The following is a 144179-nucleotide window of genomic DNA, read 5'->3' on the forward strand; positions in this document are numbered from 1 at the left end:
TTTTTATTAACTCAAAATGGAATGGAATGATGGATGGATGGATGGGAGTCAAATTTTTAGGTTTAGGTTTAGTAGAGAATGAGCTTTGCTGCTAACTTTGCAGGCCATAACTTTACATTACTTGTCTTCATCTTTAAACTTCTTCAGTCCATTATTTTAGTTTGTTTCACCTTTTTAGCTACTGCTAGATTCTTTATTCTTAAAAGTGGTTTGTTTGGTACATTTAAGGGTGTTCGTTTTGTTCCTTCATAAATTTGTTTAAACGACCAACTGTTGCCTGTTGGTAAAGTTTATTCAATGTGTTGTATTGCAACTTCTGTATTCTAATGAACCTTGATGCCAATTTACTGAAACCTATTGGAGGAGATGACTTTTGAACTTCAACTATGTTATTGATCAGGTGCTTTGGGACCAGAATGAGTTATAATAAATGAATATAACAATTGAACTGAAGCACTAGCATATGCTTCTTCATGGTTATCTAATTTTTAAATCGATTTTCATTTGTTGTTTTTATCCGTTGTTAACCTTTATAATATACACACACATCAACTGCAGCTACAAGGCTAGTCTGTGTTTACAGGCGAGATCGGCAAAGAATAGGTATTCATACAATATGCTATGAGAATACCCTATTCTTTAGGGGTTATACAAGAGAATACAACATTAAATTGATGCTAGGAGTATACATTAATTTGTGAAGTTCAATTTCAATTTTTAGAAAACGTCAATTATAAAATCATTTTTTTAATACTTAGTTTTATTTAAAATCATCTAAAAAAACTAACACTGTTGTTAAGGGATGATCTAACTTGTGTCCTTAGTGCATGAGATATGAAACATTTATCGAGTAAAAACTAACCATGAATAATATGAATTGTAATAAATATGTATCTATAAATGGAAATTGAAGAGTTTATTAATTGAATTCGTATATCAACTTTGGAAATTGATGTATCTATAAATATGAATTGTAATAAATATGTATCTATAAATGAAAATTGATGTTTATTGGAGTGGTTCTCTCGGGGTCTTTTTTCCACTCGAACGGAGTTTTGATCTTATACGTTGGGCTTGTATGTCTCTTTGAAGTTGATACGAGATTTTCGAGTACGAGAGGTTGCTTTGGTTTGCAGGTCTCGGGTTAGGTGCTGCTGGAGTGCCCGGCGTTCATGTTTATTGTGCGGCTTCCGATTGGTGACGATTGTGGTGTTAAATACGTGACCAGTTTTATATATGTATTAGATGTTGGTTAGGTGGTGTGTACGTTTGTATTTTCAATTTCTTTTTCAACGCGCTCGCTCTCTTTCAATCATTGTACTCGTCCTGTGTGTAGGACGATAAGAGCGAGCCCTTACAATTTCAATTATTGTCGTTTGTATGTTTCACATGATCTTTTTGATCTTTATATATATATATATTAATATTTTCGAAAAAAAAAAAAAAAAATCAACTTTGGAAACTTTGAGTGTATTAACTAAAGCTTATCTTATGCTTTATGGGCATAAGTTAGCCAATCACAACAAAACAGTTTCTGTTGTATTCTGGACGTATATAAAGTACCCATATTAAGAATTTGGCAGGGGTTTCCGTGTTTTTAGCAACAATAATCGTTGAAATGTTGAATCCACAAACATCATCATCAGTAAATTGGTGGGGGCTCGGTTATCCCTTTTCTAGCAAGCTTCATTCGATATCCACCCACTCCACTCTTTGGGTCCCACTTTTGTTCTTTTAACCTTTTCCCAGAAAAGAATTTTACTCATTATTTTTTCATATTTTCATTTGGTTATTTATTCATATGTTAGAAACATTTCTCTATCAAGTAGCATTTGCTTCCATAAGCAATGGCGTTATACGAACATGGGCTTTCTAAAATTATAATGATAATGATAAGTATAAAAAAAGGATACTCCATAGTCCATACACTACTACGAGTACAATTTAATTACATACCACAAAATATGTTTAAAAAGAATGTATGGTTTTTTGGAAAGGTAATTATTTGGAATTACTAATGGAGTAATGGGGAATGACAATTGACACACCTACCCGATCATTTTTCACGTACACATTTGCTTTCGGGCAAAAACCTGAACCGCATTACAGAGATATTATAGAGATACGATCCTTAAACCATTCCGAGTGGCAGACAGAGCCAATCGAAATCCTAGAATACGGGTCAGTAAATCCTTCCGGGGTCACTCCATAAATCGGTTAAATACCCTGAAATATTTTAGGGGAGGGGTCTCGAACTTGAGACCTTCAACACCCATCTAACACACAAGGTGTTGGATATACCACCATGCCACAAGAACGGGTACTTTAAGAGAATGTATTGTACAATACCATAAATCACAATTGGTGTTGTATGATATGATGCGAAAATAGCTGTGTACAGATCACCCTAGTTACAAAAATATATAAATAGTTTAGGTATTAATTTTTTTGATGGACTTTATATGATAATATAAAGAGAAAATAATCGTAGTATCTTTTTTTTCTTTTTCAGAATAAATTATACTCCGTAATATTTTGTCTTTAAATTTGTCATATCCACACGTTAGATGAAAGTGTGTAGCCTAATGCATCTGCGTGTCCCTAATTTGCATTTTCCGATCATGACCGGGAAATTTTTGATCGTGACCTAAATTTCTTAGTCATGAGAATATGCAAGACCTAAAGGGTTTCACGTAAATTGCTTCCCGAGTTGTAGACTAAATTCACAAAACTTAAAAAAAAAAAAAAAAAAATGTACAAAATGTTAAACACTTCAAAAAAGGACAAATCTATTAATTTTAATTTCTTTTGATAAACAAAAAGTGTTTTAATAGTAATCGTGTTTTAAAAGACTCCGTAAATATTTTGCGCTACTCGTCTTAGTTAAAAAAAAAAATATTAAAGGAGTAATATTTATGTGGTAAGAAGTTATTTTACTTAAATAAACTCCAAAAACATACATACTGTTATAATTCAGTAGGCTTATAACTACCTTTAATGGTTATAAGAACAAAGAGAGAAAAAGAGAGAAGAAGGAGAGAAGAAATATTGATATTGATATTTCAAGAGAAATGGTGCACCTTAAATGGTTACCATACATGTCTATTTATAGTATAAAATATTACTATGCAAGAAATATAATAATAATAAAATTAACATCCAATCTAGATATTTTATAACACAATCTAGATATTTTATAACACTCCCCCTTGGATGACAATTTTATTAGAGAATAACTAGTACTGCCTCGTTAAAAACCTTGCTAAAGAAAACTCATTGGGATAAAACTTTAGCTAAGGGAAAAAGAGTGCAGCATAAAGTTGACTCCCCCTCAAGTAGGCAACGCCTGAGTTGTTACATCTTCTGAACATGCCTCATGCCAATATTATGAACGTGTGTTCTGAAAATAGCAGTTAGCAGTGCTTTGGTATAAAGATCAGCAGAGTTGTTGATTGAACGTATCTCATTTTAATCTGGTTGTCTTTTACGATATCTTGAGTATATGAGAAAAATCTGAGGTTTTCATCTGAAACTGTATCATCTAAATCTTTTATGTACAAGTTTGGCCCTCGTGATTTGTCTACAGTCTCCTTCATGGTTTGTTCAAACCGTTGTTTCAGTTCCTATTCCCTTTCAGTCTTTTTCTGAGCCTTACCAATATACCATTCTTTTCCATCAAACTTATGACCGTTAAGACCGTTTATAGCTTTAGCGCCTCGTCAGCATTTATGTTTTGTTCTGTCATTTTTGATACTCTTCTTTCATTTGTATTATGTAAGCTGTATTATCTGCATAAATAGTTGTTACGCTTTTATAGCGTTCTAGTCCACAAGAATCAATAATGATTTGTATCATTGATCTTAACTAAAATCATTCCCGAGTAGCTTCATGTAATGCAATCACTTCGGCATGATTTGATGATGTTGCAACAAGTGTTTGTTTTGAGAACGTCATGATATTGCGGTGCCTCCATTTAGGAATACATATCCAGTTTGAGATTTAGCTTTATGTCGATCGGATAAATAATCTGCATCTGTATAACCAAACAAATCTTGTTTCGAGTTGTTAGAATAAAATAATTATAAATCAGTAGTTCCCCGAAGGTATCAAACTATTTGTTTGATCTCATTCCAATGTCTTTTGATAGGGGCTGAGCTGAACCTTGTCAAAAAATTAACTGCAAAAGAAATGTCAGATCTTGTATAATCTATAAGATACATAAGAACCTCAATTGCACTAAAATATAGAACTTCCGATCTGTTAAAATTTTCATGATCTTCGCAGGGATGAAATAGATCAGTGTCAATATTGAGTGATCTAACAACAATGAGTTTGTCTTTAAAAAAAATGTTTTAAAATCTTTTCGGTATAAGTTGTTTGATGTACAAGTAAACCATTAGGCATATGCTCAATTTGCAATCCAAGGTAATACTTGGTTTTTTCAAGATCTTTCATTTCAAAATAATTCTTTAGAAGTTGAATGATTTCATAGATCTCTTTATTTGTTCATATGATGTTAAGAACATTGACATAAACAACTACGATCTCATATCCGAACATTGTTTTTATAAAACATACGTGCAAAATAAGTTTATATTTATACCCTTTTTTTTATCAAGTAGTCATTTAATCGGTTATACCACATACGTCCCGTTTGTATAAACCCACTTAGAAATCTTTGTGATTTAATGGAATATATTCCCTTGGGTTTTACATTAGATGCTTATGATACCTTAACCCTTTAGGTATATTCATATATATCACTATTAAGTGATCCATACAGATAAGTAGTAACAACATTCATGAGATGCATTTAAATAACTACCAGGTTGATTAAGTATCTAATAAGTAATTGTATCCATTACAGGAGGATAATTTTTCCTCCTAATTCATTTCTGGTCTTTGTGGGAAATATTGAGTTACAAGTCTAGTTTTGCCTTGTAACTTCATTTGCACATTTCTTTTCGGATAAAAATTCATTTGTATCCCATACGTTTCACATCTTTAAAAGTGATAACGATTGATCCGAAAACTTTTCTTTTATCGAGCGATTCTAATCCAGCTCTTATTGCTCCTTTCCATTTAGCTCAATCATGTCCATTTTGTATATTCAATGACAGATTTTAGTTCCAGATCATCATCTTTATTCATGATGTCATTGTAACATTATATGAAAATATCTCATAGAGATTTTAGTTTCATTTCGGTTCCATAATATTGCATAATTTATCGCAATTTTAGTATTTACATTTATCAATATCCTCTGCAGAAGGAATATTGATTTGTGGTTCTTCTTGAACACTTTCTCTTACCTCATTATCAGCTGATTTTCTTTTTCGAGGATTTTTATCTTCGGAACCAATTGATCTTCCACGTTTGATTCGCGGCAAAGACTCAACAGTGACATTATTGCCAGCTTTTGAAATTTCAGTTCGAGCTGGAGCATTTATCGCTGGTATATAAGATTTAGTCACTTTTTTATATCTGTAAATGCATAAAGTAATTAATTTGCAAGTTCTTGCATATGCATTATTTTTGAACTTTCGTTTCACATTCTTTTGTGCGAGTTCAATATACCTTAATTGATGTTCACATCATGAAGCATCATTTTATTTTTTATTTTTATTTCTCCCCCTAATCTAGGGAACAATGTTTTATTAAAATGACAATCAGCAAAACGTGCTGTAAAAACATCACCCATCATGGGTTCAATATATCTTATGATTGAAGATGTTTTATATCCAAAATATATTATCATCTTTCTTTGAAGAACCATTTTATTGTGTTGTGGTGATACAATTGGAACATACACTGCACAACCAATGTTTTAAGGTAGAAAAAATTTGGCTCTTGGCCAAAATCAAGTATTAAGTGAAAATATTTACGACTTCCACATGGTATAATGCGAATTAATGTCGCAGCATGTAAATTTACATGTCCACATATAAATATTGAGAGATTTGTACTCATTATCAATTGTCTAGTTATTAGCTGTAAGCGTTTATCTATTGATTCAGCTAAACCAATTTTGTGTATGCACATGAGCAACTGGATGTTCAACAACAATCCCTGTAGATATATAATGATCATTAAATGCTTGAGATGTTAACTCACCAGCATTATCAAGTCTCATCCTTTTAATGGTGTAATCAGAATAATGTGTTCTCAATTTAATAATTTGTGCAAGAAACTTTGCAAATGCCATATTACGGCTTGATAACATACAAATATGAGACCATCCGCTAGATGCGTCTATTAGAACCATGAAATATCAAAATGGTTCACATGATGGATGAATTGGTTCATATATCTTACCTTGAATTCTTTCAAGAAATATTTGTGATTCTTTTTCACAATATACTTTTCATTAATCACCATATGTGCTTTCCATTAATCACCATATGTGTTTTTTTTTTTTTTTTATAAATCACCATATGTGTTTTTTTTTATCATATATCCTTTTCACCATATACGCTTTTAATCATATGCGCTGTGTTTTTCACCATATGCGCTTTTAATCATATGCGATTTTCATCATATGCGTTGTGCTTTTCATCATATTCGCTTTTTATCATATGCGCTTATCATATGCGATGCGCTTTTTATCATATGCGCTTTTTTATGTGAATAGTAAATTAATTAATTTCGTTTTACTATTCATATGAATTAATTTAGATTTACTATTTTGTTAATTGAGTAATATATATATATACATCATATACTTGTGACTCCGAAGGCTCAAATGAATTTGACCATATAGTTATACGTTGTACCTTGCACATTAATTTTCAGTAGAAGCTTTAGATGCATATTATTTTCAGTAGAAGCTTTAGATGCACCTTTTTTTTTAATCACCAAATACCACAAACACTTTGTTTGCGTTTGTTCATAGTCATCAATGAAACCCATTTTCTTTAATTTTATTTTATACAATAAAATTAACGCATCATTATTCTTTTCAAAAACAATAATCTATTGTTATTGTTCAATTGTGCCATGTTTAACAACAAAAGTCAACAACCTCTGTCTTGTTTGTTGTGGCAACCAAAAACAACCTTTGCTTTTGTTACCGAGAATCCAAGACCAAAAAACAATTAATTTTTAATTAATTTTTTATCAAAACCATAAATGATTTTATTGATCTACGTTGATATGGCCATAAAGAATTGACGGCTGACCTACTTTTGTAAGTGTATTTCGGCTATCATCCCGAAAACGCACAACGACCTTTTTTTTTTTTTATGAACTATTTGTTTCATATCTAGCTTAGGCAATTATTGTGAACATTTGGTCCCTATAAGAGCATTTATTTTTTAGACTTTTAGTTGATTTGTACTTGTCACAATTAGGGATAGCACCCGCGGGTCGTGGATGCGGATCCATTGGATCCATCACCCGTACCCGCGGATTTTTTTTAAGAGACATCCAATTGAACCCTTGTTCGTTGAAACAATTTGACTATATTTTTACTCCCCATTATTAAACGGGCCATTTTGATGCACACTCTTAAAAAAATAATTTGTTTTTTTAAGTTTTATTATTCAACCTCCTTTTTTCAACGGTCACGTTTTTAACAAAACATTTGACAAGTTTGGAAAAAAGTTTTTTATTGATTATCATCAAAAGTTTTCTATTGTCACTCTACTGGATGGAATTATGGCATACAACCAAAATTGCAACCCAACACTACATAAGAACAAAAAAAGTTATTTTTAATTAACATATGTATATGTGTTAAACTCGGAATAATAATAACTTATTTTAGAAAATTAACAAAAGACATGTTGAAACATTTTTGTCACATTTAGCTCATCAAGTCTAATACTTATCATTGATAGATTTTATCACGTCTAGGAGATGTTTACTTTTTTCTTGTATTAAGTCCTACTTTCATTTACCTTTGTTTGGAAAAAAGTTTTTTTTTTTTACTTTGCTTTCCCCCTTTCTGTAAAACTCATTTAAACACTTTCTTTGTTTTTTTTTTTAAAAAAAACTTCCTTTTTTTTACGTTACCCGTAAATTATAAATATATAAAAAAAACTTTTTGTTTAAATTTTTTTTCTAGTTTTTAAAAGGCCACTTGACCAATTTTTTAATTCTTTCACAACACCTGATATCGTGATCGTGACCTTTCACCAAAGCAAGAGATATTCTTGATAAACTAAACACGGACTCGTGTTTGAAATTGTCGGCCACAAAAAAATTCATTTGATAAAAGTATATATTTTTTTTTAGTTATAGAAGGAGACCACTTCATTTTCAATACTTCATTTTTGACAAAAAACTATTCCATTTTACCATCCCCTTTTTTTTCTTACTTTAACTTTTAAGATATACTTTTAATAAAAATACAAACTACTTTTTCTTATTTTAACCTTTAAGATTTACTTTTAATAAAAATACAAACTACTTTTTGTATTTTAACTTTTAAGATTTACTTTTAATAAAAGTACAAACTACTTTTTCTTATTTTAACTTTTAAGATTTACTTTTAATAAAAATACAAACTATTTTTTTTATTTTAACTTTTAAAATTATAAATTTAAGAATAAACATTAGTATGCATGAAATAAATAATGATTAATTGCATAAGTAATCATAAATGTTAGATAACATATAAAGACCCCGTCGTATTCGTATTGATCGGAATTAATCTCGACCCATGGTACCGTGTTGTCAAATGACGTGTTGCGTACATAAAGTACCGTGTTGTCAAATGACGTGTTGCGTACAATCATGAGGTCTTATTAACATAAATATAAATGTTAGTGAAGTTAATAAGAGTTAGATTACAGAAAATATAATTCAGGTGGTATAACCGACCATATATAACTTAAATAACATAAATATAAATGTTAGTGAAGTTAGTAAAAGTTAGATTATAAAAATATAATTCAGGTGGTATAACCGACCATATATAACTTAAATAACATAAATATAAATGTTAGTAGTCCAAAATTTGATATATTCGAGTCTGAAAATTATTAATAATTTCATACCTTGATTAGTGATTCGTGATCGTTTGAGATATCTTTTAATTACACTAAGCTTTTCGTGCTGATAACGTGTTATAATTCAGTAGGCTTATAACTACCTTTAATGGTTATAAGAACAAAGAGAGAAAAAGAGAGAAGAAGGAGAGAAGAAATATTGATATTGATATTTCAAGAGAAATGGTGCACCTTAAATGGTTACCATACATGTCTATTTATAGTATAAAATATTACTATACAAGAAATATAATAATAATAAAATTAACATCCAATCTAGATATTTTATAACACAATCTAGATATTTTATAACACATACCCATATAATAAAGTCAGGGTACTTTTAAAAATCTCACACATTATTTATATTTTTTGTTTAAATTATAATTTGAAATGAATATAATGTGACTAAGCTAGGACTTCCCCGACAAATAATTCAACTCAAAAGAATAGTTTTGTGTATGGTGGTCGTCATTTTCACGCACAACACTTGATTTCCTCCCATTCATATCTTTCTTTCATCATTCCATTTTTCACATATTTCATAAATCTTTCCTTATAATTTTTCAAATCCATAGAAATCAATCAATCATAATCTTTCTCTTGATGTTTTTCCACTTCCAAAATCATGTTAAAAACATGTTTGGTTGATCAAATTTCATTAAAATCGAGCAAACCGCTTATATATTTCTTAATCTGTCAGAGTCAACTTTATTGATCATACAAACGATTTACTATTCTTCAAAGGCGAAAAAATGCAAAGAGATAATCAACTCATGTTCACCACCACAACGATGAATTTAAACCCTGAACAACAACCACAACCACAACAACAACACGAGCATCTGAAATGTCCTAGATGCGAATCAAACAACACAAAATTTTGCTACTACAATAACTACAATCTGTCACAACCGCGCCATTTTTGTAAAAATTGTAGACGATATTGGACGAAAGGTGGCACTCTACGAAACATTCCAATAGGTGGAAGTACTAGAAAGAAAAACACCAAACGTTCTTCAGCAAACAAAACAACAAGTAATGAAACTTTATCATTAAATGTTCCGCATGAAGTGCACGTGCAAAAACATGAAACTAGTCATGTGATACAAAGTTATGCTACTAATGATGAGATGGGGTTGATGCCGGGTGGACAGTTTGCGATGTTGTTGATGGATGGTTTGAATCCGAATTACGTTGGTGGAACGAAGGAGGATGGGTTGATCCAAAACACTTGTAATAATAATAATAATGATGATCAATTTGGAATGAGTGGTTTTTTGGGTATGGTTCATCAAAGTAGTGATCATGAGAGTCATGTAAGTGAGGGTGATCGTAACGGATGGCCAGATCTTTCAATTGACCCGCCAGGTTCGAGTTTTCATTAGGATAAATTATTTAATAAGTTTCGTGCAACATTTATTGATAACAGGAAACAGAGATCGATCAGTTGATACATATGTATTATTTGGTAATGACTGAAATGTACGTTCTCCTAGCTGGGTTTATTATTTTTTTTTTTTTTTTCGGGTTTAAACTAACTTTTGGTATGAATATACGGAGATTTGCTGTTTTTGTTGGTGATCAATATGTAGTGTAACTGTTTTTGTTGTTTTGGTACGTGATGTTAATTAATTAGTTAACTTCTGTTGTTTTTTAAGAAAGAAAAGTGACTTGTATACTACTCATGTTACTAAAACGTACGTACACTTTATAAAATGTGCTCACTTATTACCATCCGTGCGCCAGGGTGCCCCGCAAATGCTCAGTTGACCTAGTCAATTGGCAATTCACTCCTAAATGGCGAAGGTTCGAATCTCGGTTCGGCCACCAGTTGTATTAGGCGCTGAGACAGGGGTTGGTTCCGACCACACTTGACCAGGGCTGTGCTGACCCGCGTACAGTTGGCATCCAAAGGGTGCATGGGGTTAAAGGTTCCCCACATGATAAACTTTTTCACTCCTAAAATGTGCACACTTATTTCTCTAAACGAATCAAACGAACGTATATGTGTTCGTGTTCATTAATTAATTAAGGTTTTATTGAACTAATGAATGAGAGAAACACATTTTCTTATACTCCGTATATGTTTATTCATTAAAACATATTCGGAGTATTAAATTACGAACGCCGACGAACATGTAACTAATGCATTATCACAAGATTAACATAGGGAGTCAATATCACTAATATGAATATCATTAATCATTGTTAATATATATGTGTCGATACGAAGTTATGAACAGTGTTTCTTTTTAACAACGTATTTTATCAAGTGTCTAAAAGAACGGGAAAAAATGGAAGTCGGGAACAAAAGTTTTTAAAATTATGACATCGTCTTCTAAACATCCGCAAGAAAAAACTTATTAAAGGCATACGTGAATATATAGAACATACCAAGATATATTCATTTTGTTTACAAAATCTAAAAGGCAAATGTCGACCGGATTATGTTGTCGACAAAATCGGTTGTAGATATCAATCTTTTTAGCTCGTGGATGATGAATATATATACATTAAAGATGACAGGTATGTCGATACATCCATTTCCAAAACATATTGAAAGCGAGTCCTTTTTTTAGTTCTTGTAAAGTATACTCTAATATATAAAAATATTTCAAGCATTTTATTGATAAAGTATAATATTTCCCAATAAATTATAAATGGATGAAAAATTGAAAAAATAGACTGCCACATCAACTCGTCTTTTTTGTCTTTCACGAAAATATAACATATGAAAGACTAATATAAACATGTTTATAGCGTTGTTAAAAAACGTGTATTTAGATAGTAGTTAATAAAGGTATACCAATTTCAAAAACTTGATTGCATACCATTGATGGGTCAAACGAGGTAAACCCCGTTTTGATTCATATTAGACCTTGATTGTACATTAAAAGTTTAAAACTCTGCATCGAGTGTTTAGGACAACTATGTGTGGGTGGGTAAAAACCAGATTGCGACAAACAATGTTTTTGTTGTTGTTTCTGAATAAACAAAGTAGCAATTGTTTCTAAGTGGCTGTTGATGAAGAATGAGGAGATGAGTCTTTTTCAGCTAGATAGTGCTCAAGCATGTCATCTTCATCATCTGCAACCAAACATTAATCATAATGATGAATTTATGTTTGGTTGCAGATGATGAAGATGACATGCTTGAGCACTATCTAGCTGAAAAAGACTCATCTGCTCATTCGTCATCAACAGCCACTTAGAGATAATTGCTACTTTAGATGGTAGTTAATAAAAGTGTATTTAGATAGTAGTTAATAAAAGTGTATGAATTTCGAAAACGAGGTAAACCCCGTTTTGATTCATATTAGACCAAGGTAAAAGCACCACAATAACTACCTTGGTTATGCATTAAAAGTATGCATCGAGTGTTTAGGACAACTATTTGTGGGTGGGTAAAAAGTTAAAAAACAGCACCCAGATTGCGACAAACAATGTTTTGTTGTTGTTGTTTCTGAATGACAAAGTAGCAATTGTCTCTAGATGGCTGTTGATGACGAATGAGCAGATGAGTCTTTTTCAGCTAGATAGTGCTCAAGCATGTCATCTTCATCATCTGCAACCAAACATAAATCATAAATGATGAATTTAGGGTATGCATGTTTCTTTAGCTAAAGAAAGTGGAGAGCACAAAAAAGCATGATAATCACACCTTCAAAGTCTTCATCATCATCAAAATCAAAGTCCTCATCATCTTCCTCTTCTTCTTCATCCATTGCCACTGCACCTTTCTGCAAAGTACACCACATTAAACAAAAGAAACATTGTACTGTAACAAAATTTGTTTCATTAACACACAAAACTGCCTTATGATATCCCTACATTTATTAAAGTTAAAAGGTAACCGTTTCAACCCATATATATTGGTGAATAGATCAGCTTAGGGTTTTTTTTTTTTTTTTTTTTTTTTTTATGACATGTCGGATTGAAAAAGTTAGGTAAAATGAAAATAGGTTGAAAACTGCCGAAGTAACGACTATAATCACCCTTGCAAACATTAGCCAAACTATAATGTTTATACTGACAAACTTCATTCTTAACGCAGTCAACATGTATTCCTAGATACGGTACCACGATGATAGACAACTTTTATATCAACAATGAAATAGAGATGGAAAACTTACCACGGTTTCAAACCACTGTCTCCCGTTAAGTTTCTTTTCTTTATTGGTTGAGAGCGCTGAATCCGGTATCAACCTGGAAATAGAGGGAAAACAATTAGCCATCAAAGCCTAACCTAACATAATACTATAAGAATATAACCACTGCCTTCTGTAACATGTAGAGGTAGCAAACGCGGATATGCTGGTTAGGCAATAGGTTAACGAGTATATTTGTGTGGAACGAATTAAGTTGAACTATAACCATCAGTCATTTACAACTTTGAAATATTTCCATTAAGGCTGTTTGTTCTAATTATTTACCCATTTGGCACCTTATCAAAACAACTTCAATGCAAATCAACCGATTTATAAGTTAATATGACTCGAAATTGCCACCTCTAACCACATGAAACACTGCAGTGCAGTTACCAGATTATACTGCATGTCCAAGATATAAAGCATCTGGAAACGTTGTTAAGTGTTTGTTCATACATTTAATCAAACTGCGGTAGATGTCAGAGAGAAAAGATCACGAAGATTGGAACTTATAATATAATGATGATAAAATCTTCTATATTCTTAAAATAAAAACTTACTTGGCTCTTTCAAGTGCCAGTTCTGCTTCGAATCTGTCTCTCCATGCCAAAAATGTATCAATTGTGACAGGTTCTCCATGAGGCACAATTACCTATCACACGAGGTCCACCAAATCAACACATCAACTCTACTTATTTATCATTTATCAAAATATAAAAGTGACACAAACTCTTAATGGCAGTGAACAAGCATCTTTTGCTACTCTAGTGAAAAGTGAATATGTATTATGTGAAATAGAAACCCATGTGGCAGTGTTAAAAGTTCTCGTAGGGGGTTAGGGAGATGCACACATTGCATAATAATAAAGAAAATACATTTCCTTTCTAAAAATGGCAATTAACTCGTAACCAATCATTAAAGCTAAGTACACATTATACATACAATGTCTCAAGTGAAACTTATACCAAAACAAAACCATATCGGTTGATGTGTTCATCCCATACCACTAGGGCTGATGGCCCTTTGGCAGTTACTATTATTCAAAACAAGGAACAAAATGCATAGATAACAAATCAAATTGCTAGCCAAATATTGTCTTCATATAGACTGTGGACTTTTTCTTAAAAAATAAATTTAATTCATGAATGATAAAAGAAATACATACTTCATCCTTTTTCAAGGTATCCTCCAGACCATCATCATCGACAACATCTTGAGCAAATAATTCAGAAAGCCAATCCTTAGCTGAGCTAACTAGAGTGTATATCATTGCCATTCCAAGATTCTCCGATGCCTGTAAATATCTCAATCACTTGTATGAGGTGCGTAGCAACACATGATTCTACAGTAGATATTGTGTATGGCAACTATTTAATGTAAATGCAATAATTGTTACTTTAACTTCAAGTACTCTTGAGACATTGTAAAAACTGGTACAGTAATATCTTATTAAATTCGTTTGAGCAACAGTAAGGTACAGAAACTTCGAACCGCGCCAATATACTAAGGGGCTATATTGATTTGCGTTCATAAACTAATCCTATGAGTTCGCATTGATCAATAATTTGTGTTTGGGAAAACGAATTATGCGTCTAATTATCTAGTTCATATTATACCCCTTGAACCTAATTCGATTTACTTGCTCTCTAATCTCACAAAATTCTGGTCCTTTCTGATATATAGTATCCTATTTCATTCCTATTGAATCCATAAACAAATTATAACTTTGCAATTACAAAGTTCAAACAACAGAATAACATCTAAATATTATATTCTACAACACGTTTTAATACAGCTAACTCTTATCTTATTTATTCAACCTCAGTTAATTATATTTTAGACGCGCATCTAAACATTCCCTAAGAAGAGGTGTGGTTAATCGAATGTATTAATTGTTCAACTCATAGAAGAGGCTGCAATGTGGATCAGTGGCCGATCTAGGTTACAAGAACACCATGTAAAATCATAATGCAAAGCAAATGTTGATTATGTGGGAACAGGATAATCTGAAATTAACGATACAGTAATAAAAAATATCTTTTACCTCTTGTTCTAGTTTTTCTTTCAATACTTTGAGGTCTGAGGTGTGAATTCCTCTTATACTGCAGCAGACCAAAAGAATGGATTACACGAGAAATACATTATACATTATACATACTTTCATTATTCCATAAAAAAAATGAATATGTTCTAAAATTCCAACCAAATAAAGCATATATACTATACTGTGATAACTTAGCATTTAAAGTTGGTCATTTTATATCCGACAAATGATGAAAATAGTTTAAACTACAAGAGACTTCAGAAGACAACGAGACGCTCAGCAAGCATCATAAATTGAAGTGACAATAGATAATGAGTTGTTTCTGGACTCGGTAAATATATAAAAACTGGATATAAAAAAGATGTTGCAATAGATAATATAGTCAACCACCTTTTCACATTCAGAAGTGGTATTTCATCTGGATATTTTTCTGTATGTGAGAAGATTAATCCCAGCTGAACTGCAACAAGATTTAGCAATATTCGTTATTTTTATATAATTTAAACAATCTCAAACAATAATCTGATAAAAAGATGCCTGATACGCACCCGGAGTAGTAGAAGATTCATCAGTCTCATCATCCTGCAATGAACAAGGTAAAAGAATCAGTGCTAGTACGGGTAACAACTACAGAGTATTAAAATACATAAGTGGTGTTGATGGTTTTATATACACATGACATTGATTGATAACATAATATTGGGAGGTGGCAATTTATATGATTATATAATAAGTAGCTAAAATATAATAAAGGCTAAACGGGTCAAAAAACACTAAACATGTATTCAAATGTTCGCAGCGTGCTAAATCCTTATACAAGGAAAGAGAGTTTATATTCTCGTTGACTAATATAGCTCTGTAATTAAGTTGTGATAAACTGTAAGACCCAAGTTCGATTGTTATATAATTGTGAATATAATAAAAAGCTGCCAGAATCAGTTCCAGCAGAGGGCCGCGGCGCGACCATTAGGTCCGCGGCGCGACCATAGTCAGACGTTGATTCCTTTGCTTTATTTAAATTGAAAAAGGGCATTTTGGTACTTTCACTTATTATTTTTTTTTTTTGATTTTTTTTTTTTTTGAAAAGCAAGATAATTTTATTGATAAGGAAATGATACAAAGAGAATTACAACATGAGTAACACTAATTTGAGCGAAACTCGAGGACCTATACTAGATATAAAGTAAGAGACTAACAAGATGTAGAATACCCTGATTTCGGAGCAGTATTATCGAACTTAACATCAATCACCATTACCCTCATCATCTACTAATACATAAAAAGGATTGTTTGTTTCAATTCTATCTTTGGAATATGTCTTATTATTACCTTCACCATCAATGCTCTTCCCTTTATCTCTTTTCCTTAAAACATTATGATTTCGATTTTTCTGGGACTCCACATTCCAATCTGTTTCCTCCACAGCAATATTGTCTTTAATACCATAATTATTCTTAACTGCATTTTGCTTGATACCTATTGCTTCTGTTGACTGCCATTGACTTTTATTATTATCAAAATTCAACTTATGAAATACCCTTCCTTTCTTACCAACAACTTTAGAGCCGTCCTCAACGCACTTGTTATTTAAATCAACTGTTTCACCATCATTGTTGATTTTCAAAGCGTCTTTTAACACTTGTGCAGATACTTCATCTTCTGTTTTAGGCCTAATTTTACAAGTATTAAAAGAGTGCCCAAACACTTTGCAATGAGTGCATAAAGGCGGTTTCCATTGATAAGTCACCTCAAGTTTACCCACTTTGGCTGGAAAAGAACCAATCACAGGATAGGAAAATTCGACAAAGCTAGGAAGGTCACCAGCTGCATTGACTTCAGTCAAAACTCTAGCAAAACCTAGTCTTCCACTTTTACTCAAACATCTCTCTGAAGTAACTTTGTCCATCAACATAGGCCTACCAATACCACTAACAAGTTTACCTATACTTCTGCCACTCCATAGTTCAATGGGTATATTGTGAATGCAAATCCAAATTGGAACTTTTTCAGGTTCAATTTTTTCAAGCCAAACCCCAGGTTCCCACTGATTCACGAAAAAAGGAACATTATTAACTAACCATGGACCACTCTCAAGAACCTCCTTCATACCCTTTTCATTTTTAAAATTGCATAAATAAAATCCTGCAGCTGTTTTGGCGATTTCTTTAAGGTCATATCTCCGCCACATTCTCCTTAGATGGGCATTAACAACCCTATAATCCATAGAAGTTCCAATAAAATACCCATATAATTGAAGAGAAAATGCACTACCGCCCTTCTTAACCTCCTCAGCGGAGAAAACTACTCTCTTTTGACCATTAGACATTAAAACAGGAGGAATGAACTCCATTTTTAATTCTTCTTCATCTTTGTTTTGTTTTAAGAAGTCAGCAAAAGTGATGTTTGGATTTACCCATGCTCTTGGGGTTTTAGTATTTGTATTGCCTTGCCCATCACTAGTCTCAACCCCTTCCATTGTTGTAGATTTAATCCCAGAAACAACATTATCTTTATCACCGCTATTATTATCCTGCGTATTCATTAATGTTACATTGCCACCCAATGTAAATTGGGAGAAATCATCAGGAACAACAATTGACTCTCTAATACCATCATTCTTAATAACTTAACAGCATTCTCAGCAGCAGCCACTAGGTTTACATCAACCTCATTATAACTACCATCTTTTGAACTCTTAAAGAATACAACAGGACTAGCAGAAACAGTCGGTTTAGCAACAGCAATTGTTTCACCAACAGATTTAGCAATAATATCATCGTTACTAACTACAATATCATCAATAGAATGATCAGTTACAGCAGAATTCTTACCATACCCACCTTTCTTCCTGTTACCCTTGCGTTTTTTAATTACTTCAGGGAGTATTTTTTCATTAGCAGGAATAGAAGAATCACCAGCATAAGGAACAAATTGAGCACTCTTCTTTTCTTTAGACGGACCATCCCCAACATCAATCAGCTGGTTCACTTTACCCTTCCTCTTTCTAGAACTATAGGTTTTCAGAATCATCCCCTCTGAATCACGATTATCCTTCCCAGGTTGATCAATTGGCACATCTCCCTCGTTCTTATTTGCCTGATCAACTTCATCTACTTTCACTTATTGAACGACTGTAAGGCCTCTAGATCAGTTTGGAGTGTCATTTACTCCTCTCACACCAACCTTATCTCTTCCAATTTAAGCTTAGAGAGAGAAAGAGATTTCTAGTGTGAGAAAGCTCAAATCAAAAAGGAAGAAGTTCGATTCGGGTTTAAGCACGAGTATTAAAGTTGTCCATCTAGTCAATAGCTACGTTTTGATTGTGGTGGTAAGTCCTAATCTTGATTTCCTTATTTTAATTGATTAAGGGTTAGGGTTTTGGGTTAGTGATGAACACAAAACCCATTGTTGGTGATTTTGGGGGTTTTTGGGTAAGATTGAGTCATGAGGACTCAAGAATGACTAACCTAGGGCTTCAAAGTGATAATTGGTATTTATGGGTCTTAAATGGTTAGTTAATCACTAGCACACTTTGATATTTAGTAAGTGGGTGTTATTTGGGTATGTTGATGACCCAAATGGGTGTGTTAACCTTGAAATTGGTCAAATGAGTTTTGATGACCTAAGTTGTTAAATATGTATGAAAACACACTAACCTTGCGTTAATAAGTGTATTAAGACCATATTTGGCTAGTGCTAAGGTTTTGGCGAAGTTGACCTAATATTGGGGTTGAGAGTGCAAATGGGTCGAAATTGCACTATGGGTCAAAATGACACTAGAATGGTGAGTGAGTTGGTTGACCAACTTGATTGTGTGATTGATTATATGCATAATGTAATAGGTACGTTACATTGAAGGTTGCAAGCTCGATTATCTTTCACAAAAGACTTTAAGGTGAGTGGAATAATTATATGCGTATGTATATAATGTATTTATTTGTTGTAGCGTGAAATGTGAAGTGTCGATGTGCTAAGACACCACGTTTCACGTGATGAGTGAAGTGTTGACGTGTTAAGACACCACTCGGGGTGAAGTATCGACGTGTTAAGATGCCACCCAAGTAAGATGGAGAGTGAAGTGTCGACGTGTTAAGACACCACTCGGAGTGAAGTATCGACGTGTTAAGATGCCACTCCAAGAACTATCACGGGTGAAGTGTCGATGTGTTAAGACGTCACCCGGGGTGAAGCATCGACGTGTTAAGATGCCACCTGTGGGATTAGTGTACGACGTGCTAAGTACTCTAATGGTTGTTATGAACACCGATGGGAAATTTGAGTACATCCCTTGTACGATTGGTTAACCATGGTTATGTGTTGTAGTGTAGCATATTGTATTGTTTCGATTATATGCTATTGATTATGCTAGTTGCGGTATTGGAGGTTATTAGCTTTGTACTTGAGATGATATGCTAATTATATTGCTAGCGTATATGCGGTATATGAGTAAGTGTTTGCAAGTAGGTATATTATATATGTGTGTATAATTATTGCATTCACTAAGCGTTTTGCTTACCCTCTCGTTGTTTACCTTTTTATAGGCTCCGGCGTGGACAAGGGAAAGGGTATTCGTGTGGACTAGCGATCTCCCTACGTGATTATGCTAGAGTTTAGCTTTTGGAGTTCGACCTAGGTTTGGGTAGTTTAACCCCAAACACCATGCTCGGGTTTATGTTTGGTAATTAAACTTGTCGGTCGAAACTCGTATTCTTGATTTGTAAATGGGCGAATGATGCCCGGGGAGTCGAGTCCTCGTTTTTGGAGTTATCAAAACATGTAAACTTTATTCACTTAAGCGGCGGAAAGTCTTGTGTTGACGTTTTTCGTTTACCGCGAGATTTGGGTGTTGTGTAAATTTTATACAAGTCAGAATCAGGTCGAGGCCTGTGTCGCGCCGGGACCCCTTTGGGGCGCGCCGCGAGTTATAGCGCTTTTGGTGACAACATCTTGATGGTCCCTGACCTCCAGTTCTAGTTGTGGGCCGCGCCGCGGCCAGACTCACCGCGCCGCGGTAATTGCCTGGTAGGCTGGGCCAGTCTTCTTTTAAAAAAAAAAAAATTTGTGATGTTTAACGGGTTGGGTCGTTACATAAACTTAATGCAGAAATGATTTACAAGTCCTAGACAAGAACCATATAGTGTAGTTAAGTAGGCTCCCATCTGACCTGGTAGAACAAAGAAATTACCCGTTATGACCCAAACTCATTTTAACTCGTTAACCAACTAGATGCTTTGTCACCTTTAATAATATCTACATACACACACAAAATCATGTAGAATTCTGCGATTGAGCAAAGCTATCATCTCCTTAAAAACCATCATTCCCAAGATAGTTTAGTTACACCTCAACATTACTTTCATATTAAACCAATAACTGTGCCACTAAGGTTACTCCTCAACCAAAGTAGCTGTTCGCATAGACAGTCTACAAGTAATTTGTTCCATGATATAAATTTGCCAGATGTTTCGTCCTCCTTTACTTAGAAATATGTTGTACTAACAACAAAGCTGGTAATCGAGCAAGTCATAGAGATGCCAAAAATGTCTTGAAAGTAGTAATTACTTAATACTACAAGGGTTGTAAAAGTCTAGAGACAGAGTCAGCGACTAGTTTAGCGTGTGTTAGTTGATATAAAAACCGCTATGATTTGATATAAGACTATAGATTCTTGCAACTTAATGGTGTACTTCTAACGTCTAAAGTGTGTTATTAACTAAGAAGTAGAATTTAAGTAAAAGTTAAAGAATTAACGAGGAATAAGAAGAAAATTAAGTAATCAACACCTACAAACTGGCTACCTGAGGAGATAGAGTGATTTGGAAACATCGATTCGAAGTATTCAATCCGCTTTCACTAGGATGAATTTCTGGAAAATACATCAGAACATTCAATGCAAAAACTGAAGACCATAAATCTAAGAACAGAGCAATGCATATCAATCAATCGCTAATAACTGTCTAAACCTTGAAACTCGTCCATGAGAATGGCTTCTAAAGCTTCAATCTCCATTTCCTGTTCCTGCACATGGTCTGTCATGAACATTTCAGTTAACAGAAAATTAAATCAATTCCCAATTTTATTACAAATTTGAAGTTTATTCAAACCACCACTGAATTTCAACTACACTAGTACACACCGAACATACACACACATACATAATTACATAATGCAACTAATGAATCAACTGATAATTAAAATCGTAATAGGAATCACATAAAAAATTACCAGCCAATTCCGATAAATCAGCTCTATTTTACTATAATTACCATCGTATTATATACATATATATACATATACACCAATTAAGAACAAAAACAGTAAACCCTAACATCTTATTTATGAAGCAATTAATAAACACAATTGATGAATCCATTACCTGTCATTTTGTGCGATTGTACTTTATCCTTCAAGATTTGTACTGTGTATCTTCCACTTTCGTTGCGGCGAATCTCTCCGTCGATCGTACTTTAAAAAACCTAACTAGTAGGATAAAAATGATGAAGCAGTACACTAAAACTTTATTCCTGTGTTTCGCCCCTCATTGTAGTTATATTGCGACCGCGTCCTAATCACCGTCAATGACATCAACCCAAAACTTTCACGTACGGAGTAATATTTATCCTCAAACTTTTGAGATTTTTATACAGAAGACCCTCTTATTTTGTTATGGAAAAAAAAAAAAAAAAAAAAGTAAGTAAAAGGTAAAAAGTTTTTAGGGAGTAATCCGATCTCATAGTATGTACGTAACATCAGGGTTACTCTCTGGTTGTTTTAAACTCTTCTCTGTCCATCACGACCCCGTAGTATAATGTACGCAATCTACCAAGGTTTATCTCTGATTGTCTCCAACTCTTCTCTAGCCATCACAAAATATTCGTCCTATGCATGATTCGAATCTGATAGTCATCACAAAATATTCGTCTAGGCATGATTCGAACCCGACTTGAATTAACTCGAGGCCCAACCACTAGGCTATCTTGTGATAGTTCTTATTTTGCTATACTTTTGTCGAAATACTATGAAATGAATTACAAGACTATTTGTTCAAGCCTAAACTAGAGATGCAATAATAGAATTAGTATATTAAAAAAAAAAAGTTAATGCAGTAAAGCAAGAGAAAGTAAATCAACAACAGGCCATAGAACTTAATGAATTGAAATGTGCAAACAACTTATTCAATCGGCTAAAATAATATATTACTGACTCATTCATAAAATAACACTAGTCTCCATTTAGTCACCTCTTTATCTTTCAACCTTTTTTTAACTTACGATGATTCAGATGGTGCATGTGGTATAAAACTTTGCTTTTCTAACATATTCACCTTGTGTGTGTAATAGCTTAAGGCAATGTTTGTAGTTTTTTGAGTTAACTACGTAAAAAAGTGTAGCAACGAAAGTGTTTCGTGTTGATATTTATATCTTTATTACTTTTTCTGTTTCTCCTTGCACCGGGTCTAGATTTTCATTTTCTATATCTTCGTTAAACTGAAATCCAATTAATGCATAAATTCATTATGTAGATATAGTTTTTTCCTGAATTTTTTCTTATATAGTTGTAGTAATAGATTAGAGTGAGTATTGCACACAGGGACGGAGCTTTGTTAAGACCAAAAGGGGCCTGGGCCACCCCACCAATTTTTGGAGTTACTAGCGGTTCATAATTTTATGACATTCAATATTGTAATGTTTTCAGATTTTCATAGTGACTCGACAATAATTGGACTTTAAAATTTAAAAAATCAACCACTCTTTCCACTACATGTATATCAGTTATTTACTCCGTATTATATTAGTCCGTAATTTCAAACCTCCTTAGCTCCGTCTATCCTAAACAAAAAATGTGTAGTATATTTCTTTTGTAGATTTATGTTTTATAAACTCGTATACTAATTACGTACTATATTCAATTTTGTGTTTCATATTTAGTAACTTGGATTTATGAATATCATTCAATTCATCTTTAATAAAGTAACTTGTTCATGTAGTTCAATCACAAGTTATATATGTATGAAATTTTGATATATGAAAATGTAACTATAATCTAGTACTAAGTTTAACTAATTAAAATTTCGAATGATAGAAATGTAACACAAAATTTAACTAACAATACCATTTATTTTAGTGTAACATATTTAATAATTAACCCACTCTTTGTATCACATGTTTTGTTATATCATTTTTTATGAATTATAAAGGCACATTTGTATGTTATGTTTTATTCATCAAGAGAATAATTCAACACTTTGATGAGTTTGACCCCCTCAATTTTAATATCCAAGCGCCGTCCCTGATTCCACACCACTAAATTATATGTATAGAGGAACTAATAATGATAGTAGTTTGTTTTGGTATCAAGATATTCTACCGGTTTGGTTGAATTGTTTTTTAAATGTCCTAAAATTTTGAGAATTTTGTTACTTGTTTACGTGGTGGTGTATCATGTATGGTAATCACTTTATCACATGTTAATTATAATATATATATATATATATATATATATATATATATATATATATATATATATATATATATATATATATATATATATATATATAATTGCAAGATTTGTAGTCGTAAAAAGCTTTATATATAAGGCTTGTATGAGTGATCACCGAGTTGTCTAATGAAGCACATACCACCAGGTTCAATTTCTGACTATATCAAATCGTTCAGAAAGGGAGCGTGATTAGAGGGTGCGCATAATGCGCAATTTCACCCGTTAGCAGATCTCGCGCTCAAGGGGTTTGATTACCCGATGTTTACTCTCTATGGAAGAGTCAATGTGCTCGTTCATAAGGGGTTTTCTTGCTAATCTAAAAAGCTCCATATAATATGTTGCAACTTTTTATAATGAAAACTCGGCGTAATAAATAAATATGTTTATCTATTTATTGTTATTATATAAAGTTACTCCACACTTATACTGCTATTTGTATCGAAATAAACTTTAATGAAAAAATAGGCCTCATATGTTAGTATTTGTTGTGATATCATAAAAGTTATGATTATATGGCCGACAATTTATTCTACATATTTATCAATCCACCAAGTAAAAGACAAATATGAAATCTTGTGAGTAGATTTTATACAGTAAAGTTTAGTATTATAAATACCAATTGAAATGTAAGGATATGATGCGCCGATACTTTCATAATAGAAATTATTTTCTACTTCTCTTCTTTATTCTTTGTTCATATTTATTAGTAAGAAGCCTTGTTGCTAAGAATAGACTACTAAATGTGGTTATAAACTATTAGATTTATAACACGTTATCAGCACGAAGTGCTCCGTATAATCAAGGTTTATCTAAGCAAGAACAAGTCAAGAATCAAGGTAAGAAGTTCTTTAACGATATCTTCTATTATTTATTAGTAAGGTAAATATTATTACCATCATAAGTAAAATTATATTTTTGAAATCTAACTTTTATTAACTTCACTAATATTTATATTTATGTTATTTAAGTTATATATGGTCGGTTATACCGCCTGAATTATATTTCTGTAATCTAACTCTTATTAACTTCACTAACATTTATATTTATGTTATCTAACATTTATGATTACTTATGCAATTAATCATTATTTATTTCATGCATACTAATGTTTATTCTTAAAATTTATTATGTATGCATAATATGTTTATTCTCTTAATCTTCGTATTTATACTCAACGTATTTATACTAAATATATTTATAGTAATCATATTTGTACTAATAAAATTCTTTCATTAAAATTATTATTAATACAACGAGTACGTAACAGTCGTTAACGTCAACTAACGACGTTACAACGGTCATATATACATAACGGTTGTTAACGTCAACTGACGACGTTACAACAACTATATTTTTCAAATATAAAATAAACATCTCCGTTTTCACATTTTCACAAATCAATCTTCATTTGCTTAGATTACCACTCTCAAAAAGTTTTTTTGTAAAGATGATTCACACAAAGATGATTTTTTCTATTGTATTGGTCATACTAACTATCATCATTATTGCTAATATACCACCGAGTGAACCTATATTAGAATCAAGTGGGAACAACTACTTAACACGGGTTATGAATGTAGAAAAACATCTCGAATCAATTGGTATTTTAGAAACCCTGAATGAAAATAACAATTGTTCCGAACAAGAGAAAGCAATAGCAAGTATTTTTCTTAGCAAACATATTGACGAGTCCTTAGAATCTACATATTATATGATCGAAGATCCAAGTGTATTATGGACAATACTCAAAGATAGATACGATATTAATTATCAAGAAATAACGGTGATCCATGAAAGAATAAAATTGAAGATGTTAGTACACGCTCTTATAAGAATTCCGGAGATTCTTATTAATGATCTGGTAACGTGGATCATCAGTCTAGTATTTCTTGAATACATGAACATCTTGTTAATCTCTATAAATAAATCCCAAAAGAAAAGAAAACGAGAGTGAATCTATTAAAAAATCTTGATTAAATAAACCCTGGGCTACCTTGAGACTTGAATGGTTTGAATTTTCTAAGATGTCTAGCTTGTTATGTATCACTCATAAATAAATGGTTTTAGACCATAACGCATATGTTTATTAAGTGTTATCTTTTATGTACTTCAGATTGTAACTTGTTTGCAGGTAATATAATTTGATTATCTTGCTGAAATATAACTCATTATTTGATTATCTTATTTGAAGTTTTAGTATGAATCCTGCTGAAATACAACATCAATTAAATGGTAAAGACCTATGTATTGCATATAGTAGTAACATGCACACTATGATCAAATCTAAGAAATATTTCATTGATTTAAATCAAATGAAGGAATTATAAATACTATATCAGGTCTTGCAAACTTGATATAAGGAACGAAAAAGGTAAAAATTCATATTACCAAATGGTACGAATTTTCTGATAAACAATGCGTCGTTTTCTCCCAAATCAAAGAGAAATTTATTAAGTTTCTCTGATATATATCATAATGAATATGATTATCAGTCAATGATAACCGGAAATGAGAAATACCTATGTAGCACTGAAAAGCGCATATGATGAAAAGCGCAACGCATATGATTAAAAGCGCATATGATAAAAAGCGCATATGATGAAAAGCGCAACGCATATGATTAAAAGCGCATATGATAAAAAGAGCATATGATGAAAAGCGCATATGATGAAAAGCGCATCTCATATGATTAAAAGTGCAGCGCATATGATAAAAGGCGCATATGATGAAAGGCGCATATGATGAAAAGTGCGTATGATGAAAAGCGCAACGCATATGATTAAAAGCGCATATAGTGAAAAGGATATATGATGAAAAGCGCATATGGTGATTAATGAAAAAGCACATATGGTGATTAATGAAAAGCACATATGGTGATTAATGAAAAGAATATTGAGAAAGAATCACCAATGTTTCTTGAAAGAATTCAAGGTGATATGTATGGACCAATTCATCCACCATGTGGACCATTTAGATATTTCATGGTCCTAATAGACGCATCTAGTAGATGGTCTCATGTTTGTCTATTATCAAGTCGAAACATGGCATTTGCAAAAATTTATTGCTCAAATTATTAAATTGAGAGCACATTTCCCTGATTATACTATTAAAAGGGTGAGACTAGATAATGCTGGTGAGTTTACATATCAAGCATTTAATGATTTTTTCATGTCTATTGGGATTGTTGTTGAACATCCTGTTGCTCATGTGCATACACAAAATGATTTAGCCGAATCATTAATTAAACGATTGTAGTTAATAGTTAGACTATTGATAATGAGAACAAAACTCACAGTATCTGTATGGGGTCATGCAATTTTACATGCTGCATCATTAATTCGCATTAGACCAAGTGCAAGTCATACATATTGTGATGACCCGGAAATTTCTGACCAAATTTAAACTTAATCTTTAACGTTTCCGGCACGATAAGCAAAGTCTGTAAAACTGAATCTCAATAGTTTTGAACTATTTTCATATGTTCAATTAACCATCGATTGTTCTCGACGATTCACGAACTATTATGTGTAAACAGTTATGTGTATCATAACTTGAAAGCGTAACAAAGTATTAAGTATATGATACTGTGCATTAACCTTATTGGTTTATATATCTATTTGAATATATATGATAAGTTGGAATATTAAAGGCCGAAGGTCCTCTCGGAAGCAATCTCTTTATCCGTCGAATAGAGAGATGGATGACTTTCTCTACTTTTGAGAGTATTTCTGGGTGGAGAAATGACTTGTCTTTATTCTCGGATAGGGGAAGGATTGTCTACATCTCACCTCCCCCATACACCACTCATGTGGTATTGGGTTTTATTGTTGTTGTTGTTGTTGTATTAATTGTATGAATAACCTGCGACGTGTGTTTAACACATGTTTATGAATATTGAAAATATATATTAACTTGGTCATAAAACGATTTGATATTATATATATATTGACAAATAGTGAGACGATGATTTATAGAAGTAAATGATCAAAACACTCAAATGTATAAGTTATATCTCGAGTGGTATAGTTTATGGATAATTTAAGTCTATATTTTGACAAAGGTACGAATCACAAAACGTAAAGTACAAGTTTTCTCAGTGTACGAAAGGACGTTCGAAAAACCGGAACTGGGACATAAGTCGAGTGATGACTTACGACTTATCGGAACAAAAATTACAAATCAACTATGCACGTGAATTTAATATAATATATAATTAATTATATAAATTAAATATATTATATTTATATTATAAAAACATGTCGACAAACTAGAAGTTAAAACGATGAGTGCGGGACAGCTAGCCCATGCGATCGCATGAGAAGCACCCTACAAAGCCATGTGATCGTATGGCAGTCAGGGTCACAAAACTTCTATAAAGCTCGATCAGTTTTTCAGACGAATTCACTCAACAATCTATCTCTCAATCTCTCTGTCTCTTTAATATATTTATATTATTATTATTATTATTATTATTATTATTATTATTATTATTATTATTATTATTATTATTATTATTAATCCTAATATTATTAGTAGTATTGGTATTAATATTATTAGTATTATATATAAAATACTACGACGAAGTCATGAGCGTGTCACTTTCAAAATGGGTTTTCAAGCGGGATAGAGCTAAGAAAACTATGGGTTATAATTATGGAGGTTATGAGTAATGTTCACGGGTATTATTTTCAAGTCAAACCTAGTGTTTATCATCTCTTTTGCGTCTACGTAATTTCCTGCAATATTGAATCACAATATTGATACGTGAGCATTCATATCTTATCTTTTATATATTAATAGTGTATCCATGACTAGTGCTCGAGTATATATGTTTATGCATGCTAGTATGCTAAATTTCGTCATTAAACAGTTTATGATGAATCACGAATTAAATACATATATTACTGATAAAAGCTTTATGATATGCATGTTTTTGGAAAGCTGGCGAAAAATCAATAATTTTTCATTTAGAAATCGCGTAATTTCGATGAACGGATTAAAAGATATGGTCAACTGAATTATGATTTACGTTAATTGGAATTGCTTTTGAATCTGCAATTAATATTTAAACAACTTGTTTATAAGATTGATAAATTGGATTTTCAAATATTACTAATCGAGTAAATGAATTTCTATATAAGGCACGTCTCGTCTTGTTGAGCAATTGTCAAAATTGATTGTTTTATCATATTTTGAAGCCTTATAAAAACTATAGTTTAATTTTACAAGAATTGAAAAACTATATGAAATGTTAAAATGTTTCAATTTCCATGATCATCCAACTATTGTACTGAGTCAGATTGACTTTTTGAAAGGACTTTTGATAACTTTTGTATGCCAATCTCGAGCATTAGGATTGTGATACACTATGACCTGGCCTAGTTTGATAGACATTTATTGACCAACATATGTTCTCTAGGTTGAGATATACGATTATTTGGTATTCTGAGTTTCGGTCACATTTCGGTGAACGACTTTATGTGCTGCTAAGGTGAATTTCATTTGCACCATTTTTAATTGCTTTTGCAATATATATTTTGGGCTGAGAATACATGCACTTTATTTTAAACGCAATGGATACAAGTACCTACTAAATTCTACACCGAGTTTGAACCGAAAATCCCTTAGCTTTGGTAACTAGTAACTGCCGGTTATAAGAACTGGTAGGCGTGAGTAGTTGTATATGGATCCATAGGGCTTGACATCCCCATCTGTTCCAGGTATAGAAACCCTAGCCTGAACTATAAAACAGACATATGCTATTTGAGTTTAGTACATGTTGGAGTCCGTGTATTGTACATGTTGGTTGCATGTATGTTAATATAGGGGTACTTATTATAACGTTAAAGTTTAGTTACCAGGGTGCTCAATCTTGTAGAATATTTTGATAAACGTTTCTGGATAAAACAACTGAAATCTTGTGATCCACCTTTATATACAGATTATGCGCAACATTAAAACTATAAACTCACCAACCATTGTATTGACACTTTTAAGCATGTTTTATTCTCAGGTTCCTAGAAGTCTTCCGCTGTTTGCTTATATGTTATACAAGCTATGTGCATGGAGTCATACATGCTTTATTCAAGAAAACATTGCATTCACAAAACTATCATCATGTATCTATTTTGACTGCATTGTCAACGAAAGTATTATTGTAAACTATTATTTACGGTGATTGTCTATATGTAGAAATCATCAGATGTCGAAAACCTTGGATTTAATTATTCATTTATGGTATACCTTTTTAAAAGAATGCAATGTTTATAAAACCTATCATATAGAGGTCAAATACCTCGCAATGAAATCGATGAATGACGTATTCGTCCATATGGATTTGGAGCGATCGTCACAGTTGGTATCAGAGCGTTGGTCCTAGCGAACCAGGTCTTGCATGAGTGTGTCTAACTGATAGTTGTTAGGATGCATTAGTAAGTCTGGACTTCGACTGTGTCTGCATGTCAAAAGTTTTGCTTATCATTTCTTGTCGGAAATTACCTGTCTATCATCTTAAGTCTAAACGCGTACAAAATTCATATCTTGGCATATCTATTACAGTAAACTTTGCCTGACATCTTCCGTAAAATCCTCTGTAACTTATGGGATTCTGGTATTATAAATACATATGTAAACTATGTATTGAGGAGTACCAAATTAGTTCTATAATCTACTTCATTCTAAAAAACTTGTCCTTGATTACACAAAATGAATCCTGTATCTAGTTCAAATTACTTAGATTCCGACAGCTATTCCGATATGGATTTCCACTCGAGCTCCGAAAGCAGCGTAACCGAAATGGTTCAACCAATTAGCCATCATCTATTCTGGATGAATTGGGGATGGGTTCGTAGCCTACTTAATCATTGGAGACAAGAAGAAGGCGATCCCTTCCATCCACCACATTCACCTCTTGGCGAAGAACCTGACGCACTTACCGGCGAACCTGTTCGTAATACCATTTTCTCTCTCATTTCCAGAGTATCTCGTCACGATTATATACTATCCCATATTCTAAATCTTATTTATCCGATCGTCCGAACCACCGATCATCCCGGTATAATAGAAGAAGTCAACGAGCTTCGTGCTCGAGTAGTCACTTTGGAGAACATGATGCGTAACTTGCAGGCATCACAGGCACCACCAGCATCAGCAGCAACAGTACTATCGACAACAACACCAACAGTACCATTACCACCACCAACAACATCCACATCACACGCCTTAACATCACAATCTGTACCTCGGATATTAACATCATACGCACCATAGGTACCAAGGAGTACCAACAATAACAAACGATGAAGTATTGATTCATAACTTCATCGAAGAAATATTCTGCAGAGAATATGTAGTTTCTAAAAGTTTTAGAGATTATATATTCTAATGCATATTGTAAATTAGAAGTGGGCGGATAGAAATAATAAAGCGAAACCCTGACAGGAATAGTGCGCAATTTACAAGCTAGACTTATTATACAAGAAACATCAACAGTACCGTCAGCATCACCAGCACGTCAGTACTATCAACATCGTCAGCACTAGCAGCACCTATAACATCACGATTTCCACCAGTTCCATAATCACCAACATCATCACAAATCAACAACGCATATATTGTATCAACGAGTTATGAAGTATTAACTCATTTCCCCTGAAGAAATTATATGTATATGTATATATATATATATATATATATATATATATATATATATATATATATATATATATATATGAAATTTGAAATCAAAATAAATCTTTTCGTACTAAGCTATTACATGTGAATCATAACTGGTAGGTACTACTCGGTTAGTTCATGTTACTAATATGCTATACATCATTCGTTAATGACTTAACAATCATTAACTATAATCTCTGCTTCGACTTAATAGATTCCATTTCATAATAAATCAAGTGTATTATTCAAATACATGATTGATTTTACACTTTCATTTTCGATGTACTCGAAACTTTCCAGAAAACATCATGTGTACCTTGCGAAGTTAGCAAAAGTTCCATAAGCACCAACATGATTCACTGAGGAAATATCAATAAAACTAAATAACGAAGTATTGATTACATTAGTGAAATACTCCGCGCAGATTATGAAATCTTTAATGTTTTAGAGATTTTTCATTTCTAATCCAGTCGAAAATTAAATGAGCTTAATATGATATTAACTCATTAAATCTGTATTACATCTGAAGAAAATATTCATACATATATTTTCATAAAGACTGTAGTAAAATTCTTATGTACAAAATATTACTTGTGAAATTTTTAACGAGTAGGTAATACCCGGGAAATATATAAGTTCACAATTAAAATGTTACACTGTACATTCTTCAATTTTGATTCAAAAATTATTGATTATACCCACTACTTTCACAACGCTATACATTCGTTCATAGAAATCTGAACAACCATTCTTATTCAAATTCAATTACATATTCTGACAGAACAGAATCCAAGTCAAGATTTAACAAGTGACGTCATTCTTAGATCTCTACATCTTTCAAAGTTATACTTTGACTTCAAAACTGTGAAATATCCTTTAGCATTGTTATTACCGAGAATAATCTTGCAATCCTCTTCAAAGTATCCAGTTTTATCACACTTTCAACCAGTCAACTTCGACTTTTCAGATTAGCCTTATTGTAACTATTGACATATACATTCTTGTTACCGGGGAACCTTTCATATTCCACCACATTAGCAGTAAACTTACCAGCAACTTCATTACTCATTGGGTTAAGTCTCTCCGAAAAACCATTATAATTGTTCATTGAAACCCTATCATATACTCATCCGCGTCTTGTAACGAGGATTGCCGTACCAATTACCGGGAATCAGCAATCAGTATTTTGAATCTCGCAGCGTTTCTACATCAACAGTTATATATATACAATGTCCATCTCCTAGACTTACTTACATCGAATGTGAAGTTTCTGAAAAACACCCCAATCTGCGAAACTAGTTCTTCGAATTTTGAAAAATGCTGATGAAGCAGCAAAAACTGTAAACAACCTTAACAGTCAAAAGTTTGATGATAAAGAATAGTATGGTGGTAAAGCTGAGAAAAATAGAAGGTTTGAAACTAGAAAACGGATTGAGCAGACCATGAAGGAGGCTGTGGACAAATCACAAAGACTAAACCTACCTTCAAAGAATCCAAATGATTCAGTATTTGCTGAAGTCATTAACAAATACTTTGCTCCTGACTCAAAATCCGTTACGAACAAATCTTCTTCATCATCCTTCGATATTAGAAATTCTAAGATATCATCGTATCTTTCATTATAAATATCTTCGATATTTCTGAAGATATCTTCATAACTATTATTATCCAAAATCATTTATCTCTTTGCGCTATCTGTGTTACATCATAAAAGAAACTGTTTTAGTTTCTGAAATTCTGAAAAATTCGAATTTAAAATATGAATGTTTTGAAGTAGTGTTGGGAACTGAAGCATTAGTAAGTATAATATAATGACACTTGATCAACGTGATTATATTACAGTAAGTCATGCCGAGTTTCTAATGGAACGTGATAAAGGTTCACAGATCATACCCTCATCATGAACCATGTTATATAACTCTTTCATTCTATATAATCTCTAAATATATCAAGAAAATATTTTCTTGATGTTTCGGTCTTTTTCGGATATTCTGGTAATTTGACAAATCAAGATCGTGCCATTACAATTTCTTTCTTAGAACATTAACTATGTTCATTCCGAAATGTATAACTACGAATTCTGGACCATTATTCGCTTGACTTAAGGTCGGGAAGAGAAAATGAAAGCATGAAGCTCCGAAATATAATGGAAAATATAAAGCCCGATAACAATCCCGAAATTTACAAACCGTGTATATCAATGCGTATAGCAATATAAAGACATGGGAGAATGAAAAACACTATAACCCCAAGGTAATAGTAGAAGAAAATAACTTCCTCTGGTGGCAGATGAAAAAGAAGAATGAAGGATACGATAGCCAAGAAAATATCAAGAATCAGAACTGGATTAAGCATTTCATAATCTTTTGGAAGTATGAAATAAGGAAGAAGATGTAGGAGTGGTGAAAATAATGAAACAGAAGTGGATAATTTATAGCAAAATATCAGACATAGCAATCGAGACAGATTACGCATTTAATCAAAGGAAATTTTAATTTCCTTAAATTTCGAAGAATCAAATCTTATTTAGATTATGAAGATTTTCTATTCCTTAAATTCCGGAAATCAAGCGTTACTACGTCAAAAGTTAAGACGAATCTTTATTCTTCATTTCACTCTTTTACGATAACTTCTCTCATACGCTTCGAGTAATCGGATTGTTTTATCCATATTATTCAACGGTGATAAAACTCTATTTATCAACTCATATTCGTCATAAAAATATTTTTATTGTTAGCCATGACGACCTCACTCAAATTTCGGGACGAAATTTCTTTAACGGGTAGGTACTGTGATGACCCGGAAATTTCTGACCAAATTTAAACTTAATCTTTAACGTTTCCGACACGATAAGCAAAGTCTGTAAAACTGAATCTCAATAGTTTTGAACTATTTTCATATGTTCAATTAACCATCGACTGCTCTCGACGATTCACGAACTATTATGTGTAAATAGTTATGTGTACTATAACTTGAAAGCGTAACAAAGTATTAAGTATATGATACTGTGCATTACCCTTATTGGTTTATATATCTATTTGAATATATACGATAAGTTGGAATATTAATTGTATGAATAACTTGCGACGTGTATTTAAAACGTGTTTATGAATATTGAAAATATATATTAACTTGGTCATAAAACGATTTGATATTATATACACATTGATAAATAGCGAGACGATGATTTATAGAAGTAAATGACCAAAACACTCAAATGTATAAGTTATATCTCGAGTGGTATAGTTTATGGATAATTTAAGTCTATATTTTGACAAAGGTACGAATCACGAAACGTAAAGTACAAGTTTTCTCAGTGTACGAAAGGACGTTCAAAAAACCGGAACCGGGACATAAGTCGAGTGATGACGTACTACTTATCGAAACAAAAATTACAAATCAACTATGCACGTGAATTTAATATAATATATAATTAATTATATAAATTAAATATATTATATTTATATTATAAAAACATGTCGACAAACTAGAAGTTAAAACGATGAGTGCAGGACAGCTAGCTCATGCGATCGCATGGGAAGCACCCTACAAAGCCATGCGATCGCATGGCAGTCAGGGTCACAAAACTTCTACAAAGATCGATCAGTTTTTCGGACGAATTCACTCAACTATTTATCTCTCAATCTCTCTGTCTCTTTAATATATTTATATTATTATTATTATTATTATTATTATTATTATTATTATTATTATTATTATTATTATTATTATTATTATTAATCCTAATATTATTAGTAGTATTGGTATTAATATTATTAGTATTATACATAAAATACTACGACGAAGTCATGAGCGTGTCACTTTCAAAATGGGTTTTCAAGTGGGATAGAGCTAAGGAAACTATGAGTTATAATTATGGAGGTTATGGGTAATGTTCGCGGGTATTATTTGCAAGTCAAACCTAGTGTTTATCATCTCTGTTACGTCTACGTACTTTCTTGCAATATTGAATCACAATATTGATACGTGAGCATTCATATCTTATCTTTTATATATTAATAGTGTATCCATGACTAGTGCTCGAGTATATATGTTTATGCATGCTAGTATGCTAAATTTCGTCATTAAATAGTTTATGATGAATCATGAATTAAATACATATATTACTGATAGAAGGTTTATGATATGCATGGTTTTTGCAAAGCTGGCGAAAAATCAATAACTTTTCATTTAGAAATCGCGTAATTTCGATTAACGGATTAAAAGATATGGTCAACTGAATTATGATTTACGTTAATTGGAATTGCTTTTGAATCTGCAATTAATATTTAAACAACTTGTTTATAAGGTTGATAAATTGGATTTTCAAATATTACTAATCGAGTAAATGAATTTCTATATAAGGCACGTCTCGTCTTGTTGAGCAATTATCAAAATTGATTGTTTTATCATATTTTAAAGCCTTATAAAAACTATAGTTTAATTTTACAAGAATTGGAAAACTATGTGAAATGTTAAAATGTTTCGATTTCCATGATCATTCAACTATTGTACTGAGTCAGATTAACTTTTTGAAAGGACTTTTGATAACTTTTGTATGTCAATCTCGAGCATTAGGGATTGTGATACACTATGACCTGACCTAGCTTGATAGACATTTATTGATCAACATATGTTCTCTAGGTTGAGATCTACGGTTATTTGGTATTCCGAGTTTCAGTCACATTTCAGTGAACGACTTTATGTGCTGCTAAGGTGAGTTTCATTTGCTCCCTTTTTAATTGCTTTTGCAATATATATTTTGGGCTGAGAATACATGCACTTTATTTTAAACGCAATGGATACAAGTACATACTAAATTCTACACCGAGTTTGAACCGAAAATCCCTTAGCTTTGGTAACTAGTAACTGCAGGTTATAAGAACTGGTGGGCGCGAGTAGTTGTATATGGATCCATAGGGCTTGACATCCCCGTCTGTTCCAGGTATAGAAACCTTAGCCTGAACTATAAAACAGACGTATGCTATTTGAGTTTAGTACATGTTGAAGTGCGTGTATTGTACATGTTGGTTGCATGTATGTTAAAGCAGGGGTACTTATTATAACGTTAAAGTTTAGTTACCAGGGTGCTCAATCTTGTAGAATATTTTGATAAACGTTTCTGGATGAAACAACTGAAATCTTGTGATCCACCTTTATATACAGATTATGCGCAACATTAAAACTATGAACTCACCAACCATTGTGTTGACACTTTTAAACATTTTTTATTCTCAGGTTCCTAAAAGTCTTCCGCTGTTTGCTTATATGTTATACAAGCTATGTGCATGGAGTCATACATGCTTTATTCAAGAAAACATTGCATTCACAAAACCATCATCATGTATCTATTTTGACTGCATTGTCAACGGAAGTATTATTGTAAACTATTATTTACGGTGATTGTCTATATGTAGAAATCATCAGATGTCGAAAACCTTGGATTTAATTATTCATTTATGGTATACCTTTTTAAAAGAATGCAATGTTTATAAAACGTATCATATAGAGGTCAAATACCTCTCAGTGAAATCGATGAATGACGTATTCGTTCATATGGATTTGGAGCGATCGTCACACATATTCTCCCTTGCAACTTGCTTTTGACTATCAACCAAATATTTCCCACCTTAGAACATTTGGTTGTGCGGTTTATGTTCCTATCGCACCACCACAACTCACTAAAATGGGTCCTCAAAGAAGGATGGTAATATATGTTGGATATGAAACATCTATAATTATAAGATATATTGAACCTATGACGGATGATGTTTTTACAGCACGTTTTGCTTATTGTCACTTTAATGAAACATTGTTCCATAGATTAAGGGGAGAAATAAAAAATAAAGAAAATGATGTTTCATAGTGTGAACCTCAATTAATGTATCTTGATCCTCGCACAAAAGAATGCGAGATCGAAGTTCAAAAAATAATGCATATGCAAGAACTTGCGAATAAATTGCCTGATGCATTTACAGATACAAAAAGAGTGACTAAATCATATATACCAGCAGCAAATGCTCCAGCTCGAATTAAAATTCCAAAAGCTGGCAATAATGTCAATGTCACTCTTGAGTCTTTGCCACGCCATAAACGTGGGAGACCAATTGGTTCCAAAGTAAAAAATCCTCGAAAAAGAAAATCAGCTGATAATGAGGTAAAAGAAAGTGTTCAAGAAGAACCACAAATCAATACTCCTTCTGCAGAGGAGATTGATGATGTAAATACGGAATTTTCAATCAATTATGCACATTCAAAAATATTATGGAACCGAAATGAAATGAAAAATCATATTTTCATATAATGTTGCATATGACATCATGAATGATGATGGTGATCCAGAACCAAAATCTGTCATGGAATGTCAAAATAGACATGATTGGGATCATTGGAAATGAGCAATACGAGCTGAATTTGAATCGCTCAATAAAAAAAAGTTTTCGAATCTATCGTTCTCACACCTAAAGATGTGAAACCTGTAGGATACAGATGGATTTTTGTGCGAAAAATAAATGAGAAAAATGAAGTTGCAATGTATAAAGCTAGACTTGTAGCTTAAGGTTTTTCTCAAAGACCAGGAATTGATTATGAGGAAACTTATTCTCCTGTTATGGATGCAATTACTTTTAGATATTTAATCAGCCTGGCAGTTTCTAAAAATTTAGAAATGCATCTCATGGATGTTGTGATTGCTTATCTATATGAATTACTTGATAGTGATATATATATATGAAGATATCTGAAGGATTTAAGGTATCAGAAGCATCCAACACAAAACCCAAAGAAATGTACTCAATCAAAATACAAAGGTCTTTATATGGGTTGAAACAATCGGGTCGCATGTGGTATAAACGATTAAGTGATTACTTGATAAGCAAATGGTATACAAATAATCTTATTTGCCCATGTGTATTCATTAAGAAAATAACATCCGGATATGTGATCATAGATGTTTATGTCGATGATCTTAACATCATAGGTACAAATAAAGCGATCCATGAAGCCATTCAAATTCTAATAAAAGAATTTGAAATGAAAGATCTCGGAAAAACCAAGTATTGCCTTGGTTTGCAAATTGAACATATGCCTAATGGTTTACTTGTATATCAAATTAAACAAATTATACAGAAAAGATTTTAAAACGTTTCAATATGGACAAGGCAAAACCATTAAGTACTCCTATGGTTGTTAGATCACTTAATGTTGACACTGATCCATTTCGTCCCTGTGAAGATCATGAAGATATTCTGGGACCAGAAGTGCCATATCTTAGTGCAATTGGAGCTCTTATGTATCTTACAAATTGTACAAGACCTGAAATTTCTTTTGCAGTTAATTTGTTGACAAGGTTCAGCTCTGCCCCTACAAAAGGACATTGAAATGGGATCAAGTACATATTTTGATACTCTTGAGGAACTGCTAATTTAAAATTATTTTATTCTAACGATTCAAAACAAGATTTGGTTGATTATGTATATGCAGGTCATATATCTAATCCTCATAAAGATAATCTCAAACTGGATATGTATTCCTAAATGGATGTACCACAAAATCATGGCGTTCTTAAAACAAACACTTGTTGCAACATCATCAAATCATGACGAAGTGATTGCATTACATGTAACTACTCGAAAATGTGTTTGGTTGAGATCAATGACACAAATCATTATTGATTCTTGTGGACTATAACGCTATAAAAGGCCAACAACTATTATGAAGATAATGCAGCTTGCATAGTACAAATGAAAGAAGAATATCAAAAGTGACAGAACAAAACAAAAATGCTGACGAGGCACTAAAGCCATAGACGGTCTTAACGGTCATAAGTTTGATGGAAAAGTATGGTATGTTGGTAAGGCTCAGAAAAGGACTGAAAGGGAATAGGAATTGAAACACCGGTTTGAGTAAACTATGAAGGAGACTGTAGACAAATCATCGGGGCTAAACTGTACATAAAGGATTTAGATGATAAAGTTTCAGATGAAAACCTTAGATTCTGCTCATATACTCAAGATCGCATTAATGACAATCAAATTGAAACGAGATATGTTTAATCCAGCAACAAATCTACTCATCTTTTACCAAAGCACTCCCAACTGCTCTTTTCAGAAAACACATTCACAATATCGGCACGAGGCATGTTCAAAAGATGTAATAGCTGAGGCGATACCTACTTGAGGGGGAGTCAATTTTATGCTGCACTCTTTTTCCCTTAGCTAAAGTTTTTTCCCACTGGGTTTTCTTTAGCAAGGTTTTTAACGAGGCAGTACAAGTTGTTCTTTAACGAAACAAAATTTTCATCCAAGGGGGAGTGTTGTGATATCATAAAAGTTATGATTATATGGCCGACAATTTATTCTACATATTTATTAATCCACCAAGTAAAAGACAAATATGAAATATTGTGAGTAGATTTTATACAGTAAAGTTTAGTATTATAAATACCAATTGAAATGTAAGGATATAATGCGCCGATACTTTCATAATAGAAATTATTTTCTACTTCTCTTCTTTATTATTTGTTCATATTTATTAGTAAGAAGCCTTGTTGCTAAGAATAGACTACTAAATGTAGTTATAAACTACTAGATTTATAACAGTATTTAATAAATTGACAGCTCTTGCAATTTCACAAATTATTTATTGGTATTTTGCATCTTTTCATACTTACATTTAATTTAATAGTGATGATATGTACAAAATTTATTTTTTTATATTTACATAATCAAACATGTTTTAAGATATTGTGTTGTGCTATACAATATTGTAAAGTATGTTTAGTTGTGTACATATAAAAATATTGTTTGTTAAATATTCAAATTAAAATGTACTAAATAATAAGAAAAAATATTTATATTAAGATTTTTTTAGTAACGGCTTTTATGGATGTCATTAAGGTGAAAAATGACTTTTTTATGTTTATAAACCGTCATGTAAAGTCAATATTAACCGCTTTGTACAACACCTCAATAAATCATAACAACAATCCATAAAACTGTCTTTAGAAAACACATAATATTAAACAATAATAATACTATTTATCTCTTCTGAACGTTGAATTAGAACACTAAATCACTCATATACTAAATCAATTTTAAAATTCCACATATTATATTGTAGTATGAACATTAAGATTAGGTCGTCACCACTACTAGTGTTCGAACATAAGGGATGCATAAAATTTATAGTCGTAAATCATGGGAAAATCTAGTGTATAACCAATGAGGTCCCGTGAAATCGTTAGTTTGATTTTTTTTTTTTTTTTTACAAAGTACTCTTCAAATTATATAGGACACCGGTAACTTTAAGTATAAGACCAAATATATCTGCGAGACTTATGGTTTTTTTGAGTTAAACAACCACTAAAATTATTCAAATGTAATTAGCTATTAAAAAAAATTGGATGGCGTTTAGTTCGAGGATTTGAAATCTCATGGGAATGAAATCCCAGGATTTCAAAACCCAAAGGAAATAAAATCCTCGAATTTGAAATCCTATCATTCGTTATGTAAAACATTTGTTGTAAAACGTAATATGTAAAACGTAAAACGTATACCATAAATTGTAAACGTAAATGTAAAACGTAATCATGAAACGTAAACTGTAAATATAAAGCAAAACGTAGAATGTAAACCGTAACATAAACATAAAATGTAAAACGTAAAACGTAAACGTAAAACGTAAACGTAAAACGTAAACGTATTTAGTAAACGTAAAACGTAAAACGTAAAATGTACACGTAACACGTAATACGTAAACGTAAAATGTAAACGTAAAACGTAAACGTATAGCGTAAACGCGAAACATAAACCTTAAATGTAATAGTAACACGTAACACGTAAACGTAAAATGTAAACGTAAAACGAAAAAGTGTAGCATAAATGTGAAACGTAAACAGTAAATGTAAACGTAACACGTAAAACGTAATACATAAAACATAAACATAAACGTAAAATGTAAACGTAACCGTAAAACGTAGAACGTAAACCGTAATTGTAAACGTAAACGTAAAACGTAAAACATAAAATGTAAAACGTAAATCGTAAACGTAAACCGTCAAACGTAAAACGTAAACCGTAATAGTAAACATGAAAATGACAAACATAGGATTTTAAATCAATTATATATACAAAGGATTTTGAAATCCCATGTTCATGAAATTTCAAATTCAAATCATTTCTAAAAATCTCTAACCAAACATAGAATTTCATGGAATTTGAAATGCAAATTTCATAAAATTCCTCGAAATTTCATGAACAAAACGCACCCTCGTGGTTTTTTGAGCTTTCAGGTAGATTTGCTCTCCTATAATCCTTTTTAATAGAAAAGAGGGATCAAGGAAGACAATAAACAGAAGTATAAGGTAGGTTAAAGCATACTAAATTTAATCACACACAATCTCACACACACTCTATTCCCCCTCTTCTTTTGTTTTCTGCACACACTACAAAGAAGCCAAATTTCACCCTAAATCAAAACGCTTAAAGCTAATCGTTCACCATTAAAACCCAGGTTTGATTTGATGATAAAATAACCCTACAAGTAAAAAAAAACTTGGAAAAACAAGAAGCCATATTTTTTTTTATGCATAAACCCACAAAAAGAAATCATTTCTGCTAGTTTCAAACTTATCAAATTTCGAAACTTACAAGATAATTTTTTCAAATTTAGTTTACAATTCTATTTCTTGATCCGTTTATCAAAATTACTGTATAACCTAAAGTGGGATTTTTCCCTGCATGCAATATTACTAATATTGAATTTGATATTTTCAATTCCAATTTTGTTCTAGGGTTTGTGAACAAATCCATTAGGTTATCCAATTACCCTATTTTAACTCAAGATTTATATCATTGTTTACATTATCTTTGTAATATTTGATGGGTGTTTAAAGTTAGGGCATTTTTTAGGGTAGGGAAATGGGTAGTTCTTGTGAAGAAAATGGTAAACCTTTAGACCCAACAGTGGGTGGGTTGGTTTGGGTCCGGAGAAGAAATGGGGCATGGTGGCCGGGTCGGATATTGGGTTCGGATGAGTTACCAGAAAGTTGTTTGCTTACACCTAGATCGGGTACTCCGGTTAAGCTATTAGGAAGAGAGGATGCCAGTGTGTAAGTATTCATTTTCCTTATAATTAATAATTATAATTAATAATTAATATTTGATAATAACTATTACCATAATGTATAATGCTTTAGTTTGCATTATGGCAGTTGTATGTGTATTGGGGGGTATCTGGATGGGCTTCTTTTTGTTGCTTATTCCTGTAGTTTATATGGTTATTTCAACCCAATAAGCTTATGTTGTGCGTTAGGATGAGTTTATTTGCTGACCCTAATTGCTTAATTATTAGGGGAGTTTCATAAGGTTGAAATAAGTTTCACTTTATATCTTATTTGCTTGTAAGCAATAAGCAACAAAAATAAGCCCACCCAAATACCCTCTTAGCTTATATGTTGTTGATAACGTTCATTGTGTTTGTAAGTTTGATTAAACGATAATATAATTCTTGATTAAAATTAATTGTATAGCGTTTCAAGTATATTTTTATTTAGATTTAGATGAACATAATATGACAGACTTAATTTTACAACTCTAAGTAGTAAAAGTACATTTTAATAGTCTCTTATGTAGGACTATATTTTGTTGCAATGGAGATATGGATGTTTGGGATTCGGTTATCCAAGAACTTAAGTGCTTATCAACTTGTTCGATATTTTAACTGTGGATAAGTAACCCTAAACAAATAAGCTAAAAATGATTTTTTCTGCTAAAAGTAATAAGGTCTTAAAACTAAGTTCTGATGGCACCCCTAAGCTCTTATAAATTTGGTTTGATATCGGATATGCTACTTATATGTAGTTAAAATAACACTAATTATCGTCCCACATTAGTTATTTAGTTATTACTTATAGTGCTAATGATTAACTTTTGAAGCTCGGTAAAGTTAAGGATGTGGTAATAGCTGTTAGTTGTCTGAGCTGTAGTAAAGCATTTTTAGTCTGACTTTTTTACTTATTCCACCCGAATTCAACGTTCTGCCAACAATTGAAACGTATTTTGCTATATCTTTATGTAATTGTAAGTAAATCTGAAGATTTTGAACTTATTATTATATTATATGAATTAATAGTTAGTGTGCCAAAAATAATACAATCAAGTATAACCATAACCATCTCAATAATATTGCAGTTAACAAAATCTGATAAATGATATAGTAGTTTTTATATATTATATGTACACTTTGTACGGCTTTCGGCCCGTTAGAGATACATAGTAAAATACAACCCGATTTATAAGTCGATGGGTGAAGGTTCATTCATCTACTCCATGCTTAACTAGCAAGCTATGAATTAGTTTGTTAACTAACACCAATTTAGAATAACTGACTATGTTAAAGGTAGTGGATAATTAACTATTTTACATATATATGAAATTAGTGGGTGATTGACAAGTAAAGGTAGGAAGTCGCAATCAGATATTGCTAATTTTATTTGATTTCATTAGTAATCATGTTTCTTGAATAACACAATTTATGAGGTTGTAAACTTTTCTAGTAGTTGTGTATGACTTTAAATTCATGTTAACACATTTTTTTTAATCTATTAATTACAATTACAATTACAATTAGATTGATCTTCAAAATACTTTGTGTATACTGTTTTAGCAATAATCATTGTCTAATGTGATGCAGGGACTGGTATAATTTTGAGAAATCAAAACGCATAAAGGCATTTCGATGTGGTGAATATGATGAATGTATTGAAAAAGCAAAGAACGCTGCTTCAATGTCCTACAAGAGAACAGTCAAATACGCACGTAGAGACGATGCAATTCTTCACGCCCTCGAAATTGAAAGTTCCCAATCGTCCAAACATTGTCCCGACACAACCTCACCGGAGTTATCACGTAGTGCTGCTTCAGCAGATCATGACCCAAATGACTCATCTAACAGTGAACAATCCGATGAAGAAACCGAAAACATATCAGATAAAGTAAGTAGCTTAGAACACATATCGATTTCGCCTCAGGAATATTCAACGGAAGATGATGCAATGGAAGGAAGTAAGAAGCGTATGCGAGGACTCGAAGATATCGGGACTGCAGGGGCGGTTTCGTCATTTAAGAGGAGGCGGACACAAGTGGCACATGTACATGATTACTTAAAAAAGAGAAACCGACGCCGAATGTTATCGAAAGTTTTAAAGAGTAGTACGATGATAACTGTTCCTGTTAGGTGTGAACAACTTATGAGCACAAACGGGTCGTTTCTGAATAATGAATTGGTGACGAGTTTTTCAGACAGTAATGGTGATATCACAAATAATGCAACCAATGGAAAACAGAAGGAGAAAGAAATATCGAGCATTGATGAGTTAATTGAGAATTACGATTCTTCCGGAATGCTGTTTGATGTTCCGCTTATTGGAGACGAGAAACAGACTGCAGGTATGTTTCATGTTTAGAATTTTCATTTTGAGTGCCTTTAAGAGGCATTTGGCATTATGTACTGTTACTTACTATCTACTCTTTTTTTTTTCTTTTTCCTAATCCAGAATATATATCAGTTCTACTATTTGGGGGTGGGGCTGCAATTGGCGGATCCAGAAATTTTTTTCACCGGGGGCGAATTTTTTTTTAAAACGTAGGGAATTTTTTTGTGTGCAAAATATAGATGTTTTGGGGCAAAATATAGAGTTTTTTGAGCAAAATTTGAAGGTTTTTGGGCAAAATACGAAGGTTTTGGGGCAAAATATGAAGGTTTTGGGGCAAAATATGAAGGGTTTGGGGCAATTTTTTTCCCCACCGGGGGCAAAATTGAAAAACCGAAAAAATTTGCACTAAAATTTCGAAATCCACCGGGGGCAGGCGCCCCTCCTCTTAATACACTGGATCCGCCAGTGGCTGCAAATGAGTCAGGGTCGAGCTCTTATCAAGTTTGAGCCCGAGTTTGTGCTTTAAAACTGCTTGTACTATATATCTAGCTTGGTTCTAGCTTTTATCAATCTTTAAAAAATAAGTACATGTGTATAAAGAAATATATGTAATTTGAAACTCCTTAAATAAATAAAAGTATAACATGACTACGAGTTGATAAATCTTTCGGAAAAGACCAACATTATTTATATTTAATAAAATAAATATTTTTTAAAGGCTCGGAAAGTCATGTTATAGTGTTATTGAATTTCATTATTGTAAGTCTTCTATACAAGGGTTTTGACGTGTAGTCATGTTTTATTGTATTAAGGGTTGTCAATAAGAATTAATTTCATACATTAACAGTTGTACTGTAACCGCCAGATATTTGTGATGATGACATTGAACCATAAGGTACAACAAGTTTATGCTTAAAGCCTTAAAGTGTATTTTTATTGGCAGCCTAAATTACAATCTTATAGAGCTGAGCTTGAGCCCTGTTGAGTTCAACTCAGACTTGTTTGCAGCCTTATCGAGGCGTGGTGTTTTAGTTTTTAGACCGTTAGGGATCAAATAATTTGTTTCGGATGACTATTTTAGTAGTAGTTGCAACAAAGTTGAGCCCGTAATTTCTTTTTTTTTTGCTAATGCAAAATTTACTGAACTCCAGGTTCTTCTTCACGGTTGTTATACCCGGGCTATGCAGGTGCTGTAGCTCATGCTGGTCAAAGTAGCCTCGTTGAAACTTTATCGTTGGGACCCAATGAAACTAACGAATCTGGTTCCATCAGTTCCGGTGATGCTGTTGGTATAACTAACTATACGAGCCAACAAATTGAAGAAAATGGTACTTCAAGATGGCAGCATAAAGGGAAAAGAAAATCAAGAAATAAACGCAGAGCTTTGCAGAAATTTGCATACACAAACGCTCTTGCTAATTCGTCAACACAAGTCAATATCGAAGAAACAGTTGATGTAATGGCCCCACAAAGATTAACGCCTTATCGTCAATCCCATTTTACAGTTAATCCCAAATACGAGCCATCGGAGCTTGCTTACAACATAAACGAATTGGGTTCGCTGTATGACGTCAACGTGGAGGTTAAAGTGGGCCATTTTCCACAGAATGTTCCTTACATATCTCTCATGAGTAAGTTAACGGGCCAACCCATAACCGGGCATTCACTTGAAGTAGATGTTATGAACGATTCTGAATGTTTTAGTAGTAGTCCCGAGTTAGATTCGGTCAATGGTGTCAACGGAAACATTCATATGGTTCCGGAAGCCTTCAAGAATTCAAAGAGGAACAATGGGGCGTCGTCTAACAAGAAAATTCGAAGCTTATCATCGTTAACGGGTTCCAACAGACCGAGTGAAACAGGGATGGTTACAAAGCCTATTTTAGCATGTGTTCCACTAAAAGTTGTTTTCAGTAGGATAAATGCAGCATTGGGTATAAATTCAAAGCGGTAAATTTTTTTATTACTGAAGAGGGGCGCAGGTTGTCGTTGATGGCTGCAGGTCGTTTTTTTGTTTTTTTTTTCTACTAAAACTAGGTAGGGATTTTTAGCTTTTTTAGCAAGTTAATGTTTGATTAATACGTTTTGTTCGTAAACTGCCCGACGCCTGTTGTACAATAATGGAGTGGTGGTGATGGCTAGGTTGTTGAATGGTTAGGGTTTTGTATAGAAATGGTATAAACTTGGTATGAAATGTTGCGTAAAAACTAGTCGATTGTTGTACGGAAGCGTGCAGTGCCTATTAGGAGGTAGTGGTTTTTGTTAAATTATAACAGTATCAAGTTATGATGAAATGCTATGATCAAATGCTGAAATGAGCAATGCTGTAGAATGATACCTGCAGCTGTTGCATGCGGGTTCAGGTCCGGGATGGTTTTAGCCGTATACCCAAAAAAGACCCGAGTTCATATACCCGACCCGTAAACCTGATAACCCGGTCCGAATACCCAATTATCTGGTTCGTATCGAAAAAAAAAAGACTCGAACACCAATTGAAAAACTCGTTTACTTAATAGTTCGTAAGTAAATGGGGACCCGGATATCTTTGGGGAAAGTTATTTAACCGCTAGTTATTAACTAAATGGGGAACCGACGGGTTTGAATCCAGGTTTGGGACGGTTTTTTAATTGGATTCAGGTCTGAGATTACCTAAATCTGGTCCAAACTCGTCCCGATATCATTACTATCCGTAACTAAAAGTTTGATAATTACGTACTATTTTAAGATAATAAACTTCCAATTGATACTTATAAAATATAAAAAATTACTTCATCCGTAGTAAAATAAATATTCAATTCATGTTTATCATACTCTTTTCAGTAAAGTACAAATTTTTTTAAGTCAAAATATTAGTTTAATCTTTTATGAGTAAGTTTTAAGTAAAGTACAATTTTTTCAGAGCCAACTGTTATTTATTTTTAACTTTTAGGTATAGACTTGTAAAAAGGTACAAATGAGAAAAACAAGTTTTTAATCATTTGAGACAAATAAATATGTAATTTTTGAACATTTACTTGAAATGGATCAAGTATTAAGTTAAGATTGCGCCATTTATGTACATTCTAAAATTTGAAGGACTAATCTTACAAACTAGCCATCAAATATTCGTAAGCTTAAAATCCCCCAAATCTTCGTAGAATTATAAAACACCAAACCCTAGCCTACAAAAAACGCAAATCTTACAATCTACGATCAATCACCATAACTGTCCATCAATCAATTGATAGATTATACACAAAGCTATGGGGCAAGCCGAGAAATTGATGAATCAAATCATGGAGCTAAAATTCACCGCCAAAAGCCTTCAACGTCAGGCGAGAAAATGCGAAAAAGACGAGAAATCGGAAAAACTCAAAGTTAAAAAAGCAATCGAGAAAGGAAACATGGACGGAGCAAGAATCTACGCTGAAAACGCAATCCGTAAACGTAACGAACAAATGAATTACCTCCGATTAGCCTCTCGTCTCGACGCCGTTGTCGCTCGTCTCGATACGCAAGCGAAAATGAATACAATTAGCAAATCGATGGGATCGATTGTCAAATCGCTCGAATCGACGTTAGCTACAGGCAATTTACAGAAAATGTCTGAAACTATGGATAATTTTGAGAAACAGTTTGTTAATATGGAAGTACAAGCTGAGTTTATGGAGAGTTCGATGGCTGGAAGCACGTCGTTATCGACTCCTGAAGGTGAAGTTAATAGTTTGATGCAACAAGTTGCGGATGATTACGGTTTGGAGGTTTCGGTTGGTTTGCCGCAACCTGCTGCGCATGCTGTGCCAACTACGAATGCTGAGAAGGTTGATGAAGATGATTTGTCTAGACGTCTTGCCGAACTTAAAGCTCGTGGTTGAATGTGATATGATAACGATTTACTTATGTGGTATAATATTATATTATGCTTACTATATGCTATGACTGGAATAAATATATGTATATTTGGCTGAACTTTTATTCTAGTTGTGTGAATTTATACTGGTTTAAACCTCTTAATTGCATTCATGTTTGCATATAATGTTAATGCTTTAGTAAAATGTAAATCTGCCATTACAATATCTATGTATAAACGCAGGTATTTTATCCAACTCTGGTATATGTGGCTTAACCGGGGGTATTCCGTTAGATTTTTCCAACCTTTTATTCTACCTTGTTAAAATAAGCTTTTAATCTTTGTATCTCACCGTCAGTGGCGAAGCCAGAATTTCAGGTGGATGGGGTCATAAAATAATATTGTAATAATATTGTAATGTAACAATTTCAAAAAATTTAATTTACAAACCTTGATTAAGTACTATCATAAAATACCAAGTTACTTTTTAACACAATTGTCCCCTACGAGATTTCATCCGTTGGAAACGATCCATAACTGCTTCATCTGTAACACTAGTAAGTGCTTCTCTTTCTATGGCACCAAGAAGACACCCGTTCAAATATTCATCATTCATTCGATTACGCAAATCTGATTTCACAAGCTTCATTGTTGAAAAACACCTCTCGACCGTTGCAGTTGCAACGGGTAAAACTAAAGCAAGTTTTAATAACCGATAGACATAGTGAAATGAAATATGTTTTTCAGTGTCAACCATCAATCTAGCAAGGTCGGCAAGCCCTTTTAAGTTCAAAAATCTATCATCTCGACGCACAATCTCATAGTATACATCAAGTTCACGCTTTAGATGATCCCTTTCTGTTTGATTAAAATTCATAGGATACATCTCACTCAACTTCATTAACTTAGATGCATCAAACATATAAAACGAATTACGCGGGCTTAAAGCCGCCATATTAGTAAGCAATTCGGTGCTTACCTCACTAAAGCGATCACCAAATTCTAGAATTATCATATCCAGAACTGTATTAAAAATGTTAACCTTGAAGTAATGTTGATTGGTAATATTCGTCTTTCGATTTCTTGAAACAACATATACTTCATCCATGTTCAACATTTCAAGACCATACTTTTGACAAAATGCATTTACTTCCTTCAATAACCCATCAAACCCATTCTCTCTAAAGTTTTGCAGTGAAATTCTCGTTCCTTGCACCAACGAAACCGCTTCTAGGATATTTTGATCATTTCTTTGAAGAGCTTGTGACAATACATTTGTAAGACCTAAAATGTGCAACATCAAGTGCAAATAGAACACAAAATCAAAGGTTTCAAAATAGGTTAAAATACCGGATGCCTGACGCCGACTTAAAGCATTATCACCTTTTTCTTTAACATATTGAAGAACGTTAACAACTTCTGTAAACAACTTTTTCAAACTTAACATTGTTTTGTGATGAGAACCCCATCTTGTATCTCCCGCTCTTACAAGAGAACGTACTTGATTTTTCCCTGTTCCTGTCTCAATTTCACCACTAGCAATTTCTTCTTCTAATCTATGTTTCTGAGCATCTCGGATAATATCATTTCGTTTACACGAAGCAGAAACCACGCTTACCACCAATTGCGATAAGATTTTTGACGAGTTATACCCTAATATAATTTACAGTTGGAATTAGATTATACGGAGTACTAATAAAAGGGTATGCATTATAATAAATAAAATATAAATATTTCAGACTTTTTAGCCGCCGAAATATTTGACCATAACATTATATTTTGGTTGAATGGACTTTGTAAATGGGCTGGTGTCATATTTCCATATTCCATAAGTTTATATTATTAAATCACATATATTAAGCCTAATTTTTTTTTTTTGGTTGGTGTCAATTGACCCCAACCCCAGCAACGTACCTCCGCCTCTGCTCACCGTTTTCGACTATATCTTTGTATGTTTGCTGAAATTTCAGCAAAAAGGTAACATAGTTACCAAAATCTTTTAACTTTGGTAACCAAACATCATTTACATCCGTTGTTATTATACATTGTTGTTAAAGAACTTCTAATCTTATAATGAATGATATGATATGATGTTATGGATGGAGTTCTATGTCAGACGCTTGTTTTTATTTGGTTTATTTGGATATGGTTACTTTGCCCTGACTCGTCTTTACATTCGGTGATTAAGTTTGATTGCGTAGTTATATCTTGTGTTTAGTGTAATTAAGTTGAGCTAATGGGTTACAGCCAGTGTTTAGGCACTAAATGAAAGTTGTGAGGTTTTCCCCGTTCGGGGTATTCGGGTTACCCCGGAGGGCGAGTATTTTTAACTTTGATGTACGCGGCCTATCCGGAATAGTCCGTCCGGCTCCCAAACCTTCCCTGACCACCCAAGATTTGAGCAAGATATGACTGATTGCTCGGTCAAAATGTCCAAGCAGATGGTTCTCCTTGAATTTGTTTCCATACTTGTTAGGGTTTGTGAGTTTGTAATGTTAGACGGATATAATATGATGCATATGTTTTATTTTGATCATTTATCCATGGTCTTACAAAGTCACTGGTGTATTAATGAGTGAGTCTGGTAAGAAATATTATTGGTAAGATATAAAATGGCTGTGTACGCTTGCTTGTCCTGTTGTACGTTGATATTTACATGGACTTGTGTAGGTTATAGATTCATTGGCTGTATTTGGACCGTTATGTCTATGTTATTGTTAGATTCTTGTTGGTCTTTTTGTAACAGTTGTAACAGTTATATCGGACTTGGTTTTCATAAGATTTTGAGGTTTAATCACTGTAAATGCATTGGTCATTAATTTCATGAGTAATGTTTTACAAGTCTTGGATGGACCTGAGAGTAGGCATAACTCATTCATTGGTTGACAGTACATTACGCTGTTTCTCTCTTCTAATCTTATAGGTTGAACATTACTACTTATGTTATTCTCATGTTTTTATGCCTACTTTAGGTCTCCCTAAATAGGCCTATATATCATTTTCCTAAATTTCATTGAGAAAGTGGATGATTGCCAAGTGTTTTCCTATACTGATAAACTTGGATCCAAGGTAGGAGATATGTGCATAGCAGTGAAGAACTAAGAATTGGATAAGCCCAAATCCAAGGTAGGAGATAAGTGCACAACAGTGAAGAGCTAAGAATTGAATAAACCCGAACCCAAGGTGGGAGCTAAGTGCATAGTAGTAAAGAACTAAGAATTATATTTGAAAAAAGAGCAATCACTAGTCCGGCTAAGAAAAAAATAGGCCTCATCTCTCTTAGTTTTGCATTAGAAACTTTCCTATAGGAGTGTTTGTTCCGATCTTAAATTTATGATGTTCGTGTGATCCAAAACGTGAAGTGACATATTACTGGGCTACTATATCCTTTTTGGCAGTGAAGTGAGATGGATAAGTCTACAATTCCTGAATGTTGATTGTGCTCAGGTGTATCACATTTGCTCATTAAAGATGAATGTTTCCAGTTCTTTTCTACTAGAGTAGAAGCGACAATTCTACTCTGTTTTGTTTAAAACAAATACACGGAATAGTTTAAAATGTCGATTTAGTCAAATTGGTAAAAATTGTCAATTTTTAAAGCCAGTTGGCCCCTTTGACAGATAGTTGTTGATCCAGTTTCTGGTATAAGATATTTGATATTATTCTGGTATAGAAGTATATAGGAATATATTGTTATGAAATATATTTGTTAGGAATATATTTTGTGTTCATCAGGGATAGTAACTGTTAATGAGCTTTGTATAGAAATATATTGTTATAATTTTTTTTTACCACTTTCGTTATGACTATGTCTGAGTGTCTAGCCAAGTACCGCTTCCGTTGTTACGATACTATAGACGTCCTAATTATGTATCTTGGCCTCTTGAAATATTAGGGCATGGTTGGTAAGGAGAAATGTACACACAAATAACGACTTTTCAACTGGTAGAAGCAAAGTAATCTCCACAAGGACAAATAGTTTCTCAAGAAATGTGATTTACATGGGTTCAACTCTTAAAGTTGTGAACCAAGTCTTCTGTAAATTTAGGCTTTAAGTTGAAACTTATTGAAATTGATTCTTTTGAATTTCGTTCATCCACTTTACTTTATTTCTTAGTACATAAACATGTCAAAATGCATAGTATTTACCAATAATAATGCCGTAATTGCTAGTATGATTTCAAGAATCAAGATATAAAATATGTCATTTGAAAATCAAAATAATGAATGGATGGCGATTTATCAAAGTTGGCAACAACGAAAGGCATCATCAACAATAATGAATGAAAATCGATCGTTCAACTGATTTCTTACGTCGTTGTAGTAAATAAGCTATACAACTGATTTCTTAAATTTGAACAACTCAACTAAAGTAACTCACTGTTAAACGAGTTTTTAGTGATGAATATCTTTGTGCATATTTCAACTTACATTTGTTAATAAAATCTTCGAGTTTCAGTTTTGAAAAGTATTAACAATAACTTTTCCAAAAATATACGGAGTACAAAATACTGTACAAGATATGAACTCAAGTTTAAAAAATGAATCGTGCACGTGACTGTTCCAATAAGGCACGTGAATTGATCAACTGCCGGCTGCCTAGTTCAATTCATCATTTTAATTCTGCATTAGAGACACGCACACAAATTAGCTCATTTCCCATCCTTCCAAAAACTCAATTGTATCATTAGTTCACTGAAACTACAGAAAATGATGAAACTTTCCACCTGGGTATCAATAATTTTAATCGTCTCGCTATATAAACCTCAAATCTCAACCGGGGTTTCTGTTTCTGAGTTTCCAAAGCAATTTCTTGAATTTGCTAAAAAAGATGAAATTTTTAATTGGATGGTTGGGATTAGAAGAAAGATACATGAGAATCCTGAATTGGGTTATGAAGAAATTGAAACAAGTAAACTTATTAGACAAGAATTAGATATATTAGGGGTTTCTTATGAATACCCAATTGCAGTTACAGGTGTTGTTGGATTCATTGGCTCTGGTGAACCTCCTTTTGTTGCTTTAAGGGCTGATATGGATGCTCTTCCTATGCAGGTTTTGTTTACGTCTAAAAGTAATTTCATTATCTTTTTAATTGTCTAAAGGATTTGTAAGATAGTTGAAGCTGATTCAATTTAAAGATTTATTTCACTTTTTGTTGTTTGATATAAAATAAATTTGACCGTTGACTTACTCAAAATTTGATGAACTGACTTAAATTTGATATTATTTTTACTACGGATTAGTTGAGATTGATGAGCTTTTGAGGGACTTATTTCACCATTTTTTTTTTTTTTTTTTTTTTTTTGAGCTTTGACTTATCAGATTAGTAGCCAACTATATGAAGCTAGGAATGAAAAGAAGCCTGAACTCGATTTGATAGCTCTAACTTTTTTTATGTAACAAAATAAGGCTTGAAAAGCTTGCAAGAATATGGGCCTTCAAATTATACGCGATGAAGTTTGACTTTGACAGAGTTCGAGTGGATTATCTGATACAAAACTAGACTTGTTTGCAGCACTAGGATGTACTCATGTAGCATACAAATTGTATTGATATGGTTTGCGATTTTTGTGATTAGGAAATGGTGGAATGGGAACATACGAGTAAAGTTCCTGGAAAGATGCATGCTTGTGGTCATGATGGTCATGTAACCATGCTTCTTGGTGCAGCCAGGATTCTTAAAACTCATAGCCATCTTTTGAAGGTATGTTTGTTTCGTATATATTGCAAAGTTAAATTTGGTTAGTTGAAGTTAGCGAATTTTTTGTGTTGGACTTACTTGACCTGTTTGAGATAAAACTAAACCGAAAAATGGGTTGAAATTGACACAAGTAAATTTATAACGAGTCGTAGTAATGTAACAAAGAATCTTCCTAATCCCGTTGGACCATTCGACTATAAAGTTAAAGGCGGGTTTGTTATGGTATAAGAGACCTGTTTAATGCTCATGATTAATATAGACTACACCAAAGGGCTTCTGGCCCAGTGGTATCAGTAGTCTCATCCTTGAGGTTATGAGTTCGAGTCCCGTCGTGGACAAATGGGTGTGTGTGTTAGCCGTTCCAATATATATAAAAATATACTGTATATATCATATACGTTGAAACTATCGTTGACAGGGAACCGTAGTTTTGGTTTTTCAACCGGCAGAAGAAGGAGGAGGCGGTGCAAAGGTGGTGGTAGATAGTGGATCTCTTAAGAACGTGAAAGCGATATTTGGTTTACATGTTGCTCCAGAGAAACCTTTGGGTCAAGCGTTCTCTCGATCCGGTACTATTTTGGCGGCAAGTGGCTTTTTTGAAGCGGTCATAACCGGAAAAGGCGGTCATGCCGCCATTCCTCAGCGCTCAATTGATCCTATATTAGCAGCCTCAAATGTTGTTGTCAGTTTACAACATCTTGTATCAAGAGAAGCCGATCCTCTTGATTCTCAGGTAACTTTTGTTGCATTAGAGGTGGCAATTTTGATTCATATTTGATATGAGTGGGTTATGTTGCAACTCAAAAAGGTCAAATGGGTATTAGAAAAAAGAGGAACACGTCGGAAGTCTAATGTGTAATTCTAATGCATGTAACCTCGTAATTCGTTTTGTTCAGTTAGTATCTTATGGTTATAAAATTAGTTTTGTAATCATCATATACTTATACTCATGTAATATAAGACTTAACTAATTAAAGAAAAATATAGCAGAGTTTTATAAGTACTTATGGGTCAACCCAACATGACCTGATCCCTTTCGAATTGGTACCTAACCCACCCACTTTGCCACCTCATTATATGATGATGTATTTGTTTGTACTGTAAAGAAAATATCTTTCAGGTTGTTACAGTTGGCATGTTCCATGGAGGTGGTGCTTTTAATGTCATACCAGATTCAGTCACCATTGGTGGAACCTTTCGTGCTTTCTCCAAAGAAAGTTTCATGAAACTCAAACAACGAATAGAGGAGGTATGTATTGCTGTATGGTCATTAATTCTATTAATTTTTTATATAATTAAAATTTTGTGAACACCAAAACAATTATCACTATATCTGATTATCACAAAAACAGGTGATTGTAGGGCAAGCAACGGTTAATAGGTGTAATGCAACCGTTGAGTTCAGTACAAAGGCCAAACCTTTTTTCCCTGCCACCATAAATCACGAGAGCTTGCACAAGTTCTTCCAAGATGTTGCTGCAAACGTTCTTGGTGTCAATAACGTTAAAGAAATGCCGCCATTAATGGGAGCTGAAGATTTTTCTTTCTACCAAGAGGTTATACCTGGTTATTTCTACTTTATTGGTATGAACAACGGAAAAAATGAAAATATCCCGTTGCTACATTCTCCGTATTTCCAACTTAATGAAGATGTTCTTCCATATGGCGCTGCAATGCAAGCGTCTTTGGCTGCTACATACCTCAGTCAAAGTCAACATCTAGATCGACGAGATGAATTATGAAGTGTTTACATTAGGAAGTGTCTTGGTTATCTCATATGGCCTACTTTGCGCGAGTTATATTGTTCCTGCTAACATGGACTATTTTTAAGCCATATAAACAATTGATGTCATTGACAATGGGTCTATTTAAGTTTGACTTTTGTCTAAAATGCATGATCATAATAATTATGCTTTAGTTTGCCTTGTAAATGTAAATGTAAATTAAGTGAACTGATTTTATAATCCCGTGTGTTATTTGTGTACCGATTCCAGTTTTTTATAACTTGTATGGTTACACAACTTGATGTTTCTTCATGTGTGACACTGAGTTTTGAAACTGATTATTACAATTTGAGATATTTCTTTTAAACTCATGGATATTTTTAATACTTCTACCTTGATTTGATAATATAATGCAAATGATAGTTATTTAATAATGAGATGAAGTTCAAATGTGCAAGTCTAAATCAAATTATATGAAACATTACAATATAGTTTCTATCCATAATTATTACATTACAAAATAAGTATTGGCAAATCAGCCCAACCTAAACATAACCCATTTAGACTTCCTAGCGTGATATATGTACACCACCAAACATGCATTATAATGTTTTATTGTACAACGCTCTAAAGCGGTTTTAAAGCTGCATGGATAAATTTTGACGGTGTACAGATCACTAACCTTTCTAATATAGGTCATACCTGTTTTGCCACCTAAGACGAAGGCATCAAAGTTTCATAAACAAAGGATTCATACTAATACAAAAACTCCAAATATGTATTATAAAACTGTCAACTACCTGAATGGGTTGTTATTCAACAAAAAACTGTCCAACAGTGACTGGTATCTATTTGTAAGTATGACAAAACCTGCCAATTAGTAGCCAAAGAATTCAGTCGAATGCTTTAACAACGTATCGAGAGCACTAGGAGCAAACTTTCTTGCAAAAAGAAAGCAAACAGAAGTTGGCTGATTATTATAAATGCACGTTTGATCTTCGACTATTTTCTTGAAAAAGTTCTTGTTAATATCATTCATCCCAAATGTAGCCGGATGAGCACCACCCCTTGACCAATCTACATAAGTAAGACTCCTGTTTGCTAGTAGATATGGAGATTGAATTGTAAGCATTGTAGGAAAATAATGCTCGTCAACATAACACGCGTGGGGTCTACAGAATTGTTCGAATTTTGGGTAAAATTTTGTATCTTTTATGATATCAACTGCAAGCTTCCTATTGGTTTCAAACCATTGAGACCCTTTTCGCCATTGACTGATGTTGACTTCTGGTAACATATTAGGATTATATCGACCTCTGCCGTACGGGCCGGGCTCATCAACTGCACCCATGAAGCTGAATCTGGATCTTGATATGTAACGATAAACAATACTGAAATTGTGAAGGGGTATGCATGCTTCAGATAAGAGTACAAACCACTCGTTTGAAATGTCGAGTAACGCGTTGGCTAAAAGTCTTCTCTCGGCATCACACATACTCATTCTTCCCCATTCCACCACCTACATAGAATCAGGTATAAGTGAGTTTAATTTCTTCATAAAAAACTTCTATTCAGAAACTCAATGGAATATATAAGAGTATGTATGGTAACTGAATAAGTAAGATAGAAGTCATGGTCAAACCTACTACAGTTGGAAAGAAGGGCGGGTTGGGTCAAAGAAGGTTCAGGTAAAAATCTGTCTTTTTTTCAAGTACTGGTAGGATTTGATTGAACTACAAACACCTTTAGTCAATAGCTAATATATTAAAATTAATTTGTTAGTTTAGTTACCAAAAAAACAAAAGAAAAAATTATTATTATCAAAATAATAATACAAAACTTGCAGAAAGCAAAAACCTTAGTAGGCTATATGCGTAGAAAGTAGACATTGGGTGATTTTAAATCCATTCCCATTTTCCATATCTTTTTATTTGAGTCATTTAAAATGAAACAATTAATTTCACATTAGCACTAAAACTAAACCTTGACACAACTAGGTATAAAGATCAGAAAATGGAATTGAGATTAGAAACAAATATATTACTTATCACTTATCAGCTGTAATCTGTTCAGTCATGTTCTTGGTCTTTTTATCAGACGAACTATTTCACTTTTAGTATGTGCCATTTAGTGCCAAAATGAATATTATAAAGAAGAAAGCCAGGTTCAACTTACAGCCATTATATACAGACGACCGAAAGACATAAGACAAGACTTTCAACACATGAAAACAGATATGTGAACTTATGATAAAATAAATATATCTATATTCAATTGATCCGTTACAGTTTTCAGTCTTGTTATCATAAGAATTTAGGATCAGCTTAGACATATGACCTGTTTTTATAGGAATTCAAGTACGGCTTGAAGTTAAACAACAGAATCTGTAATCTCATACAACAACAAAAACTGTAAAAAATGAACAAAAAAAAAGATAAATAATTACCTGACAAGGTATCTGCTTCCCAAAGAAGACCGAAGATGTCGGAAAACTAGGAGTATAATGAGGCAAAGAATGAACATAAATCGAATAAAGTCCTTCATTACCATCAAAAAACTTCTCCCACAATGGTGACATGGGCAATGGCCCCCTTGTTAAAAACATAAATGCAATCTTTGGTATTCGTTTAAACGGGTACTCTTTAATCTGAGGAACAAATGATGCTCTCCAGAACAATTCACTATCATTCATACTATGTATATAACTAGATGGAGGTTTTATCAAATTTTGTAAAGTTATAGGTTCTTGAAAACAAGGTTGTGTTCCTGAAACAATATTCCTTATTCCCAAGTTTCGGTTCATTCGTATACTAATAATTGAAAGAATAATGCCTACACCCAAAAGACACAACATAAATCTAAGTAATTTAAATGGAAAAACCCTTGATTGATTAGTCCTAATTGAGTTTGTTGTAGGGTCTTTGCCTTCTTCCATTGTCACTAACCTTGACTGCATAAAATTAGGGCAGAAAACGAAATATTTGTTCTCAGAGACAATTTCACAAACACCTGATCTGCATATTGCGATTATGTAACGTTTTCATGCTCAAAGATTGGATCTTTTAGGAAAGAAATATATGCCCATATCATGAAAACGAAACCCCACGTTAGATCTTTGAAAGAAAATCGGGAAAGGTAGAAATCTAATCGTTATTAACTACAAAGATCGAAGCTGATTCTGGTAGGATATAATTGTGTGATTGAAAGAAACAGGAGTTTGGGAGTGTTTTGTAGTGTTGGATGCGTGTCGGGAAACGTGCGAGGTGGGATGATAATAAACGACAAACACCAAAAAGAATTTAGTGGAAGAAATTATCAATAAATGCTTTATTTATCATTTTATTGTGATTAAATCACTCGGTAACATACTTACATACAATCAACTTTTTTTTATACACTTGTTAGATTTCGATGTATGCTTCACATCATTATTTCCTTGATCTTTTATAACTTTTTTTTATTACAAAACGAGAGCTTATATTATAAGTTTATAACAAATGAGGAATATATAAAAAAAAAAAAATCCAACAATCAAGCAACAAGGAAATTATCGAGTTCAACAAAAAACGAAATCTACAAGAGTTCACAACTAATAACACAAATCAAACCAAGGCTAAACAAAATGAAGACGACCAAAGCCACTAACAATCTTAAAAACAAAAAGGGTAATCAATCTATCAATCAATGAAAATAAACTATCTAATATCTAAGAAAGAGGAAACCAAAAAACCAGGACACTACATCGAGGGCACCATCAAGCGTCTTTAATAAACTCAGAAAAAAGTATATATTTCGGCGCTTTGAACCGGGCGCTTTTTACATTGCTTCTTAGACTCGGGCGTAATATTAGACCGAGTCATTGGAATTTTTGAGAATCATGTGTACATTCTTACCCGCCATCGTAGTTAAGTATTTTTTACATGTATAATTACTGATAATCATATGTCATTATCAGGAGCGGATTCATCGTGGTGCAATCAGAGTCTGAAAGGACCCGACCTAATCCATCTGGACGAATACATTACATTTGGTTACATCGCGAGGTACTTGACCTTTATATGATACATTTTACAAACATTGCATTCGTTTTTAAAAGACAAACTTTCATTACATCGAAAGTTGACGACATGCATACCATATCATAATATATCCAGCTATAATTGACTTAATGATAATCTTGATGAACTCAACGACTCGAATGCAACGTCTTTTGAAATATGTCATGAATGACTCCAATTAAGATCTCTAAAATGAGCTAATGCACAGCGGAAGATTTCTTTAATACCTAAGAATAAACATGCTTTAAAATGTCAACCAAAAGGTTGGTGAGTTCATTAGTTTATCATAAACATTCATTTTCATCATTTTAATATACCACAAGATTTTCTTTATTCAATAATCATACACTCGCAAGTGTTTAAAAAATCATTCATATGGATTGAACACCTGGTAACCGACGTTAACATAATGCATATAGAATATCCCCAAAACAGAAATCCATCTGTATTAATAACTCGAAGTACTAAAGCATACCATTTTCTAGTATGGGGGGAGTTAGGGCCCGTAGATCTACCTTTAGGATTCGCGTCAATTAGGGTGTCTGTTCCCTAATTCTTAGGCTACCAAGCTAAAAGGGTGATATTCGATTTCGATAATCCAACCATAGAATGTAGTTTCGATTACTTGTGTCTATTCTGTAAAACATTTATAAAAGCAGCGCATGTATTCTCAGTCCCAAAAATATATATTGCAAAAGTATTTAAAAAGGGAGCAAATGAAACTCACAATACTGTATTTTGTAGTAAAAATACATATGACGACATTGAACAATGCAAGGTTGGCCTCGGATTCACGAACCTATATCAAGTATATATATTAACACATATAATCACATAATTCCTTCTATATAATATTTATATATACTTAGTGTTGTAGTTATATAAATATATATACTTTATTTATATTTATATCTTTAGTTATATTTTATATATAGTTATTTTGTAAAATAATCAATATTCTTACATATAGTTATATTACAATATATATATATATATATATATATATATATATATATATATATATATATATATATATATATATATATATATATATATATTTGTAGTTGGTATTATATCAAAAATCAGTAATTTGTTATAAAAATAATACTAATAATAATAATAATGATTCTAGTAATAATAAAATGATAATAATAATAACACTTATATTCCTAATAATGATATAATAATAATAATAATAATAATAATAATAATAATAATAATAATAATAATAATAATAATAATACTAATACTAATAATAAGAGTAAGAATAATAACTACCTCATTAGAAAAAGCTCCAAAAACAATAACTACCCATACCTGGGCTCGAACCCGCAACCTCTCGCTTACACAAACAACTCCCTAACCATTCATCTGATCGTGCATTTCTGATTAAATTCGCATTATTATATATTTATCATATAAATCGCGGTGTAATCATCTTCTACCCATATCATCATTAATATAACCACCTATCATCTTCATTATCATTCCAATACCATGGTATCATAATCATCATTATTATGATTATAATCACAATCCTAAATCATGAATCATAATCATAAATCATAATCTTTATATTCTTCGTTCGTTCTATAACCTCATCATCAATCTTTTAACATCATCATGATTATGTTCATATCAACCTCATTCTAATATCATAAACATCATCGTTTATCATTACCATTATCGTTATTATTACTATATAGTTATTACCTATCAACTTAAACCTTAATCGTCACCATCCTTAACTATCTAACATCACAATCATTATTAGCATCATAATCATTTAACTTGGTGAGTGAAGAATTCACTAATATGTAGCTTCCACGAGAGTTAGCTCGACCTAATGGTGATCAAAAAGTAGAAAGAAGGGCACCGAAACTCTCAATTTCTTGGTGCTTGTTTGTGGACAGAAACTCATCAAAAAAAAAAAAAAAACCCAACGATGTAAGTCCACTAATAAGAGATTGGCCCAATATAAGCCTAATCTGTGACAACCCAGAAATTTTTGACCAAATTTAAACTTTATCTTTAAATGATTTAACATTTCCGACACTATAAGCAAAGTCTGTAAAATCGAATCTCAAAATTTTTGAACTATTCAAGTACCCTTCGGTTGTTCTCAACGATTCGAGAACTATTATATGTAAATAGATACATATATATACACTATAACTTGAAAACGTAACAAAGTTTTAATTGCATGATACCGTACATTAAACTTATTGGTTTATATATCTATTTGAATATATATGATTTCAAGTTATTTAGTAAACGATAGTAACATTTGATTATTGATTCGATTGATATTTAGATAAGTTAACTAAAACGTTTAAGATGAATCAGTAAAACACTAATTTGCTACAGTATCTTTGAATTGCTACAGTACCCGAAAAGCTACAGTGTTTTCGAAAATCACTATTTGCTACAGTAAAACACTATTTCAAAATGAAAATGTATATATTATATATATATTAACAAATAGCGAGACGATGATTTATAGAAGTAAATGACCAAAACACTCGAAAGTTTAAGATATACTTTGAGTGGTATAGTTTATGGATAACTTAAGGCTATATTTTGACAAAGGTACGTGACACGAAACGTAAAATGAAAGTTTTCTAAATGTACGAAAGAACGTTCGAAAAACTGGAACCGGGACATAAGTCGAGTAACGACGTACGACTTATCGGAACAAAAATTACAAGTTATCTAGGTACGAGAATATAATATAATATATAATTAATTAATATAAATTATATATATTATATATTAATATAAAAATACGTCGACAAACTAAAAACCAAACATGTGTGAGCTGGATCCTCCAGCCATGCGATCGCATGACCAAGGAGGCTAAACCCCATGTGATCGCATGGGGTACTTTTTCAGCTGAGGTCCTATAAATTCAAACGATTTCAGTGCTGTTTTCCTCACATTATTCTTAATATTACTCCGTAAGTATTTATTTATATTATTATTAAGATTTATATTATTATTAATCTTATTATTATAAGTATTATTAATTAGTATTATACATAAAATACTACGACGAGGTCATGAGCGTGTCACTTTCAAAATGGGTTTCGAGCGGGATAGAGCTAAGGAAATTATGGGTTATAATTATGGAGGTTATGGGTAATATTCGCAAGTCAAACCTAGTGTTTATCATCTCCGTTACGTCTACATACTTTCCTACAATATTGAATCTCAATATTGATACGTAAGCACTCATATTTTATCTTTTATACATTAATTGTGTATCCATGTCTAGTGCTCGAGTATATATATTTATACATGCTTGTATGCTAAATTTCATCGTTAAACAGTTATGATGAATCACGAAGTAAATACATATATTACTGATAAAAGGTATATGATATGAATGTTTTTGGAAAGCTGGCAAAAAATCAATAACTTTTCATTTAGATATCGAATAGTTTCGATGAACGGATTAAAAGATATGATCAACTGAATTATGATTGATGTTAATTGAAATTGCTTTTGAATCTGCAATTAATATTTAAACAACTTGTTTACGAGATTGATAAAATGGATTTTTGAATATTACCAACCGAGTAAATGAATCCTTATATAAGGTACATCACGTTTTGTGAACTATTGTCAAAATTGACTTTTTGAAACGACTTTGGATAACTTTTGTATGTCGATCTCGAGCATTAGGATTATGATACACTATGACCAGACCTAGCTTGATAGATATTTATTGACCAACATATGCTCTCTAGGTTGAGATCTATGGTTATTTGGTATTCCAAGTTTCGATCACATTTCGGTGAACAACTTTATGTACTGCTAAGGTGAGTTTCATTTGCTTCCTTTTTAAATGCTTTTGCAATCTATATTTTTGGGCTGAGAATACATGCACTTTATTTTAAACGCAATGGATACAAGTACATACTTAATTCTACACTGAGTTTGAACCGAAAATTCCTTAGCTTTGGTAACTAGTAACTGCCGGTTATAAGAACTGGTAGGCGCGAGTAGTTGTATATGGATCCATAGGGCTTGACATCCCCGTCTGTTCCAGGTATAGAAACCCTAGCCTGAACTATAAAACAGATGTATGCTATTTGAGTTTAGTACACATTGGTTTGCGTGTATTGTACATGTTGGTTGCATGTATGTTAAAACAGGGGTACTTATTATAACGTTAAAGTTTAGCTACCAGGGTGCTCAATTTTGTAGAATATTTTGATAAACGTTTCTGGATGAAACAACTGAAATCTTGTGATCCACCTTTATGTACAGATTATGCAAAACATTAAAACTATGAACTCACCAACCTTTGTGTTGACACTTGTTAGCATGTTTATTCTCAAGTTCCCTAGAAGTCTTCCGCTGTTTGTTTAGATGTTAGACAAGCTATGTGCATGGAGTCTTACATGACATATTTTTCAAGGAAACGTTGCATTCACCAAATCATCACCATGTATCTTATTTTGACTGCATTGTCAACGGAAGTACTGTTGTAAACTATTATTTATGGTGATTGTCTATATGTAGAAATCATCAGATGTCGAAAACCTTTGATTTAAATATTCATTTATGGTGTGCCTTTTTAAAAGAATGCAATGTTTACAAAATGAATCATATAGAGGTCAAATACCTCGCAATGAAATCGATGAATAACGTGTTTGTCCATATGGATTTGTAGCAATCGTCACATAATCCCAATTAAGTTAACTAACCCAAGTTGTTATGCCCAAGATTATGATAGAATACTTGGCCTGATATTGCACCTTATGTCACGGTAGGAATAACAAAAAAAAAAAAAAATTACGCGTGCATTCCTCTTTCTTTCATCATTTATAATTATCAATACTTTAATAAGCAAGTGGGTTATCAAATGCTTAATTGGTCGGCCATAAAGGGAAGTGTCCCATGCCAAAGTAGCTTTTGAGCTAATCTTTATTTGTGGACTACATTTTCTTTTTTTTTTTTAAACAAGGAGCTAGTGGGATGTTACTATGGCTGACGTACCTTCTGCACCCCAAAAGACATTCATAAGACCACAACTTTATCAAAATAAACAAACAGCAGCGGCCAAAAAAATGAGTTGCAGGTTCTTGAATTAAAGAGAAAATATAGCGAGTAGTGGTGACTGTTTAATCAGAAACAAAAGGAAATGTAATAGCAGTAGTGATAACGAAGGAGGCTAGGATACCGTTGGTGTTTGAATTGATCCAGAAACATTATTAGTAATGATAGATTATATATGTGTGTGTTTATGTTGGTGTTCTTGTATGTGCAGTAGGTTCATCTAATAGCAAAATATGGTAACGAACAGTGGCAGTCTGGTTTCATACCTTAAAAGGTGGTGATTAGAGTGGTTTGTTGATGGGATTTTGGGTGGTTCTTAAACGAAACAAGAAACATGAAAGGTGGTAGTTGTTTTGTGTTTGTTCCAGCGATGGTGAGGTGATGTTATCGTATAGGAACATAAACATTCAAGTTTATTAGTAGCAGCGAGTATAGTAGCAATCGATCTTAATACAAGTGGGTTTTGTTTGATCGAAAATAGAAACATTAAACGACTATAGTTACAAGTGGTGGGTTTAGTGGGTGTGCAATGGTCCGTGGCTATTGAACATAGCCGTATAACAAAACCAAAATCACAAGGTATTCTGGGTTTGTTTTTGGGACGTTTGATTGAAAACAGAAAAATTTGAGTAGGTGGTTCTTGGTCATGAATATGAGAGATGTTTAGAGAGGGTTTGTGAAGGTGTATGTGTTTTATATCTAACCTGCATACAAATACATATATGTATATCATATATGTTCAAGTAGTGAACACAGACAAACGAATGAAGATATTTCAATATGTACAGTACCCAAATAGTAATCACTAATAGTGAAGAATTTGTAATATGCATTAGTATATATATTTTGATATAGATTTTTAGCATATGTATATCATTTAATATTATGCAATCAATCACTTACAGTACTCATTCATGTATCTTCATTTGATCACGGGTATAATTTCAAATTAATGAGAACAGTGTAATATTTAATAATTTAATAATTAAGTAAGGACACAGTATCACATGTTAATTTGAAAGTTGTCATTCACTTATCATTTGTACTGACAATTTAATTACAGATGTTATTTCGTAATTCGTTGTTAACTCAGTGGCGAATAAAAGCGTTCAGAAAAATCCCATATTTTTAAATTAACTATATTTATTTATTTTGGTCATTGTAGTATAAAATTTGATTATTAACTATTAAATAAAAATTACATTAATTATTCACTCCCATCCCCAAGTAAAATATGCTAAATGTAAAAATTAACAATTAGCTCCTAAATATACTTTTAATAAGCTTATAATTTATATCACTCAGTTTCAGATCACCGTTTATTTTTAAAATAATATTAGTTCGTATTTTACTCATGTAATATCCATCGAATGGCAATTGAGTGTAACAGTCGTTTACTAAATAGATTCGAAATCACAAAATATATATTTAATATACTTTATATATATATATATATATATATATATATATATATATATATATATATATATATATATATATATATATATATATATATATATATATATATATATATATATATATATGTGTTTTTAAATAATAATTATCATAATATCATTTTTATTTTATTTTACATAATTACATTTAATAAGAGCAACCTATAATATTTTAAATTAATATATATATATATATATATATATACACACACACACAGATCTATTTACAATTAATAGTTCGTGAATCGTCGAAAGCAGTCGAAGGTCAATTGAATATATGAACATCGTTTCAAAATTTTCTAGACTCAACATTACATACTTTGCTTATCGTATCGAAATCATATAAAGATTAAGTTTAAATTTAGTCGAAAATTCCCGGGTCGTCACAGTACCTACCCGTTAAAGAAATTTAGTCCCGAAATTTGAGTGGGATCATCATGGCTGACAATAAATATGTTTTCATGACGCATACGAGTTAGAAATTTGAGTTTTATCATCAGTGAGCAATATAGATAAAACAATTTGATTTTGTGAAGGTACGAGTGAAGCTATCATAAAAGAGTAAATTGAAGAAATAAAGTTTCATCTTAACTTTTGACGTTGTCTTGGTTGAATTCCGGAATTCAAGGGACATAAAGAAAATCTTCGAAATCTAAAAGATTTGATTCTTCGGCGGATAAGAAAATTAAGATCTCTATAATTAAATACGGCGATCTGCCTCGATTACTCTATCTGATATTTCCATTATAAATTAAGCTTTTCTGTTCCATTATTCTCACCATTCCTATACTTTCTTTCTTAGTTCATACATCCAAAAGATTGTGAAAATGCTTAATTCCATTCTAATCCTTGATATTTTTCTAATTATCATTTCTGTCATCCTTCTTTTCAATCTTCCACCAGAAAAATCTGTTTACTTCTACTATTAACTTGGGGTGATATTATTCTTAATTATACCGTGTCTTTATATTGCTATTCGTATTAATATCCACGGTTTGTAACCTCCGTGTTGTTATTGAGCTTTATATTTTCTCTTATATTTTGGAACTCTTTGCCTTTTTATTATCTTCTCGACCTCTAGTAAAGCGAGTAATGGTCCAGAATTCATAAGTATGGAGTTTCGAATCAACACGACTAATGTTCTAAGAGGGAGTTTGTATTAGCACGATTTTTGGTTGGTTAAATTACCAGTATTCAAGAGAAATGATAGAACTATTAAGAAAATATGTTCTCGATTTGTTTGGAGATTTGGTAGAACGTAAGAGTCGTGTAACATGGCACATGATGACGTTATGGTCTGTGAATCATCACATTCCATTAGAAACTCAGCATGACTTACTGTAATATAATCACGTTGATCAAGTGTCATTATATTATACTAACTCATACTTCAGTTCCCAACACTACTTCAAAAACATTCAAATTTAAATTTGAATATTTACAGAATATAGAAACTAAAACAGTTTCCTTTTATGAAATAACACAGATAGAGCGGAGAGATAATTAATATCAGATAAAAATATTTTAGAAATATTGAGGATATTTACAGTGAAAGATACGATATCATCGTAGAATTTTAGATTCCAAGTGTGATGAAGAAATTCATTTACGATGATTTAGAGCGATTACGGTGCCAGGTATTCACTAAAGATTTCATCAGAATCAGAATCATCAGGATTCTTTATGTACAAGTTTAGTCCTTGTAACTTAAGCCAATGAGTAGTGAAGTTGCTGGTAAGTATACTGTTAATGTGGTGGAATATAAACGGTTCTCCAGTAACGATGATGAAGGGGCAAACGTATATATCAAAGTTATAATAAGACTTATTCGAATGAAAGTCGAAGTTGATTTGTTGGAGCTGTGACAAAATTGGCTAATTTGGAGAGAGATTGTAAAGTTATTTTCAGTAATAACAACGTGAAAGGAGCTAGCACAGATACGTGTTAAACGTTCATTCAGGTTCTGAGTGTTTTCAGGTGCATAAATATATGCATAAATCTTTCCTTCCGTAGATGAAGTGTGGTTGGTTCATCCTCCCGATTGAGGTGTTTTCAAGAATCATGAAAGGTTTGAACGCAGATTATAATCGTCAAGATACAAATGAGGTTTAAGATGAGATCAAGTGGCAAACTAGAAGAATTGTTTAGTTTCATATGTTAAAATTATTATTTTAATTCATTTTAATTGTCCAATGTTGGTAGTCCACAGTTTGTAGTCCACAGTTAGTAATTCAATAATTCATATACAGTTTAATATATAATATTCGAATTAATTAATACATATCGTGACCCGTATACATGTCTCAGACTCGATCACAACTCAAAGTATATATATTATTGTAGAATTAACCTCAACCCTGTATAGCTAACTCGATCATTACTGCATATAGAGTGTCAATGGTTATTCCAAATAATATATATAGATGCGTCGATATGATATGTCAAAACCTTGTATACGTGTCCCGATATTTAAAGTGCGTAAAATAAATAACAGAAATTAAATGACAATAAATAAAATTGCGAGAATTTAAATTGCGATAAATAAATTGCGATAAATAAATGTAATAAGGAATTAACAGTTAGCTAGGATTTTGTTAGCGTGGATTCTTAACAAAATTTCTCATGGTTAATTTGTTTGTTTCTAACAAATTTTATTTTGTTAAATGTTTTCTTCATTATGCCACTTGTTGGATTCTGATAAGTCAAAATCCAATTACGAAATTGAAGGAAAAATGGTTATTCTGTGGTGAACGGATTCGTATATCGGTGGGTGTAAGTAGGATAGTAAATGCCTGTTGAATCAGATTCGAAGAATGTACAGTGTAACTTATTAATGTGAAATCTAAATATTCCTCTGGTATTACCTACCCATTAAAATATTGTTACCATTAACAGTTTGTACGAAAGAATTTTTAATTACAATCTTTATGAAAATATATACATATATATTTTCTTCAGATATAATCATGGATTTAATGAGTTAATATGATATTAAACTAATTTGATTTACTGTTAGAACAAGAATATATAATCTCTAAAACATTAGAGATTACATAATCGTCATGCAGAACGAACATAAATGATGTAGAACGATTCGTAGAACGATGATTATGCTCGAGGTACAGAATTAGATATTGAAGCACGTGATGTTGAAACTTGGGTTGTTGGTGGTACTAGTGTTGTTGATGGTGGTATTGTTGATGCCGATGGTGCAGCTGGTGCTTGTAACCTTTGCACCATATTCTCTAAATCTACTACCCGAGCGCTAAGTTCGTTGACTTTTTCTATTACACCGGGATGGTAGTCGGTTCGGACGAGTGAGTGAATAAGGTTTAGAATTGTGGATAGAATATAATCGTGACGAGATACTCTGGAAATAAGAGAGGAAATGGTGTTTCGAATAGGTTCGCCGGTAAATGCTTCAGGTTCTTTGCCAAGAGGTGAATTAGGTTGATGGAAAGGATCATCTTCTTTTTATCTCCAATGATTAAGTAGGCTACGAACCCATCAAATGAATTGGTTGATTCATTCTGGTGACACTGCTTTCGGAGCTTAGGTGAAACTCCATATCGGAATAGTTGTCGGAATCCGAGGAATTTGAACTGGTTGAGGGATTCATTTCGTACGATCAGATGAAGGATTTTCGATAAGAAATATATTATAGGATGTAGATTAGTACCCTGCAATACATAATTTACATATGCATATATAATACTAAAATCCCATAAGTTACGGAGGAATCTACGGAAGCTGTCAGGCAAAGGTAACAATAACAGATACGCTAAGATATGAATTTATCTGTACACTGTCTATGCAATAGAGGTAGTAAGACGTGTCTAGACTTTAAGGATGGTAAGCAAATAATTTTCGACAATAAATGATAAGCAAAACTTTTGACATGCAGACACGGTCGAAGTCCAGACCCACTAATGCATCTAAACAACTATCAGTTAGACACACTAATGCAAGACCTGGTTCGCTAAGACCACCGCTCTGATACCAAGTGAAAGGACCTGTCCTAATCCATCTGGACGAATACATTACATTTGGTTACATCGCGAGGTACTTGACCTCTATATGATACATTTTACAAACATTGCATTCGTTTTTAAAAGACAAACTTTCATTACATCGAAAGTTGACGACATGCATACCATATCATAATATATCCAGCTATAATTGACTTAATGATAATCTTGATGAACTCAATGACTCGAATATAACGTCTTTTGAAATATGTCATGAATGACTCCAATTAAGATCTCTAAAATGAGCTAATGCACAACGGAAGATTTCTTTAATACCTAAGAATAAACATGCTTTAAAATGTCAACCAAAAGGTTGGTGAGTTCATTAGTTTATCATAAACATTCATTTCCATCATTTTAATAGACCACAAGATTTCCTTTATTCAATAATCATACACTCGCAAGTGTTTAAAAAATCATTCATATGGATTGAACACCTGGTAACTGACGTTAACATAATGCATATAGAATATCCCCAAAACAGAAATCCATCTGTATTAATAACTCGAAGTACTAAAGCATACCATTTTCTAGTATGGGGGGAGTTAGGGCCCGTAGATCTACCTTTAGGATTCGCGTCAATTAGGGTGTCTGTTCCCTAATTCTTAGGCTACCAAGCTAAAAGGGTGATATTCGATTTCGATAATCCAACCATAGAATGTAGTTTCGATTACTTGTGTCTATTCTGTAAAACATTTATAAAAGCAGCGCATGTATTCTCAGTCCCAAAAATATATATTGCAAAAGCATTTAAAAAGGAAGCAAATGAAACTCACAATACTGTATTTTGTAGTAAAAATACATATGACGACATTGAACAATGCAAGGTTGGCCTCGGATTCACGAACCTATATCAAGTATATATATTAACACATATAATCACATAATTCCTTCTATATAATATTTATATATACTTAGTGTTGTAGTTATATAAATATATATACTTTATTTATATTTATATCTTTAGTTATATTTTATATATAGTTATTTTGTAAAATAATCAATATTCTTACATATAGTTATATTACAATATATATATATATATATATATATATATATATATATATATATATATATATATATATATATATATATATATATATATATATATATATATATATATATTTGTAGTTGGTATTATATCAAAAATCAGTAATTTGTTATAAAAATAATACTAATAATAATAATAATGATATGATAATAATAATAATAATAATAATAATAATAATAGTAATAGTAATAGTAATAGTAATAGTAATAATAAAACTAATACTAATAATAAGAGTAACAATAATAACTACCTCATTAGAAAAAGCTCCAAAAACAATAACTGCCCATGCCCGGGCTCGAACCCGCGACCTCTCGCTTACACAAACAACTCCCTAACCATTCCTCTGATCGTGCATTTCTGATTAAATTCTCATTATTATATATTTATCATAAAAATCGCGGTGTAATCATCTTCTACCCATATCATCATTAATATAACCACTTATCATCTTCATTATCATTCCAATACCATGGTATCATAATCATCATTATTATGATTATAATCACAATCCTAAATCATGAACCATAATCATAATCATAATCATAAATCATAATCTTTATATTCTTCGTTCGTTCTATAATCTCATCATCAATCTTTTAACATCATCATGATTATGTTCGTATCAACCTCATTCTAATATCATAAACATCATCGTTTATCATTACCATTATCGTTATTATTACTATATAGTTATTACCTATCAACTTAAACCTTAATCGTCACCATCCTTAACTATCTAACATCACGATCATTATTACCATCATAATCATTTAACTTGGTGAGTGAAGAATTCACTAATATGTAGCTTCCACGAGAGTTAGCTTGACCTAATGGTGATCAAAAAGTAGAAAGAAGGGCACCGAAACTCTCAATTTCTTGGTGCTTGTTTGTGGACAGAAACTCATCAAAAAAAAAACCCAATGATGTAAGTCCACTAATAAGCGATTGGCCCAATATAAGCCTAATCCCAATTAAGTTAACTAACCCAAGTTGTTATGCCCAAGATCATGATAGAATACTTTGCCCGATATTGCACCTTATGTCACGGTAGGAATAAAAAAAACAAAATTTACGCGTGCATTCCTCTTTCTTTCATCATTTATAATTATCAATACTTTAATAAGCAAGTGGGTTATCAAATGCTTAATTGGTCGGCCATAAAGGGAAGTGTCCCATGCCAAAGTAGCTTTTGAGCTAATCTTTATTTGTGGACTGCATTTTCTTTCTTTTAAAAAAAAAAAACAAGGAGCTAGTGGAATGTTGCTGTGGCTGACGTACCTTTTGCACCCCAAAAGACATTCATAGGACCACAACTTTATCAAAATAAACAAACAGCAGCGGCCAAAAAAATGAGTAGCAGGTTCTTGAATTAAAGAGAAAATATAGCGAGTAGTGGTGACTGTTTAATCAGAAACAAAAGGAAACGTAATAGCAGTAGTGATAACGAAGGAGGCTAGGATACCGTTGGTGTTTGAATTGATCCAGAAACAGTATTAGTAATGATAGATTATATATGTGTGTGTTTATGTTGGTGTTCTTGTATGTGCAGTAGGTTCATCTAATAGCAAAAGATGGTAACGAACAGTGACAGTCTGGTTTCATACCTTAAAAGGTGGTGATTAGAGTGGTTTGTTGATGGGTTTTTGGGTGGTTCTTAAACAAAACAAGAAACATGAAAGGTGGTAGTTGTTTTGGGTTTGTTTTGGCGATGGTGAGGTGATGTTATCGTATAGGAACATAAACATTCAAGTTTATTAGTAGCAGCGAGTATAGTAGCAATCGATCTTAATACAAGTGGGTTTTGTTTGATCAAAAATAGAAACATTAAACGACTATAGTTACAAGTGGTGGGTTTAGTGGGTGTGTAATGGTCCGTGGCTATTGAACATAGCCGTATAACAAAACCAAAATCATAAGGTATTCTGGGTTTGTTTTTGGGACGTTTGATTGAAAACAGAAAAATTTGAGTAGGTGGTTCTTGGTCATGAATATGAGAGATGTTTAGAGAGGGTTTGTGAAGGTGTGTGTGTTTTATCTCTAACCTGCATACAAATACATATATGTATATCATATATGTTCAAGTAGTGAACACAGACAAACGAATGAAGATATTTCAATATGTACAGTACCCAAATAGTAATCACTAATAGTGAAGAATTTGTAATATGCATTAGTATATATATTTTGATATAGATTTTTCGCATATGTATATTATTTAATATTATGCAATCAATCACTTATAGTACTCATTCATGTATCTTCATTTGATCACGGGTATAATTTCAAATTAATGAGAACAGTGTAATATTTAATAATTTAATAATTAAGTAAGGACACAATATCACATGATTAATTTGAAAGTTGTCATTCACTTATCATTTGTACCGACAGTTTAATTACAGATGTTATTTCGTAATTCGTTGTTAACTCAGTGGCGGATAAAAGCGTTCAGAAAAATCCCATATTTTTAAATTAACTATATTTATTTATTTTGATCATTGTAGTATAAAATTTGATTATTAACTATTAAATAAAAATTACATTAATTATTCACTCACATCCCCAAGTAAAATATGCTAAATGTAAAAATTAACAATTAGCTCCTAAATATACTTTTAATAAGCCTATAATTTATATCACTCAGTTTCGGATCACCGTTTATTTTTAAAATAATATTAGTTCGTATTTTACTCATGTAATATCCATCGAATGGCAATTGAGTGTAACAGTCGTTTACTAAATAGATTCGAAATCACAAAATATATATTTAATATACTTTATACATATATATAGATATGTTTTTAAATAATAATTATCATAATATCATTTTTATTTTATTTTACATAATTACATTTAATAAGAGCAACCTATAATATTTTAAATTAATATATATATATATACACACAGATCTATTTACAATTAATAGTTCGTGAATCGTCGAAAGCAGTCGAAGGTCAATTGAATATATGAACATCGTTTCAAAATTTTCTAGACTCAACATTACATACTTTGCTTATCGTATCGAAATCATATAAAGATTAAGTTTAAATTTAGTCAAAAATTCTCGGGTCGTCTCAGTACCTACCCGTTAAAAAAATTTCGTCCCAAAATTTGAGTGAGATCATCAGGGCTGACAATAAATATGTTTTCATGACGCATACGAGTTAGAAATTTGAGTTTTATCATCAGTGAGCAATATAGATAAAACAATTTGATTTTGTGAAGGTACGAGTGAAGCTATCATAAAAGAGTAAATTGAAGAAATAAAGTTTTATCTTAACTTTTGACGTTGTCTTGGTTGAATTTCGGAATTCAAGGGACATAAAGAAAATCTTCGAAATCTAAAAGATTTGATTCTTCGGCGGATAAGGAAATTAAGATCTCTATAATTAAATACGGTGATCTGCCTCAATTACTCTGTCTGATATTTCCATTATAAATTAAGCTTTTCCGTTCCATTATTCTCACCATTCCTATACTTTCTTTCTTAGTTCATACATCCAAAAGATTGTGAAAATGCTTAATTCTGTTCTAATTTTTGATATTTTTCTAATTATCATTTCTGTCATCCTTCTTTTCAATCTTCCACCAGAAAAATCTGTTTACTTCTACTATTACCTTGGGGTGATACTATTCTTAATTATACCGTGTATTTATATTACTATTCATATTAATATCCACAGTTTGTAACCACCGTGTTGTTATTGGGCTTTATATTTTCTCTTATATTTTGGAACTCTTTGCCTTTTTATTATCTTCTCGACCTCTAGTAAAGCGAGTAATGGTCCAGAATTCGTAAGTATGGAGTTTCGAATCAACAAGACTAATGTTCTAAGAGGGAGTTTATATTAGCACGATTTTTGGTTGGTTAAATTACTAAAATTCAAGGGAAATGATAGAACATTTAAGAAAATATGTTCTCGATTTGTTTGGAGATTTGGTAGAACGTAAGAGTTGTTAACATGGCATATGATGACATTATAGTCTGTGAATCATCACATTCCATTAGAAACTCAACATGACTTACTGTAATATAATCAAGTTGATCAAGTGTCATTATATTATACTAACTCATACTTCAGTTTCCAACACTACTTCAAAAACATTCAAATTTAAATTCGAATATTTACAGAATATAGAAACTAAAACAGTTTCCTTTTATGAAATAACACAGATAGAGCGGAGAGATAATTAATATCAGACAAAAATATGTCAGAAATATTGAGGATATTTACAGTGAAAGATACGATATCATCGTAGAATTTTAGATTCTAAGTGTGATGAAGAAATTCATTCACGATGATTTAGAGCGATTACGGTGCCAGGTATTCGCTAAAGATTTCATCAGAATCAGAATCATCAGGATTCTTTATGTACAAGTTTAGTCCTTGTGACTTAATCCAATGAGTAGTGAAGTTGCTGGTAAGTATACTGTTAATGTGGTGGAATATAAACGGTTCTCCAGTAACGATGATGAAGGGGCAAACGTATATATCAAAGTTATAATAAGACTTATTCGAATAAAAGTCAAAGTTGATTTGTTGGAGCCGTGACAAAATTGGCTAATTTGGAGAGAGATTGTAAAGTTATTTTCAGTAATAACAACGTCAAAGGAGCTAGCACAGATACGTGTTAAACGTTCATTCAGGTTCTAAGTGTTTTCAGGTGCATAACTATATGCATAAATATTTCCTTCCGTAGATGAAGTGCGGTTGGTTCATCCTTCCGATTGAGGTGTTTTCAAGAATCATGAAAGGTTTGAACGCAGATTGTAATCGTCAAGATACAAATTAGGTTTAAGATGAGATCAAGTGACAAACTTGAAGAATTATTTAGTTTCATATGTTAAAATCAATATTTTAATTCATTTTAATTGTTCAATGTTGGTAGTCCACAGTTTGTAGTCCACAGTTAGTAATTCAATAATTCATATACAGTTTAATATATAATATTCGAATTAATTAATACATATCGTGACCCGTATACATGTCTCAGACTCGATCACAACTCAAAGTATATATATTATTGTAGAATTAACCTCAACCCTGTATAGCTAACTCGATCATTACTGCATATAGAGTGTCTATGGTTATTCCAAATAATATATATAGATGCGTCGATATGATATGTCAAAACCTTGTATACGTGTTCCGATATTTAAAGCGCGTAAAATAAAAAACAGAAATCAAATGACAATAAATAAAATTGCGAGAATTTAAATTGCGATAAATAAATTGCGATAATTAAATTGCGATTGATGTTCTGCGAGGTGTATATAAAATAGCTTATATTTTACAAGGAAATACTATTAAATACGATACAATTTTACACAAGATATTTATTTATTTATAGAATGGATATACTTAAACCTTGCTACAACACTTATAGGCAGTGTACCTAATCGTACAGTAGTGTAGTTTTTAGAAAGTCCGGTTCGGTCCACAGGGAAAATCTTTTAAACAAAGCTTAACGCTATATTAGTTTTATTTTATAAAAATACAAATATATATAAGTAATATTATTATTATAAAGGGGAGTTTTTACCGTTTAATGACCGGTTTGTCGATTTTAAAAACTTTAGTTGCAGTTAAAACAAAATGTAAAATATTAAATAAATAAAAGACTTAATTTAAAGCGTAAAGTAAATAACGATAATGAAATTGCGATAAATAAAAGTGCGATAAATAAAAGTGCGATAAAATAAACTTGCGATAATTAAAAAGTACGATAATTAAAAGTGCAATTAAATACAATAACAATAAAAGTGCGATAATTAGAAGTGCAATTAAATATAAAATAAAGGAAATTAAATATGAGATAAAAGAATTATGCTTATTTAAACTTCCGTAATCATGATGTTTGACGTGTTGATTTTAGCTTTATGCCCATGGTTTAATTATCCTTTGTCCTGGATTATTTAATATGTCCGTCTGATTTTTGTCCATAATAGTCCATCTGTCATAAATATAAAGTGCGAGTATCCTCGTCAAATTATCCTTATACCCGAAGTTAAATATTTCAACTAATTGGGGACTTAAACTGTAACAAAGTTTTATTACTTTGTTTAATAATTACACCAGGATGTCGACTGAGTGTAACCCAAGGTTTTAATACTTTATTATCAATTATGCCAAGTGTCCTTGTACATAATTTCACCCCTGTTTTAATAATTCTAGTGACTATTAATCCATTCCCGTGTCCGGTTAAATGAACGATTGTTCGTACATATAAATACCCTGCCCATCGTATCCGATCGAGTGTATATGGTTATTTTTAGGGACGTCCAATTGTGAATCTTTATATTAAAATTAACAAACTATCATTTAGTTAAACAAATATAAAGCCCATTAATAGCCCATAGTCTAATTTCCACAAGTGTCGTTCTTTTGTCCAAACCCCAATTATGGTACAAAGCCCAATTACCCAATTTTAGTAATTAGCCCAACATCATGATTACTTCGTTTTAAATAAGCATAATAATAACTTAGCTACGAGACATTAATGTAAAAAGGTTGAACATAACTTACAATGATTAAAAATAGCGTAGCGTTACACGGACAGAATTTCGACTTACACCCTTACAACATTCGCTAACATACCCTTATTATTAGGATTAAAATTAAAATTAAAATTAAAATTAAAATATAAATATAAATATTTATCTATACATATAGAGAAAGAGAGATTTTTTAGGATATATTTTTTGTCGAACTGCGTTGGCTTTTATAGGAATTTGAGTCCAGGAGAACTCCGCGAGTCGCGTAATTTTTTGCCTTCAAACTCCGTAACTCGCGGAGTTTGAAATTACAGCTCACCCATCTTTGGCTCTTTGTTTGCCGACGATTTATAAATATATTATAATATATATATTAATTTTAAGAATTAATTATATATTATATTATATTTATATATATAGTTAACTTGTAATTTTTAGTCCGTTGCGTCGAGTGTTGAGAGTTGATTCTGGTCCCGGTTCTGGATTTTTGAACGTCCTTGCGTACTATTTTATATCTTGTACTTTGCGTTTTGAATCTTGTACTCTTGTAATTTCGAGACGTTTCTTATCAATAATTGGAACCTCTTTGATTGTATTTTGTACTTTTGAGCTTTTTGGTCGTTTGCGTGTTCAATTCATCGAATCTGTCTTTTGTCTTCACCTTTTATTATTTAAACGAATATCACTTGTAAATAGAACAATTGCAACTAAAAGCTTGTCTTTCTTGAGGAATAATGCTATGAAATATATGTTCATTTTTAGCATTATCAAATATTCCCACACTTGAGCGTTGCTTGTCCTCAAGCAATATAGTCTTGAAATACTAGAATCACTTCTTTATTCTTCACACTTTGTACATCAGTGATTTCTTTACGGCGGTATAAACAATGGTAGTAACGATATGGTTTACAGTCCCACATGACTATAAAAATTTAGATCCTTTAGGAAATTGAATCTTTATGAAAACATTTGATCTTTTGAAAATTAAATCTAGTTTTTACCCTAGATAAGTTTTCTGGAATAACCCTTCACCGGTGTTTGCAAATTGTTTTTGTGGGTTTGGTGAGTTTCATATTTGAAAATTTTAGCTCAAAACTTGCGGTTTTGTGTCAACCACTTGCTAACCTTGTATTAGGAAAGCAACACGTCCAGTATACTTGTTCCGAATATTACCTTTCGATAAACTACCGTCCGGTTGTAAAGGAAAGCGTTGAACAAGCAACTGTTAAGGCAATGTCCCCTGACATGCTTTTAATTATGGTCTATAACGTGTCGGACGCAATTACTATCCTTTGTAGGAGCAATAGTAAAGCTCACCCTTATAATTTTCCGGTCTGGCACAAGGTCCTGTCTTTGACCATGCTATGCAACCACCATTCTTACGGTTGACACCCGATTTGGTTCAGGTGACCTAATGAATTCCAGGTGAATTCCTAGGATTTTACGTTCAATGGTAATGAACGCATTGAAAATGGGTTTTTAGAAAACAAATCGGTTTGTAATTTTGATCAAAATATTTTCTCGTTCAAGCTCGAGTTTAGATATCATAGAATTCTATGAGTTTGTAATTCTCAATCTTTAAGGTCAATCCCAAGGATTGAGTAATATTAGTCTTAAAAGCTGATTTTTGATCTTTAAAGGAGATTATCCTTTCTGGGGATCTGATTCATTAGTCTTATCCAGCTAATTTGCACGGCGTCCTCCCCATTTTACAAGATAAATCCTTCTCATGGTTAGGATAAATCTGACCACTTGGCGACCCTGTTTTATGCTGAGGTCCGTGGATTTCCTGCTAATTTTAGTGATGACTTTTCTAGATTTTTCGTCAACCTACAGCTGGTCTGGACGACAACTTCTTGACCTAAATCAAGAAGCGCGTGTCTTTTTCGGAAGACTTTACTTCCTTTTAACGATGGAATTGATTCATCGTGTAGATCCATCTCTTCTTTTCTTTCATCGGGTAAAACAGTTTAGTTTAGTCCAAAGCAAAAGTATCTTCAATTATTTGTTACAGAAATATGTGACATATGTTTAAAATAACTTGGTAAATTTTCCCACACTTGGCTTTTATTTTCCTTTTTATTGTCCTCTATTCCATTTTAAATGAATTCTAACATTTTAGTTTGTTTCTCAATTTATATCCTTTCCGAGGTAACAATAATTTCGGTGTTAAAACCTAGTTTTATCATTCATAAATATGTATAAACATGATTTTGAGTTCATTTAATTGAAAATTTTGAAAATTTTTACTAGAATTGGGTAGTCAGTATATAAGACTAGGGCTGTTCTTTATTATCAGAGAGCACTAGATTCTAATACAACTACTGCTTTACTAGTATTTTTAATGGTAACCAAGTGTATAAAGTAAAAATTTTAAAAATCCGAAAGAATTTAACCCCTTCCCACACTTAAGTTCTTGCAATGCCCTCATTTGCCAGAAATCAGTAACAATTTAAATTATTGAGGGTGATTAGCGTAGAAATGATTAAATTTTACCAAAGTTTCCAAACATATTTGTGTTTGTTTGCTGAATGATAAATGGTGCATATCATTTGTTCATTCCGTCTTGTTGTTATATCACATTTATTTTGCATCTTGTCATCAAAATTAGTTGCTTTTGCTGAACTTAATGCCAGTCTTTGAAAATGCGTTGTTTTATCCTGTTGTATACATAAGATAAACTGCAAACATATATACATATTCTTGAAGTTTGGTATATTACCCCACATTCAAAAATTATTAAAATCTAATAATAAAAGTTAGAAAATTATAAAAACTATTACAATGTTAACATAAGTATTAAATGTATCAACATTACAAATAATAAAATAAATAAAACTAAGTAGACTAGGGATGATACTGATACCAGTAGGGGTTCCATGCATAACCGTATGTGTTATAGAATGCTTCGGCTGGGTTATACGTAGGATACGGTGGTTGGATCTCTATAGACCAGGGAGGAAATACGGGCGATGGAGTAGGAATATAGTTTCTACCTACATGTTGGCAATGAGCTATGATTTGGTTTTGATGAACTTGCCAATCTTCAAATGCTCTATGTCTAGCATTTTCATACTCTTGTGAAGCTATAAACCTTTGCATTTCTGTCATTTCATTTCCCCCTCCCACATTACCTGGCTGTTGGTTTCTCTCAACCTGTGGATGTCTACCATTATATCGTACTGCGGCGTTATTTCATCTCTTCAAAACTTTAGCACCATGGTATACATTTAAACCTATTGTATCGCGGGGTTCTGGTTCTTCGACTAATAATCCCCCCCGACTTATATCCACATTGAGATACTCAGCAATTAGTGTAATAAATATACCACCTTCTATTATACTGTGCGGTCTCATCCCCCTAACCATAGCTGATAAATAATAACCCACACAATACCGTATACTTACAGCACTTTGTGGGTCTCGAATACACATATGGTAAAACAAATCCTGTTCATTTACCTTTTCCTTATTCTTACCTCTTTGTGTAATCGAATTAGCTAAAAACCTATGAATTACTCTTAACTCTGCTCTATCTATATCCAAATAAGAGTAATTTCCCCCTTTAAATCGGTGATGGCTAGTCATTTGACTCCATACACCATGCGTATCAAAATTTTCGTCTATCTTTCTACCATTTAGTATCAACCCTCTACAATCGGCAGACGCTAACTCCTCAGGCGTATATATACGTAAAGCCTGAGCCATGTCTAGTAAAGACATGTGGCGCATCGAACCTCCTAACAAAAATCTAATAAAAGATCGATCGGTTAAACTAAACACCCGATCATTTATTTCTATACTACACAATAATTCTTCACACCATACTTTATATACAGGTCTACGCATGTTGAATAAACGTACCCAATCGTTAAAAGTAGAATTACCATACCTCTGTGTAAATAATTCCCTAATTGGCCCGGCCAATTCTACAGCTTATAACGGTTCCCATTCTATTACCCTAGGTACTTCAACAGCTTTAGAATGAAGAGTATGCATGCCCCTTTGGTATTTTGGATAATCTATCCAACGTCTGTCAAATCTCAAGTTCGGGTGCAAATCTTCCAAGTGCATATCAGAAAATGTCATAACTGGATGAGGTATATCTTGTTTGTAGTAGTTATCCACCTCCCGTTGTTCCGCATTCTCAGGAGGAGCAGTGTGAGCTTGGGATAAAGATTCACCCCTTTCAGTCTGCAAAACACATCAAACACAATTTTTGTGCATCCAAATATGCATTAGTGTCAGCAAAATCATCAATCAAAATAATTACAATGACATGTCCAATTTATATCAAACTTATGCTCATTTTCATATTTTTATCAAATCTACACTTTTTCAAATAAGCATATACGAAAATGTTCGCCAAGTTCATAAGCATTCAACTCAAATAACATGTCAAAATAATCATTACTAGCAATTAAACAAGTTTCAAATGGCATTATCTCTCAAAAATCAAATTCATGAATTTTAGACTTGAAAAAGTCCACTTTAATTCTCAAAATCATGTTTAGGCTCAAAGTTTGGATCATTTAACTACCTAAATATGTTACACTACTTAATTTAGCAACAATTCATGACAAAAATCGGCCATAACCTGTTTATATCAAAAAGCCCCAAATTGCTCAAGAACACAAACCCTAGATTACTCAAAATTTGAAGTTTAAGGCTTCTAATCATGTTAAATAGCATCAATCTAGGTTATACAAGCATAATACACAAGCAATTTAAGCATAATTACACTAAAAAGTATCAAAATCGAATTGGGTATAAAATTGCTCAAGAACACTAATTTTCGGATTAAATGGTGTTTAGGTGTAGAAATTTACCGTTTTTCTTGAGTAATTCCTTGATAGCATCCTTCTCAACATAATTTTAGTAAAAGATTTGATGATTTTTGGTGAAAAAATTCGATTTTTGTGTGATTTTTCGGGTGTTTTTCGCAGTTATTTGTGGGTGTGGTGTGTGCAGACTGATCTGTTCGGCCCCTTTTATTTTTTTCTATATTTTACATCCTCCGCGAGTCGCGGCATTTGGCCATTGCAAACTCCGCGAGTCGCGGTGCTTTTTTTTTTTTTTTTTTTTTTTTAATAATCCTTAACTTATAACAAATATAAAATAAATTTAAAATTTTGTTTTCCTTTGTATTAGAATGAGGACGTTTCGGATCGATGTCCTAGTCCGTCCCTCGACAAAATTTTAAAATTTGTCGTTTTGTAGCGATTGTTTTAAAAGCTAAGATTTTTGGGTTTTTTAAATGTTTTTGGCATACTTTAAGTCAATAAGATTAAAAATAATGATAATAAAAGTTCTCGTCCCTCCCTCGGGTAAAGCAATTTCGGTTCAAAGACCTAGTCATCAACTTACGACTAATTTTAAAAATCATATTTTTAACTTAGCAAAATAAAGTAAATTTTTGTTTTTAAACTCACACCAAACTTAAATTTAAAATGCATAAAATTTTAAATTCACACCAAACTTAATTAAAAATTCATATTATAAATTCACACCAAACTTATATTTAATTTTGTTGTTATACATACAAACTTAAAAATATTAATTTTTTTCAAATATTGACAAACTTAAATATATTGATTTTACGAAGTTCAAAATATTAATTTAATATTTATATATTAATTTTAAAAACATGGTAAAAAAATAAAATTAAAAATCTTTTTAGCTTTTATCCCACTTTAATCAATCAAATATTATCAAAAATATACGCTCCTCTTTTCGGTAAAGTAATTTCGGTTCCATGACCTAATTTAACTCATGACGAATTTTTGAAATATTTTGGGTTGATTGATTAAAGATATTTATACCTTAAGAATAAACGTTAAATTTCGCAGTGATGTAATAAATTTTTGTATGATATCAATAATTTCGGTCGCCAAACCTAATTTTATTCAATACCAATTTAATACTTTATAGCGAACAAATTAGCGTTTATTATCAAAAGGTTAAAAATGAAAATAAAAAATAAAATATGTACAGACTTACTTGTGAGATAGTATTCTTAGTGATATGACCTATCCCATTCATAAGATAGTCGGTTTAATTAATTTTCCATGGCTACATAGGCGTAACCTCGAGCATTCAGTGTTTTTTCTTCTGAACATATGAACGTTCCGTCTCTGCATAAAGTAACAAATTCGGTATTTGAATAGGTTTGATTATTTGAACATTTACCTCCATGTGACCATTTTCCGCATTTGTGACATCTTTCAAGGTGTCGTGCTCTTCTTTTCGCTGCGGATTTTGATTTTCCTTTACCAAATTGTAACTTATTATTTTCGCATCTGGATTCTTTTCTTACTCCATCCAATCTTTCTCTGATTACTGATACTATTTCACTCGGAAGTGTGTCATTATTACGTTTAGTGATCAAAGCGTGTAGCATTAGACCATGGTTTAGTTCACATGAAGTCTTCATTTCCTAAAAAAATAAAAATTCAGAATGGGGGGAGAAGACTAGTTCTTTAGGGTCTGCTAGGGAAAGACCATTCGGGTTCCATTTTCGAGAACTACATGAAAACAGACAATCTAACTCTAACAGAAATACATATTATCCTTTAAAGACTTGATTCTCCCCACACTTAGTTAGCTGTGGTATCGAAATTGTGATTAACTTCATTGTCGATTTCCATTGGACTATCTATGTAATGTTTAACTCTGTGACCATTAACCTTAAATTCAATCCCATTTGAATTTATTAATTCTATCGTTCCGTATGGAAAAACTCTTTTGACTATGAATGGTCCAGACCATCTTGATTTCAATTTTTCCAGGAAATAGCTTGAATCGTGAATTGAAAAGAAGAACTCTGTCTCCTTCTTTAAATTCTTTTGAACTTCTGATTCTTTTATCATGCCATTTCTTCGTTCTTTCCTTATAGATTAACGAATTTTCGTATGCTTCATGTCTTAATTCTTCTAATTCGTTTAATTGACTTAATCGTAGACGTCCGGCTTCATGTAAATCAAGATTACATGTCTTCAAAGCCCAAAATGCTTTGTGTTCAATTTCTACTGGAAGATGACATGCTTTTCCGTAGACGAGTTTAAAAGGTGTGGTTCCAATTGGAGTTTTGTAGGCTGTTCTAAAAGCCCAGAGTGCATCCTCCAAATTAATGGACCATTCCTTCGGATTTGATCCTACGGTTTTTTCTAGAATACGTTTTAAAGCTCGGTTGGTATTTTCAACTTGTCCACTTGTTTGTGGATGATATGCGGTGGAGATTTTATGAGTTACTCCATATCTTTTGAGAACTTTCTCAAGTTGATTATTACAGAAATGAGTACCCCGATCACTTATTAAAGCTTTCGGTGTTCCAAACCTTGCAAAAAGACGTTTTAAAAAGTTGACTACAACTCGTGCATCGTTAGTTGGGAGAGCTTGTGCTTCCGCCCATTTAGATACATAATCAATGGCTACGAGAATATAGAGATTATTATGAGATTTTGGAAATGGACCCATAAAGTCAATACCCTAAATGTCAAATACTTCACATACTTGAATGACATTTTGTGGCATTTCATCACGTTGACTTATTTTTCCGGCTCTTTGACATGCATCACAGGATTTGCAAAGAAGGTGTGCGTCTTTGTAAATTGTAGGCCAATAGAATCCAGCATCATAAACTTTTCTTGCTGTTAGTTGAGGCCCATAATGCCCTCCTGTTGGTCCTGTGTGACAATGGTTTAAAATTTTACTAGCTTCATCTCCGAATACACATCGGCGTATTATTTCATCTGGACAGCTTTTAAACAGATGTGGATCTTCCCAGAAATAGTGTTTTATATCACTGAAGAATTTCTTTCGTTTTTGGTACGATAATCCTTTTTCAAGGAATCCACATACTAAATAGTTTGCATAGTCTGCAAACCATGGAATTTCATTATAATCTATCTTCAATAGATATTCATCAGGAAATTTATCTTGTATGGCCGATTCATTTAGAACTTCTAATTCGGGATTTTCAAGACGAGAAAGATGATCAGCGGCGAGATTTTCTGCTCCTCTTTTATCTCGGATTTCAATATCAAACTCTTGTAAGAGTAAGATCCAACGGATTAATCTTGGTTTAGCATCTTGTTTCGAAAATAGGTATCTAAGAGCAGAATGGTCGGTATAGACCACCGTTTTTGCTAGAACGAGATATGAACGAAATTTGTCAAAAGCAAAGACAATAGCAAGGAGTTCTTTTTCAGTAGTTGTGTAATTCATTTGTGTTCCTTGTAACGTCTTACTAGCATAATATATAGGTTGAAATCTTTTTTCAATCCTTTGTCCTAAAACGGCTCCCATTGCAAAATCACTTGCATCGCACATTAGTTCAAATGGTAGATTCCAATTTGGTGTTATCATGATCGGCGCATTAGTGAGTTTCTTTTTAAGAATATTAAAAGATTTGATGCATTCATCTGAAAAGATGAATGGAGCATCCTTTTCTAGGAGTTTATTCATAGGAGTGGCAATTTTAGAAAAATCTTTTATGAAACGTCGGTAAAAATCGGCATGCCCTAGAAAACTCCTAACTCCTCTAACATTGGTGGGATGTGGAAGTTTAGCAATTACATCTACTTTAGCTCTATCCACTTCAATTCCTTCCTTTAAAATTTTATGTCCAAGAACGATGCCTTCTTTAACCATGAAATGACATTTCTCCCAATTAAGTACTAGATTTGATTGTTCGCATCTAATAAGCATTCGTTCCAGATTAACTAGACATGATTCAAATATATCACCGAAGACTGAAAAGTCATCCATGAAAACTTCCATGCATTCTTCTATCATGTCGTGAAAAATCGTCATCATACACCTTTGAAAGGTTGCAGGGGCGTTACAAAGTACAAATGGCATGCGTTTGTAAGCAAAAGTACCATAAGGTCATGTGAATGTGGTTTTCTCTTGATCTTCGGGTGCTATTGGAATTTGAAAATATCCGGAAAAACCATCTAGAAAACAATAGTAACTGTTTCCAGCTAGCCTTTCCAACATTTGATCAATGAAAGGTAAGGGAAAGTGATCTTTTCTGGTGGCGTCAATTAATTTTCTATAATCAATACATACACGCCATCCTGTTACAGTCCTAGTAGGAATAAGCTCATTTTTCTCATTTGTGATAACAGTCATGCCACCCTTCTTAGGCACGCATTGAACTGGGCTTACCCATGGACTATCAGAAATTGGATAAATTAGACCTGCATCTAGCAGTTTAATAATTTCTTTTTAACAACATCTTGCATATTAGGATTTAGTCTTCGTTGGTGTTGCATATACGTTTTATGACCTTCTTCCATAAGGATTTTATGTGTGCAATACGAAGGACTTATTCCTTTAATATCATGAATCTTCCATGCAATGGCTGGTTTATGAGCTTTCAACATAGAAATGAGTTGAGATTTTTCATTTTCAGTAAGAGAAGACGATATTATTACAGGTAATTCAGATTCACCATGTAAATAAGCGTATTCCAAATGGTTTTGAAGTGGCTTTAACTCTAATTTCGGTGGTTCTTCTATCGATGATTTATATCGATATCTGTCTTCTTCTTTTAGCATTTGAATTTCTTCTGTTGTTGGTTCATATCCATTAGCTATAAGTGTAGCTAACATTTCAACTTCAACAATTGGTTCAGTTCCTTCTCCTAAAGAACATTCTCCTGTTCCTTGTAATTCTGGAAATTCTTCTAACAATTCTGCATGTGAATCTATAGTTTGAATATAATAACATGTATCATCTGCAGATTGCGGTTGTTGCATTGCTTTATCAACTGAAAAGGTAACACTCTCGTCCTCTATACTTAGGGTCAGTTTCTTACCAAACACGTCTATCATTGCTTTAGCCGTGTTTAAGAATGGTCTTCCTAATATGAGAGGAACTTGAGAATCTTCTTCCATGTCCAGAACAACAAAATCTACTGGAAATACTAAAGTACCAACTTTAACTAGCATGTTCTCCATTATCCCTCTAGGATATTTTATTGATCTATCGGCTAGTTGTATACTTATTCTTGTTAGTTTCAATTCTCCAAGGTCTAGTTTAGTGTATAGTGAATACGGCATTAAATTTATACTAGCACCTAAGTCTGCCAATGCTTCTATTGAACTAAGACTACCCAGAAAACATGGAATTGTGAAACTTCCTGGAACAGATAATTTTTCTGGTATCTTATTCAACAGCACTGCTGAACAATTAGCATTCATAGTAACAGCCGAGAGTTCTTCCATTTTCTTTCTATTTGAGATTAGATCTTCTAGAAATTTAGCATATCTAGGCATTCCTGAAATCACATCAATGAAAGGAAGATTTACATTTATCTGTTTAAACATATCCAAGAATTTGGATTGCTCGGCTTCAAGTTTCTCTTTTTTCATTTTACTCGGGTAAGGAAGTGGTGGTTGGTATGGTTTAACATAAGGTTTAGCCTTAACTGTGTTATCTTCATTAACCTTTTCAACTACCGGTTCTTTTTCCTTATCTTGTTCAGGTTGTGGTTCTTGTGGAGTAGGAATAGTTTCATCAGAAGTTACAGGTATTTCAGGTGGTTTAAGTGTTGTACCACTTCTTGTGGTAATGGCTTTAGCTGTTTCATTCCGGGGGTTAGCATTTGTATCACTAGGTAGACTTCCCGGTTTTCTTTCACCTATTAACCTTGCTAGGTTACTTACTTCTTGTTCCAAGTTTTGAATAGAAGCTTGTTGATTTCTAAATGCTTGAGCATTTTGTTCATTAGTTTTTTTTGAGATGTGAAAAACTGCGTTTGAGTTTCAACTAGCTTCGTCATCATATCTTCTAAATTCGGATTTTTATCATCGGTTTGTGGTGGTTTGTTTTGAAAATTAGGTCTTTACTGATTGTAAGTATTATTGGATACTTGTTGATTGCTAGGACCTTGTTGGTTGTTGTATGGAATATTTCGATTATAATTCTGGTTTTGATTGTAGATCGGTCTTGGCGGTTGATAATTATTCTGATAATTATTTCCAGGCCTTTGGTTTAGATATGAAACATTCTCTCTTTGTTCTATTGTTAGTTCAATACTGAGACAATCTTTTGTCAAATGTGGTCCTCCACACTGCTCACAACTAATTCGTATTGAGTGAATATCCTTAGTCATCTTTTCCATTCGTCTCTCGACAGCATCTATCTTTGCGGAAATGGAATCTAAGTCATGGCTAGAATCGGCTCTAGCTGCTTTAGATGATCTAACGATATCTTTTTCTTGGTGCCACTCATGTGAGTGGGAAGCAGTGTTATCAATAATTTTATAAGCATCAGTTTCGGTTTTCTTCATAATAGAACCACCAGCTGCTATATCGATGTCTTTTCTTGTAGTGATGTCGCATCCTTGGTAGAATATTTGTACTATTTGACAGGTGTCTAAACCATGTTGCGGACATCCTCTCAACAACTTTCCAAATCTAGTCCACGCCTCATATAGAGTTTCATTCGACTTCTGTGTGAACGTAACAATTTCTCCTTGAAGTCTTACGGCTTTAGATGCCGGAAAGAATTGTTTAAGAAATTTTTCAAATAAAACGTCCCATGTATCAATCGCCCCTTAAGGTAACGATTCCAACCAATCTTTGGCTTCTCCCATTAAAGTCCAGGGAAATAACATGAGATATATCTGTTCATCCTCAACTTCTCTTATTTTAAATAGTGTGCAGATCCTATTAAAGGTACGAAGATGTTCGTTTGGATCTTCCTTCGGCGCACCACTAAATTGGCATTGATTAGTCACCATGTGTAGAATTTGTCCTTTGATTTCATAATCTGGCGCATTAATGTCAGGATGAGTAATTGCGTGACCTTGGCCAGTGCGTTTAGCTCTCATTCGGTCTTCCATACTTAAAGGTTCCAGATTTTCCATGATTGAATTTGTTGAATCCGAATCACTAGAGGATTCTGATTTAATGGTTCGTTCCTCAACAATCTCTGTTTGAATGATTGGTGGTTCCGGAGGAAAATTTAATGGTTCAGGATCTATGAATTGTCCCTGAATATTATCCGGATTCTCAATTGTGAGGTCGGGTTCAAAAAATGGATTATCGGAAATTTGAATTAGAGTACTTGGTCGACTGGATGACGATTCTAAAGGAAAATCAACGGCGGTAATATTTGCTAGATGTCTTGATCTAGTTACAGGTGGTGAACATACAAAAGGTGGTGAACGTCTTGCTCGGTGCATTCACTGAATATCCTATTAGTTTTTAAAAGGAAAGAAAAATTATATAAGTTATCCAATTAATAGACTTTTCTGATTTTGCCCACGTTTTGAATAGCTAAAAGATGCAGCAGAGGGGCAGGATTCGTTTGGTCTCAATATAATTGAGGACTGTTTGGCTCCAATAACCCGGTCCACGTACAAATCCAACTATTACTACGAACCAGAAAATTTTGATGTCTATCAATTTAACCACTTAAAATAAATTTTCGTAATTTTAAGAAATTTAGATAAGAAGTAGAATAAAAATCTATGTCCTAAAAACTAGAATAGCGAGAAATAAGAAAGAAAAAGAGCGCGTCGAAAAAGAAAAGGGTTGAAAAATAAAAGGCGTCGAAAAATAAAAAAATGACTTATAGAACTTAAAAACACTCGATTAACCCAACCTTATTACTATCACTAACTTAAAATTATAATCGCAAATTGAGATTACTAATTGGAATGATAATTGATACATAGGTAAAAGGTGTCTAAAAATATTAAAGCTTACAGGAAAAATTATATCCCAAATGGCAATATCTTAAAAAGGAACTAAAACTTAAAAAGGCGTCGCAAAATTCTAAAGCACCTAAATCTTAGTCTAAAGAAAAAGCACTTAAGGGATTTTACGGCAAAGCCTAAAAATCTAGAAATAAAAATAACTATGGCAAAAACTATGAATTAAAACTAAATACGAGCGAAAAATACAAAAAATTACGCTAAAACAATTAAAAAGGGACAAAATATAAAAATATACTAAAAGTTGTAAAAAGTACAATTTTTTATAAAAATATTATTTTTATATAATTTATTTTATAAATTTATTAATTTTATAATTTAATTAAACTAATTTAACTAAATATATAAATTAAATCTAAAAATCTAAACTAAATAATAAATTAACAAAAACTAATTAGGGTTTAATTAAAAATTAATAATAATAATTACTCCGTAATAAATGCTTTTAGGGTTCCTGTGTACCCGTGTCAGGGCTGTTCCGCGAGTTGCGGTGCCCAAAGCTGGAAAACTCCTCGAGTCGCGGGGTTCGAAAATTCAGATTAGGTGCAGGTTTAAATTCAACAGGTCAGTTTTATTTATATTTTATTTATTTATTTTTCTGTTTTAAATAAAATATATTTATATAAATTTAATAAATCTTATATTTTAAAACCTAAAATAAAAATAGAAATATTTTATAATTTTATAAATAAAACTCTTAAAACTAGATTTATAAATGTTTTTTTTTCGGTTTTTTGATTTTATGTTTAAAATAAAAACAAAATAAATAAAACTTATATTTTTATAAAATAAAAATAAAGAAACTTTATAAAACTTAAATATTTAACAAATTCTTAAAAATATTTATATTTTTGTTTTTCTTCTTATATTTTCGAATATATAAAACGTATTTTTATAAAAACGTATTTTTATAAAAGTAAACTAAAAATAAAAATCTTTTTGTTTTTTTATATATATTAGCGTTGCGCTTCCGGCTTTTAAGCTAGATGTTCCCCGGCAGCGGCGCCAAAAATGCTTGATGTTCTGCGAGGTGTATATAAAATAGCTTATATTTTACAAGGAAATACTATTAAATACGATACAATTTTACACAAGATATTTATTTATTTATAGAATGGATATACTTAAATCTTGCTACAACACTTATAGGCAGTGTACCTAATCGTACAGTAGTGTAGTTTTTAGAAAGTCCGGTTCGGTCCACAGGGAAAATCTTTTAAACAAAGCTTAACGCTATATTAGTTTTATTTTATAAAAATACAAATATATATAAGTAATATTATTATTATAAAGGGGAGTTTTTACCGTTTAATGACCGGTTTGTCGATTTTAAAAACTTTAGTTGCAGTTAAAACAAAATGTAAAATATTAAATAAATAAAAGACTTAATTTAAAGCGTAAAGTAAATAACGATAATGAAATTGCGATAAATAAAAGTGCGATAAAATAAACTTGCGATAATTAAAAAGTACGATAATTAAAAGTGCAATTAAATACAATAACAATAAAAGTGCGATAATTAGAAGTGCAATTAAATATAAAATAAAGGAAATTAAATATGAGATAAAAGAATTATGCTTATGTAAACTTCCGTAATCATGATGTTTGACGTGTTGATTTTAGTTTTATGCCCATAGTTTAATTGTCCTTTGTCCTGGATTATTTAATATGTTCGTCTGGTTTTTGTCCATAACAGTCCATCAGTCATAAATATAAAGTGCGAGTATCCTCGTCAAATTATCCTTATACCCGAAGTTAAATATTCCAACTAATTGGGGACTTAAACTGTAACAAGGTTTTATTACTTTGTTTAATAATTACACAAGGATGTCGACTGAGTGTAACCCAAGGTTTTAATACTTTATTATCAATTATGCCAAGTGTCCTTGTACATAATTTCACCCCTGTTTTAATAATTCTAGTGACTATTAATCCATTCCCGTGTCCGGTTAAATGAACGATTATTCGTACATATAAATACCCTGCCCATTGTATCCGATCGAGTGTATATGGTTATTTATAGGGGCGTCCAATTGTGAATCTTTATATTAAAATTAACAAACTATCATTTAGTTAAACAAATATACTATCATTTAGTTAAACAAATATAAAGCCCATTAATAGCCCATAGTCTAATTTCCACAAGTGTCGTTCTTTTGTCCAAACCCCAATTATGGTACAAAGCCCAATTACCCAATTTTAGTAATTAGCCCAACATCATGATTACTTCGTTTTAAATAAGCATAATAATAACTTAGCTACGAGACATTAATGTAAAAAGGTTGAACATAACTTACAATGATTAAAAATAGCGTAGCGTTACACGGACAGAATTTCGACTTACACCCTTACAACATTCGCTAACATACCCTTATTATTAGGATTAAAATTAAAATTAAAATTAAAATATAAATATAAATATTTATGTATACATATAGAGAAAGAGAGATTTTTTAAGATATATTTTTCGTCGAACTGCGTTGGCTTTTATAGGAATTTGAGTCCAGGTGAACTCCGCGAGTCGCGTAATTTTTTGCCTTCAAACTCCGCAACTCGCGGAGTTTGAAATTACAGCTCACCCAACTTTGGCTCTTTGTTTGCCGACGATTTATAAATATATTATAATATATATATTAATTTTAAGAATTAATTATATATTATATTATATTTATATACATAGTTAACTTGTAATTTTTAGTCCGTTGCGTCGAGTGTTGAGAGTTGACTCTGGTCCCGGTTCCGGATTTTCGAACGTCCTTGCGTACTATTTTATATCTTGTACTTTGCGTTTTGAATCTTGTACTCTTGTAATTTCAAGACGTTTCTTATCAATAATTGGAACCTCTTTGATTGTATTTTGTACTTTTGAGCTTTTTGGTCATTTGCGTCTTCAATTCATCGAATCTGTCTTTTGTCTTCACCTTTTATTATTTAAACGAATATCACTTGTAAATAGAACAATTGCAACTAAAAGCTTGTCTTTCTTGAGGAATAATGCTATGAAATATATGTTCGTTTTTAGCATTATCAGCGATAAATAAATGTAATAAGGAATTAACAGTTAGCTAGGATTTTGTTAGCGTGGATTCTTAACAAAATTTATCATGGTTTATTTGTTTGTTTCTAATAAATTTTATTTTATCAAATGTTTTCTTCATTATGCGACTTGTTGGATTCTGATAAGTCAAAATCCAATTACGAAATTGAAGGAAAAATGGTTATTCTGTGGTGAACGGATTCGTATATCGGTGGGTGTAAGTAGGATAGTAAATGCCTGTTGAATCAGATTCGAAGAATGTACAGTGTAACTTATTAATGTGAAATCTAAATATTCCTCGGGTATTACCTACCCGTTAAAATATTTTTACAATTAATAGTTTGTACGAAAGAATTTTTAATTACAATCTTTATGAAAATATATACATATATATTTTCTTCAGATATAATCATGGATTTAATGAGTTAATATGATATTAAACTCATTTGATTTACTGTTAGAACAAGAATATATATAATCTCTAAAACATTAGAGATTACATAATCGTCATGCAGAATGAAGATAAATGATATAGAACGATTCGTAGAATGATGATTATGCTCGGGGTACAGAATTAGATATTGAAGCATGTGATGTTGAAACTTGGGTTGTTGGTGGTACTGGTGTTGTTGATGGTGGTATTGTTGATGCCGGTGGTGCTGCTGGTGATTGTAACCTTTGCACCATATTCTCTAAAGCTACTACCCGAGCGCTAAGTTCATTGACTTCTTCTATTACACCGGGATGGTAGTCGGTTTGGACGAGTGGATGAATAAGGTTTAGAATTGTGGATAGAATATAATCGTGACGAGATACTTTGAAAATGAGAGAGGAAATGGTGTTTCGAACAGGTTCGCCTGTAAATGCTTCAGGTTCTTCGCCAAGAGGTGAATTAGGTTGATGGAAAGGATCATCTTCTTTTTGTCTCCAATGATATTGTAGGCTACGAACCCATCAAATAAATTGGTTGATTCATTCTGGTGACACTGCTTTCGGAGCTTAGGTGAAACTCCATATCGGAATAGCTGTCGGAATCCGAGTAATTCGAACTAGTTGAGGGATTCATCTCATACGATCAGATGAAAGATTTTCGATAAGAAATAGATTATAGGATGTAGATTAGTACCCTGCAATACATAATTTACATATGCATATATAATACTAAAATCCCATAAGTTACGGAGGAATCTACGGAAGCTGTCAGGCAAAGGTAACAATAACAGATACGCTAAGATATGAATTTATCTATACACTGTCTATGCAATAGAGGCAGTAAGACGTGTCTAGACTTTAAGGATGGTAAGCAAATAATTTTCGACACTAAATGATAAGCAAAACTTTTGACATGCAGACACGGTCGAAGTCCAGACCCACTAATGCATCTAAACAACTATCAGTTAGACACACTAATGCAAGACCTGGTTCGCTAAGACCACCGCTCTGATACCAACTAAAAGGACCCGTCCTAATCCATCTGGACGAATACATTACATTTAGTTACATCGCGAGGTACTTGACCTCTATATGATACATTTTACAAACATTGCATTCGTTTTTAAAAGACAAACTTTCATTACATCGAAAGTTGACGACATGCATACCATATCATAATATATCCAACTATAATTGACTTAATGATAATCTTGATGAACTCAACGACTCGAATGCAACGTCTTTTGAAATATGTCATGAATGACTCCAATTAAGATCTCTAAAATGAGCTAATGCATAGCGAAAGATTTCTTTAATACCTGAGAATAAACATGCTTTAAAATGTCAACTAAAAGGTTGGTGAGTTCATTAGTTTATCATAAACATTCATTTCCATCATTTTAATAGACCATAAGATTTCCTTTATTCAATAATCATACACTCTCAAGTGTTTAAAAAATCATTCATATGAAGTGAACACCTGGTAACTAACGTTAACATAATGCATATAGAATATCCCCAAAACAGAAATCCATCTGTATTAATAACTCGAAGTACTAAAGCATACCATTTTTTGTTATGGGGGGAGTTAGGGCCCGTAGATCTACCTTTATGATTCGCGTCAATTAGGGTGTCTGTTCCCTAATTCTTAGGCTACCAAGCTAAAAGGGTGATATTCGATTTCGATAATCCAACCATAGAATATAGTTTCGATTACTTGTGTCTATTCCGTAAAACATTTATAAAAGCAGCGCATGTATTCTCAGTCCCAAAAATATATATTGCAAAAGCATTTAAAAAGGGAGCAAATGAAACTCACAATACCGTATTTTGTAGTAAAAATACATATGACGACATTGAACAATGCAAGGTTGGCCTCGGATTCACGAACCTATATCAAGTATATATATTAACACATATAATCACATAATTCTTTCTATATAATATTTATATATACTTAGTGTTGTAGTTATATAAATATATATACTTTATTTATATTTATATCTTTAGTTATATTTTATATATTGTTATTTTGTAAAATAATCAATATTCTTACATATAGTTATATTACAATATATATACATATATATATATATATATATATATACATATATATATATACATATATATATATATATATATATATATATATATATATATATATATATATATATATATATGTGTATTTGTAGTTGGTATTATATCAAAAATTAGTAATTTGTTATAAAAATAATACTAATAATAATAATAATGATTCTAGAAATAATAAAATGATAATAATAATAATAATACTTATATTCCTAATAATGATATGATAATAATAATAATAATAATAATAATAATAATAATAATAATAATAATAATAATAATAATAATAATAGTAATAGTAATAGTAATAATAATACTAATACTAATAATAAGAGTAACAATAATAACTACCTCATTAGAAAAAGCTCCAAAAACAATAACTGCCCATGCCCGGGCTCGAACCCGCGACCTCTCGCTTACACAAACAACTCCCTAACCATTCCTCTGATCGTGCATTTCTGATTAAATTCCTATTATTATATATTTATCATATAAATCGCCGTGTAATCATCTTCTACCCATATCATCATTAATATAACCACCTATCATCTTCATTATCATTCCAATACCATGGTATCATAATCATCATTATTATGATTATAATCACAATCCTAAATCATGAATCATAATCATAATCATAATCATAAATCATAATCTTTATATTCTTCGTTCGTTCTATAACCTCATTGTCAATCTTTTAACATCATCATGATTATGTTCGTATCAACCTCATTTTAATATCATAAACATCATCGTTTATCATTACCATTATCGTTATTATCACTATATAGTTATTACCTATCAACTTAAACCTTAATCGTCACCATCCTTAACTATCTAACATCACGATCATTATTAGCATCATAATCATTTAACTTGGTGAGTGAAGAATTCACTAATATGTAGCTTCCACGAGAGTTAGCTCGACCTAATGGTGATCAAAAAGTAGAAAGAAGGGCATCGAAACTCTCAATTTCTTGGTGCTTGTTTGCGGACAGAAACTCATAAAAAAAAACCCAACGATGTAAGTCCACTAATAAGCGATTGGCCCAATATAAGCCTAATCCCAATTAAGTTAACTAACCCAAGTTGTTATGCCCAAGATCATGATAGAATACTTGGCCCGATATTGCACCTTATGTCACGGTAGGAATAATAAAAAAAAAAAATTTACGCGTGGATTCCTCTTTCTTTCATCATTTATAATTATCAATACTTTAATAAGCAAGTGGGTTATCAAATGCTAAATTGGTCGGCCATAAAGGGAAGTGTCCCATGCCAAAGTAGCTTTTGAGCTAATCTTTATTTGTGGACTGCATTTTCTTTCTATTTTTTTAAAAACAAGGAGCTAGTGGGATGTTGCTGTGGCTGACGTACCTTCTGCACCCCAAAAGACATTCATAGGACCACAACTTTATCAAAATAAACAAACAGCAGCGGCCAAAAAAATGAGTTGCAGGTTCTTGAATTAAAGAGAAAATATAGCGAGTAGTGTTGACTGTTTAATTAGAAACAAAAGGAAACGTAATAGCATTAGTGATAACGAAGGAGGCTAGGATACCGTTGGTGTTTGAATTGATCCAGAAATAGTATTAGTAATGATAGATTATATATGTGTGTGTTTATGTTGGTGTTCTTGTATGTGCAGTAGGTTCATCTAATAGCAAAAGATGGTAACGAACTGTGGCAGTCTGGTTTCATACCTTAAAAGGTGGTGATTAGAGTGGTTTGTTGATGGGTTTTTGGGTGGTTCTTAAACAAAATAAGAAACATGAAAGGTGGTAGTTGTTTTGGGTTTGTTCCGGCGATGGTGAGGTGATGTTATCGTATAGGAACATAAACATTCAAGTTTATTAGTAGCAGCGAGTATAGTAGCAATCGATCTTAATACAAGTGGGTTTTGTTTGATCGAAAATAGAAACATTAAACTACTATAGTTACAAGTGGTGGGGTTAGTGGGTGTGCAATGGTCCGTGGCTATTGAACATAGCCGTATAACAAAACCAAAATCATAAGGTATTCTGGGTTTGTTTTTAGGACGTTTGATTGAAAACAGAAAAATTTGAGTAGGTGATTCTTGGTCATGAATATGAGAGATGTTTAGAGAGGGTTTGTGAAGGTGTGTGTTTTATCTCTAACCTGCATACAAATACATATATGTATATCATATAGGTTCAAGTAGTGAACACAGACAAACGAATGAAGATATTTCAATATGTATAGTACCTAAATAGTAATCACTAATAGTGAAGAATTTGTAATATGCATTAGTATATATATTTTGATATAGATTTTTAGCATATGTATATTATTTAATATTATGCAATCAATCACTTACAGTACTCATTCATGTATCTTCATTTGATCACGGGTATAATTTCAAATTAATGAGAACAGTGTAATATTTAATAATTTAATAATTAAGTAAGGACACAATATCACATGATTAATTTGAAAGTTGTCATTCACTTATCATTTGTACCGACAATTTAATTACAGATGTTATTTCGTAATTCGTTGTTAACTCAGTGGCGGATAAAAGCGTTCAGAAAAATCTCATATTTTTAAATTAACTATATTTATTTATTTTGATGATTGTAGTATAAAATTTGATTATTAACTATTAAATAAAAATTACATTAATTATTCACTCCCATCCCCAAGTAAAATATGCTAAATGTAAAAATTAACAATTAGCTCCTAAATATACTTTTAATAAGCCTATAATTTATATCACTCAGTTTCGGATCACTGTTTATTTTTAAAATAATATTAGTTCGTATTTTACTCATATAATATCCATCGAATGGCAATTGAGTGTAACAGTCGTTTACTAAATAGATTCGAAATCACAAAATATATATTTAATATACTTTATATATATAGATATGTTTTTAAATAATAATTATCATAATATCATTTTTATTTTATTTTACATAATTACATTTAATAAGAGTGACCTATAATATTTTAAATTAATATATATATATATATATATATATATACACACACACAGATCTATTTACAATTAATAGTTCGTGAATCGTCGAAAGCAGTCGAAGGTCAATTGAATATATGAACATCGTTTCAAAATTTTCTAGACGCAACATTACATACTATGCTTATCGTATCAAAATCATATAAAGATTAAGTTTAAATTTAGTCGGAAATTCTCGGGTCATCACAGTACCTACCCGTTAAAGAAATTTCATCCCGAAATTTGAGTGGGATCATCATGGCTGATAATAAATATGTTTTCATGACGTATACGAGTTAGAAATTTGAGTTTTATCATCAGTGAGCAATATAGATAAAACAATTTGATTTTGTGAAGGTACGAGTGAAGCTATCATAAAAGAGTAAATTGAAGAAATAAAGTTTCATCTTAACTTTTGACGTTGTCTTAGTTGAATTCCGGAATTCAAGGGACATAAAGAAAATCTTCGAAATCTAAAAGATTTGATTCTTCGGTGAATAAGGAAATTCAGATCTCTATAATTAAATACGGTGATCTGCCTCGATTACTCTGTCTGATATTTTCATTATAAATTAAGCTTTTTCGTTCCATTATTCTCACCATTCCTATACTTTCTTTCTTAGTTCATACATCCAAAAGATTGTGAAAATGCTTAATTCCATTCTAATCCTTGATATTTTTCTAATTATCATTTCTGTCATCCTTCTTTTCAATCTTCTAACAGAAAAATCTGTTTACTTCTACTATTAACTTGGGGTGATACTATTCTTAATTATACCGTGTCTTTATATTGATATTCGTATTAATATCCACGGTTTGTAACCTCCGTGTTGTTATTGGGCTTTATATTTTCTCTTATATTTTGAAACTCTTTGCCTTTTTATTATCTTCTCGACCTCTAGTAAAGCGATTAATGGTCCAGAATTCGTAAGTATGGAGTTTCGAATCAACACGACTAATGTTCTAAGAGGGAGTTTGTATTAGCACGATTTTTGGTTGGTTAAATTACCAGAATTCAAGAGAAATGATAGAACTATTAAGAAAATATGTTCTCGATTTGTTTGGAGATTTGGTAGAATGTAAGAGTCATGTAACATGGCACATGATGACGTTATGGTTTGTGAATCATCACATTCCATTAGAAACTCAGCATGACTTACTGTAACATAATCACGTTGATCAAGTGTCATTATATTATACTAACTCATACTTCAGTTCCCAACACTACTTCAAAAACATTCAAATTTAAATTCGAATATTTACATAATATAGAAACTAAAATAGTTTCCTTTTATGAAATAACACAGATAGAGCGGAGAGATAATTAATATCAGACAAAAATATTTCAGAAATATTGAGGATATTTACAGTGAAAGATACGATATCATCGTAGAATTTTAGATTCCAAGTGTGATGAAGAAATTCATTCACGATGATTTAGAGCGATTACGGTGCCAGGTATTCGCTAAAGATTTCATCAGAATTAGAATCATCAGGATTCTTTATGTACAAGTTTAGTCCTTGTGACTTAAGCCAATGAGTAGTGAAGTTGCTGGTAAGTATACTGTTAATGTGGTGGAATATAAACGGTTCTCCAGTAACGATGATGAAGGGGTAAACGTATATATCAAAGTTATAATAAGACTTATTCGAATGAAAGTCGAAGTTGATTTGTTGGAGCTGTGACAAAATTGGCTAATTTGGAGAGAGATTGTAAAGTTATTTTCAGTAATAACAACGTCAAAGGAGCTAGCACAGATACGTGTTAAACGTTCATTCAGGCTCTGAGTGTTTTCAGGTGCATAACTATATGCATAAATCTTTCCTTCCGTAGATGAAGTGTGGTTGGTTCATCCTCCCGATTGAGGTGTTTTCAAGAATCATGAAAGGTTTGAACGCAAATTGTAATCGTCAAAATACAAATGAGGTTTAAGATGAGATCAAGTGGCAAACTTGAAGAATTGTTTAGTTTCATGTGTTAAAATCAATATTTTAATTCATTTTAATTGTCCAATGTTGGTAGTCCACAGTTTGTAGTTCACAGTTAGTAATTCAATAATTCATATACAGTTTAATATATAATATTCGAATTAATTAATACATATCGTGACCCATATACATGTCTCAGACTCGATCACAACTCAAAGTATATATATTATTATAGAATTAACCTCAACCCTGTATAGCTAACTCGATCATTACTACATATAGAGTGTGTATGGTTATTTCAAATAATATATATACATGCATCGATATAATATGTCAAAACCTTGTATACGTGTCTCGATATTTAAAGTGCGTAAAATAAATAACAGAAATCAAATGACAATAAATAAAATTGCGAGAATTTAAATTGAGATAAATAAATTGCTATAATTAAATTGCGATAAATAAATGTAATAAGGAATTAACAGTTAGCTAGGATTTTGTTAGCGTGGATTCTTAACAAAATTTTTCATGGTTAATTTGTTTGTTTTTAACAAATTTTATTTTGTCAAATGTTTTCTTCATTATGCCACTTGTTGGATTCTGATAAGTCAAAATCCAATTACGAAATTGAAGGAAAATTGGTTATTCTGTGGTGAACGGATTCGTATATCGGTGGGTGTAAGTAGGATAGTAAATGCCTGTTGAATCAGATTCGAAGAATGTATAGTGTAACTTATTAATGTGAAATCTAAATATTCCTCGGGTATTACCTACCCGTTAAAATATTTTTACCATTAACAGTTTGTATGAAAGAATTTTTAATTACAATCTTTATGAAAATATATACATATATATTTTCTTCAGATATAATCATGGATTTAATGAGTTAATATGATATTAAACTCATTTGATTTACTGTTAGAACAAGAATATATAATCTCTAAAAATATTAGAGATTACATAATCGTCATGCAGAACGAAGATAAATGATGTAGAACGATTAGTAGAACGATGATTATGCTCGAGGTACAGAATTAGATATTGAAGCATGTGATGTTGAAACTTGGGTTGTTGGTGGTACTGGTGTTGTTGATGGTGGTATTGTTGATGCCGGTGGTGCTGCTGGTGCTTGTAACCTTTGCACCATATTCTCTAAAGCTACTACCCGAGCGCTAAGTTCGTTGACTTCTTCTATTACACCGGGATGGTAGTCGGTTTAGATGAGTGGGTGAATAAGGTTTAGAATTGTGGATAGAATATAATCGTGACGAGATACTCTGGAAATGAGAGAGGAAATGGTGTTTCGAACAGGTTCGCCGGTAAATGCTTCAGGTTCTTCGCCAAGAGGTGAATTAGGTTAATGGAAAGGATCATCTTCTTTTTGTCTCCAATGATTAAGTAGACTACGAACCCATCAAATGAATTGGTTGATTCATTCTGGTGACACTGCTTTCGGAGCTTAGGTGAAACTCCATATCGGAATAGCTGTCGGAATCCGAGGAATTCGAACTGGTTGAGGGATTCATCTCGTACAATCAGATGAAGGATTTTCGATAAGAAATAGATTATAGGATGTATATTAGTACCCTGCAATACATAATTTACATATACATATATAATACTAAAATCCCATAAGTTACTGAGGAATCTACGGAAGCTGTCAGGCAAAGGTAACAATAACAGATACGCTAAGATATGAATTTATCTATACACTGTCTATGCAATAGAAGCAGTAAGACGTGTCTAGACTTTAAGGATGGTAAGCAAATAATTTTCGACACTAAATGATAAGCAAAACTTTTGACATGCAGACACGGTCGAAGTCCAGACCCACTAATGCATTTAAACAACTATCAGTTAGACACACTAATGCAAGGCCTGATTCGCTAAGACCACCGCTCTGATACCAACTGAAATGACCCGTCCTAATCCATCTGGACAAAAACATTACATTTGGTTACATCGCAAGGTACTTGACCTCTATATGATACATTTTACAAATATTGCATTCGTTTTTAAAAGACAAACTTTCATTACATCAAAAGTTGACGACATGCATACCATATCATAATATATCTAACTATAATTGACTTAATGATAATTTTGATGAACTCAACGACTCGAATGCAATGTCTTTTGAAATATGTCATGAATGACTCCAAGTAAGATCTCTAAAATGAGCTAATGCACAGCGAAAGATTTCTTTAATACCTGAGAATAAACATGCTTTAAAATGTCAATCAAAAGGTTGGTGAGTTCATTAGTTTATCATAAACATTCATTTCCATCATTTTAATAGACCACAAGATTTCCTTTATTCAATAATCATACACTCGCAAGTGTTTAAAAAATCATTCATATGGATTGAACACCTGGTAACCGACTTTAACATAATGCATATAGAATATCCCCAAAACAGAAATCCATCTGTATTAATTACTCGAAGTACTAAAGCATACCATTTTCCAGTATGGGGGAATTAGGGCCCGTAGATCAACCTTCAGGATTCGCGTCAATTAGGGTGTCTGTTCCTTAATTCTTAGGCTACCAAGCTAAAAGGGTGATATTCGATTTCGATAATCCAACCATAGAATGTAGTTTCGATTACTTGTGTCTATTCCGTAAAACATTTATAAAAGCAGCGCATGTATTCTCAGTCCAAAAAATATATATTGCAAAAGCATTTAAAAAGGGAGCAAATGAAACTTACAATACTGTATTTTGTAGTAAAAATACATATGACGACATTGAACAATGCAAGGCTGGCCTCGGATTCAGGAACCTATATCAAGTATATATATTAACACATATAATCACATAATTCCTTCTATATAATATTTATATATACTTAGTGTTGTAGTTATATAAATATATATACTTTATTTATATTTATATCTTTAGTTATATTTTATATATAGTTATTTTATAAAATAATCAATATTCTTACATATAGTTATATTACAATATATGTATATATTTGTAGTTGGTATTATATCAAAAATCAGTAATTTGTTATAAAAATAATACTAATAATAATAATAATGATTCTAGCAATAATAAAATGATAATAATAATAATACTTATATTCCTAATAATGATATGATAATAATAATAAGAATAATAATAATAATAATAATAATAATAATAATAGTAATAGTAATAGTAATAATAATACTAATACTAATACTAATAATAAGAGTAACAATAATAACTACCTCATTAGAAAAAGCTCTAAAAACAATAACTGCCCATGCCCGGGCTCGAACCCGCGACCTCTCGCTTACACAAACAACTCCCTAACCATTCCTCTGATCTTACATTTCTGATTAAATTCGCATTATTATATATTTATCATATAAATCGCTGTGTAATCATCTTCTACCCATATGATCATTAATATAACCACCTATCATCTTCATTATCATTCCAATACCATGGTATCATAATCATCATTATTATGATTATAATCACAATCCTAAATCATGAATCATAATCATAATCATAAATCATAATCTTTATATTCTTCGTTCGTTCTATAACCTCATCATCAATCTTTTAACATCATCATGATTATGTTCATATCAACCTCATTCTAATATCATAAACATCATCGTTTATCATTACCATTATCGTTATTATTACTATATAGTTATTACCTATCAACTTAAACCTTAATCGTCACCATCCTTAACTATCTAACATCACGATCATTATTAGCATCATAATCATTTAACTTGGTGAGTGAAGAATTCACTAATATGTAGCTTCCACGAGATTTAGATCGACCTAATGGTGATCAAAAAGTAGAAAGAAGGGCACAGAAACTCTCAATTTCTTGGTGCTTGTTTGCGGACAGAAACTCATCAAAAAAAACCCAACGATGTAAGTCCACTAATAAGCGATTGGCCTAATATAAGCCTAATCCCAATTAAGTTAACTAACCCAAGTTGTTATGCCCAAGATCATGATAGAATACTTGGCCCGATATTGCACCTTATGTCACGGTAGGAATAACAAAAAAAAATAAAAAAATGACGCGTGCATTCCTCTTTCTTTCATCATTTATAATTATCAATACTTTAATAAGCAAGTGGGTTATCAAATGCTTAATTGGTTGGCCATAAAGGGAAGTGTCCCATGCCAAAGTAGCTTTTGAGCTAATCTTTATTTGTGGACTGCATTTTTTTTTTAAAACAAGGAGCTAGTGGGATATTGCTGTGGCTGACGTACCTTCTGCACCCCAAAAGACATTCATAGGACCACAACTTTATCAAAATAAACAAACAGCAGCGGCCAAAAAAATGAGTTGCAGGTTCTTGATTTAAAGAGAAAATATAGCGAGTAGTGGTGACTGTTTAATCAGAAACAAAAGGAAACGTAACAGCAGTAGTGATAACGAAGGAGGCTAGGATACCGTTGGTGTTTGAATCGATCCAGAAACAGTATTAATAATGATAAATTATATATGTGTGTGTTTATGTTGGTGTTCTTGTATGTACAGTAGGTTCATCTAATAGCAAAAGATGGTAACGAACAGTGGCAGTCTGGTTTCATACCTTAAAAGGTGGTGATTAGATTGGTTTGTTGATGGGTTTTTGGGGTTTGTTCCAGCGATGGTGAGGTGATGTTATCGTATAGGAACATAAACATTCAAGTTTATTAGTAGCAGCGAGTATAGTAGCAATCGATCTTAATACAAGTGGGTTTTGTTTGATCGAAAATAGAAACATTAAACGACTATAGTTACAAGTGGTGGGTTTAGTGGGTGTGCAATGGTCCATGGCTATTGAACATAGCCGTATAACAAAACCAAAATCATAAGGTATTCTGGGTTTGATTTTGGGACGTTTGATTGAAAACAGAAAAATTTGAGTAGGTGGTTCTTGGTCATGAATATGAGAGATGTTTAGAGAGGGTTTGTGAAGGTGTATGTGTTTTATCTCTAACCTGCATACAAATACAAATATGTATATCATATATGTTTAAGTAGTGAACACAGACAAACGAATGAAGATATTTCAATATGTACAGTACCCAAATAGTAATCACTAATAGTGAAGAATTTGTAATACGCATTAGTATATATATTTTGATATAGATGTTTAGCATATGTATGTTATTTAATATTATACAATCAATCACTTACAGTACTCATTCATGTATCTTCATTGATCACGGGTATAATTTCAAATTAATGAGAACAGTGTAATATTTAATAATTTAATAATTAAGTAAGGACACAATATCACATGATTAATTTGAAAGTTGTCATTCACTTATCATTTGTACCGACAGTTTAATTACAGATGTTATTTCATAATTCGTTGTTAACTCAGTGGCGGATAAAAGCGTTCAGAAAAATTCCATATTTTTAAATTAACTATATTTATTTATTTTGGTCATTGTAGTATAAAATTTGATTATTAACTATTAAATAAAAATTACATTAATTATTCACTCCCATCCCCAAGTAAAATATTTTCACACCCCCAGTTAGGGCCTGGGCGAAATGTGACTTAATTACGAAACATACCAATATATTATAATAAACGCGAACAATACTAAATGATGAATTTAACTTTAATGAGTACGCAGCGGAAAATGAAATGTAGTTACAATGACAGGAATAACAATAATGGAAATGTTCACATGCAGAAGTAATAAATGCGATATCTCTTGATCCTATGTCCAAGTAGCATCATATAAGCAGTAAGTATAAGAGCTTGAATCAAACAGCACATGAGACCAAACATGCTAAAGTGTCAACGAAAAAGGTTGAGTGAAGTTCATAGGTTTAACAAAAAGTTTGACCGTTGTTTTAGACCACAAGATTTAGTTTGTAAAGTTGATCTCGAAAGATCAAAAGAAATAGTTATGCCAATTCGTGATATTTAAACTAAACGATAGTATGCCCCATGACAAGTTAGTTCTACTTGTCGGTTTAATTTCATTATCAAGTAATACAAAGACATAGTCAAATGTATCGGGGACGTTACTCCCGATAGGCCTACCCCCAATAACCTAGCATGCCGAGCACTTAAAAATATCACTGTAGGGACTTTAGCCGAACAAAGCTGGGTATAACATAGTTTAAGCAGTTTGATACTTGTGTCTAAAGTGTAAAAAGTAAAAAAAGAAAGCATGTGTCTCACCCCAAAAGTAAGTAAGTTTTGCTAGCAATAAAGAAGGGCTATGAATTCACCTTAAATAGCAGTTGAAGTATTCCACGCAAGAAAGGAAAGTAAAGCAAGTAAGTGACCGGGATATCAACTAGAAGTAGTTCTTCAAGAGAGAAATGAGAGATTAAGGTGCAAGTTTGAAATGAGAAATGCATGTGGTATTTATAGTTGAAAATGTTTGGTAAAAAAAATAAAATAAGTAAAAGAAATAAAAAGAAAAATATATATTAAATCTTAAAATAATAAAAGTAGTTTGTATTTTTATTAAAATTAATTCTTAAAAGTTAAAATAATAAAAAGTAGTTTGTATTTTTATTAAAAGTAAATCTTAAAAGTTAAAATAAGAAAAAGTAGTTTGTATTTTTATTAAAAGTAAATAAGAAAAAGTAGTTTGTATTTTTATTAAAAGTAAATCTTAAAAGTTAAAATAAGAAAAAGCAGTTTGTATTTTTATTAAAAGTAAATCTTAAAAGTTAAAATAAGATAAAGTAGTTTGTATTTTTATTAAAAGTAAATCTTAAAAGTTAAAATAAGAAAAAGTAGTTTGTATTTTTATTAAAAGTAAATAAGAAAAAGTAGTTTGTATTTTTATTAAAAGTAAATCTTAAAAGTTAAAATAAAAAAAATAGTTTGTATTTTTATTAAAAGTAAATCTTAAAAGTTAAAATAAAAAAAAGTAGTTTGTATTTATATTAAAAGTAAATCTTAAAAGTTAAAATAAGAAAAAGTAGTTTGTATTTTTATTAAAAGTAAATCTTAAAAGTTAAAATAAGAAAAAGTAGTTTGTATTTTTATTAAAAGTAAATCTTAAAACTTAAAATAAGAAAAAGTAGTTTGTATTTTTATTAAAAGTAAATCTTAAAAGTTAAAATAAGAAAAAAGTAGTTTGTATTTTTATTAAAAGTAAATCTTAAAAGTTAAAATAAGAAAAAGTAGTTTGTATTTTTTTATTTATTTATTAAAAGTAGATATAGTTTTGATTTTTTTTTTTATAAAATTCTAAAAAAATCATTTAATACATTTCTAAGAACATTTAACATTTTATTTCTATATTTGTTTAATTATTAAATACGAATTTTATATAAAAATTATTATTATATTCAGTTTTTATAATTAAAATTAAAATTTATGATTATTACTTTATAGTTTTTATTAGTTTTATAAATGTTATAATATTATTTATTATTTAGTTAATTATATATTCTATTAACTAAATAACAAAAGTAATATAAATATTATATATATATTCATTGATGTAATTATGTTATAACATAACCTTATTTATAATATTTATAATTATATTATTTATTTTAAGCGTACGTTTATTCGGTCAACGTTAAATTTATTCGTATATAACAACTCTAGGTATTTTAGTAAAATCGGAAGTCGAAAAGTGAGGGTTGTTACAGTACCTCCCCGTTAATAAAAACTTCGTCCCGAAGTTTTAGGTAGACTTCTCGGATGCATCAGCGGTTGAGAAGATATGGGGATATTTCTGTTTCATTTGGTCTTCACGTTCCCAGGTATACTTGGGGCCACGTCGTGAATTTCAACGGATCTTAACAATAGGTATGGTGCTTTGTTTTAAGCGTTTAGCAGATCGGTCCATGACTTCTACGGGTTCCTCTATGAAGTGCATTTTATCATCAATGCGAACGTCATCTAAAGGAATAACGAGAGTGTCATCAGCGAGACACTTTTTAAGATTCGAGACATGAAATACGTCGTGTACACTGCTAAGTTTAGCAGGTAATTCTAATCGATAAGCCACGGGTCCGATCCTTTCAGTAATCTTGAAGGGTCCAATAAAACGCGGACTTAGTTTGCTTCGTTTACCAAAACGAACGACGCCTTTCCAAGGGGATACTTTCAACATGACTTTGTCACCAACTTGGAATTCCAAATCTTTCCGACCTTTATTAGCTTAGCTCTTCTGTCGGCTGCGGGCAGTTTCTATTCGTTTCTTAATCTGAACTATCTTTTCGGTTGTCTCGTGTATGATTTCAGGACCAGTTAACTTTCTATCCTCTAATTCATCCCAGCACAGTGGGGATCTACATTTTCGTCCGTATAAGGCCTCAACAGGTGCAGCCTTAATACTTGAGTGGTAACTATTATTGTAAGAGAATTCAACCAAAGGCAAATGTCTATCCCAGCCTTTGCCGAAGTCGATAACACAAGCGCGAAGCATATCTTCCAATGTTTGAATGGTTCGTTCACTTTGACCATCGGTTTGCGAATGATAAGCAGTACTCATGTCGAGTTGAGTTCCAAGAGCAGTTTGTAAGGATTTCCAGAATCTGGAAGTGAATCTACTGTCGCGATCGGATATGATTGATATAGGAACACCATGACGAGAGACAATTTCTTTGATATACAGTTGTGACAATCTTTCCATCTTATCGGTCTCCTTGATCGGTAAGAAATGAGTAGATTTAGTAAGACGATCTACTATGACCCATATAGTATCATTGCCACTAGAAGTCTTGGGTAATTTAGTAATAAAGTCCATAGCGATACATTCTCACTTCCACTGCGGAATATCGGGTTGTGTCAACAGACCAGAAGGCTTTTGATGTTCAGCCTTGACTTTCAAACAAGTGAGACACTTACTAACATAAGTAGCAATGTCGGCTTTCATGTTAGGCCACCAGTAGAATTCCTTCACATCGTGGTACATCTTACTGGAACCTGGATGAATAGAATACCTAGTCTTATGCGCTTCATCCAAGACTAGTTCACGGAGATTATCGAAGCGAGGAACCCAAATTCTGTTTCCAAAGTACCGTGTACCATTAGCTTTCACTTGGAGTTGGTTCTCGAAACCGATAGGTCCTTCACCTTCGATAAATGTTGGTTTAATAGCTTCCAGTTGAGCTTCGCAGATTCGTGATATAAGATTTGATTTGATTTTCAGGTTTAAGGCACGAACACGTTTAACATCGTCTTTTCGACTAAGGGTATCGGCAACTACATTTGCCTTGCCAGGATGATATTCCATCTTACAGTCATAATCGTTCAATAACTCGAGCCATCGGCTTTGCCTCATATTCAGCTGTTTTTTATCAAAGATGTGTCGAAGACTTTTATGGTCAGTGTATACCGTAAACTGGGTACCATATAGATAATGTCTCCATATATTTAATGCAAATACCATGGCACCTAACTCAAGGTCGTGTGTGGTATAGTTCTCCTCGTGTTTCTTCAACTGTCTAGATGCGTAGGCAATAACCTTTTCAGGTTGCATTAAAACACAACCAAAGCCTTGCTTTGAGGCATCGCAGTAAACAACGAAATCGTCAGTACCTTCAGGTAAAGATAGAATCGGGGCTGTGGTCAACTTCTCCTTCAGAATCTTGAAAGCAAATTCCTGTTCTTCGGACCACTCAAACTTCTTCCCTTTTTGAGTTAGCTTCGTAAGAGGTTTGGCAAGAAGGGAAAAATCCTTTATGAATCTCCAGTAATAACTAGCAAGTCCCAAAAATTGATGAATATGCTTCGCAGTCTTTGGTATCTCCCAATTCTGGATAGCGGTAATCTTAGCTAGATCGACATGTATTCCATTACTATCAACAACGTGTCCGAGGAATTGTACGGTTTTGAGCCGAAACTCACACTTAGAAAACTTAGCGTAGAGTTGTTCCTTTCGTAAGAGTTCAAGAATCACGCGCAGATGTTGCTCATGTTCCTTCTCACTTTTGGAGTAGATCAAAATGTCATCAATGAAAACAATGACGAATTTATCGAGATAAGGTTTGCAGACACGGTTCATGAGATCTATCAAAATGGCAGGAGCATTGGTCAAACCAAAAGGCATGACACAGAATTCATAGTTCCCATAACGAGTGCGAAAAGCAGTCTTAGGAATATCGGATTCCTTGACTCTAAGTTGGTGATAACCAGATCTTAAGTCAATCTTTGAATAAACGCTTGACCCTTGAAGTTGATCGAATAAATCATCAATACACGGCAACAGGTAACGGTTCTTGATAGTAAGTTTGTTAAGTTCACGATAATCAATACACACCCTTAATGTACCATCCTTCTTCTTAACAAACAGAATAGGAGCTCCCCATGGGGACGAGCTAGGACGAATGAAACCTTTATCCAATAGTTCTTGGAGCTGGTTGGATAATTTCTTCATCTCGGAGGGTGCTAAACGATACGGCGCTTTAGCAATAGGAGCAGCACCGGGAGTTAAATCAATTTGAAATTCAACTTCTCGAGGAGGTGGAAGACCAGGAAGATCTTCGGGAAACACATCGGAAAGTCTTTAGCCAATGGTACATCTTTAATACGCTTCTCTTTCGATTCAATCATCTTAACGTGAGCTAAAATAGCTGGATAACCTTTCTTAAGGTATTTGCGAGTTTTAATACAGGAGATAATGTTGAGATTGGAACCACTCTTTTCACCTTGGATGATGAGAGTCTCTCCATTTCCCAATGGAACATTAACAGTTTTATCGTAACACATGATATATATAAAACACTTTATATTATTAAGGAACGAGGCATTAAATAAGCCTTTTAGTGCACGATTTGGAAATAGAAATAGTTTTAAGGCATAGCCTTTACATAGATAGAAAATGGAAAAATAACTAAAGAATATTAAAAATGAAGTAGTCTTCATGTCTCTTCTTCTCTTCCTCAAACTGCTTCATCACTTTTTCCATGTTATCCTTCACAAGTTTCTCTAGCCTTTCGGTTTGAGATTCGAGAGATTCTTTGATAAACTTATCATATCGCTCGTTCTTTCCTTTTTGCTTTTCTTAGAGGTACTCGAGATTGTCGTAAAGGTTGGTAACACGACTGTTAACGGCATTGATGTCGTATTCCCTTAAGGCAAGTTGTTTGTCGACTCGGCTTCTCTCCATTTTCATTTGGAAGTTAACATCCTCCTGGAGATGAGCAAGTGATTGCTTTCCCCAACGAGTGTTGCGTTCTTCCTCGTACTTTAGGAGCCTTAATTCTTTTCTTAGTTTAACATTTTCCTCCACCAACTTCTTAATTTCGCGGTCCTTCTCATCCATACGGACCTCCACTCTCGCCATGTGGTGAAGCAAACCCTCATACTTAGCAGCATCATTATAAGAAAGAGTCCGGGCTTTCTTCCTTGATGGACCGGCTTCTTCATGACATTTTCATTTATCTTCGATTCTCGGAGTTGGATAATATTGAGGAGACCTTTGTGAATTTCGCAGAGTATTTGGACTATAGTTTGGTGAAGCAGGACTGTAAGAAGGACTTCGAACAGGTCTTGATGTTTCAGAGTGTCCAACACCTACTTCGGTAGTAGGGTTGTGAGTTGCCTTGTTAGGCTTGTTAACGCTTGGGCTTGACATCCTATCATTAGAAAAGAGACTTTGATTAGAATCTTTTAGTCAAGTTTTGGAAAGCATAAATGTTAAGATTATCGGGCAATCCTAAGTGCATTAAAGTCTATGGCAGGAAAGGTTATAGTTTCCTAGATTGCTAAGGCACCCTAGCTAACACATAAGGCACACATAAAGATGCAATCCTGGTTCTCTATAACAGCCTGGTTTGCTCTGATACCAATCTTTCACACCCCCAGTTAGGGCCTGGGCGAAATGTGACTTAATATCGAAACATACCAACATATTATAATAAACGAGAACAATACTAAATGATGAATTTAACTTTAATGAGTACGCAGCGAAAAATGAAATGTAGTTACAATGACAGGAATAACAATAATGGAAATGTTCACATGCAGAGTAATAAATGCGATATCTCTTGATCCTATGTCCAAGTAGAATCACATAAGCAGTAAGTATAAGAGCTTGAATCAAACAGCACCTGAGACAAAACATGCTAAAGTTCAACCAAAAAGGTTGAGTGAAGTTCATAGGTTTAACAAAAAGTTTGACCGTTGTTTTAGACCACAAGATTTAGTTTGTAAAGTTGATCTCGAAAGATCGAAAGAAATAGTTATGCCAATTCGTGATATTTAAACTAAACGATAGTATGCCCCATGACAAGTTAGTTCTACTTGTCGGTTTAATTTCATTATCAAGTAATACAAAGACATAGTCAAATGTATCGGGGACGTTACTCCCGATAGGCCTACCCCCAATAACCTAGCATGCCGAGCACTTAAAAATATCACTGTAGGGACTTTAGCCGAACAAAGCCGGGTATAGCATAGTTTAAGCAGTTTGGTACTTGTGTCTAAAGTGTAAAAAGTAAAAAAAAAAAAAACAGCATGTGTCTCACCCCAAAAGTAAGTAAGTTTTGCTAGCAATAAAGAGGGGCTATGAATTCACCTTAAATAGCAGTTGAAGTATTCCACGCAAGAAAGGAAAGTAAAGCAAGTAAGTGATTGGGATATCAACTAGAAGTAGTTCTTCAAGAGAGAAATGAGAGATTAAGGTGCAAGTTTGAAATGAGAAATGTATGTGGTATTTATAGTTGAGAATGTTAGGTAAAAAAAATAAAATAAGTAAAAGAAATAAAAAGAAAAATATATATTAAATCTTAAAATAATAAAAATAGTTTGTATTTTTATTAAAATTAATTCTTAAAAGTTAAAATAAGAAAAAGTAGTTTGTATTTTTATTAAAAGTAAATCTTAAAAGTTAAAATAAGAAAAAGTAGTTTGTATTTTTATTAAAAGTAAATAAGAAAAAGTAGTTTGTATTTTTATTAAAAGTAAATCTTAAAAGTTAAAATAAGAAAAAGTAGTTTGTATTTTTATTAAAAGTAAATCTTAAAAGTTAAAATAAGATAAAGTAGTTTGTATTTTTATTAAAAGTAAATCTTAAAAGTTAAAATAAGAAAAAGTAGTTTGTATTTTTATTAAAAGTAAATCTTAAAAGTTAAAATAAGAAAAAGTAGTTTGTATTTTTATTAAAAGTAAATCTTAAAAGTTAAAATAAGAAAAAGTAGTTTGTATTTTTATTAAAAGTAAATCTTAAAAGTTAAAATAAGAAAAAGTAGTTTGTATTTTTATTAAAAGTAAATCTTAGAAGTTAAAATAAGAAAAAAGTAGTTTGTATTTTTATTAAAAGTAAATCTTAAAATTTAAAATAAGAAAAAGTAGTTTGTATTTTTGTATTTATTTATTAAAAGTAGATATAGTTTTGATTTTTTTTATAAAATTCTAAAAAAAATCATTTAATACATTTCTAAGAACATTTAACATTTTATTTCTATATTTGTTTAATTATTAAATACAAATTTTATATACAAATTATTATTATATTCAGTTTTTATAATTAAAATTAAAATTTATGATTATTACTTTATAGTTTTTATTAGTTTTATAAATGTTATAATATTATTTATTATTTAGTTAGTTATATATTCTATTAACTAAATAACAAAAGTAATATAAATATTATATATATTCATTGATGTAATTATGTTATAACATAACCTTATTTATAATATTTATAATTATATTATTTATTTTAAGCGTACGTTTATTCGGTCAACGTTAAATTTATTCGTATATAACAACTCTAGGTATTTTAGTAAAATCGGAAGTCGAAAAGTGAGGGTTGTTACAAATATGCTAAATGTAAAAATTAACAATTAGCTCCTAAATATACTTTTAATAAGCCTATAATTTATATCACTCAGTTTCGGATCACCATTTATTTTTAAAATAATATTAGTTCGTATTTTACTCATGTAATATCCATCGAATGGCAATTGAGTGTAACAGTCATTTACTAAATAGATTCGAAATCACAAAATATATATTTAATATACTTTATATATATATGGATATGTTTTTAAATAATAATTATCATAATATCATTTTTATTTTATTTTACATAATTACATTTAATAAGAGCAACCTATAATATTTTAAATTAATATATATTGTAACAGACTGAAACCCGGGCTAGTTGTAAGTTGCCTATTTTGCCCTTAGGGTTTGTGCTTAGTCTTAAGTGCTTTTATTTTAATTATTTTATTAGTGTTTTATTATAATTGTGTTGTGACCAGTTTGTGACAAGGGTCCCAGAACAGGTTTGTTTATTTTATTTGGACCTCGTTTGGGCTACCTAATCTTGTGCGAAAGATTTTAAATAACTGGTAAATACCCGTGTGTGATGGGGTATGAGATTTTAACCCCAAATAAGTGTCTAAGAGCTGCTCATTTATCTCATTTCCACCTTCTCTCTAAAAACACCCCGTACCTAACTTTCACCTCCTTGAAAACTCTAATTTAATTTTGTGAGCTTTTGGATTAATTGAAGTTAGCAATCGATTCCTTGTGTTCTTGTGATCATCTTAAGGTAAGTATTACAAAGATTTATGTATTAATCTTGTTGGAAATTGGGTTTTGGGTGTAAATGGGTTTTTGATGAATTTTGAGCTTGAATCTTCATATTATGTGTTTGTATGTGTTAATTAATGTTAGAAATAGGTTGTATATATGTTTAGTAGCTTCCATGTGCTTAAAATTTGATCAAAATCGCTCAAAAATTGAGTTTTTGGGGAAAAATGTTCGAAATCAGCGTTTTTGTTCGAAACCCAGTTGCTACAGTATTTTGCTACAGTACCCGAATTGCTACAGTGCCCGAGTTGCTACAGTGCCTGAATTGCTATAGTGTCACTATTTGCTACAGTACCGAGTTGCTACAGTGTCACTATTTGCTACAGTGTTCGGTATTTGCTACAGTGTCACTATTTGCTACAGTACCGAGTTGCTACAGTGTCACTGTTTGCTACAGTACTGAGTTGCTACAGTACCACTATTTGCTACAGTACCTTTTATGAAATTGAAACGAGCGTAACTTTCAAACCGTAACTCCGTTTTTGATGAATCAAATATCGTTGGAATCGTATTGAAGAGTACTTTTCAATGGTGAACTTTTAAGAAACTAGATCAAACTGTTTTTAGGTCTAAAAAGTAGTTTTAGTGTGTATGTCATGTTTTGCACGCACCTGTATGCCATTATTGAATGGAGTCATAATGTAGACTCATAAAATTATGAATATATGGTGTTATGACCTAGTTAATCATATGAAATGATTATATTATTTATTGAATATGTATATTAACTTTGTTTGTGTTGTTCTCAGGTTATAAGGACAAGGAGGAAGCTCAGAAATAATAACTGAGCAGTTGCTGGTAATTGGTGAGTGGGTCTATCTCCGGATAGAGTTTAAGTAGCATATCATGCTACTGTGGTTGACTCTTTTACCATGCATAGTGTAGAAATTGTCATGTTAGAATAATATAGTATGCCTGATGTTGTATGTGAATTATGTGTACACTGTGTGAATGGCACCAGTCGGGCCTAGGGAGACTGGGGACTCGAGACCGTGCCTAGGAGAGGTTAGAGTCCGTATGAGGTTAACCGTGCCTAGGGGAGGTTGGGTCCATAGGCTACTGATTGTAGAGTATAGTGTGAATGATGCATCCCCTGCATCTGGATAACTATACTGTGAATTGAGTAGCAGGGACTATCGGTAGACTCAAGTCCGATCAGCTAGGAGTCGAGTGCTCGTACAAGCCGTCGATCCTCGTATTGTCTTATTGTATGCTAGTTGATAGTTATCATGTGTTGTTGTTAGTATATAGCTTGTGTGTGACTTAAGCTATATCTGTTAGATAGATTCCATTCACTTAGCGGTGCGCTAATCCCTCACATATTCTCCCCTTGCAGGTTTACGTACTGCTAGCCGGGATGGGTGTTGTTGCAGAAGACATGTTTGACAACCCAACTCTGATGTAGACTTTTGTATAAATAATATTTTGTAATAATGTAACACCGTTGTGTAAACTTAAACGTAATGACGCGACTTATAGTGTGTTTGTTAATAAAGTCTTCCGCTGTGTATTTAAAAAAAAATGGCCGGTGTTACAAGTTGGTATCAGAGCATGGTTTGGCAGCAGATACGTGCGCGTATTTTGTTCCCAAACCCTGAGGCAAGTCAAACATGTCTGTGGGAGTGGGGGCTAAGTGAAAATAGGATATATGTGTGTTAGTTGTGATTGAACTAACTGTTATCCACTAAGCTTTTGTGTGAGCTGTTTGTTCCGGGGCAGGGTCAGGGGCGCGTTCAGCATCAGCTGGAGGGTCAACTGCCTCGAGTGGGCAGAAGAGGAAGAACCCTTCAACAGCAGAAGCTAGAGCTTTTCAGATGTCGGTTGAGAATGCTGTGACAACCGACGAAGTGATCACCGGTATGTTTCTAATCAACTCAATACCTGCTCGCGTATTGTTTGATTGTGGTGCCAATAGGTGTTTTATGTCCCTAGATTTCTGTGCTAAGTTGAATTTACCAGCTACTGTGTTACCTAAGCCGGTTAGTGTAGAAGTAGCCGATGGTAGGACCACACCCGTCACAACCTATGTGACTGGGGTTTGTATAGAGATCGAAGGGAAGTCTTTCCCTGTGACTTGTTTAGTGTTACCTATTCCTAGCTTTGATGTAGTTCTAGGAATGGATTGGTTGAGCTTGCTTAGGGCTAATATTAAGTGTGATAGAAAAATGATTACCTTTCGTTCGACCGATGGAACCCGTGTTGTGGCCCGAGGGGAGCGGGGAGGGTATAATTTTCTGTTGATAACCATGATGAAAGCGAAAAAGTCGATGGCAAAGGGTTGTGAATCATTTCTTGCATATGTGATTGATGCGAAGAAAGAAAAGAAAACAGTGGCCGATATTCCGATAGTATCAGAATTTCCCGAAGTGTTCCCAGATGAGTTACCAGGTCTGCCGCCGGTAAGGGAAGTTGAATATAAGATTGAATTGGTTCCTGGAACAACTCCAGTTGCAAAAGCTCCATACCGATTAGCGCCGTCTGAAATCCGTGAAATGATGTCACAGATTCAAGAACTATTAGATCGTGGGTTTATCCGACCGAGTTCTTCACCCTGGGGTGCTCCGGTATTGTTTGTTAAAAAGAAAGATGGGTCAATGCGTATGTGTATTGATTATCGTGAATTGAACAAAAGAACAGTGAAGAATAAGTATCCGTTACCTCGAATAGATGATTTGTTCGATCAGTTACAGGGTGCTTCATTCTTTTCTAAGATAGACTTACGATCCGGATATCATCAGGTTCGTGTTGCTGAATCAGATATTCCGAAAACAGCGTTCAGAACAAGGTATGGTCATTATGAATTTCTTGTCATGCCATTTGGGTTGACAAATGCGCCAGCAATCTTCATGGATCTAATGAATAGAGTGTGTCGCCCGTTCTTAGATAAGTTTGTGATTGTGTTTATAGATGATATACTAGTGTATTCAAAGACCGAAAGTGAACATGTTGAACATCTGAGACAGGTTTTGAACATGTTGAAACGTGAACAACTATTTGCAAAATTTTCAAAGTGTGAATTTTGGTTACGTGAATTGCAGTTTTTGGGTCATGTGATTTGTGCCGAGGGTATAAAAGTTGATCCGACAAAGATAGAAGCGGTAATGAATTGGAATTCTCCGAAGACTCCGACTGAGATTAAGAGTTTTCTGGGATTAGCCGGTTATTATCGCAGATTTATCAAGGATTTCTCGAAAATAGCGGGTCCGTTGACTAAGTTGACTCGTAAAGATGTAGCCTTTCGATGGACTGATGAACAGGAAAAGGCTTTTCAGATTTTGAAACAGGTACTGTGTCAGGCACCAGTGTTAGCTTTACCAAAAGGTTCAGACGACTTCGTGGTATTCTGTGATGCATCATATGCCGGGTTGGGTTGTGTATTAATGCAAAGAGATAAAGTAATCGCCTACGCCTCGCGACAGTTGAAAGTTCATGAGAAGAATTATCCAGTGCATGATCTTGAAATGGCTGCAGTAGTGTTTGCTTTGAAACTGTGGAGACACTATTTGTATGGAACCCATTGTGTTATATGTACAGATCACAAGAGTTTGCAGTATATCTTCTCACAGAAAGAATTGAATATGCGTCAGAGACGATGGCAAGAGTTGATCAAAGATTACGATTGTGAAATTAAATACCATCCGGGTAAGGCAAATGTGGTTGCAGATGCGCTAAGTCATAAAAAGTCAAGTGAAAATGTGAAATTTCTTCGTTTGAATATAACTTCAGATTTGATTAACAGCTTAAAAACCATTCAGGCCTGTGCTTTAGAGGACGAACATATTAAATCTGAACAAATGACTAAACGAAAAGTGGACTTAATTGATGACTCACGTGGACTAAAGACCTTAAACAATCGTGTTTGGGTGCCTAAGCTTGGAGATTTGAGGGATTTAATCATGACAGAAGCTCACAAATCCAGATTGACGGTACATCCGGGTAGTAATAAGATGTATCATGATTTGAAAACAGTGTATTGGGGGCCAACAATGAAATCAGATATCGCCCGTTATGTCGAAAAGTGTCATATATGTGCTCAAGTGAAGGCCGAACATCAGAAACCTTATGGTTCGTTACGTCAGTTACAGATTCCAGAGTGGAAATGGGAACATATAACGATGGATTTTGTGACCAAATTACCTCGAACTCAGAAAAGACATGATATGATTTGGGTAATAGTGGATCGCCTAACTAAAAGTGCTCATTTTCTTGCTACTCGTGAAACAGCTTCGTTAAGTGAGTTAGCCGAATTGTAAATAAACGAGATAGTTAGTCGACATGGTGTGCCATTATCGATCGTTTCAGACAGAGATTCCAGATTTGTGTCGAATTTTTGGAATAGTCTTCAACAGAATTTGGGTACACGTGTGAATTTAAGTACAGCTTATCATCCTCAGACAGACGGTGAGAGTGAAAGAACGATACAGACTTTGGAGGATATGTTAAGGGCTTGTGTGTTAGAATACGGTGGTTCGTGGGATACACATTTGCCGTTGGTCGAATTTGCGTATAATAATTCATATCATTCGAGTATAGGGATGCCGCCCTATGAAATGTTATACGGTCGTCGTTGCAGAACTCCGACTTGTTGGCTAGAAGCCGGGGAGAAACAGTTTGCAGGTCCCGAAATTGTTCAAATGACAGCCGAAAAAGTTGCAATTGCGAGAGAAAAGTTGAAAGCCGCTAGAGATAGGCAGAAAATGTATGCTGATCCGCGTAGACGTCCGGTAACCTTTAATGTGGGTGAACGAGTGTATCTGAAAGTTTCGCCGTGGAAAGGGGTTATCAGATTCGGTAAACGTGGTAAGTTAGCACCGAGATTGGTCCGTTTCCGATCAGTGAAGTGTTGAATGATCAGACTGTGGTGTTAGATCTTCCGCCAGAGTTAGCTGGTATTCATAATACATTTAACGTATGTTATCTTCGTAAGTGTAAAGTCGACGATGAAACACAACTTCTTCCTTTAGAAGATTTAAGGGTCGATTTGAATAAGAAATTGGTGGAAGAGCTGGTCCGTGTGGTTGACCAAAAGGTGACTAAGCTGAGAAAGAAAGAGATTCTGATGGTGTTGATTGAGTGGAAACACAGTTTGGGATCTAATCTTACGTGGGAAACGGAAGAGTTGATGAGAAAATGCTATCCTCGTTTGTTTGACAAAGACCAGATTCCGAGGACGGAATCTTCTTAAGGGGGGTGGATTTGTAACAGACTGAAACCCGGGCTAGTTGTAAGTTGCCTATTTTGCCCTTAGGGTCTGTGCTTAGTCTTAAGTGCTTTTATTTTAATTATTTTATTAGTGTTTTATTATAATTGTGTTGTGACCAGTTTGTGACAAGGGTCCCAGAACAGGTTTGTTTATTTTATTTGGACCTCGTTTGGGCTACCTAATCTTGTGCGAAAGATTTTAAATAACTGGTAAATACCCGTGTGTGATGGGGTATGGGATTTTAACCCCAAATAAGTGTCTAAGAGCTGCTCATTTATCTCATTTCCACCTTCTCTCTAAAAACACCCCGTACCTAACTTTCACCTCCTTGAAAACTCTAATTTAATTTTGTGAGCTTTTGGATTAATTGAAGTTAGCAATCGATTCCTTGTGTTCTTGTGATCATCTTACGGTAAGTATTACAAAGATTTATGTATTAATCTTGTTGGAAATTGGATTTTGGGTGTAAATGGGTTTTTGATGAATTTTGAGCTTGAATCTTCATATTATGTGTTTGTATGTGTTAATTGATGTTAGAAATAGGTTGTATATATGTTTAGTAGCTTCCATGTGCTTAAAATTTGATCAAAATCGCTCAAAATCGCTCAAAAATTGAGTTTTTGGGGAAAAATGTTCGAAATCAGCGTTTTTGTCCGAAACCCAGTTGCTACAGTACCCGAATTGCTACATTGCCCGAGTTGCTACAGTGCCTGAATTGCTATAGTGTCACTATTTGCTACAGTACCGAGTTGCTACAGTGTCACTATTTGCTACAGTGTTCGGTATTTGCTACATTGTCACTATTTGCTACAGTACCGAGTTGCTACAGTGTCACTGTTTGCTACAGTACTGAGTTGCTACAGTACCACTATTTGCTACAGTACTTTTTATGAAATTGAAACGAGCGTAACTTTCAAACCGTAACTCCGTTTTTGATGAATCAAATATCGTTGGAATCGTATTGAAGAGTAATTTTCAATGGTGAACTTTTAAGAAACTAGATCAAACTGTTTTTAGGTCGAAAAAGGAGTTTTAGTGTGTATGTCGTGTTTTGCACGCACCTGTATGCCATTATTGAATGGAGTCATAATGTAGACTCCTAAAATTATGAATATATGGTGTTATGACCTAGTTAATCATATGAAATGATTATATTATTTATTGAATATGTATATTAACTTTGTTTGTGTTGTTCTCAGGTTATAAGGACAAGGAGGAAGCTCAGAAATAATAACTGAGCAGTTGCTGGTAATTGGTGAGTGGGTCTATCTCCGGATAGAGTTTAAGTAGCATATCATGCTACTGTGGTTGACTCTTTTACCATGCATAGTGTAGAAATTGTCATGTTAGAATAATATAGTATGCCTGATGTTGTATGTGAATTATGTGTACACTGTGTGAATGGCACCAGTCGGGCCTAGGGAGACTGGGGACTCGAGACCGTGCCTAGGAGAGGTTAGAGTCCGTATGAGGTCAACCGTGCCTAGGGGAGGTTGGGTCCATAGGCTACTGATTGTAGAGTATAGTGTGAATGATGCATCCCCTGCATCTGGATAACTATACTGTGAATTGAGTAGCAGGGACTATCGGTAGACTCAAGTCCGATCAGCTAGGAGTCGTGTGCTAGTACAAGCCGCCGATCCTCGTATTGTCTTATTGTATGCTAGTTGATAGTTAGCATGTGTTGTTGTTAGTATATAGCTTATGTGTGACTTAAGCTATATCTGTTAGATAGATTCCATTCACTTAGCGGTGCGCTAATCCCTCACATATTCTCCCCTTGCAGGTTTACGTACTGCTAGCCGGGATGGGTGTTGTTGCAGAAGACATGTTTGACAACCCAACTCTGATGTAGACTTTTGTATAAATAATGTTTTGTAATAACGTAACACCGTTGTGTAAACTTAAACGTAATGACGCGACTTATAGTGTGTTTGTTAATAAAGTCTTCCGCTGTGTATTTAAAAAAAAAAATGGCCGGTGTTACATATATATATATATATATATATATATACACACACACACACACAGATCTATTTACAATTAATAGTTCGTGAATCGTCGAAAGCAGTCGAAGGTCAATTGAATATATGAACATCGTTTCAAAATTCTCTAGACTCAACATTACATACTTTGCTTATCGTATCGAAATCATATAAAGATTAAGTTTAAATTTAGTCAAAAATTCTCGGGTAGTCACAGTACCTACCCGTTAAAGAAATTTCGTCCCGAAATTTGAGTGGGATCATCATGGCTGACAATAAATATGTTTTCATGACGCATACGAGTTAGAAATTTGAGTTTTATCATCAGTGAGCAATATAGATAAAACAATTTGATTTTGTGAAGGTACGAGTGAAGCTATCATAAAAGAGTAAATTGAAGAAATAAAGTTTCATCTTAACTTTTGACGTTGTCTTGGTTGAATTCCGAAATTCAAGGGACATAAAGAAAATCTTCGAAATCTAAAAGATTTGATTCTTCGGCGGATAAGGAAATTAAGATCTCTATAATTAAATACGGTGATCTGCCTCGATTACTCTGTCTGATATTTCCATTATAAATTAAGCTTTTCCGTTCCATTATTCTCACATTTCCTATACTTTCTTTCTTAGTTCATACATCCAAAAGATTGTGAAAATGCTTAATTCCATTCTAATCCTTGATATTTTTCTAATTATCATTTCTGTCATCCTTCTTTTCAATCTTCCACCAGAAAAATCTGTTTACTTCTACTATTACCTTGGGGTGATACTATTCTTAATTATATCGTGTCTTTATATTGCTATTCGTATTAATATCTACGGTTTGTAACCTCCGTGTTGTTATTGGGCTTTATATTTTCTCTTATATTTTGGAACTCTTTGCCTTTTTATTATCTTCTCGACCTCTAGTAAAGCGAGTAATGGTCCAGAATTCGTAAGTATGGAGTTTCGAATCAACACGACTAATGTTCTAAGAGGGAGTTTGTATTAGCACGATTTTTGGTTGGTTAAATTACCAGAATTCAAGAGAAACGATAGAACTATTAAGAAAATATGTTCTCGATTTGTTTGGAGATTTGGTAGAACGTAAGAGTCGTGTAACATAGCACATGATGACGTTATGGTCTGTGAATCATCACATTCCATTAGAAACTCAGCATGACTTACTGTAATATAATCACGTTGATCAAGTGTCATTATATTATACTAACTCATACTTCAGTTCCCAACACTACTTCAAAAACATTCAAATTTAAATTCGAATATTTACAGAATATAGAAACTAAAACAGTTTCCTTTTATGAAATAACACAGATAAAGCGGAGAGATAATTAATATCAGACAAAAATGTTTCAGAAATATTGAGGATATTTACAGTGAAAGATACGATATCATCGTAGAATTTTAGATTCCAAGTGTGATGAAGAAATTCATTCACGATGATTTAGAGCGATTACGGCGCCAGGTATTCACTAAAGATTTCATCAGAATCAGAATCATCAGGATTCTTTATGTATAAGTTTAGTCCTTGTGACTTAAGCCAATGAGTAGTGAAGTTGCGGGTAAGTATACTGTTAATGTTGTAGAATATAAACGGTTCTCCAGTAACGATGATGAAGGGGCAAACGTATATATTAAAGTTATAATAAGACTTATTCGAATGAAAGTCGAAGTTGATTTGTTGGAGCTGTGACAAAATTGGCTAATTTGGAGAGAGATTGTAAAGTTATTTTCAGTAATAACAACGTCAAAGGAGCTAGCACAGATACGTGTTAAACGTTCATTCAGGCTCTGAGTGTTTTCAGGTGCATAACTATATGCATAAATCTTTTCTTCCGTAGATGAAGTGCGGTTGGTTCATCCTCCCGATTGAGGTGTTTTCAAGAATCATGAAAGGTTTGAACGCAGATTGTAATCATCAAGATACAAATAAGGTTTAAGATGAGATCAAGTGGCAAACTTGAAGAATTGTTTAGTTTCATATGTTAAAATCAATATTTTAATTCATTTTAATTGTCCAATGTTGGTAGTCCACAGTTTGTAGTCCACAGTTAGTAATTCAATAATTCATATACAGTTTAATATATAATATTCGAATTAATTAATACATATCGTGACCCATATACATGTCTCAGACTCGATCACAACTCAAAGTATATATATTATTGTAGAATTAACCTCAACCCTGCATAGCTAACTCGAGCATTACTGCATATAGAGTGTCTATGGTTATTCCAAATAATATATATAGATGCGTCGATATGATATGTCAAAATCTTGTATACGTGTCCCGATATTTAAAGTGCGTAAAATAAATAACAGAAATTAAATGACAATAAATAAAATTGCGAGAATTTAAATTGCGATAAATAAATTGCGATAATTAAATTGCGATAAATAAATGTAATAAGGAATTAACAATTAGCTAGGATTTTGTTAGCGTGGATTCTTAACGAAATTTCTCATGGTTAATTTGTTTGTTTCTAACAAATTTTATTTTGTCAAATGTTTTCTTCATTATGCCGCTTGTTAGATTCTGATAAGTTAAAATCCAATTACGAAATTGAAGGAAAAATGGTTATTCTGTGGTGAACGGATTCGTATATCGGTGGGTGTAAGTAGGATAGTAAATGCCTGTTGAATCAGATTCGAAGAATGTACAGTGTAACTTATTAATGTGAAATCTAAATATTCCTCGGGTATTACCTACCCGTTAAAATATTTTTACCATTAACAGTTTGTACGAAAAAAATTTAATTACAATCTTTATGAAAATATATACATATATATTTTCTTCAGATATAATCATGGATTTAATGAGTTAATATGATATTAAACTCATTTGATTTACTGTTAGAAAAAGAATATATAATCTCTAAAACATTAGAGATTACATAAGCGTCATGCAGAACGAAGATAAATAATGTAGAACGATTCGTAGAACGATGATTATGCTCGGGGTACAGAATTAGATATTGAAGCATGTGATGTTAAAACTTGGGTTGTTGGTGGTACTGGTGTTGTTGATGGTGGTATTGTTGATGCCGGTGGTGCTGCTGGTGCTTGTAACCTTTGCACCATATTCTCTAAAGCTACTACCCGAGCGCTAAGTTCGTTGACTTCTTCTATTACACCGGGATGGTAGCCGGTTCAGACGAGTGGGTGAATAAGGTTTAGAATTGTGGATAGAATATAATCGTGACGAGATACTCTGGAAATTAGAGAGGAAATGGTGTTTCGAACAGGTTCACCGGTAAACGCTTTAGGTTTTTCGCCAAGAGGTGAATTAGGTTGATGGAAAGGATCATCTTCTTTTTGTCTCCAATGATTAAGTAGGCTACGAACCCATCAAATGAATTGGTTGATTCATTCTGGTGACACTGCTTTCGGAGCTTAGGTGAAACTCCATATCGGAATAGCTGTCGGAATCTGAGGAATTCGAACTGGTTGAGGGATTCATCTCGTATGATCAGATGAAGTATTTTCGATAAGAAATAGATTATAGGATGTAGATTAGTACCCTGCAATACATAATTTACATATGCATATATAATACTAAAATCCCATAAGTTACTGAGGAATCTACGGAAGCTGTCAGGCAAAGGTAACACTAACAGATACACTAAGATATGAATTTATCTATACACTATCTATGCAATAGAGGCACTAAGACGTGTCTAGACTTTAAGGATGGTAAGCAAATAATTTTAGACACTAAATGATAAGCAAAACTTTTGATATGCAGACACGGTCGAAGTCCAGACCCACTAATGCATCTAAACAACTATCAGTCAGACACACTAATGCAAGACCTGGTTCGCTAAGACCACCACTCTGATACCAACTGAAAGGACCCGTCCTAATCCATCTGGACGAATACATTACATTTGGTTACATCGCGAGGTACTTGACCTCTATATGATACATTTTACAAACATTGCATTTGTTTTTAAAAGACAAACTTTCATTACATCGAAAGTTGACGACATGCATACCATATCATAATATATTCAACTATAATTGACTTAATGATAATCTTGATGAACTCAACGACTCGAATGCAACGTCTTTTGAAATATGTCATGAATGACTCCAAGTAAGATCTCTAAAATGATCTAATGCACAGCGAAAGATTTCTTTAATACCTGAGAATAAACATGTTTTAAATTGTCAACCAAAAGGTTGGTGAGTTCATTAGTTTATCATAAACATTCATTTCCATCATTTTAATAGACCACAAGATTTCCTTTATTCAATAATCATACACTCACAAGTGTTTAAAAAATCATTCATATGGGTTGAACACCTGGTAACCGACGTTAACATAATGCATATAGAATATCCCCAAAACAGAAATCCATCTGTATTAATAACTCGAAGTACTAAAGCATACCATTTTCCAGTATGGGGGGAGTTAGGGCCCGTAGATCTACCTTTAGGATTCACGTCAATTAGGGTGTCTGTTCCCTAATTCTTAGACTACCAAGCTAAAAGGGTGATATTCGATTTCGATAATCCAACCATAGAATATAGTTTCGAGTACTTCTGTCTATTCCGTAAAACATTTATAAATCAGCGCATGTATTCTCAGTCTCAAAAATATATATTGCAAAAGCATTTAAAAAGGGAGCAAATGAAACTCACAATACTGTATTTTGTAGTAAAAATACATATGACGACATTGAACAATGCAAGGTTGGCCTCGGATTCATGAACCTATATCAAGTATATATATTAACACATATAATCACATAATTCCTTCTATATAATATTTATATATACTTAGTGTTGTAGTTATATAAATATATATACTTTATTTATATTTTTATCTTTAGTTATATTTTATATATGGTTATTTTATAAAATAATCAATATTCTTACATATAGTTATATTACAATATATATATATATATATATATATATATATATATATATATATATATATATATATATATATATATATATATATATATATATATATATATATATATATATATATATATATATATTGTAGTTGGTATTATATCAAAAATCAGTAATTTGTTATAAAAATAATACTAATAATAATAATGATTCTAGTAATAATAAATTGATAATAATAATAATACTTATATTCCTAATAATGATTTGATAATAATAATAATAATAATAACAATAACAATAATAATAATAATAATAATAATAATAATAATAATAATAATAATAATAATAATAATAATAATAATAATAATAATAATAATAATAATAATAATAAGAGTAACAATAATAACTACCTCATTAGAAAAAGCTCCAAAAACAATAACTGCCCATGCCCGGGCTCGAACCCGCGACCTCTCGCTTACACAAACAACTCCCTAACCATTCCTCTGATCGTGCACTTCTGATTAAATTCGCATTATTATATATTTATCATATAACTCGCTATGTAATCATCTTCTACCCATATCATCATTAATATAACCACCTATCATCTTCATTATCATTCCAATACCATGGTATCATAATCATCATTATTATGATTATAATCACAATCCTAAATCATGAATCATAATCATAATCATAATCATAATCATAAATCATAATCTTTATATTCTTTGTTCGTTCTATAACCTCATCATCAATCTTTTAACATCATCATGATTATGTTCGTATCAACCTCATTCTAATATCAAAAACATCATCGTTTATCATTACCATTATCGTTATTATTACTATATAGTTATTACCTATCAACTTAACCCTTAATCGTCACCATCCTTAACTATCTAACATCACGATCATTATTAGCATCATAATCATTTAACTTGGTGAGTGAAGAATTCACTGATATGTAGCTTCCACGAGAGTTAGCTCGACCTAATGGTGATCAAAAAGTAGAAAGAAGGGCACCGAAACTCTCAATTTCTTGGTGCTTGTTTGCGGACAGAAACTCATCAAAAAAAAAAAAAAAAAAAACCCAACGATGTAAGTCCACTAATAAGCGATTGGCCCAATATAAGCCTAATCCCAATTAAGTTAACTAACCCAAGTTGTTATGCCCAAGATCATGATAGAATACTTGGCCCGATATTGCACCTTATGTCATGGTAGGAATAACAATTTTTTTTTTTTTTTTACGCGTGCATCCCTCTTTCTTTCATCATTTATAATTATCAATACTTTAATAAGCAAGTGGGTTATCAAATGCTTAATTGGTCGGCCATAAAGGGAAGTGTCCCATGCCAAAGTAGCTTTTGAGCTAATCTTTATTTGTGGACTGCATTTTCTTTCTTTTTTTTAAAAAACAAGGAGCTAGTGGGATGTTGCTGTGGCTGACGTACCTTCTGCACCCCAAAAGACATTCATAGGACCACAACTTTATCAAAATAAACAGCAGCGACCAAAAAAATGAGTTGCAGGTTCTTGAATTAAAGAGAAAATATAGCGAGTAGTGGTGACTGTTTAATCAGAAACAAAAGGAAACATAATAGCAGTAGTGATAACGAAGGAGGCTAGGATACCGTTGGTGTTTGAATTGATCCAGAAACAGTATTAGTAATGATAGATTATATGTGTGTGTGTTTATGTTGGTGTTCTTGTATGTGCAGTAGGTTCATCTAATAGCAAAAGATGGTAACGAACAGTGGCAGTCTGGTTTCATACCTTAAAAGGTGGTGATTAGAGTGGTTTGTCGATGGGTTTTTGGGTGGTTCTTAAACGAAACAAGAAACATGAAAGGTGGTAGTTGTTTTGGGTTTGTTCCGGCGATGGTGAGGTGATGTTATCGTATAGGAACATAAACATTCAAGTTTATTAGTAGCAGCGAGTATAGTAGCAATCGATCTTAATACAAGTGGGTTTTGTTTGATCGAAAATAGAAACATTAAACGACTATAGTTACTAGTGGTGGGTTTAGTGGGTGTGCAATGGTCCGTGGCTATTGAACATAGCCGTATAACAAAACCAAAATCATAAGGTATTCTGGGTTTGTTTTTGGGACGTTTGATTGAAAACATAAAAATTTGAGTAGGTGGTTCTTGGTCATGAATATGAGAGATGTTTAGAGAGGGTTTGTGAAGGTGTATGTGTTTTATATCTAACCTGCATACAAATACATATATGTATATCATATATGTTCAAGTAGTGAACACAGACAAACGAATGAAGATATTTCAATATGTACAGTACCCAAATAGTAATCACTAATAGTGAAGAATTTGTAATATGCATTAGTATATATATTTTGATATAGATTTTTAGCATATGTATATCATTTAATATTATGCAATCAATCACTTACAGTACTCATTCATGTATCTTCATTTGATCACGGGTATAATTTCAAATTAATGAGAACAGTGTAATATTTAATAATTTAATAATTAAGTAAGGACACAATATCACATGATTAATTTGAAAGTTGTCATTCACTTATCATTTGTACCGACAGTTTAATTACAGATGTTATTTCGTAATTCGTTGTTAACTCAGTGGCGGATAAAAGCGTTTAGATAAATCCCATATTTTTGAATTAACTATATTTATTTATTTTGTTCATTGTAGTATAAAATTTGATTATTAACTATTAAATAAAAATTACATTAATTATTCACTCTCATCCCCAAGTAAAATATGCTAAATGTAAAAATTAATAATTAGCTCCTAAATATACTTTTAATAAGCCTATAATTTATATCACTCGGTTTCGGATCACCGTTTATTTTTAAAATAATATTAGTTCGTATTTTACTCATGTAATATCCATCGAATGGCAATTGAGTGTAACAGTCGTTTACTAAATAGATTCGAAATCACAAAATATATATTTAATATACTTTATATATATATGGATATGTTTTTAAATAATAATTATCATAATATCATTTTTATTTTATTTTACATTATTACATTTAGTAAGAGCAACCTATAATATTTTAAATTAATATATATATATATATATATATATATATATATATATATATATATATATATATACACACACACACACACAGATCTATTTACAATTAATAGTTCGTGAATCGTCAAAAGCAGTCGAAGATCAATTGAATATATGAACATCGTTTCAAAATTTTCTAGACTCAACATTACATACTTTGCTTATCGTATCGAAATCATATAAAGATTAAGTTTAAATTTAATCGGAAATTCCCGGGTCGTCACAGAGTCCCTGACGACATATTCACTAGTAGGTGTAGTTTACAAGTATGTTTTTTAACAGTAGTTTGAGATCATTCAGGGGGCTAAACCACCCACACGTTCATCTCCCGCGGTTGCATAATCCACCCCCAACTGCTATCCCAGAGAAAACCTTTTTCAATCTGAGGGCATGGGCGGTAAAACCCCCTCCCCACTGCGGCCGAAACACGATATGCGAAAAGCACCATGTGTGGAATTCAAGGGTTAATGGCAACCTTGTGTGCAATGTTGCACTCCACGGGAGTCAAACTCGTGACCTCTCGCTAAGAGAGACATGCCACTACCACAAGAGCTACAATACAAGGTTGGTTACTATTATGTTTTAGAGTTTCATTATTCTTATTATTGGATACGAAGTTTCATGTCACTTCATCCGTCTCGAAAAACGTGTCTTGAATGGTAAGTCATGGGCAAGGGCGGAGTTTTAATAGGGCAGGAGGGGCCCCTCACCCCTCCAAAAGTTTGAGTAGCTAGTGGAGATTTGTAACCCTCCGAGTTAGGGACGTTTGAGTCTTTAAATCAATTAAAACGAAGTCCATATGAAAAGAATAGGATATAACCAAAATAGTGAAGGCTTGCAAAATTTGTGAGCTGCCACCGTTTTGGTTATATCCCTGTCAAACAGACTTGGATTTAGTTGATGAAAAGTTAAAACCCTCGTAACTCAAAGGTTTACAAATTTCATTTTAATTGTTACCTGAAATTCTGAAATTAAGAGCCATTAGTCCCGGAGAGATCATATACCAAGATACTCAATTAATATTGTTTACTAAAATCGTTTGGTATCTCGATATATTATGTCATGTTCTGCCCCTCCAAAACAAGTGTTCAAGCTCCGCCACTCATACGCGAAGTTACATTGAAGCATCTATGTGTCAAATGACCCAATCAAATCAAAAACAATATTATTTATATATGTGACAAAAATGTTGATAAGTAATAGTAGCTCACGTGGTTGGTTAAGAAATTTAATTCGTACATGGTCTTGTGTTCCGGGTGTTGCTATTTAGCTATTTATCACTTTTATACGTTTTTTTATCTACTTTTCACCATATTCATTCATTAGTCATTACCTTAATAATCAAAAATTTTTGAAAGCAATCTAATATGTTGTAACTTTGCTCTGTTTTTCAAATTTATCGTCTAATCTAACATCAAAATTTCAAGGAGCTATATTTATGTAGAACTAAATGCAAGAGATTAAGGGTACATAAATTTTCATCATCACGACATCACCTAGTCACTCATGAACTTTTTTTATTTAAGAAATATTCTACGAGACAGTTGTATTAGAACGTAACTTCCACTATATGTTTGTACTCAATCTCAATTTGTCATTTAAAAATTTGTTTAATAAATATAAATGATTAAAAATAATAAAGGAGACCAACTAATTTGTAACGAATATAAATAGTAAAGTAGACATTTGTTTCGAAATGAATGGAGTAACTATTTAAAGAAAAAAAGATTGTCCACTAAAAAAATTAATTTTTTACTAAAGTTTAAGGATTTTTTTAGTGTTTAGCTCGGCTAAAAATTTTGTTTCCAAAAATCATAATTATTTGCAAATGCAAATTAAGAGAAAATTTATCAAGAAGCCCTAGATATGTTATTGCCGTCTATCACAAAGAACGAAGAAACCTTTATAAATAGTTCACTTTTATTTTTTAAAGTCTTTTGTATTAAACTTTGACTCAATATATTTTTGTTTGTGTTATATATTATTCGATAAAATTTATATGGATGAATTAATGTTTAAATGTGTTTTCATTAGTATAATTTAATTTTCATCAATTATTGCTCATTCATTTGTACTTTTTTTTTATGTTAACTAGTGTTCAAACCCTCGCTTAGCGCCGGGGGTTCGGTTTTCAATGTATTTTATTACGTTTTGTTTGTAAAATTATTTCGTGGCTAACGATGATGTTATTGAAGCGCAACTCGAATCGAACTAAAAGGTATAACCCGTGAAAAATTTAAATGTTATTTTAAATTAACAACATATGTGCATCTCCGCGTTTCGCTATGGAATTGTCGACTTTTAAAAATTTAACGCGAAATCAACGTGTATAAAAAGTAACCCAAATATTTAGCCTTTTTTAAAAAGCGTCCGTTTTGCGTATAGCTAGTGACATTATGTTCCTAAAATTATTTCGAGTTTAACGATGGTGTCAGAAAAATTTGACTCGTTGCGAGCAAGAATATATTGCCCGTTAAATATTTGGGTGGAGTTTATTTAAGATTTTTTATGAGAATGGTAATGTGACAATTTACCCCCTGTATGGGGGGGGTTGATTTGTTTTTTTTGAGAAAGTGTGGAGGCTTTGTTGTGAAAACGAAATGTAGTTAAGCTAAAAAAAAAAAAGGAAAGGTTAAAAAAACTCATAGGTACTATTCATTACCTCTATCTCTTTTAAATATAGGTATTTAATTTGTTTTTTTTGAAAAAGTGCGGGGGCTTTGTTGTTTTGTTGTGAAAACAAAATTTAGTTAAATAAAAAAAAAAGGAAACGTCCAAAAAAACCTTGGGTACTATTCATTACCTCTATCTCTTTTACATATAGGTATAATATAATATAATATAATAATATAATATAATATAATGATCGAACATAAAATATGAGGGATGATTCTCACACACACTTTTTTGATCCTCACACACCAATTGAATATTATTAGAAGAGTAAAATGTTAAAATAGGTGTGTGAAGATAAAAAAGTGTGTGTGAGAATCATCCCCATAAAATATACAGTTATTAATTGAAAATTGTTTTAATTACTTGTTTCTGTTATAATTCAGTAGGCTTATAACTACCTTTAGTGGTTCTTGACTGTAAAAGGTATATAGAGATAGAGATACTATAAAACGGAGAAAACAAGGGTTGAACAAAGGTATGAGTAATTGGTTTTTATTTATAGAAAAATGTACAATGAGAGTTTGGTGGCATTTGAAATCTATAGAGAGAGAGAGAGAGTTTATGTTTAACCAAAAAATACACACTCTAAACTCTAACTCAACACACCTATTTATAACCAAAAAAATATACTATGCAATATATTATAATAATAAAATTATCATCCAATTATTATTTTTATAACACTCCCCCTTGGATGACAATTTTATTAGAGAATAACTAGTACTGCCTCGTTAAAAACCTTGCTAAAGAAAACCCTTTGGGATAAAACTTTAACTAAGGGAAAAAGAGTGCAGCATAGAGTTGACTCCCCCTCAAGTAGGCAACGCCTGAGTTGTTACATCTTCTGAACATGCCTCATGCCAATATTATGAACGTGTGTTCTGAAAATAGCAGTTGGAAGTGCTTTGGTGAAAAGGTCAGCAGAGTTTTTGCTGGACTGAACATATCTCATTTCAATCTGGTTGTCCTTAATGAGATTTTGAGTGTATGAGAAGAATCTAGGAGGTATGTGTTTTGTTCGGTCACTTTTGATATACCCTTCTTTCATCTGTGTTATGCAAGCTACATTATCTTCATAGATAGTTGTTGGACTTTTATCCCGTTCTAGTCCACAAGAATCAGTAATGAGTTGTGTCATTGATCTCAACCAAAAACATTCCCGAGTAGCTTCATGTAATGCAATTACTTCAGCATGATTTGATGATGTTGCAACAAGTGTTTGTTTTTGAGAACGCCATGATATTGCGGTACCTCCATTTAGGAATACATATCCATTTTGAGATTTAGCTTTATGTGGATCAGATAAATAACCTGCATCTGCATAACCAACCAAATCTTGTTTTGATTCGTTAGAATAAAATAATCCTAAATCAGTAGTTCCTCGAAGGTATCGAAATATGTGTTTGATCCCATTCCAGTGTCTTTTGGTAGGAGCTGAGCTGAACCTTGCCAACAAATTAACTGCAAAAGAAATGTCAGGTCTTGTACAATTTGTAAGATACATAAGAGCTCCAATTGCACTAAGATATGGTACTTCTGGTCCCAGGATATCTTCATGATCTTCACAGGGACGAAATGGATCAGTGTCAACATTAAGTGATCTAACAACCATAGGAGTACTTAATGGTTTTGCCTTGTCCATATTAAAACGTTTTAAAATCTTTTCAGTATATGTTGTTTGATGTACAAGTAAACCATTAGGCATATGTTCAATTTGTAAACCAAGGCAATACTTGGTTTTTCCGAGATCTTTCATTTCAAATTCTTTCTTTAGAAGTTGAATGACTTCATGGATCTCTTTATTTGTACCTATGATATTAAGATCATCAACATAAACAGCTATGATCACATATCCAGATGTTGTTTTCTTAATGAAAACACATGGGCAAATAAGATTATTGGTATACCCTTTGTTTATCAAGTAATCACTTAATCGTTTATACCACATGCGACCCGATTGTTTCAACCCATATAAAGACCTTTGTAACTTGATTGAGTACATTTCTTTGGGTTTTGCATTGGTTGCTTCTGATACCTTAAATCCTTCAGGTATCTTCATATATATATCACTATCAAGTGATCCATAAAGATAAGCAGTCACAACATCCATGAGATGCATTTCTAAATTTTTAGAAACTGCCAGGCTGATTAAGTATCTAAAAGTAATTGCATCCATAACAGGAGAATAAGTTTCCTCATAATCAATTCCCGGTCTTTGAGAAAAACCTTGAGCTACAAGTCTAGCTTTATACCTTGTAATTTCATTTTTCTCATTTCTTTTTCGCACAAAAATCCATCTATACCCTACAGGTTTCACATCTTTAGGTGTGAGCAAAATAGATCCGAAAACTTTTCTTTTATTGAGCGATTTAATTTCAGCTCGTATTGCTCCTTTCCAATGATCCCAATCATGTCTATTTTGACATTCCATGACAGATTTTGGTTCTGGATCATCATCATCATTCATGATGTAATATGCAACATTATATGAAAATATCTCATCAAGATTTTTCATTTCATTCCGGTTCCATACTATTTTTGAATGTGCATAATTGATTGCAATTTCTGTATTGACATCATCAATCTCCTCTGCAGAAGGAGTATTGATTTGTGGTTCTTCTTGAACACTTTCTTTTACCTCATTATCAGCTGATTTTCTTTTTCGAGAATTTTTATCTTTGGAACCAATTGGTCTACCACGTTTCAGGCGTGGCAAAGACTCATGAGTGATTTTATTGTCAGCTTTTGGAATTTCAATTCGAGCTGGAGCATTTACTGCTGGTATATATGATTTAGTCACTCTTTTTGTATCTGTAAATGCATCAGGCAATTTATTCGCAAGTTCTTGCATATGCATTATTTTTTGAACTTCGATCTCGCATTCTTTTGTGCGAGGATCAAGATACATTAATTGAGGTTCACACCATGAAACATCATTTTCTTTATTTTTTATTTCTCCCCCTAATCTAGGGAATAATGTTTCATTAAAGTGACAATCAGCAAAACGTGCTGTAAAAACATCACCCGTCATGGGTTCAATATATCTTATTATTGAAGATGTTTCATATCCAACATATATTCCCATCCTTCTTTGAGGACCCATTTTAGTGCGTTGTGGTGGTGCGATAGGGACATAAACCGCACAACCAAATGTTCTAAGGTGGGAAATATTTGGCTGATGGCCAAAAGCAAGTTGCAAAGGAGAATATGTATGACTTGCGTTTGGTCTAATGCGAATCAATGATGCAGCATGCAAAATTGCATGGCCCCATACAGATACTGGGAGTTTTGTTCTCATTATCAATGGTCTAGCTATTAACTGCAATCGTTTAATTAGTGATTCAGCTAAACCATTTTGTGTATGCACATGAGCAACAGGATGTTCAACAACAATCCCAATAGACATGCAAAAATCATTAAATGCTTGAGATGTAAACTCACCAGCATTATCCAGCCTTACCCTTTTAATAGTATAATCAGGAAAATGTGCTCTCAATTTAATAATTTGAGCAAGAAATTTTGCAAATGCCATGTTTCTACTTGATAATAGACAAACATGAGACCATCTACTAGATGCGTCTATTAGGACCATAAAATATCTAAATGGTCCACATGGTGGATGAATTGGTCCACATATATCACCTTGAATTCTTTCAAGAAACATTGGTGATTCTTTTTCAACCTTAAGAGGTGATGGTCTTATTATCAATTTTCCAAGTGAGCATGATGTACATGGGATAAGTGCATCATGAGGGATCCTTTGATCCGCCAATGGATGTCCATGTGTATTTTGTATTATTCTTTTCATCATTGTTGATCCTGGGTGGCCTAATCTCTCATGCCACAAACTGATCATTACAGGATCACATGATTTTTCTTTAACTACCACATTTACTTCAGGTACATTTATACGTGTATAATGTAAACCAGAATGAAGTCTTGGTAGTTTTTCAATTACACGATTCTTATCAGTGATACTTAAATATTTTTCATTTTCTGTTGTCACTGACTGATAATCATATCCATTTTGGTATATGTCGGAGAAACTTAACAAATTTCTCTTTGACATGGGAGAAAATAAGGCGTTATTTATCAGAAAATTCGTACCATTTGGTAACATGAATTTTGCCTTTCCCATTCCTTTTATTAAGTCCACAGGACCTGATATAGTATGTATAGTTCCTTCCGTTGCTTTCAAGTCTGTGAAATACTTTTTAGATTTGAGTATGGTGTGAGTGGCACCACTGTCTGCAATACAAATATCTCCACCATTTGACTGATTTTTTACTCCGGCAGTATACATCATGAACTTCAAAAAAAAATATGAGAAACAAATAATGAGTACATAATTCATCAATATATTACATTCAAAACATGTTACAAACGATAGCACATAATAAGGAAATATGTAGTAAACTAGATATGGTGTAGATTGAAAATCTACAACCATTTATTTAACGAGAACATATAATAGGATATCTATATCTATATATAGATATTAGAAATTTATTCATTAAAGTGGTCATAAGTTGGCTCAGTGATTTTTGTATCAAGGTCATCTACAAGATTTGCTTCTTTTCCTTTTCCCTTTAGGGATTCTTGATACCGATTAACGGAATGCTGATTTGTTCGGCAGTTTTTAGACCAGTGGCCAATTTTACCACATCGGTAACAAGAATCTTCAACATTCTTTGAAGAGCCTTCTTCAACATTGTGATTTGTGGGATTGTATGATGTTTGGATTTTATAATTTTGTGGATTATTATTTCTTTGTCCACGACCACGACCACCACGACCACGACCACCACCACGACCATTACCATAAGGGTGATTTCGAACATAGTTATGATTTTTATTATTGTTATGGTAATTTCCATGATGATGGTTTTGGCCAATATGGCTACGACCTTGTCCACGCCCTCGTCCATGTGCATTTCTTCTTTTATTATTATTATTGTTAATAGCATTAGCTTCAGAAAATGCTAGAGCACCGGTAGGACGAGATTCTTGATTTTTCATCAGTAATTCTTTATTAACTTCTGCAACTAAGAGATAAGTTTGAAGTTTGGAAAAAGTTTTATAATTTTGCAATCTTAAATTTTCTTGCACAGTTATGTTTGCAGAATGCATTGTGGAGAAAGTTTTCTCCATCATATCAGCATCACTTATTTCTTGACCACAAAATTGAAGTTTTGAACGGATCTTGAACATGGCCGAGCTGTATTCACTTACCTTTTTGAAATCTTGGAACCTTAGATTTCTCCATTCTTCCCTCGCAGCCGGGAGTAATATTTCCTTTTGATTATCGAATCTACTCTTGATACTTTCCCATAAAACATGTGGATCTTTGATAGTGAGAAACATATGTTTTAAGGTGGTATCAATATGTTTGCGAATAAAAGCAATTGATTTTAATTTATCTTGATCGGAACAAGTATTATTTTCTTTTAAAGTTTCTAGAATACCCAATGATCCAAGATTTATTTCTACGTCCATAACCCATGATGTGTAGTTTGTTCCCGATACGTCTAAGGCATCAAACTCAAGCTTTGATAAGTTTGACATTTTCTATTTTCAGAAAGATGAACAACATAAATCATAATCATAATCATAATAATTTATTTATTTTTCATAGACAAATAGCAACATGAAATTAGAATTAGTTTAGATTCATAAGTAGCAAACAAATGAATAATGGTATAATTACAAATAATAATATCATAAAGGAATATAGGTTCATATTATATTATTAATGATATTATTATAATATATATTAAGTTATAATATATATCATTATAATATATTTTTCTTATTTTAACCTTTAAGATTTCATTTTAATAAAAATACAAACTACTTTTTCTATTTTTAAATTTTAAGATTTACTTTTAATAAAAATACAAACTACTTTTTCTATTTTTAACTTTTAAGATTTACTTTTAATAAAAATACAAACTACTTTTTCTATTTTAACTTTTAAGATTTACTTTTAATAAAAATACAAACTACTTTTTCTATTTTAACTTTTAAGATTTACTTTTAATAAAAATACAAACTACTTTTTTTTTTATTTTAACTTTTAAGATTATAAATTTAAGAATAAACATTAGTATGCATGAAATAAATAATGATTAATTGCATAAGTAATCATAAATGTTAGATAACATATAAAGACCCCATCGTATTCGTATTGATCGGAATTAATCTCGACCCATGGTACCATGTTGTCAAATGACGTGTTGCGTACATAAAGTACCGTGTTGTCAAATGACGTGTTGCGTACAATCATGAGGTCTTATTAACATAAATATAAATGTTAGTGAAGTTAATAAGAGTTAGATTACAGAAAATATAATTCAGGCGGTATAACCGGCCATATATAACATAAATATAAATGTTAGTGAACATAAATGTAAATGTTAGTATACATAAATAAATGTTAGATAACATAAATGTAAATGTTAGTATACATAAATAAATGTTAGATAACATAAATGTAAATTAGGCGACAGTGTCGACCATATATCATTTAGGTGGTATAACCGACCATATATTAGTTAGGTGGCAGAGCCAACCATATTTAGTATAAATGTTGAGATAATCGTGCTGATAACGTGTTATAATTCAGTAGGCTTATAACTACCTTTAGTGGTTCTTGACTGTAGAAGGTATATAGAGATAGAGATACTATAAAACGGAGAAAACAAGGGTTGAACAAAGGTATGAGTAATTGGTTTTTATTTATAGAAAAATGTACAATGAGAGTTTGGTGGCATTTGAAATCTATAGAGAGAGAGAGAGTTTATGTTTAACCAAAAAATACACACTCTAAACTCTAACTCAACACACCTATTTATAACCAAAAAAATATACTATGCAATATATTATAATAATAAAATTATCATCCAATTATTATTTTTATAACAGTTTCTATCATTGCTCATTAGTCTTGCAAACATTTTGTAACTTTTTATAATACTAAAAATACCGGTACCGCTTTCATAGCTCTGTCTTCGGTGCATGATTGTGAACAATTTCGGTTTCAATATTTTCAGTATCCGTACAGTGTTGGTATCAATTTCATCACCAGGTTGACGTATGTAACTTTATCTTATACAATTGTTTTTTAAACAATCATTGTTAATGGTTATATATAAAGCACAATATATCAAAAAATTGGTCGAATTTAAAAAGTATACAATCCTTAACAAAAACTTTCCTTTTAAGAAGCTGCATATGATTTCCATCTTATTAATTTCTGAAAAACAATTTCGCAAAATTTGATGTTTACAAAAGAATAATTTGCAAAAAGATATTTATAAATATATAAAAAAACATAACAAAGCATCTCAGAAATCCTTTCCCCATGTTGTCTTCATTTTATGAATCAAAGTGCAAGGATAACAAAAGTTGATAGTTCATCATTGATGCTCAAAACAAGTAACCACAAAATAAATTAAAAAATACTGTAGTTACTAAAAAAAATAAAATAAAAAGCGGATCTCAGGAAGATTAATATTATCATCAGATCCAGTGAAGGAATTCACAGATAGATAACGCAGTTTCTTCAATAAACATCATCGATCAAACAATTCATTCAATCAATCTAAAATTAACAAATAAAATTAATATTTTGTAAGTTTAGAAATTTGGTAGACTATAGAAAAATAAATAGCGATGCAACAAACGATGGAGACTTATAGGCGACAGCCGCCATATGATGAAGATGATGATAATGATAATAAACCTTGATTTTATTTACAGAGTATATATACTAGGTATTTAATCGATAAAAGGGTTGGACTGGGCCGATAGTTTGTATTTTAGTAATGTTATAAATATAAATATATAAATATAAATGAAGATATGGCCCAAACTGGGCCGAGTTTAAGTTGATTGTGAGAGCTATAAGGCTTTATTAGTAATTAGTTATCACAAGTATTGCGATTTTGAATTATGAATGGGCTTATCATCTATTTGCCCATTTTTTTACCCCTTTCTGAGCTGGAACCCCAAAAAAAAAAAAATTGAGAATTTGCCCGCGCAAGGCACAAAGATCATTAGTCCTTGCAACCTTGCGACTTGCGCCCTTGCGTACAAACGCAAGGCGCAAGGTTCATGACTTGCATCCATGCGGCCTTGCGCCTTATCAGGATGGATTTTTTCTGATTTCTGGATAAGATTTTGTTAGATTTTTTGTACCTTTACGGATAAGATTTTGTACATGTGTATTTATTGAGGCTAGAACTCCAGATAACCAATTTCATTTCACTTCATTTCCAAATAGATCATGTCATTAGAGCATCGTTAAGGTACACTTTTATCTATTTTTTCACTAATTTGTGTATTAATGAGCTGTAGTAATGATGAAGCATTTGTTGTTCATGTATGTTGTGGGGGTAATTTTGAATTTGTTAACAACATACCTATGTATCTGCCTCTTGATTGTTTTAGAACCAGATTAAAACTACCACTTGCTCCACAAAAACCAATAAATCGAAGAGTATTGTTAAGGAAAGTTCTTAAAAAAATTGATTTGCCACCTAATGCACCTGTTTCGCTGAGATATATTGAAAATAATCATATTTTTGATATTACTGATGATCATGAAGATTTTTTTGAGTTTTTAAAACACGCTGTCTCAAACGAGCCTATTGATATTTATGTTGTCGACAAAGTAAGAATGCTTCAACCCCAACAAAATCCACAGACACAACATCTCCAACAAAACCTAGAAACACTCCAGCCCCAACAAAATCCACAAACACACCATCTCCAACAAAACCTCCGAATACTCGAGTCTCAACCAAACAAACAAACACACCATCTGCAAGAAGAACAGGCTGAAATACACAATTCCGAACCAGACCTCGAAACACAACATTTGGAAGAAGAACAGGCTGAAATACCACCTCCAAACACAGAAGAATTTGATTTCTTCAACCATGGCGCCGAGAACGTGTGTAAAATAAAAAAAAATAGAGAACCCGTTTATACCTGTTGTTGCGTCTAGTGAATCGGATGAAGCAAGTGACGAGGAAGATGAAGAAGATAAAGAAAAACAAGATTTCAACTGGAATATGTCAACTCTACACAGTCAGCAAGATGAAGAAAACCCCGAATTTACGACCCCAATTCCAACCACGTATCAGGTATCTGATTTGGTCAAAGTTCGTCAAGCGTTTTCGAACAAGGAAGAATTCCGAAACCAACTATTTACAAAATGCCTTGAAGAAAACTTTCAAATAAAGCCTGTAAAGTCGGACAAATCTCGGTACACCGCTAAATGTGTGTTGCCAAATTGTGAGTGGAAATGTAGTGCATACAAAATAAGACACACTGAAAACTTTATGGTTAAGAAGTTGCATGACGTACATACATGCTCACACACACAAATTATGGGAAACAATAAACATGCTACTAAAAAGGTGTTGGATAGTATTCTTATGGATTCGTTCAAGGCTGCAAATCGAGAGTATAAACCAAAAGATATACGTGATGATGTAGCCAATCGGTTTAGAGTGAGCATATCATACAATCAAGCATGGAGGGCCAAGTGTCAAGCAATAGAGATGTTACATGGCAGTAGTGATGACTCCTTTAGAATGCTTCCAATTTACCTTCATAACCTTAAGATCCACAACTCGGGAACCATCACCAATTTGGTTACCGACAAAGAAAATAAATTTGTGATGTGTTACATGTCCATTGGCGTAGTTGTAAGTAAATATATATTAGCAAAAACGAATTAAAATATGTACACCATACGCAAGGACGCAAGATTCACCTTGCGCCTACGGGTACGCAAAGACGCAAGCCACACCTTGCGCCTGGCAGTAAAGACGCAAGGACGCAAGGATTGACTTGTGCTTAGTGGGCGCAAGACAAAAGAATGTGTCTTGCGCCTTGCGCCTGGTGTATGAGGCATCATTGATAATATTTGATTTACTGTGAAAATTTCATGCAGATTCGATCATTTGTGCAACATGTCCGCCCGATAATCATCGCCGATGCTGCACATTTAAAGGGTGGGTACCTGGGTACTAATTTAGTTGCTGTTGCAATGGATGACAATAGTGGAATTTTACCATTGGCTTATGAAATTGGTGAAGGCGAGACAAACAGTGTTTGGTCCTGGTTTTTTGGCAATCTAAGAGATCATTTAATGAGTTATGGTATGGTTGATCATATGTCAGAGATTACTTTTATTTCTGATCGTGCTGCTTCAATAGCACACGGCATTGCAAATGTGTTTCCGGAAGCGTTTCACGCTCATTGCGCACGTCATTTATTCATGAACATCAATACGTATTCCGAACACATTCTTCCTCTCCCCCATCGGTCTGAATGGTCGGATCCGGGACCCGGGATTTTGCAAATTATACACCCCCCAGTTCTAAAGAAAAGACAACCTGGACGTCCTAAAGGTAAAAAACGCATTCCTTCAAAAGGTGAAGAAACTACAAAAAAGTAAGAACTTGTAGTCGTTGCAAAGAACCA

General features: G+C 32.5%; 8 protein-coding genes and 2 non-coding genes across 15 annotated transcripts in view; 5 read left to right on the forward strand and 5 right to left on the reverse strand.

Annotated features, from left to right (window-relative positions):
* LOC139904391 (serine/threonine protein phosphatase 2A 55 kDa regulatory subunit B beta isoform-like) overlaps window positions 1-361 on the forward strand; it is a 10153-nt gene extending 9792 nt beyond the window's left edge. For both annotated transcript variants that reach the window (XM_071886328.1, XM_071886329.1), the window contains exon 14: window positions 1-361. This exon is cut by the window's left edge and continues 407 nt beyond it. The gene's annotated coding sequence lies outside the window, so the exon portion shown is untranslated.
* Window positions 362-9558: 9197 nt separating this feature from the next.
* Window positions 9559-10567, forward strand: LOC139844317 (uncharacterized). Its single transcript, XM_071834540.1, has one exon. The coding sequence runs from the start codon at window positions 9746-9748 to the stop codon at window positions 10376-10378; it is 633 nt and encodes a 210-aa protein (XP_071690641.1). The 5' UTR covers window positions 9559-9745; the 3' UTR covers window positions 10379-10567.
* A 1271-nt stretch (window positions 10568-11838) lies between these two features.
* On the reverse strand, window positions 11839-21695 carry LOC139904577 (uncharacterized). 5 transcript variants are annotated; one of them, XM_071886493.1, is made up of 11 exons: window positions 21561-21695; window positions 21148-21213; window positions 20983-21050; window positions 15733-15766; window positions 15575-15644; window positions 15185-15242; window positions 14306-14434; window positions 13701-13792; window positions 13126-13198; window positions 12654-12732; window positions 11841-12080 (listed from the first exon to the last, which is right to left on the reverse strand). In XM_071886493.1, the coding sequence occupies exons 1-11, from the start codon at window positions 21565-21567 to the stop codon at window positions 12004-12006; spliced, it is 753 nt and encodes a 250-aa protein (XP_071742594.1). In that variant the 5' UTR covers window positions 21568-21695; the 3' UTR covers window positions 11841-12003. The 5 variants fall into 5 exon arrangements, with proteins under 5 accessions (XP_071742595.1, XP_071742594.1, XP_071742592.1 ...); XM_071886491.1 differs by lacking the exon at window positions 11841-12080 and adding an exon at window positions 12268-12557; XM_071886494.1 differs by lacking the exon at window positions 21561-21695 and having other exon boundaries at window positions 11839-12080; window positions 21148-21220.
* A 20085-nt stretch (window positions 21696-41780) lies between these two features.
* Window positions 41781-47041, forward strand: LOC139840121 (uncharacterized protein At1g51745-like). Its single transcript, XM_071830348.1, has 3 exons — window positions 41781-42467; window positions 44051-44805; window positions 45944-47041. The coding sequence occupies exons 1-3, from the start codon at window positions 42277-42279 to the stop codon at window positions 46744-46746; spliced, it is 1749 nt and encodes a 582-aa protein (XP_071686449.1). The 5' UTR covers window positions 41781-42276; the 3' UTR covers window positions 46747-47041.
* A 910-nt stretch (window positions 47042-47951) lies between these two features.
* Window positions 47952-48790, forward strand: LOC139840080 (ESCRT-related protein CHMP1B). Its single transcript, XM_071830299.1, has one exon. It carries the CDS (start codon window positions 48035-48037, stop codon window positions 48644-48646), a length of 612 nt encoding a protein of 203 aa, XP_071686400.1. The 5' UTR covers window positions 47952-48034; the 3' UTR covers window positions 48647-48790.
* Window positions 48791-49108: 318 nt separating this feature from the next.
* Window positions 49109-51088, reverse strand: LOC139839466 (uncharacterized). Its single transcript, XM_071829531.1, has 4 exons — window positions 50999-51088; window positions 50552-50579; window positions 49972-50274; window positions 49109-49905 (listed from the first exon to the last, which is right to left on the reverse strand). Exons 1-4 carry the CDS (start codon window positions 51086-51088, stop codon window positions 49109-49111), a joined length of 1218 nt encoding a protein of 405 aa, XP_071685632.1.
* A 2158-nt stretch (window positions 51089-53246) lies between these two features.
* LOC139904597 (IAA-amino acid hydrolase ILR1-like 4) lies at window positions 53247-56289 on the forward strand. Its single transcript, XM_071886532.1, has 5 exons — window positions 53247-53676; window positions 54203-54328; window positions 54744-55058; window positions 55446-55574; window positions 55678-56289. Exons 1-5 carry the CDS (start codon window positions 53332-53334, stop codon window positions 56065-56067), a joined length of 1305 nt encoding a protein of 434 aa, XP_071742633.1. The 5' UTR covers window positions 53247-53331; the 3' UTR covers window positions 56068-56289.
* A 481-nt stretch (window positions 56290-56770) lies between these two features.
* LOC139840040 (glycosyltransferase BC10-like) lies at window positions 56771-59281 on the reverse strand. The gene is made up of 2 exons (XM_071830263.1): window positions 58496-59281; window positions 56771-57568 (listed from the first exon to the last, which is right to left on the reverse strand). Exons 1-2 carry the CDS (start codon window positions 59003-59005, stop codon window positions 56927-56929), a joined length of 1152 nt encoding a protein of 383 aa, XP_071686364.1. The 5' UTR covers window positions 59006-59281; the 3' UTR covers window positions 56771-56926.
* Window positions 59282-141021: 81740 nt separating this feature from the next.
* On the reverse strand, window positions 141022-141113 carry LOC139846296 (small nucleolar RNA snoR26). The gene has a single exon (XR_011759022.1). It is a non-coding gene; the product is annotated as a small nucleolar RNA snoR26 (small nucleolar RNA).
* Window positions 141114-141174: 61 nt separating this feature from the next.
* On the reverse strand, window positions 141175-141269 carry LOC139846297 (small nucleolar RNA snoR27). Its single transcript, XR_011759023.1, has one exon. It is a non-coding gene; the product is annotated as a small nucleolar RNA snoR27 (small nucleolar RNA).
* Between the last annotated feature and the right edge of the window lie 2910 nt (window positions 141270-144179).

The sequence above is a fragment of the Rutidosis leptorrhynchoides genome, chromosome 4, assembly GCF_046630445.1.
Source record: "Rutidosis leptorrhynchoides isolate AG116_Rl617_1_P2 chromosome 4, CSIRO_AGI_Rlap_v1, whole genome shotgun sequence".
In the NCBI taxonomy this organism is placed as follows: Eukaryota; Viridiplantae; Streptophyta; class Magnoliopsida; order Asterales; family Asteraceae; genus Rutidosis; species Rutidosis leptorrhynchoides.

Bases quoted from the DNA above. Each gene is read 5' to 3' on its own strand.
- LOC139904597 (XM_071886532.1), top strand. From the start codon at position 53,332: ATGATGAAACTTTCCACCTGGGTATCAATAATTTTAATCGTCTCGCTA. The intron at 55,059-55,445 runs GTAACTTTTGTT...AATATCTTTCAG, and splicing joins CCGATCCTCTTGATTCTCAG to GTTGTTACAGTTGGCATGTT. The intron at 55,575-55,677 runs GTATGTATTGCT...TCACAAAAACAG, and splicing joins TCAAACAACGAATAGAGGAG to GTGATTGTAGGGCAAGCAAC.
- LOC139840080 (XM_071830299.1), top strand. From the start codon at position 48,035: ATGGGGCAAGCCGAGAAATTGATGAATCAAATCATGGAGCTAAAATTC.
- LOC139904577 (XM_071886494.1), bottom strand. From the start codon at position 21,220: ATGACAGACCATGTGCAGGAACAGGAAATGGAGATTGAAGCTTTAGAA. The intron at 15,243-15,574 runs GTGGTTGACTAT...GGTCTGCTGCAG, and splicing joins CCACTTCTGAATGTGAAAAG to TATAAGAGGAATTCACACCT. The intron at 13,793-14,305 runs GTATGTATTTCT...CTCGTGTGATAG, and splicing joins ATACCTTGAAAAAGGATGAA to GTAATTGTGCCTCATGGAGA.
- LOC139840040 (XM_071830263.1), bottom strand. From the start codon at position 59,005: ATGCAGTCAAGGTTAGTGACAATGGAAGAAGGCAAAGACCCTACAACA. The intron at 57,569-58,495 runs GTAATTATTTAT...GATTCTATGTAG, and splicing joins GGAAGCAGATACCTTGTCAG to GTGGTGGAATGGGGAAGAAT.
- LOC139840121 (XM_071830348.1), top strand. From the start codon at position 42,277: ATGGGTAGTTCTTGTGAAGAAAATGGTAAACCTTTAGACCCAACAGTG. The intron at 42,468-44,050 runs GTAAGTATTCAT...AATGTGATGCAG, and splicing joins GGAAGAGAGGATGCCAGTGT to GGACTGGTATAATTTTGAGA. The intron at 44,806-45,943 runs GTATGTTTCATG...ACTGAACTCCAG, and splicing joins AGACGAGAAACAGACTGCAG to GTTCTTCTTCACGGTTGTTA.
- LOC139844317 (XM_071834540.1), top strand. From the start codon at position 9,746: ATGCAAAGAGATAATCAACTCATGTTCACCACCACAACGATGAATTTA.
- LOC139839466 (XM_071829531.1), bottom strand. From the start codon at position 51,088: ATGGAAACAAATTCAAGGAGAACCATCTGCTTGGACATTTTGACCGAG. The intron at 50,580-50,998 runs GTTTGGGAGCCG...CTGAAATTTCAG, and splicing joins ATCTTGGGTGGTCAGGGAAG to CAAACATACAAAGATATAGT. The intron at 50,275-50,551 runs GTGAGCAGAGGC...AAATTATATTAG, and splicing joins CAAAGATATAGTCGAAAACG to GGTATAACTCGTCAAAAATC.